Genomic DNA, 101454 nt, shown 5'->3' on the forward strand with positions numbered 1-101454 from the left:
GCTACATCTTAGATCTGAGGCCTTTCTGAGCACAGCCAGCTCTGCCTTCACCCACAAGGTCACCTGTCTGGCTGACTTCATCTTGGCAAGGAAGAAGTCCCCAAATCCAAAGCTAGCGAGCAACCTGTTGTTCCCAGCTTTCTGTGACTCAGCCTCCTAAGCTGGTCTCCAGGAGGAGATAGGAAGTCGAATGGAAGAGTGACCCCAAAACACAGAACTCTCTGGGTGATAGTTAACCAATGGAGTGTGTGGTGGAAGGGAGTTGGTACTTAATGTCTATATAATGGCATGATTCCAGGGGTTTCACATCAAAGGTCTCAGAATGGGTTGTCTGGTTAAATGGAAAGGGGGGGGGGGCTGGAGAGATGGCTCAGTGGTTAAGAGCATTGCCTGCTCTTCCAAAGGTCCTGAGTTCAATTCCCAGCAACCACATGGTGGCTCACAACCATCTGTAAAGAGGTCTGGCGCCCTCTTCTGGCCTTCAGGCATATACACAGACATAATATTGTATACATACTAAATAAATAAATAAATATAAAAAAAAAAAAAAAAAAAAAATGGAAAGGGGGTCTGGTGAGAAAGGAATTAAAGTTTTATAGTCATTATCATTTATATCTCTTCCAGAGGCCTTCAGAAACTGTCCTCAAAGGAAAGGGGAACCCGAGTGGGCACTCTACTTAGCAGATTTGGTGGTGTGCTTCTTGACCTGAACGAGAATGGGTAACATTTACAGAGTGGTTAAGAGCACTTGCTCTTCCAGAGGACCCAAGTTCAGTTCCTAGCACCCCCAATATTAGGCAGCCCACAACTGCATTTAACTATAGCTCCAGGGAATACAAGGTTGCCTTTTAGGCATCTGCACACATGTGACACAGATACATAAATAAAAATATTTTTTTTAATTTTGAGACAGGGTCTCTCTCAGGTTTTTTTGAAACTGGGTCTCTCTATGTACAGCCTTGACTGTACTGGAACTCACTTTGTAAACCAGGCTGGCCTCAAACCCACAGAGATCTGCCTGCCTCTGCCTCCCAAGTGCTGGGCTTAAAGGTGTATGCCATCACTGCCTGGCACAACAGTCTTAAAAACTGGGCAATAGCATTAATTCAGTTTAACATTTAAAATTAGGATGTAGGGAGATGAAATCACTTGCCCAAGGTCACACAACTAGCAAGTTGTAGAACTGGGATCCTAACCTCTCTACATTACCCAGATCCGACTATTCTGGAAAGTCCTGTGTTTCTGTGAGCACGTTTCCTGTTTGTTGACTAATAGTGTCATTTACCTAGTAGCCAGCATGTACTAGACACCACTAAAAACTTTAAACACCATCTCCAACACTTTAAGCACAGTAACCTCTCCCTTTAACCAACGAGAAAACCAGATTCCTGACACTGTGGCCTGTGTCATCCCTGGTAAGGACCTGGTAAGCCTGGCAAGGTAAGGACCAGACAGAAGACTTAGTCCTTGGTGTGTCAACCTCTACTGCCTGATGCTTTTCCTCTGACCCCAGGCAGTCTTTGCCTTCATCCGTATGCCTGGACTATTTCTACTTGTTTTGAGTATTCAATCGTGTCCTGACATTTTGCTTCTTGCAAATATGTGTGTGGATAGATGAAGAGCTCTCTCATAAACCTTGACATCTTTTATGATGCCATTTGTATTGCCGTCTTAAAAACCTATCATTTCACTGCCTGTGGAGGGTAGCTTTTCAGGCTCTCTTTAGCTGTTCTGTTGAAGATAACCTAATGAATCAACTTCATTGGTGATATTAATCCCGCTCTCTTGTTCTAGATATTCAAGGCTATGTGGCAGAACATTCCCATGAACAACGTGAGTAGAACACAGGCTACCTCAGGAAGGAGGGGCAAAACCTTGAAAGGACATTGTGAAGCCATCCTCATGGGAGAGAAAATGATAGTCTTAGATTTCCATGCCTCCCCCCTCTAGAGGGTTTGAGTTTTCTTTAAAAAATAAGACTCAGATGCTGTGTTTACTTATTTTCCTGGCGATCTGTGTTGTCAGGACAACAAGATCTGTTTGCCTAGAATAGGATTTTCTGATGTTCTTGGGGGGCGGGGGGATGAAAGCGCAAAGCTAACTCTTGTTTTCGTATCTGTAGGAAGAAAATGGTTTCCTTGTGTGGGATGGTTCCTAGCACAAGAGGAGCTGAATGGCAACGACAGGCAATTACAGTGTTCTGCACTTTGTTCTAATTTGCTTTAATAAGAAAGGCACATAAATTGATGGGATTTTTAGCACCGCGCTAAGCATATCGGTAGTTAGCTTCAGTGAGCGCTTGCGTGCTAGGCACTGAGCTAGTATCTTCACACACATTATATTGTATTGAAACCTCAGACCAAGTCTGTCAGCTCTGTACTATTATTGTCCCTATCTGACAGCTGATGAAACCAAACAGAGAGATCAGATCAATGGCCCAAGCTTACAGACCTGGTCATTGGTGGCTGCAAGGCTAAACTGAAGTCCATCTTATTCCAGAGCCATTGCCTTTCAACCTCTGTGCTGAGTTATGCAAATGTTCTGCATGTGATATCTGCCTAGGCTGCAGGAATTTACAGTTCAAGGGTCAGACAAACAGATGAGTGAAGCCGGGCGGTGGTGGCACACATCTTTAATCCCAGCACTTGGGAGGCAGAGACAGGCAGATCTCTGTGAGCTCTAGGCCAACCTGGTCTACAGAGTGAGTTCTGGGACAGCCAGGGCTACACAGAGAAACCCTGTCTTGAAAAACCAAACCAAACAAAGGATAAAAAACACAAGTGGGGCTCATATCATATAGTTAAGTGGTAAAGTGTTTACCTGGCATGTGCAAGACCCATGGTTTGATTCCCCAGCACCACAAAGCAAAACCATAAACGAAGAAGAAAAGAATAAAGACAAGGAGGTTGGCTGAGCATCAAATGATATAACTGCCCTTAGATATCAGAAGAGGGAGTCAGATGTCAGATCCTCTGGAACTGGAGTTACAGGTAGTTGTGAGCCATTATGTGGGTGCTGGGAACCAAACCCAAGGATTCTGCCAGAGCAGAGCGCTCTTTTTTTTTTTTAAGATTTATTTATTTATTAAGTATACAATGTACTGCTGGCAAGGACGGCACCAGGTCTCATTACATTACAGATGGTTGTGAGCCACCATGTGGTTGCTGGGAACTGAACTCAGGACCTCTGGAAGAGCAGCCAGTGCTCTTACCCTCCGAGCCATCTCTCCAGCCCAGCAGAGCGCTCTTAACTCCTCAGATGTATCTCCAGTCCTTGTACGGACATTTTAAACCTTTCTTTAGCGCTTAAGTTTTCTTTTGGGAGGTGAGTTTCAAGACAGGTTTTCTCTGTAGCTTTGGAGCCTGTCCTGGAACTCACTCTGTAGACCAGCCTGGCCTTGAACTCACAGAGATCCGCCTGCCTCTGCCTCCCAAGTGCTGAGATTAAAGATGTGTGCCACCACTGTCCGGCAAGCATTTAAATTTATACTGAATTTCTACCTGCGTTATCTACATTGTTATAATAAAACATGGGCAATTTAGTAAAACATGACATAGTCATACAGAATTGTTCATTTAAACAAATAACAGGAAAGAACACCAGGGTCTATTTTTAATTACTCTAGGAAAACAGGGTTGCCTGAGAATTTTTTTTTTATAGACTGAATCAGTGAGTTTCCTGGACTTATTTAGAAGAGCACGGGTGACCTCGAAACAGCTGCATCACTTCAACGTGCCCCCTCCTTATGGGGAACGCCTCATGGAGTGCCCCCTAAATGGTGATACACAAGAAAATTATAAGAAAATCACTCTTGGTGTTTATAAATAAAGCTTTAATAGGAACACTGCTACACATCCATTGATTTGTTGTTGTCTGTGGCTGCTGAGTCATCACAGTGGAGAGCACAGGGCAGATCCGAAAATGTTGACCTTATGGTCTTTCACAGAAAATGCCTGCCGACTCGTGCCTTAGCATTAATGATTCCAAATCCCCCCGCCCGATTAGCCCTGATAGCTGTTTGAGGGGGGCGTACAGTGCAGAAAATACAGAACTGTGTACCCCCACCTCAGCACTGACTGTCGTCAGCATTTTGCAATTTGCTTCACAAATATTTATAGAGGAAATAAAACAAGTATTTTAACATTTTCCTATGCTCGCTGTCTCCTTTCTCCCTCCCTCCTTTCCTTCATTTCTTTACTTATTATTTTTAGTTTTTTGAGACAGGGTTTATCTGTGTAGTCCTGGCTGACTTGGAACTTGCTCTGTAGACCAGGCTGGCATCGAACTCAGAGATCCACCTGCCTCTGCCTCCTAAGAGCTGGGATTAAAGACATGTGCCACCGGTGCCCATCTTATTTTGTTTTGTCTTTTTTGAAACAGGATCTATGTAGTCTTGGTTGCCCTATAACTCCCTATGTAGGCCAGATTGGTCTTTAATTTATGGAGATCCTCCTGTCCCTGCTTCCCAAGTGCTGGGCCCAGGAATCTAAGTCTGTGCACCACATGCATGCATTGCCTGAGAAGGCCAGAAGAGGGCATTGTATCCCCTGGAACTGGAGTTCCAAAGGCTCGTGACCTGTCATGTGGGTGCTTGAAATTGAACTCAGGTCCACTGCAAGAGCAGCTGGTGCTCTTAACTACTGAGCCATCTCTCCAGCCCCCTCCCTTAATTTTTAGACCATGCTAGTACCTCCCACATGCTAGGCAAGTACTCAACCTCTGAGCTACATGTCTAGCTGCCTAGTTCCTTCTTGGTGTCAGACTGTCATGGATCTAACGCGAACCAATTCTCTGACTTTTATATCTTTTGCATAAGCGTGTGTCCTTAAGTATACACCATGTGGGCATCACAGAACATGCTGCTAGCCTCCTGAAATCAGAGTGGCTATGCTTGCCTCTGGAAGAGCCCCTCACAAGCGGGAGGAGGCTTATCAATGCTTCAGGGAAGGAGTAGGGAGAAAGCCATTAGATCCTCACTGGAGATTTCCCATTCGCTCCCTCCTTCCCTCTGGTGCCCACCCCAAGCTGCACATGGCCCTAGGAGACGCTAGAGTATATAGGAAGGGGAGGCAAGCAAAGGAGAACTCCACCTATGTCGCTTTTGGCAGGTCAACATCCATGCTGGAAATGAGTAAGACCAATAAACTCATTGGTTCACCAAGCTGGGCTTGGACGGAACTGTGCCTTTGATCTGTTGTTGGCGCCCTATTTTGGGTGAATAGACGTTTGTTCATGTCTCCCCAGGCAGTCACTCCAGAGTGGGGCTTAAAAATACACACTGTGCATAATGCTGTATTCTGCAGCTTGCTCTTTTACTCTACGTGTTTTGTGCTCTTTTCATTGTGGGTACAGTAGAGATAACCGTCCTTTTGACTATTGTGTACTATTCCACCAAGTCTTGCTCTGTTTGCCAGTCCTAACAAATAAATGTGAGGACGCTGAGCAATATCAGAGGTGACCATCTCATAAGAACGCTCACTGAGTTTATTTGTCCGGTCGTTGGAATTGTTTGTGAATGCCTCTGCAGCCTAGAAACACTGGAATAATTTACTAACGAGGACTGGAAGTCGACCCAGTTGACAAAGAGCTTTGAATCCTCAGTGAGTTTGATGTCTCAACTCGATTCCCTTTTGGCTGCCGGCAGGGACTTGCGGACAGCCACTGGTGAACATCCAAGTCTGAGTTCACTGACCCCCACCCCAAGGCCACGGGGTTAGCGAGCCCTTGAAATACCCTTTTACTTCAACGTTGTTATCCAACTGGGAGACTAAAGGAGCTTAAGGCTCCTGCAAAGTCAAACGCCAAAAAGGGTAAAGAGTGTTTAGCCAGAATAGGATGTGTTTCATCACAGGCAACCTTATGGGGAGACCCAGAACTTCACTGGGCCATACGGAGTACAGATGCATTTTAGGGCGAGCCTACAGCAGTGGTCAGTGGGGAGGCGGCTGCGGAAAGGGCTTCCCCATAATGGGCGTTGCCCCGAAATCCAGGGAGGGAACAGCCAGACAGGTTCCTGGGTTTCCCCGCCGCCTTTGGGGAACTTCTCGACGCTTGAAAACAAAGCGGCGTGGAGCAGCTGGCGGCAACCGAGACCCACTCACAAACTTGCGGCCTCTGCGCCCCTGCGCGGGCCGGGCCTCGCTTCCTGCCGCCGGACGCCTCCTTCCCCACACCAACCTCGCCTCCGCCCCGGCGCTACTTAAGTCCCCGCGGGACCCGGCGCGCGGCCGAGGCTGCGGCGGGCACGCGCTCTTCCACGCCGGCTCCTTGGCCAATCAGCGTGGAGCCCGAGGCGCCGCCGCGCGCGAGCCGAAGCCCGGGCGGCTCCTCCCGCGGAGAGCCGAACCGGACCGAGCCGAGCCGAGCCAAGCCGAGCCGGGGGCGCAGAGCGCGGGAGGCGGCGGCGCGGAGCCCAGGTGAGCTGGCCCGGGGCGGTCCGGGCTCGGGGGGGGGGGGGGGAAGCAGCCGCCCTGTGGGTCTCTGGGTCCCGGACGCGCGCGGCGCCGGTAGACACAGCCCAGAGGCGGGCCCCGAGGGGACCCCACGTGCGCCGCCCCGCGCCCCGCCACGTGGAGGGCTGCGCCCCCTTCCCCCGGGCCTCCGGAGCGGGGCGGCGCTTGGGCCCGGGCGATAGGGGCCGGCCTGGAGTTCCGTACCGAGGCCGGCCGGCAGGGGCGGTCCCGGGTCCCGGCGACGGCCTAGGCCACCCTTGCGCTTGACAGGTGCGGAACCTGAGCGCGCGGGAGCGTCCCACCCCCGCAGCCTGCGGGGCACAGGGCGACCCCGGCCCTAGGGGTTCGGACACAGGTGTCAGGACCCTGAGTCTGCCCTCTGACCACCCCGACCTCACAGGCCGGCTCGATCCTTATGACCTAAATTTACCTCAGGGCTGCAGCTCGCGGGGCATGAAGAGTGCATGCTCCGCCCCCCGGCTCAGCCCCGGGGCTAGTGCCCCGGTGTCACCCAGATTTTGCCAAGGTTCTCCCCACCCCCTGGCTGCCCAGTTTGGGGAACGGGGTGTTTTCACAGCTCTGCCAGCCTCCTCCCGGGCTGCTCTCACTTGGAGACGAAGAGGTGGCACTTTGCAGTGGGATGGAGCTGGGGGTGGAGAACATTTGACGTGCCATGGGCAAAGAAGCAGCTGGGGGTGGGTCATGCCGCGCATTCATTACCCTAGATGCAACTTTTACCTTCCTCAGCCTGCTCTCTGATTTCCCCCAGTCCCGGAGCAGAAACTTCAGGTGCCCTGGGGCATTAACGGTGTCTTTTACTCCTCCTCCCAACTCTGCCCCCACAGGGCTGAAGGGAGGATTGCTGTCTGTCCCCACAGCCTCTTTGTTCTTTGGAAGTGGCAGGGGATGCCACTGTTCCCAAGCCTCCCCACAGAAACTGTGCAGTTTCAGAATAGATTGGGATCAGTGTGCAAAAGCAGCTTCAGTTTGCCAGGTCCTCCTTCTGCACCTTCGGCCGCTCTTAACCAGCTCATCAAGGCAGTCATTAGATGAGCCCCTACCTTGGATAATCCTAGTGACTTTTTTCGTCCTTTCTGGGGGCAAGAACCCAGTGCCAGGAGCCTGCTAAGAGCACCCTCTACCACAGGACCACATTCCCGCCCCCTAATTAGGACTTATTGAGTTCTTGCTATGTGGCAGGTACTGTTTTGTTGCCTGTATTATCTTATTTAATATTTACCCCAAATCTTGTTTGTCAGGGAGTTTTGCCACTTTGGTTGAGAATAGGAGGTTAAGGTTCCTAACACTCCTTTAGTATTGAAAGGCTCAGAAAGGTTAGTTAACTTATCTGGGATCACACAGACAAGCGAGGCTTCCCTCACCTGTTTGGGGGAGCCCAGGCCTTTTTACTAAGCAACGTATAAGGCCACAGATGTCAGGAGGTCCTGCGGTCCTGTCAGAACTCCAGCTTGTCCTTCCCTCCAGTTGCTAGTGGGCTAATAACTAGGCTGTAGTTCTCAGGGGGGCAGTTCCACCCTCCTGGCGAGCATTTGAAACATGTGGGAGTAACTTTTGGTTTGTCAAAGTGAGACTAAGCACTCTTGGTGTTTAGTGGGCAGGAGCTGGGGAATGCCAAATGTCCCGTAAGAATGTCGCTACCCTAAATGCCAGGGAGAAGTGTCGTAAGCCTCGAGTGCTGGGGCAATGGAGGGATAGCCACAAGGTGTGTTCTGGAGAAATCTGCCGAGCCTTTGAAGATGGGCTGAAAAGTGGAGGGAGGAGGGAGAGGGGATAAGATGGGGCCCAGTTCAGCAGAAGGAGTTTGTGCTTTGGGTGTAGACAGTGGTGCGCTCTGTTAGCTGGGAGGGGACCGCTGGGTGGGGCAGGCCAAACTGCTCAGAATCTAACACGGCCCACTAGTCACCCTTGCCTTATGTGAACCCATCTTAGGAAAGGACTCAGATTGGGATCCGCTTAGTCACTTGAGACCTCTCTTCCTTGACCTGCCTCCTTCCGTTGGTTCTAGGGCCTCGTGGATCTCATTTCTTCTCGCTATCCTGGGGGTTTGGGCCTGTGCTACAGCACGTTTCTCCTTTAGTTAGAGACTTGGACTAGTAGGCCAGAGAGCCCCAAGGTGGCTTCACGCAGATGGCTCTTGGGCTGCCATAACTCCTCCCATCACACCTGTAGCTCTTCCTTGGAAAACTGACTTCTTAGATGGGATGTGCCCCGGTAGAGTGCCTGGCACACGTGAAACCCTCGGTTTGGTCCCTAGCACTCTGTAAACTGGGTGCGGTGGTGTGTCCTTGTAATCCCAGCCAGCACTCGCTGGAAGCTAGGTCAGAAGTTCAAAGTTGTGCTCATCCTTAGGAGGTTGGAGGGCAGTCGGGGCTTGTGAGACCCTGTTTCCAGATAAGTAAATAACAAAGAGAGTTTAGAGTTCAGGTTGTTTGTTGATAGAAATTTGTAAGGGTTTTGGTTTTTACCTTGCTAGCAAGCGCTCCATAAGCTACATCCCTAACCCTGAACAAAGGGGAAAAGGTGAAGTTCCCTCCAGCAGCGTTGTCTTTCCCTCGCTCCAGTGTTGGAGCAGGAGCATTCGCGTTGCCTCCCTCCCGCTAGGCTCTTGCACCCACACATCTGCTGTCGTAAGACTAGTGTGTTGCCGGGCGGTGGTGGCGCATGCCTTTAATCCCAGCACTTGGGAGGCAGAGGCAGGTGGATCTCTATGAGTTCGAGACCAGCCTGGTCTACAAGAGCTAGTTCCAGGACAGGCTCCAAAACCACAGAGAAACCCTGTCTCGAAAAACCAAAAAAAAAAAAAAAAAAAAAAAAAAAAAGACTAGTGTGTTGTGTGCGTGTCCTGCGAGTTACATGTATGTACATGGCCTCACTCCGTATCACGTCTTCTTTGCGTCAGGCCTTTTTATGGCTGAGTAATATTTCCTAGTCTGAGTGGACTACATTTGGTTTATTCGACCAGTGATGGATGTGTGTGCTGTTTCTAGTTTAAGGCTTCTCTTTCTTTCCCTTCTCTGAGAGACAGGGTCTCATTATGTAGCCCAGTCTGGCCTTTACCCCTTGATCTTCCTGTCTCTGCCTCCTGCATGTGTGCACACCAACATGCCTTGCTGAGTTTCTTTTTTCAATTATAGAACATTTCAAGCACGGAGAGATGCCAAGGTTTTGCTTTGTTTTGTTTGTTTGGACTGACTTCAGAAGGCAGGAAGGAGGCCCTGGGCGTGACAGGAACTGGACATGGCGCTGCCCTGTGCACAGCATGGCTGTGTAACCTCCATCCCCTGTTTGGGGGTCTGGGGACAGATGTACTCTAGGGAGCTGAGAGGTGCTGGGGTTCACTCCCTGCCAGAGTCTCTTAGCTGCTGGGGAGTCCTGTGGAACAGATGAAGTATATTCTAGCATACATCTCCCTTTCGGAAAGGAGGAAAAGAAAACTAGAAGATTCCGTCGTGCCCCCACACCCACCCCATCCTGAAAGCTGCTGAAGGACTATTTTTGTGTTGCCTCTTTTTATCCTGGTGGCTGTAAATAGTTGAGAGATGGCAGTTACAGAGATAAAAATGCTAATTCCAACCTGGAAAGGAGAGATGGATGATCCTACAGGAAGTGGGGGGAAGGGAGAGGCCAGGATCTTGCCCTCTGCCCTGAGAGGTTGCCCAGGAGACAGAGCTGAGGGAAGGCTAAAGGTGTTGCCCAAGTGTTACTGTTAGGGACGCTTATGGGATGCAGTGGTTAGATGGGGGGCAAGGCGGGGAGCACATTCCTGACCCTGTTTAGGGTTTTTTTGTTTGTTTGTTTGTTTGTTTTTTTGGTTTTCCGAGACAGGCTTTCTCTGTACAGTGCCTTCGCTGTCCTGGAACTCACTTTGTAGACCAGGTTGGCCTTGAACTCAGATATCTGCCAGCTCTGCCTTCCTAGTTCTGGGATTCATCTGCCTCCACGCCTAGCTCTGTTGCACTTTTAATGTGCATCGAGGGCCAGGTGGTGGTGACCCACGCCTTTAATCCCTACACTGGGAGGCAGAGGCAGGCAGGTCTCTGAGTTCAAGGTCAGCTTAGTCTATAAAAGTGAGTTCTGAGACAGCCAGGATTACACAGAAAAAACTTTTTCTCTAGCGGGGAGTGGGAGAACGTACATTGGGAATATTGCATTTTAAGCATCTGGCAAGAGAGATTCATCTCAGACCTGCACACCCATTCTGGGCCCAGGTGTGGGGGCAGGTGGCCCTGTCCCTGTTTCCTGACACTTGTCCCTGTTTGGGAGGGCATGTATACTTCAGGTGGGAGAGGGAAAGCGGTGATTTAAACAGTCTGTAGACAAGGCGGGATGAGGAATGGATGAATAGAGTGTGGGTGGGGGAGACAGGATGCCCATGGTGCCATCTGGGCCCCGGGTCTCTCTGACTGGCCAGGCTGTGCGTCACTGGAGTGGATCTCTTCCCCTTACAGATTGGAATCTCATTTATTTCTCTGGCTCTTCCTTTGGTTCCGTGGAAGACAGGTAGGGAGTCAGTCTGCGTGTCTCAAGTTTTGCGTCCCTGAAACACTGTACTCACTCAGGTGCAGTGCAGCATGCCAGTTTGGATGTGAAATTATGTTCACTTTTGATTTGGTAACAAACGAGGCCTCGGACTACAGCTAGCAGGGAGGGTAGAAAAAGGTTTAGTTACCGTGGTGAGATTAGAGATTCTGATTTGAAGCCTGAGCGATGGTGGTGCACACCTTTAATCCTAGCACTCGGGAGACAGAGACAGGTGGATTTCTGAAGGATCTCTGACTTAAAGGACAGCCTGGTCTACAGATCTAGTTCCAGGGTAGCCAGGACTCTGTAGAGAGACTCTGTCTCCAAAGCCGCCCCCCCCCCCCCCCCGCCAAAAAAAAGAGAAAAATTCAGAATTGCTTTTAGTATAAGTTAAAGCCAGTTAAGGAGCTTTTATTTTCCCCTCTTTTTGGGGGAAGGATGGTGTTTTGAGACAGGATTCCTCTGTGGCCCTGGCTGTCCTGGGACTCTTTCTGTAGACCAGGCTAGCCTCAAATTCTGCCTCTGCCTTCCATGCTGGGCTTAAAGGCATATGTCACCACTGCCTGACTTTTATTTTCTTATTTTACGTTTATGTTTGTGTGAGTATATGTCATCTGTATGCCAGAAGAGAATGTTGAATGCCCTGGAGCTGGAGTTATAGGCAACTGTGAGCTGTCATGTGGGTGCTGGGATCTGAACTCAGGTCTCCTGTTAGAGTGGCCAGTGCTCTTAACTGCTGAGCCATCCGTCTCTCCAGACTGCTTACCTGTGGAAGCCTTTGCTTCGCTTTTGTTTAATGCATTCACAGCTGTGCCCTCCCTAAAACCCCTCAGCTGTGTGATCACGGGCACATGACGCAGACTGTCTGTGCCTCTGTCTCCTCACTGGTGAAGGAGGAAGTAGTAAGGTCATCATGACATGGCAGCTCATGAGCTGATACAGGTTTAGTATGACGCCAAGTATACTAGTCTCACGTATTGCCATGGCAGCAGCTATTACAGCTCTTGCTATTGGGTGAGTGTCTTCAACAGGCTTCTTCCAAGTCAGCCAGCCCCTGGGTCTCCTCCACCTCTGATTTACTTTTCTCTCTAAGATAAACAAGCAAAACATTGACATTGTAGATTTTGTCTTCTGCCTAGCCATCTATGTGAAGGCTGCCTGGGTTACTAGGAATAGGCAGCTGCCTGCGCGCCTGTGGGTGTAAGGAACTGAACTTAGTAGAGAAGCTTTTGTCAATCTGTTTGTCACTTGTAGGTCTAAGTCTCTAGTAAGTCATGAGCTCTTTTGGCTTAGGTAGTTGAAAACACTGGGGTCTGTGGGCTCCAGGCATAGAAGAGCCTGGGTACCAAATCCGTTTCCCATCCATTGTTCTTTCTTGATTCACTTCATGCTAAAGCAGTGTTCTCCCCCACCCTTGTAATGCATATTCTTACAACACTGTTTGGCAGAAAGAACCTTTCCATGCTTAAAAAAAAAATCGCAGAGTAAGACCCAGTACAGTAGATGACACTGGGTTATGTATGTTCTCTTGAATCCATCACTTGGCCAGAGTAGTTGATGCCCAGTTGGGCAGTTTTGAGTCATGGATGAGACCCTGAAACTGGTGATGGGGTTGGCTCCACGGGTCTGCCTCTCATAGAAGGATGTGTTCCCAGAATAAAGGGCTGCAGTTCTCAAGACTAAAGGAATGTAGACTCTAGGCCAGCTAAAGACAGCGTCTGACCTTCTGACTGGCCTTGGGATGTTTGAAATACACACCCTCCAGCTTACGTTTGCTGAATGCCAGCTGTGTTCTAGAAAGTTCTAGGCTTGAGAATTCAGCAGTGAATTAAAAACCTCACTCTCCAGTTAATCAAGCCATGTCTCTAGGCCAAGTCCGGGCATTTGTTCTTGGTACAGTTGGAGGCTGCTGCCTTTGGTGTCCCCTCATATAGACTGAGTTCCCGGGAAGGCAGCGACATGGCCTATGCCAGCCTCTTTGTTAAGATTTTGACCCAGCCTGTACTTACTCAGGACACAGTTTGTGAACTTCACAAGGCTTTCCGTCCTTGGAAAATACAGATGAGGACAGTTGGCTATGGTACCATGGTCAAGTACTTGCTCTTCATGTGCAGGAACCCTGAGTTACACCTGAGGCACCTCGGTGAAGCAAAAAACAAAACTGGCTCATTTTAGCTCTACTTGAACCTACTGTGATTCTAGGTAAAGCAGCAACTTTTTAAAAAATTTTACGTTTTGTGTGTGTGCATACATGTGTGTGTGCACGTGTGAGTGGTCATATTACAGTATGAATGTGAAGGTTAAAGGACAACTTGGGATTTGGTTCTCTCCTTCCTGTAGCCATCTACAGGTTTCTGTTCCACCCAATCCCACAGCCATTCAGTCCCAAAGAAACACACGGAGGCTTATACTAGTTATAAACTGTTTGACCCATTAGCTCAGGCTTATTACTAACTAGTTCTTACAACTTAAATTAACCCATAATTCTTACCTATTTCTAGCCATGTGGCTTGGTACCTTTTCTCAGTAAAGCATTCTCATCTTGCTTCCTCTGCATCTGGCTGGTGACTGACTCCCTGCTTTTCCTCTTCCCAGAATTCTCCTAGTATGGTTGCCCCCCCCCATACTTCCTGCCTGACTGCTGGCCAATCAGTGTTTTATTAAACCAATATGAGTGACAGATCTTTACAGTGTACAAGAGCATTATCCCACAGCACCTTCCACCATCAGGGTTCCAGGAATCAAACTCAGGTCATCAGACTTGGCCGCAGTCCTTACCCACTGAACCATCTTGCCGGTTCTAGTGAATCTTTTGAGCCTTTGTTTGCTATTGGTAAAGTGGAGAATTTAGGACAGATGACCATGGAGGTGTGTGCCTAGACTGCTAACATTGCCTGACTCTTAAAGCTGGAGTTATAGGCTCAGCCACTTGTGATGGTGAAGTAGGTTATGAGATGTGGGATGTGGGGAAAAGGAGGCCATGGAACATGGCCTTCCGCCTGACCTTGGCCGTACACTGGCAGTTGGCAGTCACACCCAGCTTTTTATGAGGGTGCTGTGGGCCTAAGAACTCTAGGTCTTCATGCTTGTACAGCAGGCATTTTACTGGGGAACCATCTCCCTAGTCTCCTCCTCGTTTTTGTTTGCTTGGCAAGGTGGTTGGCTGACTAGCTGTGGTTGCACACACCTATAATCCTAACAGGTAGGAGGCTGAGGCAGGAGGGTCACAAAGCTAGCCCTGCCACACAGTGCCACATGCCCTATCTCAATTCTTTTTAAAATTTTAATTAAAAGGAAAAGAAAAGTATTTCCCAGGACAGCCTTCCTTGACCCCCAGCTTCCTCCTTCTTCATCGTCAGCTGCCTCTCTTCTGTTCTCTTGTGTACTGGTCTGGCTGTCCAGTACACTGTGCACTGTGGCACCCGGGCACCTCCTTTTAAATCTTTCATGAGGTTGCTGGTCCCTTGTGACAGAAACCACACAGTAGCTTCTCCATAATCGCTTGGAGTTTTTCTTTGACCATTTGGTTCTGTGTTTGTTTTTTGAAATGTGTTCTCGCTGTGTAGCCCTGGCTGGCCTCAGATTTGCTGTGTAGAGTGGTGGTGGTGGTGCACACCATTAATCCAGTCCCAGCACTCGGAAGGCAGAGGCAGGTGGGTCTCTGAGTTCAAGGCCGACCTGCTCTACAAAGTGAGTTCCAAGGACAGCCAGGGCTACACAGAGAAACCCTGTCTTGTAAAAACCATGTCCTCCACCCCAAATTTGCTGTGTAGCTGAGGATAAACCTTGAGACCTTGAACAGCTTCTAATGTTCCTGCCTCTACTTCCATAGTATTACAGCATGCACTCCTATGCCTGGTTTATGCAGTGCTGGGGATTGAAGACAGGGCTCTTACATGCCTGGAAAGAACTCTACCAATTGAGCTTCAAGCTTAATTGCTTATTAAAAGAACAAATGAATGAATGAATTTCCTTTAGGGCCTCAGTTTCCCCAGGTGAGAGAGGATGTGGCTGTGTAGGTCCTTTCCTGACTCCCGGACTGACATAGTTCTTAGTCTCTTAATCCTGGTAGGCTCTTGATCCTTTTTTTTTTTTTTGGTCCTGGAGTGCTAGGGAAGAGGGGTCTGAGAACCCCGAGGGACTCTGAGGAAGATGTGTCACTGAGTTGTCTTCCAGCCCCAACCCCATGGTGGCTCAGCTCAGCGTTTGGCAGGTGGCAGTTGCTGGTTGGAAATGGCCCCCAGGAAATGGAAATGGCCAGGCATTTCCTGTGGGCCTGTGCCACTTGGCTTTCTGGCACAGGAAGGAACATTTCTCTCATCCTGGCCGGGGACTGGCTCCATCTGCTCCAGGAAGGGTCTGGTGGCTCCACTGGGTACCCTGGAGTGAGGGGGGCCTTCTGGGCGGGGCAGTGCTTGTGATTCATGGGGAACTGCCAGGCCAGACTGCTGGCGCTTTGCCAAACCCGGGCAGCTTTGTGGGAAGGTCCTCTTCAATCCTGTGTTCCGATCACTGCCCCTCCTTGCAGAGGGCTTGTCCTATGGGAATTACACAACCAAGCAGAGTTACTCTGTGCCTGGTGCCTGCTGGGCTTAGTGTGACTTCAGTAGTCTTTTATGCTAAGCTACTGTCTTTATGTGCAGTTTTCTGCTAGAGGCATCTTGGTGGCTTCATTAGATTCCCATAGGGTCTCTGGCCCAACAATTCAGAACACTGGCTTAGTCTGTGGGAACGGGGCGGGATCCTTTTACACAGCCCTCCTGGTCTTTGTTCATCTCTTCCCTAGATCTGGGTCTTCACAGGCAGCCCTAACTTGGGTCTGAATGCTTCTGTTCTCCTCCTTCAGACCTTGAAGGCCAAGCCTGCGTCAGAGGCGGTGGCGAGGGAGGCCCAGGCCAGACACTGGCTGGCCAAAGAGACTTGATTAAAAGCAGCTTTGTTGGGGGTGGACTGCTTGGTGTCCTTGGCCTGGAGTAGAGATCGATAAGCAATTGTTTTTTTGTTGGCAAGAAAAAAAAAATCCCCATTGACTACCGCAGGCACTGCCAAGTCTGGCTTTCTTTCCAGGAACACTTGTAGACCCAACAAAAGAGCTCTTGGAGGAAGGACAGACCTCCTGTCCTGAGGGTGGCTGGACCAGAGTGTCGGAATCCACACGAGAGAAGGTGGGCTCCCCAGGGCAGCAGTCACTCCGGAACATTCTGGAATGCAGACCCACTGTGTTTAGGCATTGCGTTGAAAGGATAGCTTTTCAGCACATTAGTCGTGTATTCTGATTACATGGCTCATCTGCTCCTCATGACCATCTTAAAGATGGGGAAACTGAGGCAGAGAGCGGCTAAAGCAAGCTAGGAAAAGCATAGGCCCAAGCTATGGAGTCCAGGGTCCTGCCTTCCTCTGCTTAGAAGATGAGGATCACAAAAAAATATGTAGAGTAACAGCAGCCAGACTGCAGCGAGTGTGGAACTTGGGTAGACACACCCATTGGCAGGGAGGCCAGGGCAGGGGCATCCCAGACTGCAGCGAATGTGGAACTTGGGTAGACACATCCATTGGCAGGGAGGCCAGGGCAGGGGCATCCCAGACTGCAGCGAATGTGGAACTTGGGTAGACACACCCATTGGCAGGGAGGCCAGGGCAGGGGCAGAGCTAACGATGCCGTCCTTGGTGCTCTGAAGTGTGGCTTCTTCGTTCCTATCATGGCTGCTTACTTTCTTCTGGACATTCATTTTGGGGCCGGAGAGGTGACTCAGCAGTTAAGAGCTCACTGTATTCTTGCGCGGGGTTTGAGATCAGTTCCCACCTCCCAAGTCTGGTGGCTCAAACTGCCTGTTACTCCAGCTACAGGGATGCCATGCCCTTTCTGGTCCCTAGGACACCTGCACTTCTGTAACACAGACACACATAACATCATAAAACATACGCCTAATCACCCAGTGAAAATGAGCCATACTCACCATGTACAGCCCTGTGGCATTACGTATGTCCACTGTGTTGGGCTCCTCCCTTTAATTGGGACCTCCTTGTTCTCCTCTCCCCTCACTGTGCTTTCTTTCCTTCCTGTTCAACGTGCAGGCTCTCCTGTAGTCTGGGCTAGCTTCAGACTCACTGAAGCTGACCTTGTATTTCTGCTCCCACCTGCCTGTTTGCCTAGTGATAGAACCAGCGAGCACCACCACCTGCAGTTTTTGCAGTGCTGGAGGTGGAGCCCAGGCCTCTGTGCAGCAGTTTGGGCACTCCACCCACTCAGCCCCACCCTAGCCCTGTTCTGTTTCTTGCTGTGTGAATTTGACCATTATGGCTGCTGCTCACTGGTCACCAGTTAGCGTTGGCTCATTTCACTTAGCATGTCTTCAGGGTCCTTCTCCACCACCTTGTAAGTCAGACTTGTCTTCTCGTGACCCTTACGTGACCTTACCCCGTTCTCTGTGTCCACGCATCCTTGGATGGACATAGGGTTGTTTCCGCCTTTTGGCAGTTGTGACTGGTGATGCTCTCACTCTTGTTATGCAAGGGTCTGACTGAACCCCTCCTTTCTGGTTTTTGAGTGCATACTATTGAGAGGAATTACTGGCCACGCAAGAATTCCATGGTTCACTGTCTGAGGAACTGCCAGCGTTTGCTTGAGGTTTGAGTGTGTACTTCCCTTGCTGTTCACTAGGCTGAGTATCTTGTCACATGGTTGAGTTTGTTGTGGTTCTTTTGGGTGTGTGCACGTGTGTGTGTGTGTGTGTGTGTGTGTGTGTGTGTGTGTGTGTGTGCATGAAGAGGACGTTGGGTGTTCTGCTCTGTCACTCTACCGTATTCCCTTCGGACGAGACTGACCCTGGAGCTCGGTTGGCAGTCAGCGGGCCTCAGCCAGCCTCCTGCCTTTGCTCTCATAGTGCACTTAGGTGACACCTAGCTTTTAATTTAAGTTCACGCCAGGATTGGAATTCAGGCCCTCGTGCTGTGCAGCAAGTAGTACTCTTACCCACGGAACCATCTCCCCAGCCCCTTGTTTTTCTTTATTAAAAATAAAAATCATACAGTATATTTTTATCATTTTTTCCTCCTTCAGTTCCTCACATGTCCTCCATACCCACCCACCTTTATGTTCTTTTTCTCTCTCTTAAGTAAACAGCTGGGCAGTGGTGGCGCATGCCTTTAGTCACAGCGCTTGGGAGGCAGAAGCAGGTGGATCTCTGAATTTTGAGGTCCGTCTGGTCTACAGATCAAGTTCTAGGACAGCCAGGGCTACACAGAGGAACCTTGTCTTAAAAAACAAACAAACAACAAAAAGAAACCAATAAATAAATAAGTAAAAATAAACAGAAACCACCACTTTTTTTCTTCTAAATCATGAGAACACATGAACACAAATGGGAATGCCAAGGCTTTTTTTTTTTTTTTTTGAGACAGGGTTTCTCCATAGCTTTTGGTTCCTGTCCTGAAACTAGCTCTTGTAAACCAGGTTGGCCTCGAACTTACAGAGATCCGCCTGTCTCTGCCTCCCGAATGCTGGGATTAAAGGCATGCGCCACCACCGCCTGGCTGCCAAGGCTTTTCTGATTGGAGGATTCCCAGCCACCTTGCCTGACACAGTAGATGTTTTGCAAGTAATTCTGAATGGACAGTTCCCAGAGGGCCCAGCAACAGTATTGTGTCTCTGCTGGGTCCTTTAGGGAGTCCTGACTGTCTGACACTTTTACACCTTCCTCTCAAGATTCTTTTCTACCAGAGTGGCCTTCAAATCTCTGCCAGTACCCACTGTTCTCCCAGCACCTCGAGAGAGCCTCCTTGATTAGCACACAGCTGCCATCACCTTTGTGGATGCACTGACTTAGCTCCAGCTGTGCCTGGGACATTTGTCAAGACACGTGAGCAAAAGCCAAAGCTCTGTCCCAGCCATGGCGAAGGTACGAGTCAGTCTGTTCTCTCTCTCATTGATATAAAAGTTCATGTGACATAAAAATGATTTTTTGGGGGGAGGCACAGTGCTGGGGGTAGAGCTTCTCCAACCCTAGTTAGGAGGTTTGCCATCAAGCTTCATGCTGCATCCAGCCTCTAATTAGCCTTTTTTTTTTCTTTTAAATTTGAGACAGTTCTCACTCTGGCTTGCTTGGAGCTCATTATAAAGACCAGAATGGCCTGGAACTCACAGAGATCCTCCTGCCTCTGTCTCTGGGGTACTGGAAATAAAGGCATGCGCTACCATGCCGTTCATTGCATTTAGTATAAGCACGGGGTTGTGAAATTACTTGTCAGTTCGATGACATCTTCACCAAGATGAAGCCCTGCACCCATTAAGCAGTCCCTGTATTGGCGCTAGAGTGCTCCATGGCCTCTGTGGATTTGCCAAGTATGGAAATTTCATTTCCATGGAATTACGCAATACATACGGGCTCTTGGGACTGGCCCTGCACTTGGCATGCTGTTTTCATCTTTCATCTGTGTTGTAACCATTGCCAGTGCTTCTGGCCCTTTTATGGCTTTGTAGTTTTCCACTGTTTGTGTGAACCACACTTTGCTCATCTGCTCATTTGCTGCTTCCCTCTCAGCTGCAGCGACTGGGACTGGTTGGGTGTGCTCTTAGGAATGGACCACATGAAAAGTTGCTAACTCTTGAGAAACCACCTGCAGGCAGTTATCTTGGTTTCTTAGGTGGTGCTGGGGCTTTGAACTCAGGTCCTTGTGCTTGTAGGGCAGTCACTCTTACCCCTGAGCCATCTCCTCAGCCTATTGGCTCTGTCTATAGCCCGGGCTGACCTGGAGCTCCGCCCCCTTACAACACAGAGGTGTGACAGCACATCCAGGATGCTGCCTGCCTCAGTCATGGCACAGTGCAGCGTGGAAGATACAGGCAGAAGGGTTTCATTTAGCCTACCTAGCATCTAAAAGCTATTTCAGTAATTACTAACTCTTAAAAAAAAAACAACTGTGTGTGTATGTGTTGGGGGTACCTATGGCACCCAAAGGCATCAAGTCCCTTGGAACTGGAGTTAGAGGTAATTTTGAGGTACCCAACATGGGTTCTGGGGAATCAAACTCGGGTCCTTTGCAAGACCAGTAGGTCTCTTAACTGCTGAGCCGTCTCTTCAGCACCTGATAATTTTACTAGTTAAAAAAAGTCAACCAGGCGCTTCAGAGATTTCTCAGCCAGCCATCTGAGTTTGACCCCAGTGCTCACCAGCCAGTCTGACCTGCTTGGAGACTCCAGTTTCTACTGAGAAACCCTGTTTCCAAAAACAAGGTTGGAGGGCTGGAGAGATGGCTTATTGGGTAAGAAGACCTGGGTTCAGTTTCCAGCACTCACATGGCACCTCACAGCCACCCATAATTCCAGTTCTGTGACTTAAGTGTCCTCTTTTGGACTCTTGGGCACACACACACACACACACACACACACACACACACGCAAAACAGGCATACACATAAGATAAAATAATTTTAAAGCTGGTTAGTGGCGTGGTGCACACCTTTAATCCCAGCACTTGGGAGGCACAGAGGCAGGCAAATCGCTGAGTTTGAGGCTAGACTGGTCTACAGAGCAAGTTCCAGGTCAACCAGGGCTACACAGAGAGACCCTGTCTCAAAACAAAATAAAACAAAAAGAACCCCCAAAACCAATAATAATATTCACAATTGCTATTATTTAAAAAAAATTAAAAACCACTACTACCACCAACAAAAAACTGTGGTGGAGAGGGTCTTTGTTTGTTTGTGTGTGTGTTTTGTTTTCTGCTGTTCAGCCCCTATAGATTCTTGATTGAGGGAAGGAAAAGTTAGGATTGGGGAACTAGACCGTGGTAGATTCAGATCCCTGCTGAGCAGCACAGCAAGTAGCTGCCAATCCTTAAGGGCCTGTGTGGGATCTCTTGGGGTTCCTTATACTTGCTTTTATAGGAATTGAGTTTGGATTCCTTGTCACGTTACGTGAGAAGGAATACAAAGAAAACATTGCTTTTTTTAACTTAAAAAAATTTTTTATGTGCATGAATACTTTTACCTACATATGTCTGTGCACCATGTGTGTGCCTGATGTTCTTGGAGACCAGAAGCGGGTATCAATTCCCCATGGAATTGGAGTTACTGATGGCTGTAAGGCACCATACGAGTGCAGTACTGGGAATCAAACACAAGTCCTCTGGAAGAGTAGCAAGTGTTGTTTACCACAGAACATTCTTTCCAGCCTTCAAAGGATGCATTTATTATTATTATTATTGTGTAGACTGGGAGATCACATTACATCCTGTTTTGCAATATTTTCTCTTTTCAAATATAGCTCTTGTTGTGTAGTCTAGGCAGGTCTTGAACTCCTGTTCCCACCTTCTGAGTGCTGGGATTTTAGGTGTGGACTACCACAACTGGCTGCACATTTGCTTGTTTTGAGACAGAGTCTTGCCTCAACTTTCCCAGTCTTACACCACCGTGCTGGACTGTGGGTGTTAAGGATGCTGGACATGTGCACAAATCAGATGCTAGCCTGGTCCAGAAGAGCAACCTGTTTTCCTCTCCCTGCCTGGCTGACCCCTTTTCTCTTTCTGCAGGCAGCTGTGCTGCCGATGGAAGTGCTCCGGTCTGGCGGATGAAGTTGGTATACACACCATGTCATCATGTGTCTCTAGCCAGCCCACCAGCGACCGGGCGGCCCCCCAGGATGAGCTGGGAAGTGGGGGTGGCAGCCGGGAAAGCCAGAAGCCCTGCGAGGCCCTGCGGGGACTCTCATCCTTGAGCATCCACTTGGGCATGGAATCCTTCATTGTGGTCACGGAGTGTGAGCCAGGCCAGGGTGTGGACCTCAGCCTGGCCCGGGACCAGCCTCTGGAGGCTGATGACCAGGAACTGCCCCTTGATGCCTCAGAATCCGAGGCACGGCCCCTACTTTCTGGTCGTAAGATGTCCCTGCAGGAGCGATCCCAGGCTGGGCCCGCATCCGGCAGCAGCCTGGACATGAATGGACGCTGCATCTGCCCATCCCTGTCCTACTCGCCGTCCAGTTCCCCACAGACCTCCCCGCGGATGCCCCGGCGGCCCACGGTGGAGTCACACCACGTCTCCATCACAGGTTTGCAGGTTCGTGAGCTGTGATGGGCTGGGTGGGGCTGGGAGGGTGAGGTGAAGGGCAGTGGAGCTTAAGGTACTGGCATGAAGTCTTAAATCAATCCCTTCGCGTTTGCGTTTCAGCTGCACAAACACTAACTCTTCTCTTTGACTACTCCTGGTTGCCTGAGAATGTCTCCCATAGCTGGGTAGCCACCTCTCCATCGGCTGTTGAACCATGTTTGTTTGGTTTCTTTGAGACAGGATTGCACTATGTAGCCCAGGCTGGCTAGCATGTCCCTCCTCAGCCTCTTAAATGCAGAATGACAGGTGTGCGCGGCTGCTGCCGGCATTCTGAACTGCCTTTTCCAACGTTTCAGATGAGTTTGCACGTTGTAGGATTTTATGTAAACAGGTCCACTGCCTGCGCGCTCCCTTTTAGCTGAGTGTCTTCTCCAGCATAATGATTCTGAGATTCATCTGTGCCGTTGGATACGCTCTTGGCCCCGATAGCTACAGATCCAGCCAACCTTGAAAATATTCCGAAGAAAAAGATTTGCAACTGTATGAGCCTGTGCAGGCTATTTTTTTCTTGTCATTAAATGATAATTTAAATAGTTACTGCCTCCGAGCCCTAGAGTAGAATGACTTACATAACACTGACATTGTATTAAGTATATAAGGAACTTGGAAATGATTTAAAGTATGTGTTTGGGAGCAGCGGGAGAGGGGTGGCTGCTTTTACAGAGGCCCTGAGTTCTATTCCCAGCACCCACATGGAGGCTCACAACCACCTTTAACTCCAACTCCAGAGAATCTGTGCCCTTTTCTGACCTGTGAGGACATCTTACACTGACACACACACACGCACACACACACACACACACACACACACACACACACACACACACACACACACACACTGAACAGTTAAGATGTGAGGGAAGAGGGCTGGGTGTGAAGGACTGCACCTGTCATCCCGGAACTCCGGAGGCAGAGACAGGAGGATCATCACAAGATCAAGACCAGCTTAAGCTGTATAGTGAGCTTCAGACCAAACAGGTTGTCTCAACTTCCTAGTGCCAAAATGTAAATAAGAAAGGCTGTATAAAGATTATATTCTGTACTGAAACAGCGCTGTGCCATCTTATTTAAGGAACTTGAGCTCTCGCGTGCCTGGTATTTTCAGAGTTCTGCAACCAATCCCTACAGACACTGAGGGACGTCTGTACTAGCAATTTATTTATTTAATTTTTTTTGGAACATGATCTCATTGTATCCTGACTGGCCTCACACTCACCCGCCTCTGCCTCCTGAGGGCATGATGCCACCATGCCTTGCTGTTGTTGGTTCTTTTTATATCGAAACAACTGGGGGGCTGGAGAGATGGCTCAGCAGTTAAGAGCACTGGCTAGGGCCGGGCAGTGGTGGCGCACGCCTTTAATCCCAGCACTGGGGAGGCAGAGGCATGTGGATCTCTGTGAGTTTGAGGTCAGCCTGGTCTACAAGAGCTAGTTCCAGGACAGATTCCAAAGCTACAGAGAAACCTGTCTCGAAACCCCCCACCCTGCCAAAAAAGATTATTGGCTACTTTCCAGAGGTCCTGAGTTCAATTCCCAGTAACCACATGGTGGCTTACAACCATCTATAGTAAGATCTGGTGCCCTCTTTTGACCTGCAGACATATATGCAGACAGAACACTTTATGAATAAATAATATATAAATAAATCTTTTTAAAAAAAAAAGAAGAAAACAACTGGTAGGCTGTTGCTCACCTGTGCCAAGCCCAGTGTTCCACCTCTAGCTCCTCTTGGTAATGTAGGCAGATGAAGACAGGAGCGCTCTTTAAGGGCATTTCTGGGCAGTTCTGTGCATTCCAGCCAAGTATCGATCAGGCTCCCCCCCTTTTCTTTTTAAATTTACTTTTATGTGCATTGGCTTTTGCATGCGTGTGTGTCTGTGTGAGGGTGTTGGATCCCCTGGAACTGGAGTTTCAGACAGCTGTGAGCTTGTGGGTGCTAGAAATTGAGCCCAAGTTCCCTGGAAGAGCAGTCAGTGTTCTTAACCACTGAACCACCTCTCCAGCCCTGTACCAGGTTTTTCTAACAGAATGTCTTTTGTTTATTCTTTGACAATTTCATACATTTCAACGTATCTTTTTGTTTTGTTTTTTCGAGACAGGGTTTCTCTGTGTAACTTTGGTGCCTATTCTGACACTTGGCTCTATAGACCAGGCTGGCCTCAAACTCACAGAGATCCACCAGCCTCTGCTTCCCAAGGAATGCTGGGATTAAAGGCGTGTGCTACCACCGACTGGTTCAACATTATATCTTAATCATATCCTGTCGTGGCATTTCATTTGTATTTGAATAAATAAAGCTTGTTTGAGGATCAGAAAAGTAAAACAGCCCTGCTGGTCAGCCTTACAGATCGGGCAGTGTGACACACATCTTTAATCCCAGTAACCACACTAGTTGCCATAGAAACTGGGTGGTGCATGTCTTTAATATCACTGGTGCACGCTTTTAATCTGAGCCCTAGAGAGGATTATAAAATGGGAAGAGACAGCTCTCAAGCTGTCTCATTTTGAGATTCCTGGAGGCAGGATCGCCATTTTCAGACTGGTCGAGATAAGAGCCAGTGACTGGCTGCTTTGCTTTTCGGGTCTTCAGGTTGAACCCCAATATCAGTCTCTGAGCTTTTGTTAATTGTGCGTCAATATCCACCCAACATCTATCCCCTACTTCTCTCTCAGTACACTCTCAACACATCCCCCTGTCCCCTTCATGTCCTCTCTCTCTCTTTCTCTCTCTCTCTCTCCTTTTTTCTTTTTTGGTAACCCATTAAGTCGAGTTAGTGCTGTCTTCTAGAATATTGACTGATCTTGTTGGATTGATCTTGTGTGGTAACCATGGCTACAGTCAGGTCGTGAACAGTGGCCGTGTCATATCCTAACGACAGTATTTCCCAGCAGTCCTCCCTGTTCTCCAGCTGTTACATTGTCTTCTGTCCCCTCCTGAGGTACATTCAGAGCCTTGGTGGAGAGAGGCGCTGCAGGTTTCCCGTTCAGGGCTTAGCGCCCACTCTCAGCAGTCACTCACTCTCAGCACTTGGACCAGTTATATGTCTGGTCTGCGTTAGCTGTTCCTCGCTGTAGAGAGAAGCGTCTCTACTCGGAGACTGCCTGCCTCTGTCTCCGGAGTGCTGGGATTAAAGGTGTGCGCCATCACACTATGGCTCTAAGCCATCCACTCTTCATCTAAATATCAGGTTTGAGACCAGCCTCGAGTATACGAGACGCTGCCTGCTGGCCCCCTTTTGGTTTGGCAGCCATGTGGGAAGTTCAGCACCTGTCTTTATTAGCTGGCCTGATATGGCTTTCATATACATTTCCCCAGTGACTCTTCATGTTTATTAACCATTTATCTATCTTTAGAAAAACTCTTGTTTGGATCTTTTGTTCAATTTTTTTTTCCAAGACAGGAATTCTCTGTGTCACAGCCCTAGCTGTCCTGGAACTCGCTCTTGTAGACCAGGCTAGTCTCGAATCCACAGAGATCCTCCTGCCTCTGCCTCCCGAGTTCTAGGATTAAAAGTGTGTGCCACCACCACCTGGCCTTTTGCTCAATTTTTAATAATAATCCTCTATGTTTTAAAATTATATCACTTCCCCCTTCCCTTTCCTCTCTTTAACCTCTCCCTTGTACCCCCAACCCTGATCTCGCTCTAATTCATGGCCTCTTTTTCTTCAGTTGTTGTTACATCTATACATATTCCTAAATATATAAATACAATCTGCTCAGTCTTTAATATGTAATTTTTGGATCTCCTTCCTTGTCCCTCTCCTCCCTCCCCTCCCTTCTCCCACCCCTTTCCTTTTCTTTCCGACACAGGACCTTAGCTATGTAGCCGAGGCTGCAACTTAGTGGTGAAGTCTTTGTCTAGCATGTACAATGTGCTGAGTTTGATAATATATATACTCTTTGTATGTTGATTTGTGTATGTGTGGTCATGTATGCACAGGTCTACATGTGTGTGAATGCATGTGGAGACCAGATATTAACCTCCTCTGAAGTTATAGATAAGGGCCATCTTGTTTTTATAGTAGAGTCTCCCACTGGGACCTAGAGTTTGTTGGTTAGATTGGCTGGCCAGTGAGCCCCAAGTATCCTCCTGTCTCCTCCTTCCCAATGCTGGGTCTTCAGGTGTGCAGCACCATACCTGCCTGCTTTATGTAGCTTCTTAGATCAAATTCAGGTCTTCATGCTCTTCTGGCAAGCCCTTCACCACCCAAACATCTCTCCATTCCACAAACTCTTTGTTTTGGGTGGGAGAACAGGGTTGTTTCTTGATTTTTGTAGTCATAGCTTAGGTTACCTTCAGACTTGCTAAGTAACCAATGCTGGCCTTGAAGTCTGGATTCTCTGCCTCAGCCTCCCAACTCCTGCAACTCTCTATGAACTTGATCCTGATTGCATATATGCATTTATTTGTGACATACTTGTCTTTGGCTCCTTTGAGAATCATCTCATTTGTGCCCTTCCTTGCTTTCCAGGACTGCGTGCAGCTGAATCAGTATACACTGAAGGATGAAATTGGAAAGGTAAATGTCCTAGGAGCTGGGCCACCTTTGTAACTTGACCAGGGATGTCCCTGACACTCCAGAGGGAACCAGTAGAGCTGGTGGGAAGAGGAGAGGGAAATTTGGAAGCAAGACTGGTGGGGTAAAAGGGTAATAAAAAGTGTGTGTGTGTGTGTGTGTGTGTGTGTGTGTGTGTGTGTGTAGTATGTATGTATGTATGTAGGCTAAAGGTTGATGTCAGCTGTTTTTCCTCAGTACCTCTTCACCTTATTCTTTGAGACATGATCTCTCACTGAACCTGAAGCTCATAGACTGCAAGACTAGCTGACCATCAAGCCCCAGATATCCTTCTGTTGTTGCCCACCCCTCCCAACACTGGGATTATAGGTGTGTGCTACCACACCTGGCTTTTTATGTCAGTGCTAGGGATTTGAATTCATGTTTTACCTAGTGAGCCATCTCACCAGCCTTATTTTTTTAAAAAAATGCCTTTTTGAGACATGGTCTTACTGTGGAGTCCTGGCTAGTCTAGGACTTATAATGTAGATCAAGATGGCCTCAGACTCACAGAGAGCCACCTGCCTTTGCCTCCCAGCAACTGGGATTAAAAGTGTGCATCACCACACCTAACCTCATTTATTTGCTTATTTTAAATATAGATGTGTTTCTGCAAAAATTCAGAAAACTTGCAGAGAAATCCTAAATTGATATGGTGCTCCCCATCAAGAGACCTTGACATCTGTTTTTTGTTTTGTTTTGTTCTTTAATGTGCGTTGGTGTTTTGCCATGGGTGTTGGGTTCCTTGGAACTGGAGTTACGGAGAGTTGTGAGCTGCCGTGTGAATGCTGGGAATTGACCTGCGTCTCCTGGAAGAGCAGCAAGTGCTCTTAATTGCTGAGCCATCTCTTCAGCCCCTTTTATTTGTTTTTGTTAGTATCATTTAGTAGGGGCTAAAAAGTGAAATGCTAACAGAAGATAAGTTAGTGACCTCACTGGCCAACGTATGCTAACTGTAAGACCATAGGAAGCGTGGCTCCGTGAGGGAAGCAGGTAGGCATGAAAGCGGGGTGGCGTGGTAAATTCTTTTTGTATGGATATAAGTTCTGTGTTTGGACAGGTTATTCAAACCTGGGTTTTTATGTTAGTTTTTCCCATTTAAATGTTAGCAGCGAATTTAGACTGCAAAAATGGTAAGTCCCACAGAATGCAGTCTCAGGGTACATTTGCCCAGTGAGCTGCAGTCTAGCCTGTCAGAGCCCTCATCTCACAGAGCACCACTCTGGCTACTATGTCACGGGCATCTCTCTTTATCCAGGGCTCTTATGGTGTGGTCAAGCTGGCTTACAATGAAAATGACAGTACGTACTATGTGAGTACCCCCATCCCCACCATCCCCACCCCCATTCCCATCCAAAGGAAATTCTCTTTCCTAGCACTCCGCTTCCAGCAGTTTGGGTACTTGTTCTCCCATGCTACTCTTAGACCGTTTAGAAGAAAGCCATGCCCCCATTTTACAGATGGGGAAATGGGGCAGGGAAGGGATTGACCCACCAAGTGTCTTTCATACGCTTGCTTTGCGCTGCCCTGTCTGCCCCTTCCATAGCAGTAGATGTACACAGTGCCCTGTAGTTGAGGCTTTGGAGCCAGTCCAGTGTAGGTTCAAACCCTGGTTCCAACACATTAACAACATGACTTTGGGCAAGCAGCCATCAGAGCCCTTCTTGGCCCATCGATCACTCTGGCTCACTTGTCTGACTCCGTTCCCAGCTGGGTCTGCTGACCAGGAACCTCCAGGGTCGTTACTGTCTCGGCTCCAGTACTAGCCTCCTCCACTGTGACTATGTTCTCACTGCCTTGTCCCGAGGCACCAAGGCCTGGGAGCTCAGTGAGAGGCTTGGAGAGGAGAGAGCCTAGTCTTCCTGCTGTCTTTAATTGCACTTGGGGGTCTTTCCTTCTGCAGGCGATGAAAGTGCTGTCCAAAAAGAAGCTGATCCGGCAGGCCGGCTTTCCACGTGAGTGTGGTGGGCTTTGTTCTCAGGTGTGGGTACTGAGGTGAAATCAGACAGAGCCAGTGAATGTAATGTCCAGCAGAGCCACTCGGGGAAGACCACCTCCGGCACAGAGCTTCCCCCGAGAGTAGTACTGAACTTCTTACTGTGGGTCCTAATTCATTTTTATTTAAGAGTTTTAAAGCTGAATTTGAGGACTGGAGAGATGGCTCAACTGTAAACGCTCTTGCCACCAAACCCAGTGATCTGAGTTTGATCCCCAGGGCCCATCGGGTAGGAGGGAAGTGACTCCTGCAAGTTGCTCTCTGTCCTCCACATTCATTCTGTGGCATATTCATGCCAAAATAAATAATAAATAAATAGCTGAAGATAGATATGAACAAAACAACAAATAAAAAGCTGACCATATGTCTTAGTTTCTTTGCCTGGTGTTCTGACAAAAGGCTGACAAAACCACCTTAGGCTGAAATACTTCACTGTGACTGGTATTTAGGGGTGTCAGAGAGGCAGATGCCTTAGGCAACTGGCTACATTGTATCCATAATCAGGAAGCAGAGACAAATGAACACCAGTATTCAGTGCCTTTTCTCTGCTGACATAGTGCAGGATTCCAGCCAGGGACTGGTGCCACCCACAGTGGGTCCCGTCTCAGTTAATGCGATCAAGAGGCGTCTCAGGTGATTCTAGACTTTCTAGTTAACAACAGTAGTCATCACACCTCAGGATCCAGCAGCTTCTCTAGTATCCAGGAGAAAGAAAAAGAAGCAAGAGACAAGGCTCATACATGCATGTGGCTAGCAGTACTGTTCATGTTATCCATTGAGTGGTAACATCCCTAGGGGCCCCCAACCAATGAGTAAGTAAAATGTACATGCATCCGGTAAATTAGTATTCAGTCACCATAGGGTCCTAATTTTTGATATTACTTGATTGAAAGCATTTTAAGTGAAAAAGACCAGACAAAAGTCACTTACTACATAATTCTGTTTATATAAAATACCAAGAATAGGCAAATCCACGAGGAAAAAAAGTAGATCAGCAGAAGAAAGAATCAGATTTTTGGAAAGAGCCATGAAAATGTTCTGCAGTTACCTAGTGGTGATAATCAGAGTGCATGGTAAACATGCCGGTAACACCAGCACTCAGGAAGTGGAGGGAGGAGGGTCAGCATGCATGGTGCACATGCTGGTAACACCAGCACTCAGGAAGTGGAAGGTCAGAACACAAGGCTAGCCACAGCTCTGTGGGACCATGTTTTGTAAAAGCACACACATGAAAAAGAAGAATAACGAAAGAAAGAAAGAAAGAAAGAAAGAAAGAAAGAAAGAAAGAAAGAAAGAAACTGACTGAGTGGTGGGTGGTCACATGCATCCTTGATCCCAGCACTCAGGAGGCAGAGGCAGGCGGATCTCTGAGTTCTAGGCCAGCCTGGTTTACAGAACAAGTTCTAGGACAGCCAGGGCTACACAGAGAAACCCTTTCTCAAAAAGACCAACTAACCAACCAAACAAAACTCCACACATTTAAAATATTGAATGTTTTTAACACTTAAATATTGGACCTGACATGGTAGTGCACTTCTTTAAGCCCAGCACTTGGCAGGCAGAAGTAGGTGGGTCTGTGAATTCATGACTAACTTCGTCTACATTGCAAGCTTCAGGAGAGCAAGACTTGCCTCTCAAATAAAATAATACGGGATTTGGGGAGATGGCTCAGTGGATAAGGTACTTGCCATGTAAGTGTTAAGATGGAGTTTGGACCCAGAACCCACAGAAAAGCCGGGCTCAGGTGGGTGCTGGCAGTCACCTGTAATCCCAGCTGCCACTGCGTCTGGCCCTTGCTTTTGGTTTGAGACAAGGTCTCACTGTACAGGGGTTGGTCTCAAGCTGTGGATCCTCGTGCTCAGCCTCCTGGGTGATGGCTGGCAGATGCCCCACTATTCCTGCCTCCTGTGGCCACTTTCCAGGCGGAGGCTTCCCTCGGCCTGCCTTGCACACCCTTCCCGCAGCTGAGCCCGTGCTCCCTTGCGCAGGCGTGCTCACAGCTGCATTTGTTCTGCTCGCAATCCTCCCAGGCTTCCTCACACAGGATGTGTGAGACAGCGGCTTCCACAGTTGGGCTTCACGGTCAACAGCTTTTGACTGAGAAACGCTCCATCCTGGCAGAGTTGTCTCATTTTTCTCTCATTGACTCAGTTTTTTGTTTCTTCTCCTGGCTTTCTGGTACAACTGTATGTACCATTTCCTGCATCGAGGAGAGGAATAATGTTTATGTCTGTTTTATCCAGTGGGCACTGAGCCCCATAGAGAAGTGATTGATTTACATGAAGGTTTTTTTGTTTGTTTGTTTGTTTGTTTTGTTTGAGACAGTATCTCTTGTAACTGAGACTGGCCTTTCCTTTCTGTGTAGTCAAGGGTTACCTTGAACTTCTGGGCTTCCTGCCTCTGCCTCCCGAAGGCTAAGGTTTCAGGGTACCCCACCACATCCTGTTTTATGCAGCACTGGGGATCCATCCGAGGACTTGGTGTGTGCTAGGCAAGTGCTCTACTCGCCGAGCTACCCCTAACCACTTTCCCCGATGTTGAGAGCGTTTGAGATAGCTGAACCAGACCAGTGTCCTCAGTGAGCCTTACTCACTGTGGTTTGAGCATGTGACAGGGAAAAAGGATCGGCAGTGAATAGGAGGAGGGTGCCTCCCGCCTCCCTGATTTCCAGTAGTGGGGGAGGCATGAAGAAAAGGCTGCTCCCAACTCCCAGAAGTCCTTTACCCTTTGTCCCATTAGCAGCTCCCCTCCGCAGAAGGCCTCTGCCCTAACCCTGTGCTTCCTGCAGGTCGCCCCCCACCCCGAGGGACTCGCCCAGCTCCAGGGGGCTGCATCCAGCCCAGGGGCCCCATCGAGCAGGTGTACCAGGAGATCGCCATCCTCAAGAAGCTGGACCACCCCAACGTAGTGAAGCTGGTGGAGGTGAGGAGGGAGGCTGATGGTCTAGCCCCGGCTTTGTTAATATCTAAATACCTGTTTGCTAAGATCTCAAGGCTGAGGACCTTGTGGCCTCACATACCCTCACACTATTGCTTCATGTTACTGTCACTCCCCAAGACTACCTATCACTACCATTTTACAGATGGTTGAGGCTGAGAGTTCCAAGGCTTGCCCTTTACCTGCTTCTTTGTCTTTGAGGTTGTCAGTTTTTCTTCTACACACAGGTAGTTGGAATACGGAAGTAGTTGTGCATACAAACAGGTGAAGTCCCCCGTGAGATGGCTCAGTTGGCCTAGTCTCATGACCTGAGTTGGATCCCCAGAACCCACATGAAGAGCTAACTCCACAAAGTAGTCCTCTGAATTCCACACACATGACAGCAACAGCAACAACAATAATAATTTAAAGCAAAACAATAGTTTTGAGTGTAGTGGTGCACACTTTTAATCCCAGCACTCAAGAAGGCAGAGGAGTCAGATCTCTGTGAGTTCGAGGCGGATCTAGTAGATACAATGAATTCCAGGCTAGCCAGGGCTACATAGCAAGACCCTGTCTCAAAAACAAACAAAATGGTAAGAAATCATGATTGTGCTCCAGGAAAACCTTATCTATAAACACTGGAGGAGCTGGACTCGCACTGTGTTAGACAGCCTTTGCTTCAGCCTAGTAGGTCTCATGGTTTGGTTTTTGATTTGGTTTTGTTTTTGGTTTTGTTTTGTATTTTTTTGCTCAGGATGGCTTGATACACTTTAAATCCGAGGAAACTTTGTGTTAGCTACAGTCATTGTAACGGATACCTAGAGAAAACAACTTCATAGGAGGAAAGGTTGATTTTGGCTGAAGGCTGTTTTCTGTTCACGTTTGCTGGTTTCGTTGCGTTGAGCCTGTGAGGGGCATACTGCATTTGCCTTCAGCAGACCTCAGAGTGCTGCTGCTGTTCACGTTGTTCACATTCATCCATATGCATCCCATTAAAATATAAACCAGGGCTGGGCATGGTGGTGCACACCTGGATTCGCAATGCTTGCAGTGGAGGCAAGAAAATCCAACATTCAAGGTCAGCCCGGGTTACAGTCAGTCGTGTCTCAAAACAAACAAAACCCCCAAACAAAAATGTAAATTGACAAAATTTTATTCATGGAAAAACAATAATCTTATTATATGTGATAAATAGTAATTTTTTATTTGTTTATTTTTGTTTTTCAAGCATGGTTTCTTTGTGTAGTCCTGGCTGTACTAGAACTCATTCTGTAGACCAGGCTGGCCTCAAACTCAGAAATCCCCCTGCCTCTACCTCACAGGTGTGTGCCACCACTGCCCAACAAGAGTAATGTATTTTTTTTTTTTATGAATAGTAACTACTTGTTTGTATGTTTGCATGTGTGTATAATGTAGGTGAGGGTACATGTGTGTACATGCTTGTGGAGAACAGAAGTCAGTCTTGGATGTCTATCGTCAGGAAGTGCTATCCCCCTTGTTTATTTGAGGCAGGGTCTCTCTCTGGCCTAGAGTTCACCTACTAGGCTAGGCTGTTGGGCCAGCAAGCCCCAGATGTCTGCCTGTTTCTGTCTCTTCAGCACTGGAATTATAAGCATGTGCCACTGGGCTTCACTTTTTAAAAAAAGATTTACTGTTTTAGTTTTAATTAATTCTGTATATGTGATAGGGTATGTGCGTGTACTTGCTGATGCCAGAGGTGTCACATTCCCTGGAACTGGGATTAGAGGTGGTTATGAGCTGTATGATATAGTGCTGGGAGCAGAACCCTGTCTTCTGCAAGAGCAGTAGGTGCTCCTAACCCCTAAAGAGCCATCTCTTTGCCCTGGGACTTTCTTACATAGGCTCTGGCGCTGGACTGAAGTCCTTGTGCTTGTAAAGCAGTGGCTTTACTGAATGAGTTGTCTGTTCTCTGAAGCAAACAACCAAAACAAAACAAATGTAAAAGGATGGATTTTATACTCTTGCTGCTGCTGCTGGTTGCTGCTGCTGTTGTTATTGTTTTTCTTTTTCGTTAATGTTTGGCTTACTAAAGGTATCTGGATTCTCTGTCTGCTTTGGCCTTCGTCCACTGTGATACTATTTTGTACTGAATACAGGTAGAGAAAGAGCGGGAAAGGCCAGTGTTGTCTTAGTAAGAATAATTTTCTTCTGATAGCCCCCCTGGAGGTGATTGGGGGATCCCCAGGAGATCCAGATCTGAGTTCCTTCTCACTGACCTGATAAAGGTCAGTGTTGGCTGTCTGAATGGGGCATGAAAGACTTTGTGGAGACAGTGGTCTTTGAAGTGGCCCTAGCTATTTCCTGCTCAGCAAAGACAACAGAAAAGGACGTTACAAGGAAAGGACCATCAGAGCCTCAGTATTTGGGGAACATAGCCTTGCCTTCGGGGTATGAGGGATACTATTGCCAATCCTTGCCTGGAGTTCATGGCTACAGAACTCTAGGTGGACCCTCAGTCTAACTCCCTTGAGATGGATTGCTCGGCTGTGCCTGCAGTCTTGTGTCTTGGGTGGCTGGGGAAGGTGGGTGATGTGAAGAGATAGGAGTCCTACTCTAGACAGGGGTCTTGCTCATGCCTCTCTCCAAAAGAGAGAGAGTAGCCGCCAGCTGTTGCCCTCTTTCCTGATGCCACGCTGTGATCCTGATCTCACTTCTCCAGTGCTGGAGTTGGCCATCTTAGCAGAGCCCCGGGGTGCATGGTCTGCAGGTACCCCTGAGTCCTAATGGGATCTTTTTTTCCCTACACCGTGCATCCAGTCTTCCCACCCAGTTCAGCAAGACTATGTAGCCATTCTGTTTGTTTATCTATCCGGTGTTTCTTGGGTACCTACTTTGTGCCCAGCACATATGAGACATCACCAAGACAATCAAGGTGGACAAGCTTGGGATCTGCCCATCAGACAGAGACAGGAGCAGGCATGGAGACGTGTCCTGCTAAGGTGGGGAGGTGTGGGTTCACTTCGTGGAGGGGCTGCTTGAGTTCAGTTAGGGTTTAACTTTTTCCCCCGAAGCCAGGACATGTTTCCTAGGAGATGAACTGGACTGCCATCCAGGTGTGGGACATTTCTGGGGAGGATTTACTTCTCCTTGCTGTTCTTCAGGATGTTCCAGACTATGAGGACTGGCCTGGCCTTGAGGACAGGGGGACTTGGGTATCATACTCTGGGAATTTCTGTCTTCCCCCTTGACTAGGAAGAAGGATGGGAAGTGCACCCTCCCGTGGACACACACCATCACACACTTCTACTTCCTCTTGCTCATATCTGTTCTTTTTCTCCTTGCTCCTGACATTGGGCGGCTGTGCCATCAGGTCCTGGATGACCCCAACGAGGACCATCTGTACATGGGTAAGGGCTTTCCTCCATCCATTCTGGGGTAGCTGCATTTGCCAAGGCCCTGGTGTCCCCTCCTCATAGCTTCGCCCTGGAGTCAAGGACAGGTTCTTCTTTCCTGGTCCAGCTAGGCCCCACAGGAGCCCACACACCCGGTTTAAAGCAGGGTGTGGGAGGTAATTCTTGCTGGGACTTTAACGTCTAGATCACCTAGGTTTTCATTTGCAGCTCTTTCTTGAGCAGCTACTGCATATTCAGAACTGTTCCAGGCCTGAGGATAGTGTGATAAAGAAGAGACCTTTATGCCTGATAATCCCAGACAGGAAAGAGTGTTGATAAATAAACTAGAACTTTATATGTTTTAAGAGTAATTAGGGTGATTCAGAGAAAGTGGAAACCACTTCCTACAGGATAACCTGAATGTCAAGGATTTGGCCATGTTACACTGGGGCAGGGCATAGAGGAAGAGGGAAGAGCAGGTGGGAACGCCCCAAGGCATTAAGAATTTAAAAATGGGGGTGCTCATAAGTAGGGAGAAGAGTCAGGGGTAAGATGATGAGTTTGGGAAGCCATGGTGAGGCAATCCAAGATCTGGGTCCTACTCACAGACTAAGCTCAGGTGTGTCTTCAGAGATGTCATTTACAAATGGTGAGGACATCAGGAATGATGGTACATCTGGGAGGCAGAGACAGGAGGACCAACCTGTGGTTTCCAGGCCAGCTGTCAGAGGCTGTGTAGTGAGACCTTGTCTCAAAAACCAAGGAAAAAAATTATAAACTTGAGTCAATTAAGCCGGGCGGTGGTGGTTTACACCTTTAATCCCAGCACTTGGGAGGCAGAGGCAGGTGGATCTCAGTGAGTTTGAGGCCAACTCGGTCTACAGAGTTAGTTCCAGGACAGCCAGGACTGTTACACAGAGAAACCTTGTCTCGAAAAACAAAAAGAAACTGAGTCAACTTAAAAACACGAGTGAGTATATCTCATGGTAGTCTGTTTACCTCGAGTGTGCAAGGTCTGGATTCTGCATTCAGTGTCTGACCTCTCCATTTCCCGTGCCTGCATATGTGCGTGCGCGCATGTGTGTGTGCGTGTGTGTGTGTTAGGGTATGGAAATATGAAAAATAAACATGGCAGTGGTGGCGCATACCTTTAATCCCAGCACTCGGGAAACAGAGGCAGGAGGATCTCTGTGAGTTCAAGACCAGCCTAGTCTATAGAACTAGTTCCAGGACAGGTTTCAAAGCTACAGAGAAACCCTGTCTTGAAAAAACAACAACAAAAATCTCTAAAAAAAACGTTCAATAAACACTAATTTACATGGTCTGTAGAGGGAGCCAAATTGAATACATGGCAAGCAAGCAAGTGAAATCTAAATTTAATCAGAAAACTTGAAAAATTATTTGAGCCTAGGATGGTACTCCTACAGTAATTTTCTCACTCTGAATTCCAAAAGCCGGTGCCGGAGCAGGTTGTTCATTTAACAAATGCTACCGTATCCACGTCCCTTTTAGGTTTCTCAGGAAACATCTCAAAACATTCTCAGAGCAGTCACCTAAGTGCAGTGCAAAGGCGGTGAAGGTAACAACACTACACAAAAGGAAAATGAGAATAATAGACCGTTCATGGAGAAAGAAACCAGAGCTCTGAGTTGGTAAAATAGGATGGGAGTCCATACACTTTCCAGCCACAGCCAAGAGTGCTGAGGACAGAGGGTGAGCAGTGTAGGCCAGGGGCTCAAAGGGTAGAAAACATCTATATTTCTAGAAGTTAAAACAGGTGCTAGAGACGTGATTCAGTCAGAGGACTCAAGTTTGTCCTCAGCACCCACATCTAGTGGCTCACAAGTGCCTGTAAACTCCAATCTCAGGTGATCTGATGCCTTATGGCCTCCACAGGCTCCTACAGTGCACATAAACTCAGGCAGGCACGCTTATAGACGATGTCTTAGTGTTCTGTTGCTGTGAAGAGACACCATGACCGTGGCAACAGTTAATTGGGAAATGTTTAATTGGGGCTGGTTTACAGTTCAGAGGTGAAGTCCATTGTCACATGGTGGGAAGCATGGCAGTGGGAAGGCAGACATGGTGCTGGAGAGGTAGCTGAGAGTTCAACATCTGGATCAGCAGGCAGCAGGAAGATAGTGAGACACTGGGCCTGGCTTGAGCATCTGACACCTCAAAACCCACCGCTAGTGACACATTTCCTTCAACAAAGCTACCTCAAATAGTGCTACTCTCTGTGGAGCTGTGGGGGCCATTTTCCTTCAGAATACAGCAGACAACACTTGGGAGGCAGAGGCAGCCACATTTCTGAGTTTGAGGCCATCCTGGTCAACATAGTGAGTTCTAAGCCAGCTAGGGCTGTATAGTAAAACCCTATCATAAAACAAATGGAGAAACCCAGAAAAAAAGCTTGAACTGTTATTATAGAGATCTGAGTTTGGTTCTTAGCACCCATGATGGGGGGTTCACAATGCTTATAACTCTAGAGCCAGGGAACTATGATGCCTCTGGCCTTCAAGGGCACCTGCACACATGTACACAGACCCCACACACATACCCGTAATTAAAAATAATAAAAATTAGCAGAAGCTGCAGCTCAGAACACTTGTGTGGCGTGTATATGGCCAGGGTTCAGTTCCTAATCACAAAAAACAACAGAAGCTTCTGCCCACCACTCAACCCCAAGAGTGGCTGAACTGTCAGTGTCCGAAATAGAGACCTGTTTCAATAGGCCAGCGTCCTCCATAGCTGGTGGCTTGTGCTCGGGTGGGAGGAAACAAGGTAGAGGAGTTTGTGAAGTTGCAAGGTAAGACATAAATAACCAAAGCAAGAAAGGCCAGCACTTGTAACCACAGCCCAAGGCAAGAGCAGATCTGCCAGGGTCCTGGGGGAATATGGAGGTTGTATTAGTCAGGTTTCTCTAAGGAACAGAGCCTATAGAGTAGAGATATATCAACAGTAGATTTATCATGTCAATAGCTTTCATACTGGAGAGAGCCTGTGAGGCTGGGTTCCTCAGCAGTACCAGTCTGGCACTGGCAGTCTGGAGGATTCCTGTAGGTCAGCTGGTCTTCAGTCTGTGTTGGAAGCCTGAACAAGCTGGTTCTAATATCAGCATGGGAATCAGCAGTGGCAGCAGCAGGGAGATGAACTCACCATCGAGACTACAAGCCAGGCGAGCAAACAAGTGAAGCTCTCCTTCCTCTGTGTCCTGGTACTAAAAAGTGCTGCGTACATTTAGGTTGAGTCTTCCAACATCAGTTAAAGCAGCCAACACAGTGTTCCCCGAGTCACGCCACAAGCTGTTGACAGCCTCCAAGTGAGTCTAAGCTGTGTCAAGTTGATGAAGCTAACCCACCACACAAACAGAACATCAGTCCTCTCCTGGGTACAAGTGGAAAGATGAGAAGACAGCCTAGGATCCAGCCTTACTTCCTTTCCCCCTGGTTTTATTTTCCTTCCTGCATCCTTGGCTCTGTGTGTGTGCATGCATGCGTGTGTGTGTGTGCATGCATGTGTGTGCATGCATGCGTGTGTGTGTGCATGCATGTGTGGTCATTGCACCCTTGGCTCTGTATTGTGTGTGTGTGTATGAATACATGCATGTATGGTCTTTCATTGCTGGTGGTGAAACCTAGGGCCTAGTGTATGCTATATCCCTGGCTCCCCCCTCCCCCATTTTACTTTTTGAAATAGGAGCTCACTGAGTTGGCTAGGCTAGTTTTGAACTTGCTCTGTAGTCCAGACTGGCTTTGAATTTGTTATTCCCTCTGCCTTAGCCTCCTGTATAGTTGGGATTACAGGCCTCTACCACCAGATACAGCTTTCCAAGTTCAGGTGTGGGGTCCTATGGCTCTCAGGAGGTCCTTTGTCCCCCTGCAGTCCTAGCATCACAGAGCAGCTTTAGTTCAGTGGACTGTGTATGTGTCTCCTCAGACCTCCCAGGATTCACTTCTGTGCTTAGAATGTCTAGAGGAGGCTGGAGGTGGGGTAGATGAGGAGGAGGGAGGCGGATTTTCGGTGTCCCAATGTGACAGTTTTACCTCTTTCTCTTCCCACAGTGTTTGAATTGGTCAACCAAGGGTGAGTATCCATCTCCCAGGTGAAATGCCAGGCTTCCCCTGCAAGCTGAGTGAGGGGAGCCGGGCTCTGAGGGAGAGTGTGGGCCAGGGCTAGCTGGATCTGGTGCACACTGTTTACACATGTGTCTACCTTACAGGCCTGTGATGGAAGTGCCCACTCTCAAGCCACTGTCTGAAGACCAGGCCCGGTTCTACTTCCAGGATCTGATCAAAGGCATTGAGTACTGTAAGCCGTGCCTGTGGGGAACCACTCACCTCTGGGTAGTTAGCGTCCCAGTTAGTGGGTGGAAAATGGAAAGTACTTCGTTTCCCTGCTGGGAACACAGGACTGTGAGCTGCAGTGGTCCCCAACACAGTCCTGGGAAATTGTGTGAGCTGCAGAGGTCCCCCACACGGTCCTGGGAGATTGTGTGAGCTGCATAGGTCCCCCACACGGTCCCGGGAGATTGTGTGAGCTGCATAGGTCCCCCACACGGTCCTGGGAGATTGTGTGAGCTGCAGAGGTCCCCCACACAGTCCTGGGAGATTGTGTGATCTGCAGAGGTCCCCCACACAGTCCTGGGAGATTGTGTGAGCTGCAGAGGTCCCCCACACGGTCCTGGGAGATTGTGTGAGCTGCAGAGGTCTCTCACACGGTCCTGGGAGATTGTGTGAGCTGCAGAGGTCTCCCACACGGTCCCGGGAGATTGTGTGAGCTGCATAGGTCCCCCACACGGTCCTGGGAGATTGTGTGAGCTGTGGAGGTCTCCCACACGGTCCTGGGAGATTGTGTGAGCTGCATAGGTCCCCCACACGGTACCGGGAGATTGTGTGAGCTGCATAGGTTTCCCACACGGTCCCGGGAGATTGTGTGAGCTGCAGAGGTCTCCCACACGGTCCTGGGAATGGCGGACTGTGCCTTGGGAATGGAAGCCCTTCTCCCTGCTGCAGAGAAGATGAAGACCAGTGGCATAGTGAGATTTTGTAGACATGGACATATATGTACTGATTCATGTGGAGGCCAGAGGGCCTCAGTGTCTTCCCTCTGGAGCTTTCCACCTTGTCTTAACTTTTTTATTTATTTTTATGATGAGAACAGCCCTTTTTATTTTATTAATTTATTTTATTAATATATTGTGATAGCCGGGCAGTGGTGGCGCACGCCTTTAATCCCAGCACTCAGGAGGCAGAGGCAGGAGGATCTCTGTGAGTTCGAGACCAGCCTGGTCTACAAGAGCTAGTTCTAGGACAGGCTCCAAAGCCACAGAGAAACCCTGTTTCGAAAAACAAAAAAAACAAAAAAAAATATTGTGATAGACTACAGAGATAGAAAGACAAAAATGTGTGTGTATATATACACATTAATTTATATATATATTAACTTTTTATTTTTTATTTTATTATTTTGGAGACAGAGTCTTTCGTTGGCTTGGACCTCACCAGGTAGGCCAGGCTGGCTGGCCATAGACCTGGGATCCACTCACCTCTGCTTCCCCACACCACCATACTCAACTCTTTTTTTTTTTCTTCCTAATTGGTACTGGGGACCAAACTCAGACCCTCTCGCCTGTGGCCCTTTACTGCCCGAGCCTTCTCCCCAGCCCATCAGTGAGCTTTAAAACTCCAGCACTTTCTATGCAGACCGGGTACAGTGAGGGCTCCGTTTGCATCATCTTCCCAGTCCAGCAGTCTGGGGTGGGGATCCTCTTTCCTCCCGGCACCCTGGTTTCCTCATCCATGAAATAAAGTGATTCACCAGGGTTGGGATCAGCCTGTGGCCATCAGTAGTTCTGAGTTGGCTATTGTGACTTTTACCCCTGCCTGCCATGGGCAATGGTTGTGACAGTTAATCGGGATAAATGAGAAGTATTAAACACAGAATGAAGCCCTGAGCTATTACTCTTTTACACCACCAAGTTCATCATTAGCCCAGAATAGGATTGTGTCCCCAGTTCTGCTTTGTGGTTCATACTTCCGATGAGCCTGCTCTGGCTTAGTTGACTTGCTGACCATGATGAATGTTAGCCATTGGTAAATGAAACTGTGTTTGACTCTCACAAGTGTCAGTGTGCCTGTCTGGAAGTCAGAGACTCAACAAAAACTGTTTATAGGCCATGAGAGGTGGTTAAAATTTGCCATAGACAGTTGGTGTTTCGAGAATGCATAAACATCCTTAAATTCGCTTTCCCCTTATGTCTCAGAGCATGCATGGGCAGGGGATCTGGGGCTTGGAAGATGAGGCATCAGAGTGACCAAGTGGAGATTCTCATGGGGTTTTCCTGCTCCCTCTCTTCCAGTACACTACCAGAAAATCATCCACCGTGACATCAAACCTTCCAACCTCCTGGTGGGAGAGGATGGGCACATCAAGATAGCTGACTTCGGTGTGAGCAATGAGTTCAAGGGCAGCGATGCCTTGCTGTCCAACACCGTGGGCACACCTGCCTTCATGGCACCTGAGTCGCTCTCAGAGACCCGCAAGATCTTCTCTGGGAAGGTAGGGCTGTCTCTGCTGAGTTCTGCCTGTCTCAGGGTTCTTTGGTTCTAAGTAGCAAAAATCCGACAGAGCTGTACAGAAAGCAAGCCCACTGGGCATGTAGCTGATGAGTATCGTCAGCCAGTTAGAGGACTCAAGCAAGGATTGGTATCTCCCCATCTTTGTCTCTGTTCTGCTGAGCTGGTTTTTCCCTGTGGGTCTGTCATGCACTAGTATCTGCAGGCAACTTTTCATAAGGTAGTCAACTTAAGTAGCTAGACTGTCCTCTCGGAATAGCCACTGCAAAGAACCTGTGACCAACCGCTTTGGCTGGGGCGTTGTGATTTCATTGGTCATGCCAGTGTGTCATGTCCCAACCAAAAAGGCTAGGATTAAGAGTTTGCTCCACCCCAAGAGTGTGGATTAAGAAAAGGTAGTTTAGCCTTTATTCCCAGACCTCTAGAGGCAAAGGTAGATCTCTGTGTGTTTGAGGCCAGCCTGGTCTACAAAGCAAGTTCTAGGACAGCCAGAGTAGTTATACAGAGAAACCCTGTCTTGAAAAACAAAGAGACAAACAAACCAAAAGGAGAAAAGGTGGTTCCAAGGAGGTTGGAGACTTGGTTATTGGACCTGCAAAAGCAGATGTTGAGTATCACACTGATCTCTCGTTTCCTTTCAGGCCCTGGATGTTTGGGCCATGGGTGTGACTCTGTACTGCTTTGTCTTTGGCCAGGTAAGAGGGTGGCGTGTTCTGTCGTAGGACTGCTGTGGGTGACTGGTTCTTACGTGCAGATGGTATTTCCACAGCTGAACGAATAGCTTAAACAGATCCTTTGTAACATGCATATCGCTGACGATAGTCTCATCTATACAGAAATGTTTGAATGGAATAGATCAGCAGAGACTGTGTGGAGATTCTAGATAGTTGATGAGTTTAGGGCACAGACAACAAATATTCCACCTCTCTCCATTCCCGAGCCTGAGACAGACAGACATCACTAGTCAATCATTGTGTTCCTTGAAGCTCCTTAGTACTGTGTTCTTTTCATCGGAGTGTTCCTAGCCACTGTTGCTGGGGGTAGAATGGGAATGGGAATCAGTTCAAAGGTAATTATTGACTTAGGGAATGGTATTTTGTCTTCTTGTTATGGTTCTTTTTTCTACTGTCCCAACATTATTCATGTTCAGAGGCACCTCTTTTCCTCTTTTTTTCTTGTGTGTCCCCCACCCACCCAGACAGAGTTTCTCTGTGTAGCTCCTCTGACTGTCATGGAACTCAGCTCTGTAGACCAGACTGGCCTTGAACTCACAGAGATCTACCTGCCTCTGCCTCCAAGTGCTGGAATTAAAGGAGTGCACCATTATACCTGGCAAGGCACCTCTTTCAACTGTAAAGTCTCTGAGCAATAAAAACCTGGCTCCTTCCCTTTTTGAGCTTGTGTTCCTGTGGAGGAAAGTTTAGGAATCTTGTTTCAAAACTAGCCATAGACAGAGGCAGGTGGATCCCTGAATTCAAGGCCAGCCTGGTCTACATAGTGAGTTCCAGGACAGCTAGGGCTACACAGAGCAACCCTGTCTCGAGGGAAAAAAATCTTGTTCTATGTAGAAACAAAGGAGGATTTTTTTTTTGTTGTTGTTGTTTGTTTGTTTTGTTTTTAAACTATTTTCCTGGAGTATTTATTTTAAAAAATTCTTTTTGGAGCTAGTGAGATGGCCTAGCAGTTAAGTCACTCTCTGCTCTTGCAGAAAGTACCCAGGATCAGTTCCCAGTGCCCACTTGGCTGCTCACAAAGGGCTGAAATCCCAGCTCCAGGGAATCTCACTCCCCCTACTGGTCTCCAAGAGCACTGCATGCAAACAGCACATACTGTACTTACATGCACACACATACACACACACATTTATAAATATGTATTTAAAAGAAAAAGTTTTTTTTTAAAGATTTATTTATTCATTATGTATACAAATTCTGCCTTGATGTATGCCCGCATGCCAGAGGAGGGCGCCAGATCTCAACACAGATGGTTGTGAGCCACCATGTGGTTGCTGGGAATTGAACTCAGGTCCTCTGGAAGAGCAGCCAGTGCTCTTAACCTCTGAGCCATCTCTCCAGTCCCCAGAAAAAAGTCTTTTGACTTCAGTCTTTCAAACAATTTTTAGTTCAGTATAAAGTTGAGAGAATTCTACTGTGAAAAGTCAAACCCTGCCACCTGGAATCTACCATTGTATTACAGTGTCCTATCAATTTATCAACATGCCTGCCCCTAGCTAGCAATCAAACCTTGTATAGAATACTAAGCACTATTTGTACCACTGAGCTGCACCTCCAGTTCAATACTTACATTTTACAACCCCTGAGAAGATAGAACCAATTTCAATTTTCATTAGTTCAGCAGGTCTTTATTGTGCCAAGGACTTCCTGAGAAAGAGCCCACCAGGAAGCCCTGAGCTGGTGTTGAGGCCCCAGTGGAAAGGAGTTACCAGCAAATGACTGTAATGTCAGGGTTAGGTGCCCCGCTGGGGCATGGTGGTTGGCAAGAATGAGGTAGATCTGCTGTAGGAAGCCTGGCGAGGCTGCACATAGGTAGCTTTGGTCAGGTGTGACTGGGGAGAGCAGGCCATGATGTTGTTGATGTTGAGGTCATGAATGAGTGACTGCGGGTCCTGAGCCAGACTAAACTCTCACAGTCTCTGTCTCTCTGTCTCTGTCTCTCTCTGTCTCTCTCTCTCTCTCTCACACACACACACACACACACACACACACACACACACACGTGCACTCACGCACACCCAGACGCCCGTACACCCGTACTTGTCTTAGCTTCCTTACTGGTCTCTGAGTAGGAGGGTGGGGAAGAGTGTTTGCTTTTGTGTCAGTAGGAAATAAAGCAGGTCAGTGGTACAGTTGGGAAGGGCTGGAGACAAGCTTGGCGTTCCCGTTCCTTCATAGATTTGGGGGTAGAGTGAAGGGCAGTGGTTCCTGCTTCCTCTGTAGCCTGGGCCACTGCTGTTCATTTCTCTGTCATGGTCCCTGAGGGGTGGCACAGCACAGATGGCCTCTGAAGGGTGCAGGTGGCAGCCGCTGACCGCCATCCTCCCTGGCCTCTCCACAGTGCCCGTTCATGGATGAGCGGATCATGTGTTTGCACAGTAAGATCAAGAGCCAGGCCCTGGAGTTTCCAGACCAGTGAGTAGAGCCTGTCTGTTCATCACCTGCTTCTAATTCCTTAGCGGTCAGGTCCCGAGTTTTTTGTGACCTATCCATGATGTGTCTCCACCCCCAGGCCTGATATAGCTGAAGACTTGAAAGATCTGATCACCCGAATGCTGGACAAGAACCCAGAGTCCAGGATTGTGGTGCCCGAGATCAAGGTACGTGACTGCTGCTGGCTAAGAAGGCTTGAACTTGAGGCCCGTGGCCTGTGCTTGGAAATGTTTGGCTCAGTCCTATCCACAGCACCATACCCTGCTGGCATCTCTGCCTTCCCATGTCCTGGAGCCTCTGGGCTACTGGGTGCCGCTGGAAGCAGGGGCGAGTGTTGATGGTTGTGGGCGCTGTGGGAGCTGTGACCATCAGCGGGGCTGCCTGCGCTTGCTCCCATTGGCTTGCGCTGATGGTGTCCACCCTCGAAGAGTGATCCAAAGCCTCTGTGTGCTCCACGTTCTGGCTGCTGAACCTCAAGTCCTTTCTTTGGCCCCATCAAAGGTGTGGGCCGGTCCCTTTGAGAAACTGCCGAGAGGGTGGGAGGAAGCTAGTGGGCAGTTCAACCTCTGCCTGCTGAATACTGCCCTAGTAGAAAGTCTTTTCAGCAGAGGCCTTGTCCGCCACTTCGCATTCCCCTGCCAGTGCCCAGTACACACTTCTGGCCCTTAAAACAATAAATCCCAACATGGGCTAGGTATATCACTCAATGAATAGAATGATTGACTGGCGTGCATGAAGCCCCAGGTTCTATTTCCGGTACTGTATAAATTGGATGTGGTAGTGCATGCCTAGAATCACAGCATGTGGGTGTGGGTGGGCCAGGATCAGAGGTTTAAGGTCATCCTGTAGAGGCCAGCTTGAGATGTGGCCATGTTGAAAGAAGGAAGGAAGGAAAAACAGACAGACATTTCAAGATATGGTCCAGGATTTTTGAGGCGCTTGGCTCACTTGAACTGAAAGTGTGTCTCTAAGAGGGTCTAAAAGTCACAGATAAGGACTTGGACCCCAGAGAGGGGACTTGGGTGCTCTTCGGAGTGTGCCATTCCATCAGCCCCCTCCATAACTCCTTGTTTCCTCTTCTGTGGATGGGAAAATGCACAGAATACAGCCTCTTCGTTCAGGAAGAGTTGGTGGGGACCATTGGCTGCCCTGGGGCAGCCGGGCAAGGCTATGGCCAGGTTCTGGTTGCTCCTGCCATGACAAGGAACCAGACGGAGACCCGCCCCTGCACATACACAGCTCTGCAGCCCTCCCACTCTGTCTCCACCTTTTCTCCTTTCCTCGCTTCTCACTTGCCTACCCTCCCTGCCGGGATCACTGGCTCTACCGCATGCCTGACCCCGGCCCTAGCTTCTCCTTCCTGCATGCCCTCCTTGGCACTGCTCGCTGGCAGGGCCTTATGGGAACCAGTGGCGCCTGTCCCTCACCCCTCCTGTCATTCGTTGAAGCTGCACCCTTGGGTCACGAGGCACGGGGCCGAACCATTGCCATCGGAGGACGAGAACTGCACACTGGTCGAAGTGACCGAAGAGGAGGTCGAGAATTCAGTCAAACACATTCCCAGCCTGGCGACTGTGGTAAGGCGGGAAGGCCCACTGACCAAGAGCAGGAACTGAGAGCACCTGAAGCAGGGCTAGAGAGGACAGGGCTGGACACACGCCAGATGCCTGGGAAGCAAGCAGATGTGGGATCTGAGGATCAGGATCCTGTTGGAGTTACTCCTGACTCATAGCCACTCATTGGGCCAGGTAGCCCTGGGGCTCCCAGATTTCTGTAGAGGTGGGCAGCCCCCGCCCCCAGGCATCGTATAACTCTTCTGGAATTTGTGCTTTCAGAGCATGTTAGGGAAGAGGAGCCAGGAAGGTGAGGACAAACGAACCAGAGTAAGCAATGGGCCTGGAGCCTCGGAGTTCGAGGCAGGGTTCTCAGCTGGTGCGGGACACATCTGCCGTGTGGGTAGTTCTCACACTGCAGAAAGTTCTTCCCGATCTTGTGATACAGGGTTTCACAAGGGAGACACTGGGCTCCTTTTTGTGATCTTGAATCTGGGTCCTAGCTCTGGGAGAAGGAAGTCGTCTTCAAGCCTCAGTTTAGAGACTGTAGGAGCCACCTCATTGCCAGCCCCCCAGGAGGGTGTCTGACTCCAGGAGGGAGGTGGGAGGCCCAGGGGTTCAGGCTCCAAGCATCCACAGCCTTCTCAGAAGCCCAGGTTCTGTTTGGCCAGGCCCAGACCCAGCAGACAAGCAGCCCCGGTCTCAAGGGTCCTTTTGGGAGTCTGGGAGTTGGCCCTGCTCTCTTTGCTTGCCTGCTCTCTCTCGCTTACTCCACGCTGTCTCTTGCCTTCTTTAGAACTTGAGCTCTGGGGTCGGGCACCCATTCATGTCTCCTCTTTTCCCACCCGGGGCTCTGCATGACCTCCACTCACAGACTCACTCACCCACCCACTCCCCTCTCCTAGTTTACCCTTCACCCACGCACCCTGTCCTGTGCCTGTGGTGGGAAAGGAAGCTGGGCCCGACTCTGCCGTTGTGTGTGGTTCTGTCCCCCTGATCACTCTGGAGGGAGATCACCTGGCCCGGGGATCTGGAGTAGGTCACTGTCACTGGTTCCTTAGGGAGGGGGACAGCTATGAGCACAACACACATGTTCTCTGTCTTCAGTGGGAGGCAGATGGTCATGCCAAGAAGTACATGTCTGTTGTAATAGACAGACTGAACGAGGGGCAGATCCTGTGATGGCTCAAATGGGGCTGGAGAGAGAGCTCGGTGATTAGAGTACCTGCTCTTCTTCCAGAGGATCCAGGTTTGAGTCCCAGTACTCAGAGCTTACAGCTGTCTGCAGCTTCAGTTCCCAGGGGATCTGAAACCTCTTGGCCTCTGTGGGTACCAGGCATGCAAGTGGTGCACAGATATACATGTAGGCAAAACAATCACGTAATATAAAAATTGGAAAAAAGAAATGGGTGAACACAGAATGGCAGGGTGTAACCTGCTGAGAGGGCGCACAGGGAGTGAGAGGCAGTATCAAACAAGAGACTCCCAGAAAGCCCACACTGCTGAAGGATGAAGGTAGAGGTTTAAATCTCCACCCCAGCAGCACAGAAAGAGAGGTAGCAGGTGCTGGGATGTGTCCGTGTTGGGAGAGATGCGGTCTGTCCCTGTCATTACTGAGTGCCTGTCACATGCCAGTCTTGAGATGAGCTGGTACCAGTTCTCAGGGCTCCAACCTTCTGAGAAAGATGGACCCAGAGAGCAACCTTCCTGTGCGATCAGAGGCCAGTGCTGGGTGCAGAAGGGGAGGCTGACAGAAAACGCAGCCAGGGCACAACACCTACCAAAGCCCAGAGGAAGGGGCCTGTCAGTCACTGTAAGCCTCTCTGGTTGTGACTTCTATTCTCCATTGGCTTTCCTTGCCTTTAACCATTCCAGAGTGAGCCCGTCATTGGCATTTGGGACATTGACAGTACCGTCCTCAGTACCCTGCTGTGAGAAGTTCTCATCACACCAGAAGAAACCCCCTATTCCTCATGTCGTTCCCCCTCTCCCCTGAAGATGGTCTGCTTTTTGCCTCTGTTGATCTGTGCTGGACATTAGGTGTCTGTGGAATCCTGCACTGTGTGGCCTTTTGTGTCTGGCTTCTTTTACTAGTGTCAGGTGTCCAAGGCTCACCCCTGTGGTAGCTGTATGGGCGCTTCATTCCTGAGTACTCAGCTACACTGATGTGCTGCAGGTTTTACATTTTCCAACTGATGGACATTTGAATATTTCTACCTTTTTATTTTTCCCTTACATTTGAAGATTTTTTTTACATTTTGTGTAATTGTGTGTGCATGGGTGACTGAATATGGATGTACATTCATGCAGACATGGAGGCCAGACGAGGGCATCAGATCCCTCGGAGCTGGAGTTAGAGGCAAGCCCAGCAACCTGAGTGCAGATCCCCAGAACCAATGTAAAATGTCAGACTAATCTCAGCACATCCTGACAAGAAGACGTGAGGCAGACAAGAGAATCTTCTGGAAGCTCCCTTGCAAACTAGCCCAGCATACACAGCAGTGAACAGCTAGAGGGACCCCCTCCCCCCCCCCACACAAGGTGGAAGGCAAGGCCCAACAGCAGGGATTGTCTTCTACCTCCACACATGTGCACCCCACATCTACACACCACACATGTGCACCTACATCTACACACCACACATGTGCACCTACATCTACACACCACACATGTGCACCTACATCTACACACCACACATGTGCACCTACATCTACACACCACACATGTGCACCTACATCTACACACCACACATGTGCACCTACATCTACACACCACACATGTGCACCTACACCTACACACCACACATGTGCACCCTACACCTACACACCACACATGTGCACCCTACACCTACACACCACACATGTGCATCTACACACCACACATGTGCACCTACATCTACACACCACACATGTGCACCTACATCTACACACCACACATGTGCACCTACACACCACACATGTGCACCTACACCTACACACCACACATGTGCACCTACACCTACACACCACACATGTGCACCCTACACCTACACACCACACATGTGCACCTACACCTACACACACCACACATGTGCACCTATGTCTACACACCACACATGTGCACCTACATCTACACACCACACATGTGCACCTACATCTACACACCACACATGTGCACCTACATCTACACACCACACATGTGCACCTACATCTACACACCACACATGTGCACCTACATCTACACACCACACATGTGCACCTACATCTACACACCACACATGTGCACCTACATCTACACACCACACATGTGCACCTACATCTACACACACCACACATGTGCACCTACATCTACACACCACACATGTGCACCTACACCTACACACCACACATGTGCACCTACATCTACACACCACACATGTGCACCTACATCTACACACCACACATGTGCACCTACACACCACACATGTGCACCTACATCTACACACACCACACATGTGCACCTACATCTACACACCACACATGTGCACCTACATCTACACACCACACGTGCACCTACATCTACACACCACACATGTGCACCTACATCTACACACCACACGTGCACCTACATCTACACACCACACATGTGTACCCTACATCTACACACCACACATGTGCACCTACATCTACACACCACACATGTGCACCTACATCTACACACCACACATGTGCACCTACATCTACACACCACACATGTGTACCCTACATCTACACACCACACATGTGCACCTACATCTACACACCACACATGTGTACCCTACATCTACACACCACACATGTGCACCTACATCTACACACCACACATGTGCACCTACATCTACACACCACACATGTGCACCTACATCTACACACCACACATGTGCACCTACACCTACACACCACACATGTGCACCTACATCTACACACCACACATGTGCACCTACATCTACACACACCACACATGTGCACCTACACCTACATCTACACACCACACATGTGCACCTACATCTACACACCACACATGTGCACCTACATCTACACACCACACATGTGCACCTACATCTACACACCACACATGTGCACCTACATCTACACACCACACATGTGCACCTACATCTACACACCACACATGTGCACCTACATCTACACACCACACATGTGCACCTACATCTACACACCACACATGTGCACCTACATCTACACACACCACACATGTGCACCTACATCTACACACCACACATGTGCACCTACATCTACACACCACACATGTGCACCTACATCTACACACCACACATGTGCACCTACATCTACACACACCACACATGTGCACCTACATCTACACACCACACATGTGCACCTACATCTACACACCACACATGTGCACCTACATCTACACACCACACATGTGCACCTACATCTACACACACCACACATGTGCACCTACATCTACACACCACACATGTGCACCTACATCTACACACACCACACATGTGCACCTACATCTACACACCACACATGTGCACCTACATCTACACACCACACATGTGCACCTACATCTACACACCACACATGTGCACCTACATCTACACACCACACATGTGCACCTACATCTACACACACCACACATGTGCACCATCTACACACCACACATGTGCACCTACATCTACACACACCACACATGTGCACCATCTACACACCACACATGTGCACCTACATCTACACACACCACACATGTGCACCTACATCTACACACCACACATGTGCACCTACACACCACACATGTGCACCTACATCTACACACCACACATGTGCACCTACATCTACACACACCACACATGTGCACCTACATCTACACACCACACATGTGCACCTACATCTACACACACCACACATGTGCACCTACATCTACACACCACACATGTGCACCTACATCTACACACCACACATGTGCACCTACATCTACACACCACACATGTGCACCTACATCTACACACCACACATGTGCACCTACATCTACACACCACACATGTGCACCATCATCTACACACCACACATGTGCACCTACATCTACACACACCACACATGTGCACCTACATCTACACACATCACATGTGCACCTACATCTACACACACCACACATGTGCACCTACATCTACACACCACACATGTGCACCTACACACCACACATGTGCACCTACATCTACACACCACACATGTGCACCTACATCTACACACACCACACATGTGCACCTACATCTACACACCACACATGTGCACCTACATCTACACACCACACATGTGCACCTACATCTACACACACCACACATGTGCACCATCTACACACCACACATGTGCACCTACACACCACACATGTGCACCTACATCTACACACACCACACATGTGCACCTACACACCACACATGTGCACCTACACACCACACATGTGCACCTACATCTACACACCACACATGTGCACCTACACACCACACATGTGCACCTACATCTACACACACCACACATGTGCACCTACATCTACACACCACACATGTGCACCTACATCTACACACCACACATGTGCACCTACATCTACACACCACACATGTGCACCTACATCTACACACCACACATGTGCACCTACATCTACACACCACACATGTGCACCTACATCTACACACCACACATGTGCACCTACACACCACACATGTGCACCTACATCTACACACCACACATGTGCACCTACATCTACACACCACACATGTGCACCTACATCTACACACCACACATGTGCACCTACATCTACACACCACACATGTGCACCTACATCTACACACCACACATGTGCACCTACATCTACACACCACACATGTGCACCTACATCTACACACCACACATGTGCACCTACATCTACACACCACACATGTGCACCTACATCTACACACCACACATGTGCACCTACACACCACACATGTGCACCCTACATCTACACACCACACATGTGCACCTACATCTACACACCACACATGTGCACCTACATCTACACACCACACATGTGCACCTACATCTACACACCACACATGTGCACCTACATCTACACACCACACATGTGCACCTACATCTACACACCACACATGTGCACCTACATCTACACACCACACATGTGCACCTACATCTACACACCACACATGTGCACCTACATCTACACACCACACATGTGCACCTACATCTACACACCACACATGTGCACCTACATCTACACACCACACATGTGCACCTACATCTACACACACCACACATGTGCACCTACATCTACACACCACACATGTGCACCTACATCTACACACCACACATGTGCACCTACATCTACACACCACACATGTGCACCTACATCTACACACCACACATGTGCACCTACATCTACACACCACACATGTGCACCTACATCTAGACACACCACACATGTGCACCCTACACCTACATCTACACACACCACACATGTGCACCTACATCTACACACACCACACATGTGCACCTACACACCACACATGTGCACCTACATCTACACACACCACACATGTGCACCTACATCTACACACACCACACATGTGCACCCTACACCTACATCTACACACACCACACATGTGCACCTACATCTACACACCACACATGTGCACCTACATCTACACACACCACACATGTGCACCTACATCTACACACACCACACATGTGCACCTACACACCACACATGTGCACCTACATCTACACACCACACATGTGCACCTACATCTACACACCACACATGTGCACCTACATCTACACACACCACACATGTGCACCCTACACCTACATCTACACACACCACACATGTGCACCTACATCTACACACCACACATGTGCACCTACATCTACACACACCACACATGTGCACCTACATCTACACACACCACACATGTGCACCTACACACCACACATGTGCACCTACATCTACACACACCACACATGTGCACCTACATCTACACACCACACATGTGCACCTACATCTACACACCACACATGTGCACCTACATCTACACACACCACACATGTGCACCTACATCTACACACCACACATGTGCACCTACACACCACACATGTGCACCTACATCTACACACCACACATGTGCACCTACACACCACACATGTGCACCTACATCTACACACCACACATGTGCACCTACACACCACACATGTGCACCTACACACCACACATGTGCACCTACATCTACACACACCACACATGTGCACCTACATCTACACACACCACACATGTGCACCTACATCTACACACCACACATGTGCACCTACACACCACACATGTGCACCTACATCTACACACCACACATGTGCACCTACACACCACACATGTGCACCTACATCTACACACACCACACATGTGCACCTACACACCACACATGTGCACCTACACACCACACATGTGCACCTACATCTACACACCACACATGTTCACCTACATCTACACACCACACATGTGCACCTACACACCACACATGTGCACCTACACACCACACATGTGCACCTACATCTACACACCACACATGTGCACCTACATCTACACACCACACATGTGCACCTACATCTACACACCACACATGTGCACCTACATCTACACACACCACAAATAAAAAGTTTGAAAATCTTCTTAGGGGCTGGAAAGATGGCTTAGCCATCTACACCCGCATAGCGGCTCACAACTGTCAGTAACTCTTGTTCCAGGGGATCCACCACCCTCTTCTTGTCTCTATACATAGGAAATATTTAAAAACAAAACAAACCAGGCTGTGGTGGTGCTTGCCTTTAATCCCAGCACTCTGGAGGCAGAAACAGGTGGATCTTTGTGAGTTCAAGGCCAGCCTGGTCTATAAGATCTCGTTTCCAGGACAGCTAGGGCTGTTACACAGAGAAACCCTGTCTCGAAAAACAAAATAAAACAAAACAACAACAACAAAAGAAACTTTTAGGGTCTGGAGAGATGGCTAGGAATACTCACTGCTCTAGCAAAGCACCCAGCACACATGTGCAGTTTATATCTATCCGTAACTTCTTCTCACCTTCAGGCATGTAGACAGTGCACATACATACAGGAAATCATTCATATATATAAAATAAAAAATTTAATTTAAAAACAATTAGACAAAAAAGGCTAGTAGCAGTTGGTTCTGTATATAGGAAATGCTCAGAATAGGTGTGGACAGACAGGAAGATTCGTAGTTGCTAAGGGCTGTGTGGGGAAGGATTCGGTTCGGAATGACTACTGAAACTGGATTAAGGTGATGTGAATATACTAAAAACCACTCAGTGTATACAGTTGGTTTCCACATCTATAAATTCAGCTAACCGCCGATCAAAAATATATGAAAAAAGACACCAGACACGTAAACCTGACTTCTTGTCATGCTCTAAGTGATTAGCTCTAGCGATCGACAAAGTGTTTATATTATGTTCTGTGTTCTAAATTAGCTCAAGGTGATTTAAAGTACACTGGAGAATATGCAGAAATTATTTACAAATACTGAACTCCTTTCTATAAGAGGCTTGAGCATCCATAACTTTGGTAGCTCTGGACTCTTAAAATGGTGAGTTTATCTTGTGTGAACTCACTCTCAATCTTGAAAACACATCATCTCTTCCCTGAGAATTGTGATATAAAGTAGCTTGTTTCTTGTGGGATAGAGTAGGATGACCTCATGTGACTTTCAGCGATGGCTAAGGGACACATAGCCAGCTCTCTGGGAACACAGGGTCTTGGGCCTGGGTAGGCTGGCAACTGGATCACAACAAGCCACTATCTGAGCCTGGACCTTAGGGCAGCCAGGGAACGGGCTCCAGTAAGTTAGCTGCCCCTAGGCTCAGGGTGGCTCTGGCTGGTGGCTCCTGTGTAGGAAGGGCCTGCAAGAGTCATGAGCCCTGGGAGCTGGCAGGGGCCAAAGAGAAGAGGGTGCATGGAACCTCCTGTGGCCCAGCCATCACCACCCCCTCTTCCTTCTCCCTCCTCAGATCCTAGTGAAGACCATGATTCGGAAACGCTCTTTCGGGAACCCATTTGAGGGCAGCCGGCGGGAGGAACGTTCCTTGTCAGCACCTGGAAACCTGCTCACGTGAGTGACCTCCCACCCTCCCTCCAGTCCTGGGGAGGGAGACTAGAAGCTAGGTCTGGGCCATCCCAGGGGAGACACACTGGGGACGTCAGTAGGCCCTGGCTCTGCTCTTACAGCCTCCTTAGCTCAGCCAGCGTCCACTGTTGGCAGTGTACATACCCTGAAGCTTCCGCCTCCTCTGAGAACTGGCTCTTTCACTGGGGCCTTCTGTGGCCCCGGAAACATGAGTATTATGATTGATGAGTCACATGGTCTCACTCTGGAACTTTCTGTGTGAACATGTGTCCATTCACCTGCTCACACAGACTACCCTGGTATAGGTTCTGTGTGTCAGATGCTGGGGTCTACTGTCTCTGGGGTGTGGGGGTATCCCCAGGGTCCCATCTTACTTCCCTTTTCCCTTCCTCCGGCAATTCCAGCAAAAAACCAACCAGGGAATGGGAGCCCTTGTCTGAGCCCAAGGTAATGCCTGTCTGCCTGCCTGTGCCATCGCCTCCCCTTCGCTGGGGCCTGGGGGCGGGCATCTGCAGAGCACGTGGGCATCTCCACCAGGCAGATGTGCCTTCAGCCTGAGCTGCTGTGCCTGGTTCACCCAAGGCCTCTAGGCTTACAATAAGGGGCATCTAGGGGCTTGGGTCCCATGGCGTGCCATGCATGTGGGCTGGGCTGCGGTGCATGGCGCTCCACCTGGAATGCCTGTAAACTTACCCAGGTCTTCAGGCCCAACTGGATAGCTGCATAGCTGTGCACATCGATGGCATTGAAGGTCTACTGTGGCCCGGGGCTGTGCTCTAAGTGTGCACACAGCAGGCCTGCTGCACTCTGCTCTTCACTAGGGCTCTCTCTGCAGCTCTGGTGGGTTAAATCCTAGAACTAAATCCATCTGTCTGTGACCTTAGCCAGATCGGAGCTTTCTCCTACCTGCCTGCATATCTATCAGGCAGCAACTTCCAAGGGCAGATGAACACTTTTGCTGGGTGGACCCATTTGGTAACCCTGTTCCAAGTGCCTCCTTCAGGACACTGACCCTGATGAGGCTGCCTGACTCTATTGGGAGCCCCTGTCAGCCACTTCTCTTGTTAAAAGTAACTTTATTGGAGACAGGGAGATCGTTAAGTTGTTAGAGTGTTTTCCACACAAGCTTGAGGACTTGAGTTCAATCCCCCAGAACCCATGTAAAATCCAGGTGTGGTAGCATGAGTTTTCTGGGAAGGTGGAGACAGGCAGATCCCTAGAGCTGACGGTTTAGTCAGCCTAGCTCCAAAAGCAAAGTGGATGGTACCTGAGGAAATGCCTGAAGTTGACCTCTGGCTTCCGTACATTCGTGAACATGCACATACACACGCAATAGCTTTATCAAAGGTGGGGCTGGAGCTCTTCAGTAGAGTACTCACCTAGCATGCACAATGCCGTGCGTTCCATCATCCCCAGCACTGCAAACAAATGAAAAGCTCAATTTTACTATAAGATAACCAACACCCCATAGCTCATCATTGTAAACTGCAATACAGTCACTTATGTAGCCATCAGGACGGTTCCAGCCCAAGAAGGAACCTTCCTCCTCTGAGCTGTCTCCACTCACACCTCTCGGTTTCCAGTGTCCACTGATGCACGTTCAGTTTTCTACCGATTTGCCCGTGCTGGAGGGTTTTGTAAGTGGGATAATAATACAGTATGTGGCTTTCATGTCTGCCTTCTCTCTGTCAGCAGCCTGTTTCCAGGGCCATCCACAGTGCAGCAAGTGTCAGTACTTCCTTCCTTTCCATAACCGAGTAGTATTTATGTGGAGAGTAATATTTGGTCCATTGGTGAAAGGTGTTTCTCTCTTGGCTGTCACAAATGAATGAGCCTGCTGTGAACGTTGTAGGCAAGAACTGTTTTCTCCTCATTGGGTGTTGGTTTATATGAGGATGTTCATTGGCCACCTGTATCCTAGGAGCCAGGGGCTCCTGTGAAGTAGAAGAACACCTGCTGTTTGGGAATAGTGTTTTTTGAGGTGAGAGCCAGGGAGGTGTGTCCAGATTAGCATTAGAACAGGTGGCTGCCTTGTCCCCACCTTGTTCCCAGATGACCTGTAGCCTCACCCTTGTGTTATGAGAAATAGAGCCTTTCATGGGCCTTGTCTTTTCTCTCTGGTAAGGCCAAAACCAAGGCTGCCTCCTGACTCTGAGCAAAATTTGTTCTACGTTTCTTTTTTTGTTGGTTCGTTTTTCATTGAGATCAGAATGGCGTGGTACCACCAGACTAAGACTGCTCAGTACTGTATTGCTCCTTCATTCCCCAGTCAGCAGACACAGCATCACCCTGGGCTACCTGCCAGGGCTGGGCATTTGTAGAACTAACTTGTGGAAGATCCTGAGCCGAGGTCTGGCTGCAGCGAGACCCGGCCTGCAGCAGTTGGCAGCTTTGAGGGCAGGCATCCTTCCCAGGACCCTCACCTCTGGAATATAAAAATAAAAGGGCAGATAATGTAATTCTCAGACATGTGTTTCTTCCTTAGGGACACAGAGACACCACAGTTTACCTTCCCTATGCAAGAACAGAGGCCCCTGTTTGGGTAGAGCACAGAGATCATTGTTGAGAGTTAGACCAGCCCTGAGTGGCAAGGCCAGGGACTTTTCCTACAAGGGGGCTCTGCTAGAAAAAAGCCTGGGGCCGGGTCCCCTCCTCAGAACCCCCTTCCATCTGCTGAAACTCCATCCCTGCTGGCCTCCAGGCAGGTCTAGTAGGCTGTGAGGGGTTCTTCTGAGAAGGGAGTAGGTGATGAGGATGGACTGGGTGTTGCAGGCTTTTCCTAAAGGCTCCATGTGACAGACCAGTTCATACAGGCCCTGGCACTGCCCCAGCAGCTAACTGTGGAGTGACTGAGAAAAAGGGTCACAGTGTCTGTCCAATAGGCACTTCTAGCCTAGAGTGTAAAGATGAGACGTCAGGGAACATGCCCCGCTGCAGGACCCTGCCATGAATGGGGTGTCATAAGTAGTTTGGTACCAGTTTTATAGTTCTTCTCTTTGGGGTAAAACTTGCTCCTCCATTTACAGGGGAGGTTAAAGTTGGCTTTGAGATATTCAAGTGAGCCAGTAGAAATGGGGAGCTCATCTAAAAGAGTGGATGTGACCCCCAAGGGCAGAGACCTGCAAAGGTGGGAGACCGGCCAGGGCTCCGCCATCATTTCTCCAAGTCTTAATGATGATTTTCTGTTCGGTGAGCAGGAAACAAGGCAGCGAAGACAGCCTACGGGGCCCCGAGCCAGCCCCTGTGGGGGAGGAGGAAGTACTCTTGTGAAAGGTGGTCCCTGCGTGGAAAGTTGGGGAGCTCCGGCCCCCGGCTCCCCACCACGCATGCCTCCACTGCAGCCTGAGGAGGCGGCGATGGAGCTGGAGTAACTGCCTGGATCACCCGACCTCGCATGCCTGGCTGTGTGGCCCTGCACGGGTCTGCTGCACCCTGCGTTTCCATAGCAGCATGTCCTACGGAAACCAAGCACGTGTGTAGAGCCTGACTGTCATCTCTGGTTATCCGGGTTGTTTGTTTGTTTGGGAATTTTTGGGGTGTGCGTGTGTGCGTGTGTGTTTTGTGTGTATGTGGTTTTTCTTTTTCTTTTTTCCTTTGTTGTCTAAGGGGACAAAGAAAAAAAAAGGACATGACTCCATGACGTCGACTTTGGCTGCTGGCTGGCCGGACCGGCGGGTGAGGAGTTGCAAACCCAGACCAACATGCATTTGGGGACAATTGCTTTTTAAAACATTTTATGCCAAAACAAAAACCCTTCAATGTTAATTCAGAACCATGTCGGATGTACCAAGTGAATGTGTGTGGGGTTTGAGCTGCGTGGAGAATCAAGTGGAGAAACTCCTGCTGGCTGGGGCAGCACTTGAGGGAACGGAAGGTTCAGTGTGACCCTTCCAGGACTATGGAAGAACAGGGCTAGCCCTCAGGAGCTGCGGGGAACTTCAGTGTAATTTATTTGTAATGGAGACTTTTTAAGTTTTTTTTTTTTTAATGGGTAAAATTCTAGTCAGGAAAGCTAAAAGGGCTTGCAGTTGAAGTACTCAAGGGGGCTCTGCGACCCTGAAAGAGCACTCGGCAGCTGTGGTGGCAAAGGCTTCACGTTAGCTGCTCACAGTGCATTTCTGAGGTCATCAGCTAAGCTCATTTTCTCTGTTAATTGGCAAAGGCCTCGGTGAAAGCCTGCACTTTCGTGTACGTTACATGGCTTAGACTCAGCAGACGTTCCCACGTCTCTGGCCTGGACTCTGGAGACATCCACAAGGTACATATTGGAGCTTCCAGGGTCTGTCACCTTCCGCCATGCCATTGTGTGATGGGGATTGAGCGTCAATGAAGCCTGTGCCTGTATATTAGCGGCTTTGCTTGTTTGTTACCTGTGTGTTCTAGAGACTGTAAGGTTTCTTCCGTCTTAAATACTGTCTGGTTGATACAGTCAAGGAAACATCACTTTCCTGTGGGCAGTGCTGTCACTCAGCTTAGGCACAAATGGCTGTCCTTAGGATCAGAGCTTTAGTGTGACCCACACAGTGACATCGGGATGCCATTGTACAGAAAAGCGTCAAAACCCAGAACTTTCCTCAGGGCAAAGGACCTTCTTTTTTTTCGTTGGTAGCCAGAGGCCTAGAGAGTAAACGTGGACCTTCTTGACTTCCAGCCAATATTGGAAGTTTGATAAAGGTTTAGGTTAGTACCCAGGGCTGCAGAGGAAGACATGAAGTTTAAGGGGCCTTCCAGACTCTGCTTTTCATGTTTTGGAACAATCTGGTAATGATTGTCTTGTCAGTAACCGGGCTCAGAAGACTGCTTTCTGGGAGTCTCCGCCTGGTGAGCCTCCGTGCAGGTCTTCCTGCAGAGGCGGGAGTGAGCCCAGGCGTTCCTGACGTCCAGAGGGTTTCTTAAGCTCTTGACTGTAGTTTTGCCAGGCTTTTCTTGCTGTCACATAAGCAATTAGAATTAGAGCAAAGACTCCAATGTGTGCGTGTGTGTGTGTGTGTGTGTGTGTGTGCGCGTGCGTGCGTGTGTGGGCTGACCCTCTCACCTGCTTGCATTGTCTCTGTGACCAAGGACTTTCTATCAGTTTCCGTCTTTTAAATATAAGGAGAACTAACCCAGTAGCTTTAACCCTTCTGGCCACAGATGGGGTTCAGCTAGTTTGCAATAAGCACCTTGTGGTAGTTAAAGCTAACAGGCCCTGAGGCTCAGTCCCAGCCTGTCTGCCTGGACTCTGGCTCGGCCTAGTGGCCCGCCTGGGAGGACAGGCACTGTGTGGAGCTCTGCAGAACTCTTCTTGTGTTTACACAGCCCTGCTGGGCAGTGCCCTTTCTCCTCGCCAGGGAGCTTTCCATCCGAGATGTCGGAAGAGGGTTGCCAGCCGTCCAGGCAGCACCGGGGTTAAGAGGTCCACATTGGGTAACTTTTTTCTTAAACAGTGAAACACCAAAGAAAGCCATGGAAAGGAGCATCCTCCTCGCTCCCATCCTGCCTCGCTGCCTGCCGTGGAAAGTGTAAGAAAGGTCTGGCCGTGACCGAGCATTAGAGCACAAACATTGTTTTCAAAAGCATTGTCAGGCTGCCTCAGCAACTTTCGTGTGGGCAGATACGATGCCCACAGTTCCTTCTGTGCTGGTTCATCCATGATTAATATATAGGCAACCCTGGCCCGCACCTACGCCTTGAAGGAAGCACAAGTCCCCCCCTCTTTTTCTCTGTCTTTTCTGCCTCCCTGATATGTCCCACAGGCTACCAGTGGCCCCCAGACACCTTACAGAGCCCCTCATCACTTAGGGCTACAGAGGCCAGCTCCCTACTGGTCTGGCCTTTCCGGGGACAGTGCTCTTGTCCCCGACCCTTTCTAGAATGAGAACATCTGTACCAGTTGACACCAGGTTAGGTCCGTGCCCTCGCCCATCTTCCCAAGGGCATCTTTACATTGCCAGTGCAGAGCCAGAGCCTCCATTGCTCCCAAGGTGCTAGGGAAGATTGCTGGTCCCCTCTTCTCCAGCTTCGTGAGCTGAGTGTCATGGGACTTTAAACTTTTCCGTTAGGTGACTGATGGCCTCTGCTTCTGTTTGATTGCCCCGGACCCTCTCTACTATGCATTTCCTTTTATCGGGTGTACAGAGTTAAATACTGTGTATTTATCACTTACAAGTACATGATCTGAAGAGAAAAGATAAGTTGTTTGCCCACAGGTGATTAAGCTTCTCTGTAAACTTGAAATAAACAGACAGCAAAATGGTGCAAAGCCTGGGCCTCCTGGGGTTCTTCTGTCAGTAACTGTCCTTTTGTGATGTTTCTGCTTATGTTGGTATTCCTTCCCTTAGGCGGACAGTGAGTCAGATGCCCAAGTCACAGTTCACGCAGCTGGCAGATCCCCTGATGTAGGCATAGCCTAAGGTGTCACCAGTCAGCGTGATTTGTAGACCAACTGTACGCAGAGTTCTTGGAAGCAGGGCAGAATGCGTATTCCTGGGTCCCCTGTAAACTGCTCTGCAGGTCTGAGTGTGGAGGTAAGGATGGCATTCTGGGAGGTTGGACAGGTGAGCACATCGCATAAGACATGTTCTATGGCTGGACATTGTTTTCCTGGCTTTGAACTTGACTTTCAAAAAAGTCCAGTACCAAACTACAGAAACGGGCTGTTGTCAGGCGCAGTGCCATGCCTCCAATCCCCACACTCGGGAGGCTGAGGCAGGAGGATACCAAGTTCAAGGCCAGGCTAGGCTGCATAGTGAGATTCTATCTATAAGTAAGACATAGAGGCTCTTCAGACTCAAGAGAAGGTTCCTATTCAAAAAATGCCACTGAGAATGTGAGGCTGTGGAAAAGCCGTTCCTTGGGGTTCATCCCTGTGCAGGCTTCAGGGAGTCCTGGAAGCCCACTCGTGCATGTAAGGGTGAAGGATCCTGTCACCAGCTCCCACTGAAGAGGTAGCACAGGGTGTGCCAGTGAGTAGAGACGCAGAGGAATGCAAGGTGACCCAGGTGAGTGATGTGAACCGCGTCCCAGACATCCACTCTCTCTCCCTACCCCGAGGAAGCCTCATCACTCGTAGCCTTTGCAACAGTGAACAAAGCATCTGTCTTCCTCTGACGGGGTTACTGGAGCAGAGTGCCCCAAGCTGGGCATTTGCAAATAGAAATCTCCCAATTTCTGGTGGCGGGGAAGTCCACAGTCACCATTCCAGCAGATTCTGGGTCTGGTGAGGGCTGCCGACTTCCTCCAGGATGACCACGAATATGAGATTGCCTCTGTCAAGCCTTCTGATAGGCACTTGGGAAGGAAGAGTGCTCCAAGAGAGCACACCCTGTCTCATCAGAGATCCAGTTTCCAAAACGTGACTTTTGGGGGACATACTCTGTGGCAGCAGCCCTAAACCTTCCAGGTCCGTAAGATCTGTGTTTAAGCACCTAAGAACTCATTCTTTCTTTTTTGTTTTTTATTTTTGTTTTTTGAGACAGGGTTTCTCTGTAGCTTTGGAGCCTGTCCTGGAAGTAGCTCTTGTAGACCAGGCTGGCCTTGAACTCACAAAGATCTGCCACCACCCACAAGAACTCATTCGTGTGTGTGTGTGTGTGTGTACACACGTCATGTGGTTGCCTGTAAAGGCAAGAGGCTGATGTCAGATCCCCTAGCTCTTCAGTTACAATCCTTCATGACCCTCCTGATGTGGGTGCTGGAAACTGAACTCAGGTCCTCTGCAAGAGCAGCAAAGGCTCTTAACCACCCTTCAACCTTGATATGAACACTAGGGGGGAAAAGCCACACAAACCAGAGTTTTGCTAATACCATTTCATAAATCTTGTTTCTCCCTCCTTGCCACATACCTACTTAAAGCAAAAACCCAGGCTGGCGATTAACCGAGAAGAAACAACATTCCTAATCTGTTGTACTCCTGAAATGAACTGACTAATGGCAAAGGGGAGCCACTTTTCACAGTTCAGAATTGAGCCAGTATGATGATGTGAAACTACAGGCCAGCAATGGCACCAGTTTGTACCCATAGCAGCAGATGCAGGTGGTCCTGGAGAAACTACTGAGGGGGAAGGGATAAGCCACGGCCTGAAACTGTTACCTGTAGACCAGCAGCCCCTTTTTATAATGATAGTAGCTGTTTCATATGAAGATAGCAGCTATGGAAAACATCACATATGTTCTGTGGGAACAACCTAGTGAGGATCACAGTTGGTAGGCTTGTAGGTATATTAGGGGGAAAATGCTGAAGTCCCAGGAGCAAGTCTGGGGCTGGAGCATGTGCAAGACCCAGAGTCTAGTTCCTAGCACCACGAAACCAAAACCTCCCGCCACAAGCAAGCTGAGCCCTCTCCTGAGCACGGCAGCTGGCCCACAGAATTTACTGTGAAGGTTGTCACAGATATGACTGGAAAGTGGGGTCCCCAAAGAAATCTGTTAGTTCAGAGATGGTGGAAGAGTGCAGGGCGTGTCAGTGCTCTGTGAGCCAGGGCAGGATAGAGGTGGCAAATGTGGGGACCGCCAGGGCTGTTACAAACCACAAGTGGGCAGTGACCAGAAGGTGATCAGGAACTGTAGCTGCTCCTGAAGTGACCTTCGCAGCAAGGTTGTGCATAGGCATGATCTTATTATCGGGACCACATGAGGATCTGCTGCTCCAGCCCCTTCTTGTTTGGGGACTCCATTTGGATGTTGACGACTTTCATGATGGAAGGAGTACTCCAGCTCCCAAGCCGAGAGACCACACAGACAAGGATTGGAATGTCATTTAATGTTTGGTCCTCAGTCATTTCAACAAAGCCCTTCTGAAAGGGAAAGCCAACTCTGCCTTTGTCACAAGGGACAGAGTCTAGTTACAGGGAAGAGGAGCCGTGCCCCAGGCCTGCCAGCGACACCTGGAGAACCCTCTCCCTTATAAAGTGCTTGGACAAAGCTGCTGTGCCTCGGAGGACCGGAACTTCCAAGGGAGCCAGTCCTGGAGACGCCGGAGAAGATGGCAGCCCCACAAGTCTCAGCAGTGTGTCTGCTCTCTGACTGTTGTATTTCCTCAGTATGCTCATACTACAGTATGCTCATATACATAAACAACAGGTGACCCAGCCAACACCATACCAGGAGTCGGCTATGTGTAGTGAGCAAATGACGCCCCTCCACACACACACAACAAAAGGTGAGGTGAAAAGGCTGTAGAGGGTGCAGGAATGCCTTGAGTTTGAGGCCAACCTGAGGTACATACAGTGAAACTAAAAGATTTTTAAAAATGCCAAAACCCATAAAGAGAAGGGTACTGTGAAGTACCTCTGTAATCCCAGCACTCTTGGGGGCTGGAGCAGAAAGATCCTGAACCTGAAACCCAGCTGAGCCACAAAGCAAGACCCAGGCTCAAAAACATCAAAACCAAAATGATACAAGACCCACTAGGCAGCCCTGAGTGTGGAGTGGAGGAGCAGTTAAACTCTGGAACTTTCTCTCAAGTGATGCGACAGCCATTTCTCCCTTCTCACTGCTTTGATGAGGGCTGTGCGGGGCTGAAGTGGAGGGTCAGGCATCACTGGTCCATCTCGCCCGCGAGACCCTGCAGGGAGGGAGTAAACACATAACTACCCAGCATGTGCTGCCACCAGGATTTACCCAGCCACCAGGGGCAGGAGGAGCTGGTGCTTTCCCTTGAGGGAAAATCCCTGGAAGGATTTTAACAATGGAGAGGCCTCGAGTTGGTTCTGGAAGGTCTCACAAAATGAATGTACCATGTTGATACAGATACTGTCCTACCAGCTGTTACCACAATCCAGGTGTGACTAATTAAAATAAAGCTGGGTTAGCCAGCAGTGGTAGCACATCCTATAATCCCAGCACTCGGGAGGCAGATGTAGGAGGAACTCTGAGTTTGAGGCTATGTAGCAAGTTCCAGGACAGCCAGGGCTACACAGAGAAACCCTGTCTTGAAAAAACAAAAACAGCTGGGTTTTAAAGAAGGCGTCCATCTGAAGAAAAGCTGGAGGTAAATTCTATCACAGGTGGTCAGTGGACAGGTCAATGCCAACCTTGCTTGGTGTTCTCCACTGGGACAAGAGACAAGACAAGGTGCTCAGACCTATGGCCTGCCCGGCCCAGCTGCCTACCTGCTCGTAGTCTTCCACATACTTATATTTCTTGTCCCGGTAGTAGTATCTTTTCTTCATGCAGTAGAGGACTATGACGTCACATAGCACAGTCGCCTGGTTTAGCACAGAATGAACCAGGATGCATTTAGCTCTTGCTCTGTGTAGACCCCTTCCTTTGAAACCTAGCCTGCTGAGGAGGAAAGGCATCTCCATTCCTCTGAATCAGGCTGGACCCCAGCCAAGGGACTTGGTCCCAGAGATGGGATACCTAGGGCTTCTTTCCTCTCACCCCTAGAAGTGTCCAGCCTAGAGGGTGTAGGGAAGGACAGCGCTCACTATGCCCCTTGCTAGTAAGAAGGGTCCAGTTCCCGAAAGGAACAGTTTGTCACTCACCACCCCCAGCAGTGCCAAGCCAGAGCCAACATTGATCATGGTAGGGATGATGTCAAACTTCCCAGCCTGTGTAAGACAGGAAGAGAACCGGAGTGGGATGACGGTAGAAAATAGGGTGGTGGGAGGCTCCCTCTCCCTGCGGGGTTCAAGGGAGGGCCGACCTTTCCAAACACGATGATGTCAAAGCGGATGCCATATGCCTTGATGAGTGTGCGCTGCTCATTGCCAGTGAGGTCCCTGTAGTACTTGGCAAACCTGAAGGAGGAGAGGGTGGGTTAGGGAGAAAGCTGTTAGGGCGGGACCCGAGGCCCTGGGCACAGCTGGTCGTGGCCAATGAGCTGCTCTGCAGACTTAGCACACACTAAGCACCCCGGGTCAGCCTCACCTAATGTGAGGCCGGTGGCAGAGGGACAGAGTGACTCCTGTCATCACCATCTCCCACAGGATGGCAGACGCCTCTTGCTCTGAATGACCTTCCTGACACAGCCAAGACACCTGCCTCTCTCCAGGGGACCCTGGCTGCCAACAGAGAGCTCGTCAGCCAGCAGGGATCTGCAGGACCGCAAGGCCAAGCAGCCACGGCATTCGCTTCAGCCCGCTATCTTGGCTCCAGGTGGATATGCCACGCCTCAGTGGTTCTTCCTGCCCACCATCTGTCTTTTTGTTGTTTATATGGCTGGGTTGGCATACACACTTGAGCTGAAATACAGTTACACCACTCACCCACCAAACTACAGAATCCCAGAGCTCTGGAAACTTAAAAGATCAATTAGTTGTTCTGAAATATGCAGGCAATTTTAGAATTTCAGCACCTCCAAAAGAAACCTTGCCTTGATTACTGTTCTACCAGACCCGAGCCTTAGCATTCTACCAGGATTGGATTTATCTGATCCACAGCTTCTATGCTGTGGTCCAGACCTGGGACTCTCGGGTGAGGTTAGTGCTGGCAGAAGCCAGGAGCTGGGTGTCTTGTGGGATCCATCAACTTCTCAGCTCGAGGATTCCAACTCAAGCTTGAGGTCTCCACTAGAACCGTGAAGCAATAGAAATGGAACAAGCATTCAAATACCTGCCCTAGTCTGGGTAAGCCTTCTTACAACCTCACACAAATCTGATACCACAAATTACCACTAGAGGGAGGCAAAGGGCAACCTTTTTAAAGACCCATTCAGCAAAAGCACATTAAATGAACATAGGATTTTGCTGCTTTAAAAAAATGGCAAAGGTGTCCCAGGCCTCTCATCAGATTCCCAAGTGTCCTGGATTTTATAGTGCCCCCCTTCCCAAGCTCATGTCCACCTAGGGCCTGCAAGTGTGACCTTATTTGGAAAGAAGGCTTTGCAGACGTAATTAGTTAAAATGAGGTCATGCTAGATTTCGGTCCACCCTAAATCCAGTGTTCAAGAAGAGGAAGAGAGGCTAGGCCAGGCGTGGTGGTGCACGCCTTTAACCCAGAACTCAGGAGGTTAAGGCAGTTCTGTTTCTGGAGTTTGAGACCAGCCTGGTCTACACAGCAAGTTCCTGGTCTGTCTAAAAAAGGTGGGTGTGGTAGTGCACACCTCTGCTCCCAGCACTTGGGATGGGGGGGGGCGGGGATCAGGAGTTCAAGGTCATCCTCAGCTACCAGAGAAAAGGCAGAGGTAGGAAGATCCTGTGACCGCGGAGGTGGTGACACACGGACAAGAGGCCAAGGAGAATCCGGTAACAGCTTGGGGCAGCACAGCCCTGCAGACACCTTGATTCTAGACTTCTGGTTTCAAACTACCAAAAAATAAAATTCTATTGAACCATTCAGTTTTGTTACTAGAGTCAGGGAAGCTGATGTTTTCAGCAGGCAAATTTGAGCACAGCCCTTTGTTTTCTTTTACTGAGCCAGGGCCCCGTGAGGCAGCTCAGGCTAGCCTCAAATGTGTGCCTCTGCTTCAGTCCCCCGGGTCCTGGAGTTAAAGATGTGTGCCACCATGCCTGGCTTGAGCAGAGACAGGCTCTCGACAGGTTACACCTGTAGCCCCTGCATGCTGGGGCAACATCAGTTATTAAAACACCATTTCTGGACCACTGGCCTTGAACAGAGTTCACAAGCTCATCTTGTTCCTCACAGTAGTGAGCAGGGATGTGGCAAAAGATGGCCCTCGGAAGGCTAAGATGCTTGCTTCTCTCCTCTACCCTGCAAATCTCAACACATTAAAAGCAAAAAAGATTTTATTTTTATCTGATGTGTATGAGTGTTTTGCCTACATATAAATGCATCATGTATATGCTGTACCCAAGGAAGCCAGAAGAGGGTGTTGGATGCCCTGAATCAGGAGCTGTGACAATTGTAAGCTGCCGTGTAGGTGTTGGGAACCAAACCCTGGTCCTCTGGAAGAGCCTCAAGTGCTCTTAGCTGCTGAGCGCTTGTAGCATGAAAGAGCAAGGAGAACGCTTGTGGGCCTGGACATCCCCTGAGCAAGGCCCTTCTGGGAGTATCCTGCCAGGTACCTGGCCTTCCTGCCTTGAACCGGTGATACACAGCCTGTCCCGTGGGTACTGTCTTGTGGGGGGGCAGTATGAATAACCCCATAGGTATCTACTATCACCCCTTCACCCCAACATGTGTGGCAAGGCCCAGGCTCACGTACCTGAAATTGTAGCCAGGGGATACATTGTGCTCCAGGTCCCGGGTGTCGAGGCGCCGGAAGGAGTATCTGGGCAGGCAGAGGGAGGCAGCTCTGTCCAGGTTGCAGTCCCACTTGACCTGAATGCCCATGATGCCTCCCTGTGGGGGAAGCAAAAGAGACACAGCCAGGCTTTCAGAACTGGGGTCCACACTGGGGCCAAGGAGGTGTGTGAAAAGCCATGCTAGTACCTACCTCAACCGCCATATCCTGGAAGCTGTGCCCTGCATCCTCCACGATTTTGCCAAGACGGAATATGGGGCAGAAGGGATCCGTTTGAGCGTCATAAATGCACGACTTGAGGTAGGAAGAGGTGACGTTGGGGAGAATGTTCCTCCTGAAGCCAGGGAGGAAGCAGAAAGTCTGAGCGAGAGGAAGCTCAGGGAGAGGCAGAAGCTCTTTAAGAGGCTTATGAACACGCGCGCCTGGCCCCCACTTACTTGCTGAAATTAAACTTGGGATACCAGATGTTGTTCTTTACCAAAAGGGTGAAGTTTTCCGCGGCATTTAAAAAAGCTGGCCTGGAAAAGAATACATGCACACGGCTGCTGCGCCTCTAACAGGTCTCTCTGAAGGAGAAACGGCCTAGCATTTTCTACTCTTCTGTGTAGCACTAGGTCACCAGTCCTGAGCCTTCCTCTGAAAAGGTGGGACTCCTGGTCCGAAGCACTGGGCAGTGAAGAACCTGAGCATTTGCTGAGGAGGATGCTGGCCACGGCCGCCATGATTCCTTAGCTGTCCGCTGGCCTCACGTTGGCCTTTTCAGGTGTTCATGGGGAACGGATGCTCCACAGATGGTTTATGAGTTGGAGCATAGGGGGTTTACCTCCGGGTACATCCTGGCCTTGCTGAAAAGGAAACCATACCACCACCAGTAGGCTCTGAAGGGTGCCACGTCAGCTTTTGGCTGACACATGAGGTGAGTCTGTTTCCAAGGGGACTCATTTCGGGAGTGGATTTTTCTCAGTGAGAATCCAGAAATGCAGGACTGGCCCTTCAGTGGTGGAGGCCTCCCCTGAGGCAGACAAGAACTCTGAAGTTATAAACGGGGTCATTCATATCAGCTCTGCCTTAGCAGCAAAGCCACTGGGACCACGATGAGGGGAGCTGAGCCCATCACCGCTGCTGCTAAGTGAGGGTCTGGAGCTCTTTCAGCTCCAAGTCCACATTCCTTATCAAGAGGAAAGGATTATAACGAGGGTCTCTGTTTCTGCCATTTTCTGTATCATACACCAATAACCTGCACAGCCCATAGGCAGTACTTTCCATTACCTCACTGTTCTTTAAAAAAAAATTGGAGTGGAATTTAAATAAGATTAGCCATTTTAAAACTGAGTCCATTTGTCAGGTAAGTGGTGGCTTTCGGAGTCGGCTCACACCTGTTATCCCAGCTCTGCAGAGACTGAGGCAGAAGGGTCTGAACGAGGCTTTGTTCTTTAAGGTGGAACAATATTCCGTTGTATGGACATACCACAGTTTGTATGCATTCATAAGAATTGTGTTGCTCCCAATTCATTCCCAAAACAGTGCTGTTAAAACTTGTTGTTGAGCTTGGTGGTGGTAGCTCACACCTTTAGTCCCAGCACTCGGGCGGCATAGGCAGGTGGATCTCTGTGAGTTCAAGGCCAGACTGGTCTACAGAGCAAATTACAGGACAGCCAGGACTAAGCAGAGAAACCCTGTTTTGAAAAACTAAAACAGGGCTGAAGACATGGCTCAGAGGTTAAGAACATTGGCTGCTTTTTCAGAAGTCCTGAGTTCAATTCTCAACAACCACATGGCTCATAACCATCTACAATGAGATCTGGTGCCTTCTTCTGGCATGCAGGCACGAACCCTGTAGACATAATAAATAAATAGTATCTAAAAAAAATGTTAATCTTTAAAAAAAAGGAAAATCGCCGGGCGATGGTGGCGCACGCCTTTAATCCCAGCACTCGGGAGGCAGAGGCAGGCGGATCTCTGAGAGTTCGAGACCAGCCTGGTCTACAGAGCTAGTTCCAGGACAGGCTCCAAAACCACAGAGAAACCCGGTCTCGAAAAACCAAAAAATAAATAAAAAAATAAAAATAAAAAAAAATAAAAATAAAAAATAAATTAAAAAAAGGAAAATCAAAACAAACAAAAATTTGTAGTCTGCCTTGAGTGTGTGGTCTGGGGCTTGTTCTATGTAAGAAATACAAATCAGCAAGTCATAATCAAGACACCCCGAGTCAGGGCTTCCTCCTCGATGTAAAGGAAGGGACCAAATAAGAATGGAAACATCTGTTTTCAGTGCCTGAGTGTGATGCAGATGTTATGCCTGTGTGCACACCTGTGTGGTGCAGAGGTTTGCCTGTGTGCACACCTGTGTGCGATGCAGATGTTATGCCTGTGTGTGATGCAGAGGTTATGCCTGTGTGCACATCTGTGTGTGGTGCAGAGGTTATGCCTGTTTGCACACCTGTGTGTGGTGCAGAGGTTATGCCTGTGTGCACACCTGTGTGTGGTGCAGATGTTATGCCTGTGTGCACACCTGTGTGTGATGCAGAGGTTATGCCTGTTTGCACACCTGAGTGTGATGCAGAGGTTATGCCTGTGTGCACACCTGTGTGTGGTGCAGAGGTTTGCCTGTGTGCACACCTGTGTGCGATGCAGATGTTATGCCTGTGTGTGATGCAGAGGTTATGCCTGTGTGCACATCTGTGTGTGGTGCAGAGGTTATGCCTGTGTGCACACCTGTGTGTGGTGCAGAGGTTATGCCTGTGTGCACACCTGTGTGCGATGCAGAGGTTGTGCCTGTGTGCACACCTGTGTGCGATGCAGAGGTTGTGCCTGTGTGCACACCTGTGTGCGATGCAGAGGTTGTGCCTGTGTGCACACCTGTGTGTGATGCAGAGGTTATGCCTGTGTGCACACCTGTGTGTGATGCAGAGGTTATGCCTGTGTGCACACCTGTGTGTGGTGCAGAGGTTATGCCTGTGTGCACACCTGTGTGTGGTGCAGAGGTTATGCCTGTGTGCACACCTGTGTGTGGTGCAGATGTTATGCCTGTGTGCACACCTGTGTGCGATGCAGATGTTATGCCTGTGTGTGATGCAGAGGTTATGCCTGTGTGCACATCTCTGTGCGGTGCAGAGGTTATGCCTGTGTGCACACCTGTGTGCGATGCAGATGTTATGCCTGTGTGCACACCTGTGTGGTGCAGAGGTTTGCCTGTGTGCACACCTGTGTGCGATGCAGATGTTATGCCTGTGTGTGATGCAGAGGTTATGCCTGTGTGCACACCTGTGTGTGGTGCAGAGGTTTGCCTGTGTGCACACCTGTGTGCGATGCAGATGTTATGCCTGTGTGTGATGCAGAGGTTATGCCTGTGTGCACATCTGTGTGTGGTGCAGAGGTTATGCCTGTGTGCACACCTGTGTGCGATGCAGATGTTATGCCTGTGTGCACACCTGTGTATGGTGCAGATGTTATGCCTGTTTGCACACCTGTGTGTGATGCAGAGGTTATGCCTGTGTGCACACCTGTGTGTGGTGCAGATGTTATGCCTGTTTGCACACCTGTGTGTGATGCAGAGGTTATGCCTGTGTGTGATGCAGAGGTTATGTCTGGGCACACACCTGGAGGCTGGAGTACTGTCTTAGGTGGCTTCCTCATGAGCACAGCCCACCTCCTCTGAGACAAGGTCTCCTACTGGCCCGGAGTGAGCCCCAGAGCTCCCAGAGATCCAATCTGAGTTGCCCCACCAGCTTAGACCTGCAAAGTGCTGCCCAATATAAATATATTGTCAAATACACCTTTAGCCACGCTGTGATTTGTTTTCTCGTTTCTTCAGATACAGTCTCCATATGTAACCCAGACTGGTCTGGTTGCCACCCTCCTCCAGCCTAAGCTTCCTGAGCGCTAGGATCACAGGCTTACAGTACCATCGCTGCTCCACACTGTCTGTACCCTTAAGTTTTTACATGAAAAACTTACACATGGAAGCCAGACAGCCGTGGGCAAGCACTGGTATACACGCATAGAGGCCAGACAGCCATGGGCAAGCACTGGTATACACGCATAGAGGCCAGACAGCCATGGGCAAGCACTGGTATACACGCATAGAGGCCAGACAGCCATGGGCAAGCACTGGTATACATGCATAGAGGCCAGACAGCCGGGGGCAAGCTGCTTCTCCTCCCACCATGTGGTTCTAGGGACAGAACTACAAGTTCCCCTTTCTGCTGAAACATCTTCCTGGCCCAGCAGCCACTTCTGTTTTGTTTTGTTTTGTTTGTTTTTTGAGACAGGGTTTCTCTGTGACCAGGCTAGGCTCGAACTCACCTGTCTCTGCCTCCTGAGTCTTGGGATTAAAGGCACACATAAGACACTACCGCCGACCCGGCAGCTACATTTAAAAGTCAAAGAAGCTTAACACTAAAATGACTGAGCAGGTTGTATTCGTATATTTATGCCTGTGTGCATGTGTACAGGTGTGTGTAACAGGAACATGAAGCATGAATTTGGGAGGGAGTAGGTATGGGGGTTATATAGACTGAGTTGGATGGAGGAAACACTGTAATTATATTTTAATTTGAAAAACTTTTTTTAATAAGTAATGGGAGAGGGCGAGAGATGGCTCAGCAGTTAAGGATTCTCTCACCCTATGTCATGTGGGTCACAACCCCCTGTAACTCTGGCTCCAGAGCATCCAGTGCCCTCTGCTGGCCTTGTGGGCACCATAGGCACTTGGCAGAATGTGGTGGACATAAACATATAGTTTTTTAATCTTTAAGAAATTTAATTGAGCCGGGCGGTGGTGGCGCACGCCTTTAATCCCAGCACTCGGGAGGCAGAGGCAGGCGGATCTCTGTGAGTTCGAGACCAGCCTGGTCTACAAGAGCTAGTTCCAGGACAGGCTCCAAAACCACAGAGAAACCCTGTCTCGAAAAAACCAAAAAAAAAAAAAAAGAAAGAAATTTAATTGATTAATTACTTAGGTTTTAATTTTTCATTTTATATACATGAGTTTTTTTGTCTACATCTATGTGTGAGTGAGGGTGTTGAATGACCTGGAACTGGAGTTACAGACAGCTGTGAGCTGCCATGTGGGTGCTGGGAATTGAACCTGAGTTCTCTGGTAGAGCAGTCAGGGCTTTTAACTCTGAGCCATCTCTCCAGCCTCTCATGTGTTTTTTTGTTTTGTTTTATTTTGTTTTGTTTTTTGAGGCAAGGCTTCTCTACATAGCTCTTGCTGTCCTCACTCTGTAGACCAGGCTGGCCTTGAACTCACAGAGATCCACCTGCCTCTGCCTCTCGAGGGCTGGGATCAAAGTGTGTGTGTGTGTGTGTGTGTGTGTGTGTGTGAGTGTGTGTGTATGCTTGGTGCTCTAGCTATCAAAAGCCAGTATGATGGCTGACGCTGGTATTCCCAGTACTTGGAAAACCAAAGCAGGAGGCCAAGCATTCAGGGCTGGGCTGGTGACATGGCCTAGTGGGTAAAGGCACTTGCTGCAATGCCTGAGGATTTGAGTTCCATTCCTGGTCCCAAACGGCAGAAGGAGAGAGCTGATCCGCAAGTCGTTTTCCAACTTTCACTTGTGCTGTGGCACACTTTACACACACACACACACAAACACACACACAAACACACACACACACACACATTAAAAATTACTTAACAACAACAAAAGAGTTCAAAGCTATCCCTGGCCACATAGTGAGGCTCTTTAAAAAAAAAAAAAACAAAACCAAGACGAAAAACCAAGAACTGTTTCCTGTGGGTTATTTGCACCCGACAATGCTCAGGCACACGTAGGTCACCTGCACCCTTATCACAAGTGACAACCCTTGTGGTCCCCTGGCTCTGTGGTTGACAACCACTCTCCCTGGGTGCAACGGCCCCACTCCCGGCAACCAGGCTCACCGCTCCCTCTCTGTCACCTCCCTCCAGGCTGAGAACCAGGGTTAGGGAGCCTTGGGGAGGACTCACATTGGCACGCCAGCGTCGTTCTCCACTGGGCACCATGCTGCTACCTCACAGGTCTTCACAGACTCGTTGAATGGGACACATCTTCCAGTCCCAACTCCTGTGAAGACAGAACACGTCCAGGTCCATAGGGGTCTTGTCGCCAATCTTTTACCTTTGCGGCATACAATATGAGACCCCTGAGGATCCTGGGCAGCCAATCTTTAGTAAACTGTGGGATTTAGATAGTGTCTGGAAGGTGGAGATAGAACAAGAAGGCTGCCTCAGGACTGGCCATGTATCTGCCAAGTGATACCAAGTCACAGAGGGGGCAGCACCTGAGGTGTCTGCCACAGCACGGGCGAATGAATGCTAAGAGGGCCCCAGTTCTGCTCTGATACCAGATTCCCCCGGAGTTCATGCATCAGTGGGCGCTAGAACTGACCCCAGGCTCATCCAAGCCAAGCCCCAGGTGGGGCGGCGGGTGGGGGGAGGGGCGGCAGATGGGCCACAGCAAGTGTGATGTCATCGGAAGCCATTTCCCCTGGTCCCAGCTGCTCAGTCACCCACTCCTACCATTGCTGTGGGTGCCTGTGGAGCCAAGAGTGCAGTTTGAGTCTGAGCTACAGATGGTGGTCCTATCAGGAACCTGCAAAAAAGGGAAGAATGAAAACCGGTTCCATGTGGTCCAGCCCCACACAGTTTGCCAGGAGCAGATGTGGGCGTGAAGCCGGAGGGCTCCCCAAAGAGCCACCTACTTCTGGACAGGTGCTCTGCGTCTGGTTCACAGTGATGATCATGTTGGTCATGATGAAGAGCGAGTTTTCCTCCTGCGGAGACGAGAGACCCCTGTTGAGTGCCCCTCAGAAGCGAGTGGGGCGGGGCTGGAGAGGTGGCCCAGTGGTTAAGAGCACTGGCTGCTCTTCAGGAGGAGCTGGATTTGATTCCCAGCACCCACATGGTAGCTCATAACTATCAGTAACTCCAGTTCCGGCGGACCTGACCCCCTTTTCTGGATTTCACAGGCACCAGGTGTGAAGTGGCGTGCAGACATACGTGCAAGGGGAAACACCTATACAATAAAGTTAAATAAAATATACCTAAGAAAGCATTTGAGTATTTAAAAGCCAAAAACTACAGGTCAAGAAAACATTAAAAAAGAAGAGCTGGGCAGTGGTGGTGTATGCCTTTAATCCCAGCACTCAGAAGGTAGAGGCAGGTGGATCTCTATGAGTTCCAGGCCAGCCTGAGCTACAGAGTGAAACCCTGTTTTGAAACAAAACAAAAACAGAAAGAAAGGAAGGAAGAAAGGAAAGAAAGAAAGAAAGGGAAGAAAGTGCAAGCCAGAAGTCCCCCCCCTTCTTATGTGTGGGAAGAGTAGCTGAAATGGGGGTTCATGTAGCCCAGGCTGGCCTCGAAATGTATACAGCCAAAGCTGCCCTTGATCTCCTGATCCTCCTACCTCCACCTTCTAAGAGCTGGGATTACAGGTGTGAACTATTAAATCTGTCCAGAAATTTCCTTAAGAATACAATTTCAGGGGGCTGGAGAGATGGCTCAGAGGTTAAAAGTACTGACTGCTCTTCCTGAGGTCCTGAGTTCAATTCCCAGCAACCACATGGTGGCTCACAACCATCTGTAATGAGATCTGGTGCCCTCTCTGGCAAGTAGGCATATATGCAGACAGAACACTGTATACATAATAAATAAAAATCTTTTTTAAAAAAAAAGAATACAATTTCAGGGGCTGGAGAGATGGCTCAGAGGTTAAGAACCTGGCTGCCCTTCCTTCAGTGCCCAGCACCCACATCCATGGTGGCTCACAATCTGCAGCTCCGGTTCCAGGGGATCCAGTGCCCCTTTCTGGCCTATCCAGGCAAAACACTCTAACACATAAGATTCATTATTTTTAAGAGCACAACTTATAAAACTCATCTGTGGTTCCCTGTTCGTCTCCACGGAGATAAAATAGCAACCAAAACAGATCACTGCACGTAAATATTCCTGATGGGCAAAAGGTGGGAACAAGGCAAAGGCCTGCAGCGAATGGAAAATCAGCTGTGGCCAACCCCTGCAGTGGAATTAGCATTCGGTCATCAAATGGATATTGATACGTGCTTGTCACACACACCAACCTCAGAAACATGCTACAGAGGGTGGGATGTAGCTTGGTGGTAGAATATTAGCCTAGCAGTCACAAGGCCCTGCATTCAATTTCCAATTCCACATATATATACACGCATGTACACACACACACACACACACACACACACACACACACACACACGGGCTAGAGAGATGTCTCAATTGTTAAGAGCACCAGAGAACCTGGGTTCAGTTCCCAGCATCTACAATGGTGGTTCACAACCACCTGCAACACTAGTTCAAGGGTTGATGCCCTCTTCTGACTGCTGCTGGTACTGCATGTACATGGTGCACATACATATGCATTCAGGTGCACACACAGACACATAAAATATATATTTTTAAAAGCATGCTAAAGGCTGGATATGATGGCAGACACCTTTCATTCCAGCACACAGGAAGCAGAAACAGAAGGATCTTTGTGAGTTCAAGGCCAATCAGCAGAGTGAGACTGTCTCAAAAAAAAAAAAAGCAAATAAATAAATAAATGAATATTCTTGGGAAGAGCCTGAGAGCCAGTAACAGACATTTCTCTCTTTGTAGTGGTTTTGCTTTTTCCTTGTAGATATGAAGGTGCTAAGCCAGAACCTCTAGAAGCAATTCTCTGCAGATAGCAGAGAGGAATTGCTAATTATGACCTCCTCACACAAGAATGACAGACAGTGACCCCAGGAGATTCTAGTTAGATGTCCCCCCAACCTCCACTGGGTGCTTGGAATTTTAAAGAGCTACTAGAAACTTCAGCATTTCATGCTCCTCCTAAAAAGGCAGAGTCGGCTCTGGGAGCCATTTCGGGGAACAGGTCTCTTAGGCACCCCATGTACATTATCGCCTTTCCGTTCCCCGTTGCTTATCTCTTTCATTTAGGGAAACTTCAATCTAGAGACGCGTCGCAGAGATGTGGTTCTTTTCTGCCCGTGGAGACAGCTTAGAAGGAGAGCCCAGGGAAGCCCTCGCCCCCATTCAGCTGCTTGACAGAGCACAGCTGCTGGCTGGCCCTTCCCATTCACTCCCAGGAGCGGGCCTTATTCCTTCTTTAGCTGCAGCAGGTATGCTGGGCGTGACGGTCTCAGCGCTTGTTAGGATGGGGTTGGGAGCCACCACCACTTTGCAGAGACTGGACAACCCAATTGCAACCACTTGCTCCAACTGGTTTTTAAAAAGTTGTTTCCAGACATTGGGACTCACAAATTCACTGTGTAGACTAGGTTGGCCTTGAAAATGGCAGAGATCTGCTTGCCCTTGTTTTTTGAGTGCTGGGATTAAAGGTATGCACCACCATGCCTTATCTTTCTGTCTCTTTAGCTCTGGCTTTTCTCCCCTCAGATCCTTCTGAGAAGGCCAGGGAAATGAACACTCTTAGAGGGAAGATCTGAAGTCCTTGTTTTCTCCCTCTTAGCTCTAAATGCTCACAGCTTAACTAGTCTGGCCACCATACACACCAAGCCAGCCCATCAGCCATTTGGAGGAGACGCCCGACCAGGGTTTGGCCAAGAGGCACATAGCTAAAGAGTCAATGTTTAACTTGCAGCGTTGGAGCTGGGGATTTGGCTCTGTAGGAGAGCGCTAGCCTAGCATGTGTGAACCCTAGGCTCCATCTCTACGTTCTTGAAAAAGAGACAAAATGTTAGCTTGCGTCTGTACGGATTAACATACAGTTGGAGGTTAGGACGCCAGTGCGGTATTTCTTCCTCTTTGTTCCTGATGGATCTGATCGCTTCCTTTTAGTTTGGGTGTGTGGTCTTTAACTGCTGGTTTGGTTTGGTTTGGTTTTTAATATACCGTCTTGACAAGCTTTACCTTGTGGGTGTAAGACAGGAAAGCAAACACACAATGCGGGAGGTGCTCTTTCCAGCCTCACTCTGCCCAAGACTAAAGATCTTTGCTTTCTCATCCTCGAGAGCTCAGTGAGAAGAAGGTGGGGAAGATAGTGCTGGGTGGAGCCAGCCACACTCCAGAAGGAGAGCTCTCCAGGGTTCTCTGTTAGAAATGACATCCCAGAGATCTGACTGCACTGCTGTCTCCAGCTAAAACATCCTGGGCACAGAGGTGCCAACTCCAGCCACCCAGGAAGAGCCTCTAGTCACAGCGAGACATACCTGGGCTGGAATCACATAGTCCGCCACATCCCAGATCCGGAATCCGAGTTCAGAAGTGTTGGTCACAGCCACGCCTTTGGCCTTGGTCGTCACTGAGCTGACCACCGAGTCAGTTTCCTGGTAGCCCTTTTCCCACACAAACACCCACCTAAAAAAACACAGCAGGTCACAGGCATCGGTAAACTCGAACCGACGCCAGGGAGTCTCCCATAGCCACCCGGTGCAAGTGTGGCATTCCCTAATCATGTGACAGACAAAAGCTGCTGAACTCCTACTATACTCCACTGTGTGAAATGGGCACAGCCCCACTGCTTATATCCAGCACGGTCGGTCATCGGTACTCAGGAAAGGCTCGGTGAATGTCGTCCTTATCACTGGATGTCTGAGCGGGCTCAAGACACTGTGGTCTACGGGAATCTAACAATGGTTTCCATTTGATTTCCATGTATTAAGCCGTTTTCATAACCACTTCACGAGACACAAATTATTATTAGCTACAATTTACAGAGATAGGAATAGGGAAAAAAAATGGTTAAGTCACTTACCCAAGGTCATACAGCTAGAAAGTGGCAGAGTAGGGATTTGAACTCAAGCCAGAAACCTCTGAAGCCTCTATTGTCTTTAGACAGGAGAATCCCATCTTTTAGACTGGATTTTGCTATGTGGCCCTGGCTGGTCTGGTACAGGCTGTGTAGCTTAGGCTGGACTCAAATTCTGAGGTGGTAATCCTTCCACCTCAGACTCCCAAATACTGGGATTTTAGTTGTGAGACACTACACCCACCTGGTGCACGTGTGTGTGTGTGTGTGTGTGTGTGTGTGTGTGTGTATGAGCTGGGGTGTGTGTGCGTGTATGAGCTGGTGTGTGTGTGTATGTGTGTGTATGAGCTGGTGTGTTTGTGTGTGTGTATGAGCTGGGGTGTGTGTGTGTGTATGAGCTTGTGTGTGTGTGTATGAGCTGGGGTGTGTGTGTGTGTATGAGCTGGTGTGTGTGTGTATGAGCTGGTGTGTTTGTGTGTGTGTATGTGTATGAGCTGGTGTGTGTGTGTGTATGAGCTGGTATGTTTGTGCGTGTGTATGTGTGTATGAGCTGGTGTGTTTGTGTGTGTGGGTCTGTGTGTGTGTATGAGCTGGTATGTTTGTGTGTGTGTATGAGCTGGTGTGTGTGTGTGTGTATGAGCTGGTGTGTGTGTGTGTGTATGAGCTCGTGTGTTTGTGTGTGTGTGTATGAGCTGGTGTGTGTGTGTTTGTATGAGCTGGTGTGTGTGTGTGTGTATGAGCTGGTGTGTGTGTGTGAGCTGGTTGTGTGTGTGTGTGTGTGAGCTGGTGTGTTTGTGTGTGAAAGTGTGGGCTCACACGTAAAAGCCAGAGGAAACTTTTAGAAGTTGATTTTCTCCATCGTAGATTCTGGGGATCAGATTCAGGTTGTTAGTCTTGCATAGCAAGTACTTTTTTGTTTTTAAACTTGTGTGGTTAGTTTCTTTGAGACCATCTTTCTCTTTGTAGCCTTAGCTGTCCTAGAACCCTTTCTGCAGACCAGACTAGCCTCGAACTCAGGTATCTGCCTGCCTCTGCCCCCACCCCCCCAGTGTTAGAATAAAGGTGGGTGCCATTATGCCCAGCTAGCAAGCACTTTTTTTTTTTTTTTTTTGGTTTTTCGAGACAGGGTTTCTCCGTAGCTTTTGGTTCCTGTCCTGGAACTAGCTCTTGTAGACCAGGCTGGCCTCGAACTTCCAGAGATCCGCCTGCCTCTGCCTCCTGAGTGCTGGGATTAAAGGCGTGCGCCACCACCGCCCGGCTAGCAAGCACTTTTTGAAACATGGAATTGCTATACAGCTCTGGCTGGTATTCAATACAGAGCCCAGGCTGGCCTTGAACTTAAGATGATGGCCTGCCTCGTTCTCCCAAGCATCAGGATCACGGGCCTGTGCCATGTTCTGCTCAGGAAATTTATGTCTATATTCTTGTGTGTCAGTTTGCATGTGTAGGCCAGAGGGAGCCTCGGGACCCTTCCTCAGAACACATCTATTTTGGTTTTCATTCATGGCCTGACCTGTCCTGAAAATTGCTATGCAGATCAGACTGGCTTTGAACTCCAAGAGATCTACCTGCCTCTGCCTCCTGAGTGCTGGGATTAAGGACGTGTGTCTCCCCCACAGCTGGCTCCCACCTTGTTTTTCTGAGACAGGATCTCACTGACCTGGGGTTGGATGATTAGGCTGGCCAATGAGCTCCAGGGACCTACCTGATTCTTCCTTCCAGTGCTGGAATTACAGTTATGTGATACAGCACTAGTTTTGGGTCTCAAACTCTGGTCCTTATGAGTTGAGTACTTCACCATCCTAGCTGTCTCCTCGGCCCCTTGGGGGAACTTTTACAGACCGTCCTACTTCTTCCTAGGGATCCTGGTCATCACATTGCTACTCTCCTTCAGAAGTAAGGGTGTTAGCTGCTGGGCTAGATAATTACAAATCAAAAGTGTGCCGGATACTGGACGCGAACTGGAGTCCCCGGATCTCAGTTTCCATGCAGTCACTGTTCCTACTGTTAGCGGAGAAGGCCAGCAGAACACCATAGGTTGCGCGAGATAAACCGATAGGCGAGAACAATGTCCTGAGTGCCAGGCAGCAGTCAGAATGCTGCCCCCCCAAAGCGGCTATTAAACCTCCGTGGGACACCAGTCTGCTGTGGTTTCAGAACCAAGAAATGCTAAGATCCACCTCCCTAGGAGACATTCCTCCTCGGCCAGACTTCCGAAATTGGTGTTTTCTGTTACCTTTTCATGGGTTTGTTTGACATGAGCCATCCCCAAATCCTCTGCCCATCCTAAACTTGGGTTTCTCTCCCACCAAGTCCTCTTCTGCAGGGTGTCTTGGCACCCGTTGGCACTAGAACCCACGTAACCCACTTTGACATAGACCTTAGGGTCCAGGCTGTGAGTTTTAAGACCCAGAACACCGAGTTGTAGACTGGAAAGAGAGATGGCGCCACCATCGTGTGGTTAGGTATTTCTTCATCACAGAAATAAGATCACAGGAGCCGGGCGGTGGCGGCACATGCCTTTAATCCCAGCACTTGGGAGGCAGAGGCAGGCGGATCTTTGTGAGACCAGCCTGGTCTACAAGAGATAGTTCCAGGACAGGCTCCAAAGCTACAGAGAAACCCTGTCTCGAAAAAGCAAAAAAAAAAAAAAAAAAAAAAAAGATCACGGGGACTCTGAGGTCAGTGTCTTTTTGAGGAAGGATTTGCTTTATGCAGAAAGAGATTATACTTTCACCAAGATTAATGAAATCAGAAAGCTAACAAAGAAGTTTAAAAGCCAGGAGGTGATGGATCGTCCTTATAATCCCCAGCACTCAGGAGCCTAAGGCATGAAGATCACTTCAAATCCCTCTGCCAGCCTGGACTATGTCGTGTGAGTGCAGGTGACCGTGGGCTGCATAGTAAGGCCCTGCCTCAAAAAACAACAAAAGTTTAAAATAAGTCCTGAATCGATTTTGATCACGGTAAGATGAGCGAAAACAAAGCATTGCTTGTTTTTGTTTTTGTTTTATAAATGATGGGATAGATATTACTGTATAAGGAGAATAAGAAGACGCCATAACTCTGCTGCCCAATAGAAATAGAACACCATAGGGGTGGGGAGTGTAGCTCAGTGGTAAGAGTCCATGATTAGAAATACATTGTAAGCCAGGTGTGATACATGCTTTTAATCTTTATGAGTTCGAGACCAGCTTGGGTTACATATCAAGTTACAGTTAGAGATAGTTAGAGATCTTGTCTCAAAGAAAAGACACAGGAAAAAATAATGACTTTTTTTTTTTTTTTGGTTTTTCGAGACAGGGTTTCTCTGTAGCTTTGGTGCCTGTCCCGGAGCTAGCTCTTGTAGACCAGGCTGGCCTTGAACTCACAGAGATCCGCCTGCCTCTGCCTCCCGAGTGCTGGGATTAAAGGCGTGCGCCACCACCGCCCGGCTTTTTTTTTAATTTTTTTTTTTTTGCATGTGGCCCTCTTAAGATAACGACAGCCACAGACCCCTCACAGTCCAGAGCATTAACACTGAACACATCATCCCAGAGAGCGCAAAGGCCCATTGGCGCCCGGATTCCAGGTAATCCTAATCCAATAATCTAATCTAATGGCTAGTTATATGGTCAGCTAGCTGCCCGTCTCGGTATGAGGAGTCCACTGTGAACACTGAGCTCCTCACTCCAGCACCTTAACAAGTCCCAACCTGGATATGGGCCAGGTGTTCTTCAGGCACTGGGGAAGGACCCAAGGCCTCGTGCATGCTAAACACACTTTGATGTGTATAAAGACTTTCGGAGACAGGGTCTCGTGTAGCCCAGACTGGATTTAAACTCAGCATCCTCCTGAGTCAGGCTCCTGAATATCGGGATTGCAGGCACAGCCACGACTCCCGCACCAGACTCCGGCAAGTTACCTCTCGTGCCTGCTACTTCTGCGCTGACATATGTTGGAAAGGATCCGGGCCATCTTGTGAATTCCCTTAGGCAGTCTGAACAGATTCCAAACTTCACACCAAAGCAGGAGACCTGTTACTTTATTATTTATTTCTGAGACAGGATCTCACTATATATAGTTCTGGCTGTCCTGAAACTCATTTTATACACCAGGCTGGCCTGGAACTCACAAAGATTCTCCTGCCTCTGTCTCCCCAGTGCTAGGATTAAAAGTGTGCCTCAGGCATTCTTAACTACTGGGCCAGCTCTCCCACCACCTAGGTACCTGTTTTATATACCCGGGAGGGGAGGTTCACAAAGGTTTCTCAGCTGCGCAAAGACAGGAACATAACCTTAGGCAAGCCCTGCTTTACAGCTATCTATGTATCTGAATAAACAGCTTGTAAACCGGCAATCAGTATTTTTCTAAGGATTCCTAAAAGGTTCCAAGGTTTAGATAGGGATCCTTGCTTTAGGCCCTTTAGAAAGAAGAGCAAGCAGATCCACCTGTCAGACCAGCAGCTGCTGACACTAGAATACAAAGTGCAGGTCCAAGAGGCAAGGTGATGCCCGCCTTCTCTCCTGGGTGTATTAAATTCTTACAGCGCATTCAATTAAAATTAAATATTTAATAATGCCTAGTGATGGTAGGGTATATACAGACAATGAATGGGGAGCAGAGGTTAGACTCAGAATAAGGCAAGTACCCATATTCTAAACAATCCAACAAAACAAAGTTAGTGACCTCAGGTCATTTTTGGGAAGCGTGACATCTCCAGGGTATTGGGTTATCAGGAGGTTCTTAAAGGGCCGGAAACCACAGACCCAGAAAGTACCGAATGAAAATCACAAGGCTTGCTTTTTGTCAGCAGATTTAAAAATGGAAACGGAGAAGATTGGGACTGGGTAGGGAGTAAAGCCCCTCCACCAAGTCAAAGGGTGTCTCGGAGCAAGTTGGACGATAAAGATGCGAGAAAAGTAGGGTGACAATCTAGCCAGGTTTAGCTCATAGGACGTCCAAGTATCCCCCAGGGTCCTGTAGAAGCCGGTTCCAGATGGTTAGAGCCCGGGGAGGTCGCGTCGCCCCTTGGATTAGGGGTGGAGATCCTGGGCAGCCCAGCGGGAGCCCCAGGCCCGGAGTTGGGGGGGGGGAATGAGCAAGGGGCACTGCCAAGTCCCCCGGCCGTCTGGGTCCCCCCCAGCCGCGGCCCCTCCCCAGGCCCGCTCACCCGATGACGTAAGCCAGGATGAGCAGCTGCACCAGGCGGTTCATGAGCCCCACTTTACGGCTGCGGATGAGCACGATGCGCGGCGTGTCGTACTCGAACAGGAAGGCTCGGAGCACCGAGCAGCAGCCGGCCATGGTTCTGCCGCCCGCTCCGCGGGGTGAGCACCGCGGGGTCGCCTCGTCGCAGCTGGGGCCCGGCCGCAGCCCCGCCCAGCAGCTCGGGCAGGCCGGCCGCAGCGCCCGGAAATAGGCGGCGCGTGGCCTGAGGTGCTCGTCTCCTCCCCCTCTGCCACCCGAGGGCGACACCCCAACTGATGACCCCCTCAAGGGACTGGAGTTTGAAGAGCAAGAGTGGCTTTGCCCTCAGGGATGAATTACCTCTGGGGCGGGACAGGGGAGCACTGTCAACTCGAAAGCGACAGGGCAATGACCCCCTACCCCCAGGCCTAGGAGAAGCGAGAAGCGGATGGGTTCCTCCCTGTTGCCAAGGTCAGCTCAGCGAGTTCCACGCAGGATAATGAGCCGCTCCCCTGGGGGAACTTAGTGTCACATTCCTAAAGGACCTGAGTGCTGCGGAGAACAGCTACCCCTGAGGGAGCCAAACTTGCTCTGGCTGTAATGCAGGAAGCTGCCCACGTGCTTTCTGAACCTCTAGGGTGGGTGGTAATTTTTAATAGTAAGGGGTGGGTGCAAATATCTGGTGTCCTGGGTTGTCAGCCACAAGTGCCATCATATACCCCTCTAGAACTGAAGTCAGGCCATGTCCTTGCCCCATAACTGTCTCAGTGGCATCTGAGAGGAGGAAGCAGCCAGGACCAGGAAGGTGTCCTGTAGCCACCGGGTCATTGAGAATGTGTTATCACAAGCTTAGGGAGAACGCCCTTGTTTGATGCCACGTACAGCATGCCCTGCCATGTTTTCACAGGTGTTTCATAGTTAGTGGAACACATACACCCGAGAAGTACCTTCCTCCAGGTACTGTCCACTGAGCAGAGACAGGACAGCCTCTTGCCTTATGCTGTATAAATGCAGTAGGGAATTTATACAAGATTTTAGGTCTGCTCGCACCTGCTGGCTCTTCTCATTTCCTCTTCACGTTTCTTTGATTCCTTGTATGTTAGCATTTGGTCACTGAGAGGAAACCAAAGGAAGGAAGATGTATCCGGGCTCATGGTTTCAGGTTTCCATCCTAGCCATTTGATTTGTCATGAGTTGATGGAGCAGACCTTCTCAGTCCCTAGCAGCTGGGAACCAAACATGGGAACAAGATGTGTCTCCCAGGACTAGCTCCCTATGACTTATTCTAATGAAGCTTCACCTTCGACTTTCTACAACCTCCTAATATTGTGATTGGCTGTTGATAAGACAGGTCCTTCAGGAACCAGTCACTTGTCAGAGATCATGTCAACAGTTTGGCTATGCCGTGTTACCACAGATTTATCACGATCACTAAGTCTTAACCTATGAATTGTTCTAAAAATATGATAGCCTGGGGTGGTGGCACATGCCCTGGAATCCCAGCCTCGGAAAGCAGAGCTGGAAGGATTGGCACAAATTTAAAACCAGCCTGGTCTTCATACCTGGTTCTAGTCCCACCTGGACTATAGAATGAGACCTGTTTCCCTCTCTGGTCAGTGAGCAAGGATACTTGCTGCCAGACTTGATAGCCGGCGCTCAATCCCTGGAACCTGCGTGGTGGAAGAAAACAGAGTCCCACAATTATCCTCTGACCTCCGCATGCGCCATGGCGAATGCATGCACTTCTTCCCATGAGTTGTTAAAGAAAAATTCTAAAACACAAGAATAAATATAAGCAGCATGATATGCCCTTAACTCCTCTTGTCTCTTGCCTGTGTCTTCCTGGGGTTTAGATCCTGAGTTTCTCATCTGCGGGACAGATGCTCTACTGCTGAGTTACATTCCAGGCAGTTGTGAGCTACCTGATGTGGGTGCTAGAAACCAAACTTGGAAGAGCAGCACACACTCTTAACCACTAAGCCACCTTCTCCAGCCCATTATTATTGTTGTTGTTGTGCATGGTGGGGGTGGGGGAGCTTTGTGCATGTGCATACAGAGGCTGGACAGATGGACGAGGGCCTCAGATCCCGTGGAGCTGGGATGTTGGGAGTCACTGCGGTCCTCTGCAAGAGCAGTATTTGATCAAGCCCCGAACCATCTCTTCAGCCCTACAGTCTTCCTTAACAGAACATCTCAGTTTGTTTCCTGGCTGTGAGACTGCTAAAATACATGGCCTGGATTTTTCAAATAACAACAACAACAAAACATTAGCCAAAGCCGGGCGGTGGTGGCGCACGCCTTTAATCCCAGCACTCGGGAGGCAGAGGCAGGCGGATCTCTGTGAGTTCGAGACCAGCCTGGTCTACAAGAGCTAGTTCCAGGACAGGCTCCAAAACCACAGAGAAACCCTGTCTCGAAAAACCAAAAAAAAAAAAAAACAAAAAACATTAGCCAAGTGTGATTGGTCCACACCTTTAATCCCAGCAGAGGCAGAGACTGGTCAGCCCAGTCTAAATAGCAAGTTCCAGGTCAGCCAAGGTCTCATTAGACACTGTTAGTTAGAAAATCTGCATCTGCCTCTAGAGATAGGATTAAGTTAGAAGGACCACCCCAGGGAAAGATGGTGGCGGGCGGGGTGGTCTCCCTTACATGAGGGATATTTACTGAGGTCCTGCTTGCAGTGTTGCTGATGCTGGTGCTGTAGAGCGAGAGGCAGGAGAGGTGGGCGAAAGGCGGGCTGGCGCTCTGCTGCAGTGCAGGCGTGCAGTTGGGAGGAAAGGAAGGAAAGGCCATAGACCATTTTTGGAGGTAACTTACAAATGCTTTTCCTTGAGAATTAAAGTACATTTCCAGACCTAGGTAACCCTACCCCACAGTAAGGAGTCGGCCCAGCCTTCGGAAATCCTGAATGTCCCGCTGGGGCTGCTCGTGTTTTCTTGTTTTGTTTTGTTCCAAGACAGGTTTCTCTGGGTAGCCCTGGCAGTGGTGGAACTTGCTCTATAGACCAGACTGGCCTTGAATTCACAGACGTCCTCCCGCCTCTGCCTCCGGAGTGCTGGGATTAAAGGCGTGTGCCACCACCACCTGGCTTTAGTTGATCTTTCTAAAACCAGCTTTAGGAGCTAGGGATGAACCTTTTGGAAGAGAGTTTCCTTTGCACACACAAAACCCTGAGTTTGACGCCCAGCATCATAAGAACAGATTTTACTAAGGGTGTGTGTGTGTGAAGCTGGCCTCAAATATATCCTCCAACTGCCTCAGCAGCTCAAGGGCTCGCGCAGACACAGCACAAACTGCACCGGCTCAGAGTGCAGATCTTAATCAAGTTCAGTTGCTTTTGTTGTTATGTGGTTGGTATTGGGTAACCCTGGGACTTTAGTAGGAGTGTTTCTCAGTGAAGGTGCCAGCCAATCCCACGAGGAAAGAGTAGGCTTCAACAAACGACACTGGCCCCTCAGTATAACCACACGCCAAAGAATGAAGCTGAACTGCAGCCGCTGCCGCACATAAACTTGTCTAACAGCTATAAAAAACATAAGTATCCGCGCTCAAATTATAAACCTCTTCAATAAAGACCAAGGTACAGAACTTTGAACCTTGAATTGGGCAGCCTTTTTAAATTTTTTTTTAGATTTAATAGAGAAACACATAAAAGTAGAAAGTAGTAGTTTTGTCCTTTAAAGAAGCCGGTCATTATAAAGACCTCACACTGGTCATACGACTCATAAGAGCCCAGAATCTGGACTGTCTCAAGTACTGTTTCTTACAATGACAACACATTATAGAAATAGGCAGAAGAAAAACTGAAACAAGCTTTTCTTTACCCAGGTACTCTGTGCACTTGGAAGGCAGAGGCACAGTGGGTCAGGAGATCGTCTTTGGTTACATAAAAGCTCAAGTCCAGCCAGGGTTACATGAGGCCTCATCTCAAACCCTCAAACCAAAATGGTGAGAAGTACTTTTTTTTTTTTTTTTGCTTTTTCGAGACAGGGTTTCGCTGTAGCTTTAAAGCCTGTTCTGGAACTAGCTCTGTAGACCAGGCTGGCCTCAAACTTAGAGATCCGCCTGCCTCTGCCTCCCGAGTGCTGGGATTAAAGGTGTGCGCCACCACCACCCGGTGAGAAGTACAGTGTTTTTGAAACTATGTAAATGATTAGTAAGGAGCTGAAAAGATACACAGTGTGATTAGTTATTAGACAAAAACTTAAACTCAGTGTCACAATGAGATACCGTTTCATCCCCACACTAGCAAGGCTTATGAAAAAGATATTCAGGCCGGACAGTTGGCTCAGCAGATAAAAGCACTGACCAGTTTGATTTCCAAGACCATGTGGCAGCTCATAACCAGCTGTAACTCCAGTCCCACGGCATCTGACTTCCTCTTCCGGTCTCAATGGGCACCAGGCATGCACATGGTGCACACATATGAAGGCAAAACATACATGCACATAACAAAATTCAGTTAAAAATGGACAGTAAAGTGCTGTAACTCCAGTCCCAGGTGCTCTGATGCCCTCTTCTGGCCTCCTGGGCACCAGGTAGGTACTTGGTTTATGCACATGCGTGCAAACACAATGCCTATACACATTAAATAAATAATTTTTAAAACATGGATGACTAAGCCAGGCAGTGGTGGCACACACCTTTAATGCCAGTACTCGGGAGGCAGAGGTAGGTAGATCTCTGAGTTGGAGGCCAGTGTGCTCTACAGAGTGAGTTCCAGGACAGCCAAGATTACAAAGAGAAACCCTGTCTTGAAAAAAAAAAAACAAACTACACACACACACACACACACACACACACACACACACACACGGATGACTGGAAGTGGGACTCAATGATAGTGGTAAACAGAATTACCATGTGGCCCAACAAGTTCGGTCCTATGTATGTATTTCAGAGCTACTTTGTTGTTTTGAAATGGGGTCTCACACTGTAGCCCCGACTGGCCCACGATTTGCAGGGGCCTCACACTGTAGCCCCGACTGGCCCACGATTTGCAGGGGCCTCATACTGTAGCCCCGACTGGCTCACGATTTGCAGGGGCCTCACACTGTAGCCCTAACTGGCCCAGGATTTGCAATCATCTTCCTCCTGCGGCCTCTTGAGCACTGGGATTGCAGATGCCACACCCTGCACTTCAGAGATTTTAAAGAAAGGAAATTGTTTCTACAAAACCTTGTATGAATGATCATAGCAGTACTTGTAAAGGCCAGGAAGAAGATAATGTAAATGTCTCTCAAGAAATGAAGAGCCGGGCGATGGTGGCGCACGCCTTTAATCCCAGCACTCGGGAGGCAGAGGCAGGTGGATCTCTATGAGTTCGAGATCAGCCTGGTCTACAGAGCTAGTTCCAGGACAAGCTCGAAAGCCACAGAGAAACCCTGTCTCGAAAAAAGCAAAAAAAAAAAAACAAGAAATGAAGAGAGAGTGGAACCACCTCACCCACCCCCGCTGAGATCTGCTGCTCTGCATCCAGCCTCTCCACCCAGCCAGCCCTCTCCCATCCCTCTCCAGGGTCTAACCCAGTGACTGGTGGAACTATGAAAGATCATGATGAGTGAGGTAGCCCGGTCCCAGAAAGATTAACGCCAGGTGTTCTCTCTCATCAGAGGCTTCTGGCTCCAGATCTTCAGATGTAAGTGAGGTTCAGGTCCCTCATCAAGGAAACTTCTCTTTGCAGTGGATGGAGACCATTACAGAAAGCCACAGCCAATCAAAATGAAGAGTTAAAAAAAAAAGCCCAGTCCTAATGGATAAATCTACAAAACAACTTCTGTACCCAAGACTCGGGGAACATTGCAGGAGAGGGGGCAGAAGGATTGCAAGAGCCCGGGGATCGGGGAGGTGGCTGTGAGACTGTGTCTCTTGGGACTGTCAGAAGCTACACCCATAGTCTCAGCAACATGGCTGCCCAAAGATGAGCTGAAAACAATAACAGGCATGTCAAAGTGGATGGGGAACACCAGGCCTCACCCTACACAGAGAGCTACAGGCAGCTGAGGAAGGCTGAGGGTGGGAGACGTGCTCCTGGGATGTCTGTCAATACAGACGGTCAGCCCTGAAAACATACATGAGTAACACTGTACAGACTGATTAGGGTGTATGTAAGAACATATATAACCATTTATTACATATGTATACATCATATTCATTCATAATATGTATGATAATATATTAAGAATATAATATATATGTAATACATGCTATGTATTAGGAATAAATAAATATACAATATATTAGGAATGTATATGATATATTTCTCATTGTTTTGTGCATATATGTGTATACACATGTATATATATGTGTGTGTGTTCATGTAACAATAAGAGGCCATGAATTTGAAAGAGATCAATGAGAAGTATATGAGAAAGTTTGAAGGGAAGAAAGAAAAAGGGGCTATGATATAATTATATTACAATATCAAATAATAAAAAAGGATAGATAAAATGGAGCATATCCAGGCAAGCATGGAGGCTCACGCCTTTAATTCCAGTACTTAGGAGACAGGCAGGCAGATCTCTGTGAGTTCAAGGCTAGCCTGGTCTACAGTGTGAGTTCCAGGTCAGCCAGGCCTACACAGGCCCTACTGTGTCTGGGGAAAGAAGCAAACCCTCTCTGTTAGAATCATACTCAGATACAAAAGGGGACGATGCGCAACTACATGGTGCACCGTATGTGGAACTCGCAGACTTTATACTGAAATAATCTACACACAAACTCCAAATCAGATGGTTCTGTTTATTAGTCATCCCATGCTGGGCTAAAGTATAGAAACAGAAAGTAGATTGCCAGTTGCCAGAGGCCAGGGGAAGGAAGCAGGGGCAGGGACTACGGCTGAGTGGAAAGATTCCCTTTGGAGGGGTGAAAAGACTCTGGAAATGAGCAAGTGACGATGGATCTGAGTTGTTCACTGCTGGCTGTGGCGGTGCAGGCCTATAATCCCAGATCTTGGGAGGCTGGGGCCGAAGGGCTGCATGTTACAGGCCAGTGTGTGTGTGTGTTTAGTACATGCTATGTTTGTGCTTATGCCTGTATTTGTATGTGTACATGAAAACCAAAAGTCGACCTCAGGAGCTGTCCACTCTGTTTATTTTTTTTGTTTGTTTATTTTTGTTTTTTGTTTTATTTATTTATTTATTTATTAAAGATTTCTGCCTCCTCCCCGCCTCCGCCTCCCATTTCCCTCCCCCAATCAAGTCCCCCTCCCTCGTCAGCCCAAAGAGCAATCAGGGTTCCCTGTATTTTTTCAAGTCAGGGTTTCACTATGAAGTCCTGGCTGTCCTGGAATTCACTATGTAGACCAGGCTAGCCTCAAACTTGCACAGACATGCCTGCCTCTGCCTCTCAAGTACTAGGATTAAAAACATACATCACTACTCCTGGCTACTCCACTTTGGTGGTTTTGGTTTGTTTTTGATTTTGTTTTTGTTTGAGACAAAGTCTCTCACTAGAACTAGAGGATTGCCAGTTTGGCTAAGCTAACTGGTCAGTGAGCCTCAAGAGTTCTGTCTCCACCGCCCAGAGCTAGAATTAAAGGTGCATCAAGTTTGTTATGTGTATTCTGGACCAAACTCAGGGCCTTATTTTTAGGGTTCAGACATTTACACTGGCCTGCTCTCAGGGACCTAGCAGGTCAAGTCGGCTGCAGTCACTAAATAGAGCACTCCCTATGCACATGCGCTATACCCCCCTCTAAAAGGCAAGCCCTTCCCGCCCCTCCCAGGAACCTCTTCTCTCCCCTCACATGAACCCCTTCTCACTCCCATTACTAAGCCCATCCAGAAGCCCCATCAGGGCCTCGCCTCCAACCCTAGCACTACATCTCCCAGACTTAACTAAGCCATTCTCCCTCTATGTAACAGAAAAGGAGGGATATGCCCTTGGGGTCCCAGGCCCCCAACTGGGACCTTCCTTTGCATACCTGTCAAAAAGTAGGCCTTACCACCCAGGGATGGGCACCCTGAATACACGCTTTATAGCTGCTAAGCTCCTTGTTCGTGAATAAAAAAAAAAACCACTAAATTTTGGGTAACCCACCACTATTTTCTCCTCTCACAACCTGTCCCATGTCTTAATTTATAGACTTAGAAACTCTAGCTTCTTCCCAGGTTCTCTCTCTCCAGGTGGCACCAGTAGAAGATGCCACACTTACTTTCCAGTCTTGCCCACCCCTCAAATATCTCGGATTATTTCCCATCTCACTCTTCCACTGACACCATAGAGGCTACTGCCCCATCCCTCCCACACACAGGAGTTCGCACCGCCGCAGGCCACCTATACCTGGGACACAGATGGTAGCTCCTTTTCACTGGACAGGGCCTGAAAAGCAGGCTATGCCGTAGTGTCAGATACTGAGGTGGCCCAGCACTGGCCCTCCCTGCCCACACCACTAATCACCAGGCTCAACTAGTAACTCTCCCCCATGCCTTCCATGACACAAGGACAATCACTAAACATTTACACAGACTCCAAATAGGCTTTTCATATCCTCCTGTCCCACGCTGCCCCCTGGAAAGAGTGTGGATTGTTTACCGCAGAAGGAGGGGTCCATAACCAACTCAGATCAAATCATGGCCATGATGAAAGCCTCCCCACAGCTATGACTGTCCTCTGCCAGTCCCACCAGACGACAACTCCATCATCTCTAGGGGAGATAATGGAGCTGATGAGGCAGCCAGAGCAGCAGCCTTCCAAGGCCCAGACTCACCTCCCCCCTCTCGGGGCATCCTTGCACTAAAACCCACACCCCCAGTGTCACCCCGACACTTGACAATTCTGCCCTATCTAAACCAGCTCTTTCACCTAAGAGCCAAGCTTGTCACTTAGTCAAGGCCCCGCTGCAGCCCACCCCTGAGGACTTACATTCTTACTTTTTTTTTTCTTTTTTTGAGACAGGGTTTCTCTGTAGCTTTGGAGCCTGTCCTGGAACTAGCTCTTGTAGATCAGGCAGGCCTCGAACTCACAGAGATCTGCCTGCCTCCAGGCCTTGTATTTCTCAGGGACTATTACTGCCTCATAAAATCTGTCAAATGTCAGACCCCAACTCCAGATATCACAGCCTTCCTTTTCCTACCCACCAGGTTAGAGGCTCTTTCCCGGGAACTGACTTTATTCACATGCCCACAGCCAGTCGAGCTAGGTACCTCTTGGTCTTGGTGGACATGTTCTCAGGGTAGATGGAGGCTTTCCCCCATTGGGAATCCCTACCTCCCTCCAGTCAAACAAGTCCTGAATTCAGATCCTATAATTTCCCAAATCCTATCCAAAGCCCTCAGCATTCCTGGGCATTTCCATATTCCATAACATCCCCAGTCACCAGGAAAGATAGAACAAACTAACCACTTCAGTCAAGAGGGGGCAGTGGCGCATGCTTTTAATCCCAGCACTTGGGAGGCAGAGGCAGGAGGACCTCTGTGAGTTCGAGGCCAGCCCCATCTACATGAGCAGAACAGGCCCCAAAGCTACAGAGAAACCCTGTCTCGAAAAACAAAAAACAAAACAAGACAAAAAAAACCCACTCTTGTCAAACTATCACAGGAACTTCACCTCGATTGGGTAAAGCTCCTGCCTCTGGCTCTTCTCAGGCTCCGGGCTCCCCGCACTGGGCTCTCCCCACGCAATCTCTATCTGGCCTTTTGAGCTCATGTATGAACGGCCGGTTCTAACGGGAAGTCTCTCACCCAAACCCTCATCTCTTCCTGATCACATACCCCCTTACTCTGTCATCTCTGCTCCCTCTATGGAACTTTACTGACCACGGGCCGACTCCTGTCCATCAGGGATCAGGTCCTTCTCTCCCAACGTCAGTCTCTGCAGCTGCTAAGCTTGAGGGCCTCCCTCGCTGGGTTCACTTATCCCACCTCAAGCCCTGTACCCCCCCCACTTGACAGTTTTCCTTTGTACACATCAACCCTTAAGTTTCAGAGGACACCGAGATCAACTGCCTTGTACCCACATCATCAACTGGAGCGGCCGCACCCACCAAGTAGAGGACTCCCTATGTGCGCATGCGCTATATCCCTTTCTAAAAGGCAAACCCTTGCCGGCTCCCCTTCCCTCTTCTTTTGCTCAGAGGCCGCTTCTGCACCCCTCCCCCTGTAAACCTCCCACAGGAGCTCTGTTGCCTGGCGTGACTTTGTGGTACCCCTTGGCTCCAACCCACCAAGGTTGCCTTCCTCTCAAACTAAGACACTTACGGTTTCGGTGCAGCTGCTTTACAAACTGAGCTGTCTCTTTACCCTTCAAAGTAAACTTTTTTTTTTTTTTTTTGGTTTTTCAACAGGGTTTCTCTGTGGTTTTGGAGCCTGTCCTGGACAAAGTAATCTTTTTAAAGGTTGATATTTTGTTTGAGACAGGAGCTCATGTAGCCCAGGCTGGCCTTAAACTCGCTATATAACTGAGGATGAATTTGAATTTCTGATCTTTCTGTCTCCACCTTGCAGGTGCCAGGATTACAGGTACACGCCACCACACCTGACCCAGCAGTACATTTGAAAAGATCAAATGTCATGGCATCGTGTTACATCTGCCCAAAATAATAAAGGAATCAGGAATAAACAGTCAAGACCTAGGGAAAACAAAAGGGATAACATAGAACACTGGCTCCAGGACTTGTGTTTGCTCACAGGGAGCACCCCCAAGGCCTCACAAAGACTGTATTTATTTTAGATAAAGCAGTCAAGTAGTACGATTATCTGGAGTCTATGTGGTTTAGCCATTTCTTCCCTCCCTTTTCTAGTCAGTCTCTTTCCCAAGGGTGGCCCAGCAGCCATTTCCTTGCTATTTGACCTCATTCCCCCAGGCGTAGCTGACTGGACCACAGCAGGCGGCCTGTCTCAAGTCCAAGGAGGTTGAATCTCGCTTGGGTACAGGCCGCTCTTTGTTCTCCGCAGACAATTGGGACCGAGTTGACATAAGCACCACCCACTTAAGGACCTAGACAGGCTGCCTGCAGAGGCCAAAGTGAAACAGATTAGCCTAGGAGCAGAAGGCTGAGAACAGGGCTCCCCAGGCTTCTGCTGAGGTCCCGCTTCCTGGCCCTGCTCTTTTGGTTCACTTTTGTCCTGGAAAGAATATTTTTTTCTAAACTTAAACAAGAAACTCTTCTAAAATTGGAATTGCCAAAACATGGTGCTGGCCATTGTGGCACACCTGTCTGCTCCCCGACACTTAGGTAGAGGCAGGGGGATCAGGAGTTCAGGGTCAGCCTCAGCTACAGATAAAGTCTGAGGCTATCTATCTCGGGCTAAGGGAAACCTTGTCTCAAAAACAACAAAAGAAAAAGCATGGCTGTGGTGCTAGGATTCCACAGACTGAAAATGTCACCAGTGATGTTGGCGCCAGAACAAATGCTGGCTTAGCTGCAGAGAGTTAGAGAGAAGTGGGAGGCACAGCCCGAGGCAGCTAATACTGAGCGGTGGTAAATACGTTAGCAGTCCATAAAAAGAAATGAGTGTCTATAAAAAGCGGAGCCAAGAACTCCAAAGAGCTCATCAGTATGGGACCATTTAGTCAAGAGGCCAGCAGTGGCACACCCAAGTGTGCCTTAGGGTGTCATTTGGTTATAGAGCATAAGACAAGACCAGCAATCACCTCAGTGGCATTCCATCACAAGGGCCTGTCAAATGAGACAGTAGCCTTTGTTCAGAAGCAGCTCTCACAACGTAATATCTAAATGTCTAGGCATTTAAAGATGTAAGATTCACATAAAGCAAACACAAATCATAGTCCCAGAGGACCTAGACAATAATGAGGGCTCTAAGAGAGACATACATGGATCTGATCTACATGGGAAGTAGAAAAAGACAAGATCTCCTGAGTAAATTGGGAGCATGGGAACCTTGGGAGAGGGTTGGAGGGGAGGGGAGAGGCAGGGAGGGGAGCAGAAAAAACTGTAGAGCTCAAAAAAAAAAAAGGCCGAATAAAATAAAACCTCAAACAACAACAACAAAATGATGTAAGGTTCACTCACTCGGCACGAGATGTTAACATGTCCCCACTGTGTGACACACTGCCGGTGAGTGATGGAGGTGTGTATCTGTGTACACGCTCAGGACATCCAAGCAAAGGGTAAGTGACTCTGTAGTTTCACTGTCTCTTCCCCATGCACAAAACCATGGCTCTTCTGTGACCCTAGTCTTGGGGGCGTGAGTTGGAGGATGCCCTGGGCTACTTAACAAGATCCCTATTTCAAAAAGACCACAAACAAGACAACTCAGATGTCTGTCTCTGGCTATAGACAACTGTGTGTCACTGCCCCTCAAACACTAATATCCCCTTAGTTGCTCTGAAGTAAAAGAACATGACATAATCTATCAATACTCAGATAGATGCATATGTTTGATCTGCATTTCCAGATGACTGATGACATCATAGGACAGACACAAGGAGCTTACTTGTCATGTGTACATTGTTGCAATGTCTGTTCGGATCCTTTGTTCATTTTAAAGCAGGTTGTCTTTTTGTGATGTGAGGGTTCCCTGTCTACTGTAGGCATCATCTGCCATCAGAGTTCTCATCTGCCGGGTGTCCTTGCTGTCTGGTGAATGGCGAATTACAGATGACTGGAACAGAGGAGACGAAGCTCCCACAGGGAATAGCCTAGGGACAAAGGCCTCACCTTGAAAACTTAGTGGAATATTTGAATTAAAAAAAAAAGGCAAAACAAGACTGTTGGAGGTGTGCCTCTGTCATAGTTCATCTCCTTATAAAAACCCATTTAAAATATAGACTGTGTTATTCTTTCCAGTCCGTCATTGTTACCTGAATAAACAGCCTCCAGCCGCCCTGAACTCAACACACTGGGAATCCAGGCCTCTTTGGCTCTGAGCAGCAGTTTCTGTTTGCAAAGCACCATGGGAGTGATACCCAGTATAGACGGAATTTTCTGTTCTACCAGCCCACTCCCAAATAACCATACAGAGACTCATATTAATTATGAATGTTTGGCTGCTATCTTGAGCTTGTCATTAACCCATCTTTCTTATCTATATTCTGCCATGTGATGGTAGTGGTACCTTTTCTCAACGCGGCAAGTTCACCTTGCTTCTCTCTGCATTGCCTCACATCTCCCGAGACTCCACCCTCTTCTTCCCAGAGTCCTCTTAGTCTGGTTCAACCACCTAACCATATCCTACCTAGCTATTGGTCCATCAGCTTCTTTATTAAACCAATCACAGTGGCATATGTTCACACAGTGTAAAGGAATATTCCACACCCCGGAATCCTTCTTCACAGCTGAGTAAAAGCCCCTTTGCACTTGAGTTCTTATGTGAGTTCTTAGAATCCGAATTCAAGTCCTTTGCTCATGGCGAGTACTTTACCAAACGAGATGCCCCTGAGCTCCTGTTTGTTTTGTTGGAGATAAAAATCTCACTCAGTAGCCCACACTGTCTTAAAAATCACCCTGTAAGCTAGGGTTGATGGTACATGCCTGTAATTGCAATACTCTGGAGACAGAGGCAGGCTGGTCTCTGTGAGTTTGAGGATAGCCTGGTCTACCTACATACAGAGTTCCAGGCCAGCCAGAGCTACATATTAAGACCCTGTCTCAAAGAATTTTTAAATAAAACAAGACCACTATGTAGGTCATGTTAACCTTGAATTCCAACAGCCTCCCCCCCCCCCAGTCTTCTGACTGCTGGGATTTAGGCAAAAGTCAAGGTTTTCCCAATTCTTTTCTCCCTGTAAGGGTAATCACTGAAAAGGCAGAGGTCACTCTGGTTTGTTTGTTTGTTTTTGTTGTTGTTGTTTTTCCAAGACAGGATTTCTCTGTGTCACAGTCCTAGCTGTCCTGGAACTAGCTCTGTAGACCAGGCTGGCCTCAAACTCACAGAGATCCGCCTGCCTCTGCCTCCTGAGAGCTGGGATTAAAGGTGTGTGCCCCCACCACCCGTGTTAGAGGTCACTCTACATCTGAGTATTTGCAGACCTCTCAAGTGTGTGGTGTGTGTACAGTGTGAACTGCCTGAGATACACGAAGAGCATGATGCTTAGTTCTGATGGCAGCGACACCTTCACGTTCTCATTCGTTATTTCCCCTTTTCTGGTTTTTCCATCCGCTGAGTTCCATCCAGTGGGAAAGGGGAAGTGGGTGACAGCGGTGGGGAGTGATTCTCTCTGGGTCAGTAGAGGGTGAAAGTGCCCCTTTTCCTTTTTTTAAAATTGACATTTATTGAGCTCTACATTTCTCTCTGCTCCCCTCCCTGCCTCTCCCTTCCCCCCTTCCATCTTCCTCTAAGGTCCCCATGCTCCCAATTTACTCAGGAGATCTTGTCTTTTTCTACTTTCTACTTCCCATGTAGATTAGATCTATGTAAGTCTCTCTTAGTGTCCGCATTGTTGTCTAAGTTCTCTGGGATTGTGGTTTATAGGCTGGCTTTTTTTGCTTTATGTTTAAAAAACACCTATGAGTGAGTACATGTGATAATTGTCTTTCTGTGTCTGGGTTACCTCACTCAAAATAATGTTTTCTAGTTCCATCCATTTTCCTGCAAAATTCAAGCTGTTGTTATTTTTTTCTGTTGTGTAGTACTCCATTGTGTAAATGTACCACATTTTCCTTATCCATTCTTCAGTCGAGGGGCATTTAGGTTGTTTCCAGGTTCTGGCTATGACAAACAAAGCTGCTATGAACATAGTTGAGCACACGTCCTTGTGGCACGATTGAGCATCCTTTAGATATATATCCAAAGATGGTATTGCTAGGTCTTGAGGAAGGTTGTTTCATAATTTTCTGAGAAATCGCTACACTGACATCCAAAGGGGTTGTACCATCTTGCATTCCCACCAGCAATGCAGAAGTGTTCCCTTTTCCCCACAACCTCTCCAGCATAAGTTGTCATCAGTGTCAGTGTTTTTGATCTTGGCCATTCTTTCAGGTATAAGATGGAATCTCAGAGTTGTTTTGATTTGCATTTCTCTGATGACTAAGGATGTTGAACATTTCCTTAAGTGTCTTCAGCCATTTTAGATTCCTCTGTTGAGAGTTCTCTGTTTAGGTCTGTACTCCATTTTTTAAATTGGACTTTGTGATCTTTTTGTGTTCAATTTCTTGAGTTCTTTGTATATTTTGGAGATCAGACCTCTGTCTAATGTGGGGTTAGTGAAGATCTTTTCCCATTCTGTAGGTTGTCATTTTGTCTTGTTGACCGTGTCCTTTGCTTTACAGAAGCTTTTCAGTTTCAGGGGGTCTCATTTATTAATTGTTTCTCTCAGTGACTGTGCTGCTAGGGTTCTATTTAGGAAATGGTTCCCTGTGCCAGTGCGTTCAAGTGTACTTCCCACTTTCTCTTCTATGAGGTTCAGTGTGGCTGGCTTTATGTTGAGGTTTTTGATCCATTTGGACTTGAGTTTTGTGCCTCTTTTCTGTCAAGAGGATTATTAGTTAGACTTGCTTATCTTCCCACGGCCCCTCCCAAGATCTCTCTATCTCTTGTCTCTGAGAGCAGAATACAGTCAGCCTCAGCTTCCTTTTGACCCAGATTACCAGTTGATTTTAAAGATTTTGTCCTCAGCTTCTGGAGGCCAAGTGGTCCCAGGCCTCTTTAGCATGAGCTCTGACGTCTAACCTGAGGGGGTCAGCGGTGGTACCACCATGTAAACAGCCAGAGTCCGAGTGTTGGTGACACGAGAGAGGCTTGCTGTTAGCATCTCGCTGCTCACTTTGGCATTCTGACTGTGACTGGGACAGAACAAAAGAGCGCCAATACTTTATATGTGAAAATTCTGTTAGTAGTTGTGGCCTTTAGGTTTTCTATTGGTGAAATGGGATAGAGTGGTCCTTGATTGGAAACTTTTTTTCAAAACAACTAGGATCTTTCAAATACTCGAATCAACAATCCAATGAACAGACTTAGGAGAACTTAGGTTCCAGATCCTGGCTTCTTAAACTGTGGGTCATCATTCTACAGGGATCTCAGAACTCAGTGGAGGGTTTGAAAAAAAAATGGCAACAGTAAAAAGTTTCTGAACACACACCAACTCAACTTCAAAAGAAACCCATGGTTGATCCGCAGTGTCTCTCAAGAGTGCTGTGTGGCACAGGGTCACGGAAGCCCTGGTTCTAGGCATGCCCTTGCACCATGGAAACACCGCAGATGCCAGGTTCTTTTATGTCATAAATTGTAGTGTTTTTATTGTATATTCAAAATTCTGCTCTTATAGAAACAAATGGTCTGATAACGGGAAGCAAAGACAAGTGTTTTCCTACCATCCAGTCCTCAGAGGGTAAGTATTGAATTAGTCTACCTACCCATTTTTTGAGACAAGGTCTCCCTAGGTGTCTCAGGCTGGCCTTGAACCTAAGGCCTCCAGCTTTAGCCTCTTCCTGGGTCCTGAGATGACAAGCGTGTACCAGCATGCTGAGCCTCATTATCCTACACAGAATCTTCATTCCCGTGAAGCAGCCCCCATCTTTCGGTCCCCTGGGTTCTGGCAGCCCCCAGTCTGCTTTCTCTTTGTTTCTATGGATTCACCTATTCTGTATTTTTCCTGCACACAGACCCCATGGTATGTGACACAATGTGACATTTCGTGTTTGTGGTTTCTTTCAACACTGTGTTCTGAGATTCATCCACAGTTCAGCATTAATCAATCCTCTGCCCTTTCCCTGGCTGTAGCTGCGTTGGGTGGGGCTACATCACACGTTCGTCCGTGGATTCACCGATAGACACTGGCCTCTTTTCCCTGTGGGGCACGCCGCTGTGAACACGTCGGGCAGCGTCCCCTCAGTCTGCTTTCGGCTCACTTCAGTATCTGCCTAGACACACATTTACTGGATTATACGGTAATTCAGTGTTTAAAAGGTTCAGAAACCTCCTATTTTTCTTCTTTGCTTTTCTGACCTCATATGTGCAGTTGTGGCTCTCCTAGCCAAGCATTCAGAGTTCTCTGCGTGACTCCAAGCAATAACCAAGGTTTGGTGACAAAGAGCCATTGATAGGCCCCATCCCTTGGCCTTTCCCAGGATCCATGGTCTCTTCCAGCTGGGCAGAGCTGCCAGAAACAAACAGAAACATCTCCTTTAGGAAGAGCTCGCTGTCTCTGGGACCAAGGAAAC

The 101454-nt window shown here is 48.7% G+C and overlaps 2 protein-coding genes across 6 annotated transcripts; one reads left to right on the plus strand and one right to left on the minus strand.

The window, feature by feature from the left end:
* Positions 1–6086: 6086 nt before the first annotated feature.
* Positions 6087–61626, plus strand: Camkk2 (calcium/calmodulin dependent protein kinase kinase 2). 4 transcript variants are annotated; one of them, XM_075979720.1, is made up of 18 exons: positions 6317–6416; positions 18700–18892; positions 21524–22049; positions 26573–26620; positions 27915–27968; positions 28560–28611; positions 31441–31574; positions 34903–34939; positions 38989–39010; positions 39147–39235; positions 41286–41485; positions 42144–42197; positions 44578–44651; positions 44749–44836; positions 46118–46246; positions 55270–55370; positions 55790–55832; positions 58583–61626. In XM_075979720.1, exons 3-18 carry the CDS (start codon positions 21582–21584, stop codon positions 58754–58756), a joined length of 1767 nt encoding a protein of 588 aa, XP_075835835.1. In that variant the 5' UTR covers positions 6317–6416; positions 18700–18892; positions 21524–21581; the 3' UTR covers positions 58757–61626. The 4 variants fall into 4 exon arrangements, with proteins under 4 accessions (XP_075835844.1, XP_075835853.1, XP_075835835.1 ...); XM_075979729.1 differs by lacking the exon at positions 18700–18892 and having other exon boundaries at positions 6087–6416; XM_075979747.1 differs by lacking the exon at positions 55790–55832.
* Positions 61627–64106: 2480 nt separating this feature from the next.
* On the minus strand, positions 64107–84658 carry P2rx4 (purinergic receptor P2X 4). 2 transcript variants are annotated; one of them, XM_075979768.1, is made up of 12 exons: positions 84376–84658; positions 78685–78832; positions 75199–75270; positions 75017–75089; positions 74465–74561; positions 68949–69029; positions 68704–68845; positions 68473–68609; positions 66013–66106; positions 65852–65917; positions 65477–65572; positions 64107–64929 (listed from the first exon to the last, which is right to left on the minus strand). In XM_075979768.1, exons 1-12 carry the CDS (start codon positions 84507–84509, stop codon positions 64903–64905), a joined length of 1167 nt encoding a protein of 388 aa, XP_075835883.1. In that variant the 5' UTR covers positions 84510–84658; the 3' UTR covers positions 64107–64902. The 2 variants fall into 2 exon arrangements, with proteins under 2 accessions (XP_075835883.1, XP_075835876.1); XM_075979761.1 differs by lacking the exon at positions 68949–69029 and having other exon boundaries at positions 84376–84606.
* Positions 84659–101454: the final 16796 nt, after the last annotated feature.

This window comes from Microtus pennsylvanicus, chromosome 1 (genome assembly GCF_037038515.1).
Source record: "Microtus pennsylvanicus isolate mMicPen1 chromosome 1, mMicPen1.hap1, whole genome shotgun sequence".
Classification (NCBI taxonomy): domain Eukaryota; kingdom Metazoa; phylum Chordata; class Mammalia; order Rodentia; family Cricetidae; genus Microtus; species Microtus pennsylvanicus.

What these genes read in the sequence shown, in the direction of transcription:
- Camkk2 (XM_075979729.1), top strand. Translation starts at nt 21,582, where the DNA reads ATGTCATCATGTGTCTCTAGCCAGCCCACCAGCGACCGGGCGGCCCCC. An exon ending in TCTCCATCACAGGTTTGCAG is followed by an intron (nt 22,050 to 26,572) that starts GTTCGTGAGCTG and finishes CTTGCTTTCCAG; the next exon opens with GACTGCGTGCAGCTGAATCA. An exon ending in TGAAGGATGAAATTGGAAAG is followed by an intron (nt 26,621 to 27,914) that starts GTAAATGTCCTA and finishes CTCTTTATCCAG; the next exon opens with GGCTCTTATGGTGTGGTCAA.
- P2rx4 (XM_075979768.1), bottom strand. Translation starts at nt 84,509, where the DNA reads ATGGCCGGCTGCTGCTCGGTGCTCCGAGCCTTCCTGTTCGAGTACGAC. An exon ending in ATCCTGGCTTACGTCATCGG is followed by an intron (nt 78,833 to 84,375) that starts GTGAGCGGGCCT and finishes GTGTTTTTTTAG; the next exon opens with GTGGGTGTTTGTGTGGGAAA. An exon ending in CCCAAGTTTAATTTCAGCAA is followed by an intron (nt 68,846 to 68,948) that starts GTAAGTGGGGGC and finishes CCCTGGCTTCAG; the next exon opens with GAGGAACATTCTCCCCAACG.